A 144,179-nucleotide genomic window follows, 5' to 3' on the forward strand; every position below is an offset into this window, starting at 1 on the left:
TTTTATATTTCTCCAGACCTAACTTGAAATTTATCCTTTAAGCATTTTATTTTAAATTTTTACCATAGCAGTTATATACATTCCTGTGTCCAGTTTATGTGCTACATCCATATTTCATGCATTGCCACTTGCTGTGTTGAATCTTTTAATGAAATTTTGCAATTGCATTTCCCAGTTTTTATTCTAAATTGCTGTGCTTAGTCTGGTTTAATTAATTTACATACATCTAATTCCAGTCATTTTTTTAATGAAAGATTGCTAAAATTAGTTTACAATTTGCTTGTTCTTAATTATTTTCTTGCCTAGCCCAATTTAATAATTTTATTTCTGCCATTTTTACTTTAGCCAAGTTGATATTTTTTTGTGTGTTTATTTTTGTGTATACTATTTCTGATGCCAGGTGCACTTAATTATAATCTGCGTTCAAATATTACTTCCACGGCTGTGACAATGCCTACCACTGTTGAAACCCCTTCAGAATCAATGGGAACAGTTGCTCGTCCCAATGGCCAGAGATCAGCTCAGGAAATGGCTATTCCTCTTTTTGCTGTTGAATCGCGCTTGTTAGAGTCATGGTTTAGTAAGGTTGAAGCGAAAACAGTTGCATGTTTTTCTAAGCCTACTGATGCCGAATACTTAGCAATTGCACGGTCAGCTGTGGACACAACCAAAGGTGATGCACGTTTGTTGTTGATGAGAAAGCCATTGTTAGCCTCCAGTCTAGGCCCGAATTTAAGGATTTCTTTCGCTGTCGCTTTGTTAACAAAGGAGACCTTGACCCGTATAGGTTAGTTAAGAAAATTGCCAATGCCACCATGCAGCCTGGTGAATCGTTTAATGCGTTTACTAGCCGTCTCGATCAGTATCTGTATGCCTTAGTTTCTGCTATGAATAATTTGACTTGGTTCGATAAAGACAATAATCTGTCCCCTGAGGCTATGGCCAAAATGATAGCATTTGGTACTTTAATGCATTTTGCCCCCGAGCATACTAAACCAATCGTTGAGCAACAACATTTTGGTGTTAAACATGAAATTGGTGAAGTGTTTGAGGCCATTAACAATGCCGCCGATAAACTAGCTCCCCGAAGTGCTCATCTGTTGCCACCCTCTGATACTGTAAATGTAGTAACAAGCTCTCAGCATCCTCCCACAAACTCTCAAAACTCTTGGTTGCAGAAGCGTACCCATGCTCGTAGCCCCCAGTCAAATTCGTCGCCTCATAAATTGCCGAAACGCCATAGTCCACAACCATCCACTCCCTCATGTTGGCATTGTGGTAAGAGTAACCACCTCGCAAGGGACTGTTGGTCCGCCCCTATATCATCACCCCCTAGACAATTCTCTCGGTCCCCTCGTCAATCTTATCATTCTAGGCTCCCATACTGCACGTACCATAAACAAGTTGGTCACCACACTGCGGATTGTAGAGTTAGGCAAAGTACATCCCCACCTCGTAACTCCCATGGTCAGTCTTGGCGAGGCGCACAGCGTCCAAGACATTATCAGAACCCACGTAATTACAACTCCCAGCCCAGCTATAATACAACTTCAAATTATAATGCTCAGTCACAGAATGCTGGAGCTCAGAATGTTCACTCCATGTCGTCGGGAAACCCCCAAGGCCATCTGCTAACCAATTCAAGCTAGCCAATCCTAGTGCCCTCCCTGTGTATTCAGTAGCTACCCAAAATAGATTTGGACACTTGACAGAGGAGGACACTGACTCTAGACCAGTTGTAGATGTTGACGGATCCACAGTAAATTTGACCCAAACAAGATGCAGATATTCCAGACAACATAAGTCAAAAGTAGTAACTTGTCCAGTCTCAAGTGATGGTCCCCTTGTCTCAGCCATTGTACATGGTAGATTTTTAAAAGTTTTTCTTGACTCAGGTGCAAAAATTAATATTGTCAAGCCCTCAGCTCTTAGAGACATTGAAAGTAAGCACTCTACTACTTTAAAACAGTCACACATACCTTTTCTAAGTGGTATTTCAGGAAATAAAGTAAAAGTTCAGGGTGAAATTGACCTCCCACTCAAGTTCAATGATGTCACATTGTCTATAACATGTTTAGTTGTTGACATTATTCATTTTCCTGGAGAAAATGGTCCCAGACCTCTTAGGTCTGTACACCATGATTGATGAAAATATTGCATTGTTTCCCTATCGTTGGAACATAAGTATCAAAGACCATGTCATACCCTTGTGTAGCATGTATCGACAGGGCCACGAGTTCAACCTTCAATCAGATTATGTTAATTTTGTTGACACCCGCCTTGCAAGTGTAGGTTTGTCAGATCATTGTCGTGGTAGCATACCCGAGAAAACAGGCACTCGATTGAAGCATAGTAGTTGTGCAGTTGTTAAGGAGAGTGAGTATCGGGACTTTCTGGAAGGGGACGCCCTAACGGATTCTCGTTGTCTCGCTTGCCTGGCAGCTTCCATCTCTGAAGTCAGTGGTTCCACGGCTACTGACACTGTGCTACACCCTCATTCTCTCACCAGAATAAGAGTTAAGGTTCAGGGAGTGCCTGAGTTGTCGGATGTGATTGCAGAAAATGAAACATGCAAAGTGAATGGTACATTTGTTGAACCCTCCTGGCACACAGTGCAGGATGGTACTGTTACATTATTTATTGCAAACACTAGTAATGCCGACATCCATCTCCAGTCTGGTACCCATGTTGTAGATTTTGCCCATTACTCGTTACCGGTGCGAGTTGTGGATGATGTCTCCATGGATCATACTGTTTGTACACTCACACCAGGAGAACAGGGATCTCAGCCAGAGGTGCAAGCACAACACCTCAGTCCTACTGATTTTCCTGACTCTGTGGCTCAGCTTTTGGAAATTTTGAACAGGAATAGAGCTGTTGTTGCTCTACCCGGAGAAAAATTAGGTCTCACTCCTCTTATTACACATAAAATTCCACTTGAACAAGGAACTACACCTATTTATGTACCAGCGTACTGTCTTCCCCATTCTCAGAGAGCAGAAGCAGATAGACTTGTAGAGGAAATGTTACAGAGTGATGTAATTGAATCAAGTAATTCGCCATGGAACGCTCCATTGATTCTTGTACCAAAGCGAGATGGGACTTGGAGACCTGTAATCGATTATCGCAAGCTTAACAGAGTAATGATACCTGATCATTTCTCACTTCCAGTTCTAAATGATTTGTTGCAAAGTATTGATCGAAACAAAGTATTCTCAACATTAGATTTGTTGCAGGGATTCTGGCAAATCCCCCTTGATGAGGAAAGTAAACAATTGACAGCCTTTAGTACTCCCAATGGTCATTTTCATTTCAAAAGAATGCCGTTTGGTTTGCGTAGTAGTCCCTTCTGTATATATTTATTGAGTGAGGCAAACAGGTGTATAACTATCCAGCCGAGGTCCTTCTACTCTGAGTCTGTGAGGAGTACTGAGGCTGCTGGGAGCATGGCTTGATGCTCCTCTGTCTGGCATGACGTCAGAGGCCTACTTGCCTGTGATTGGTTACATTTCAACTGACATAGAATTTGAGTATAACACCTGTTATACTCAAATTCTATGTCAGTTGAAATGTAACCAATCACAGGCAAGTAGGCCTCTGACGTCATGCCAGACAGAGGAGCATCAAGCCATGCTCCCAGCAGCCTCAGTACTCCTCACAGACTCAGAGTAGAAGGACCTCGGCTGAATATTTATACACCTGTTTGCCTCACTCAATAAATATATACAGAAGCGACTACTGTGTCTACATTCTACCCGAACAAGGCAAGCGAATATAGCTCCAGCCCCCCCCCCCTCTACTAGCAGGGGGTTGGTGCTGGACCTGTAGCTCCAGCCCCCTTCAACTGGCAGAGGTTTTTGCTGGACCTGTAGTTCCAGCCCCCCTCTACTGGCAGGGGGGATGGTGCTGGACCTGTAGCTCTAGCCACCCTCTAGTGGCTGAGGGTTGGTGCTGAACCTGTAGCTCCAACCCCCCTCTACTGGCAGGGGGTTGCTGCTGGACATGTAGCTCCAGCCCCTCCTCTACTGGCAGGAGGGGTTGGTGCTGAACCTGTAGATTCAGGCCCCTTCTCCTGGCAGGAGGTAGGCGCTGGAACTGTAGCCCCAGCACCTCTCGACTGGCAAGGGGTTGGTTCTGGACCTGTAGCTCCAGCCCCCCTCTACTGGCAGGGGGTTGGTGCTGGACCTGTAGTTCCAGCCCCCTCTACAGGCAGGGGGTTGGTGCTGGACCTGTAGCTCCAGCCCCCCTCTACTGGCAGGGGGGTTGGTGCTGGACCTATAGCTCCAGCCCCCCTCTACTGGCAGGGGATTGGTGTTGAACCTGTAGTTCCAGCCCACCTGTACTGGCAGGGGGTGGGGGTTGGTGCTGGACCTGTAGCTCCAGCCCCCTCTACTAGCAGGGGGATGGTGCTGCACCTGTAGCTCTAGCCCACCTTTACTGGCAGGGGGTTGGTGCTGGACCTGTAGCTGCAGCCCCCCTCTACTGGCAGGGGGTTAGTGCTGGACCTGTAGCTCCAGCCCCCTCAACTGGCAGGGGGTTGGTGCTGAACCTGTAGCTCCAGCCCCCTCTACTGGCAGGGGGTTGGTGCTGGGCCAGTAGCTCCAGTCTCCCTCTACTGGCAGGTGGTTGCTGGCATTGTTTAGAAGTTTGTTGGCAGTTTCAAGGCATCAGTCTCTTCGAAGCCAGCAGTGGTCTGTTTATTTTCACTGTCCTCCTGGATGCTTTCCCGGTAGGTTGGTGGAGTGTCACCCGCTCTCTGCACCTCTGTGAGGGGGGGGGGGCCAGGATCCCGGGTTCAATGGAGGATCACAGGCTTAATCATCACGCAAGACAGAAATGGTTCCCATGTTTCCTTTCATCTGATGTCGGTTCACTTACCAGAATATATTTATCCAGGAGTTAGACAACTATTTTAGATTGTATGTTAAGGAAAGTCAGTAGTAGAACTTGGGGAATCTCGATAAACCTAGGAATAGGCTTCCTCTCCTCAAAACCCAACTCAATATCTTGTGATATGACCTATGAGAGAAAATAAAAAACTTACTGTTAATTGCTTCTGGGGGATCTCTCCAGTGATTTCCTGAACTTTATTCATGATGCTGGAGGCTGAGTCTCCCAGGTGTACGGGGTCAGCTGCGGCACCTGTCTCTGTGGTCGTCATCTCCAGGGCCGCCCTGATGGTCTCCTGCACCTGTCATTACCAACACAAACATTAATGGTGGAGGCTGAGTCTCCCAGGTGTACGGGGTCAGCTGTGGCACCTGTCTCTGTGGTCATCATCTCCAGGGCCGCCCTGATGGTCTCCTGCACCTGTCATTACCAACACAAACATTAATGGCAGAGGCTGAGTCTCCCAGGTGTACGGGGTCAGCTGTGGCACCTGTCTCTGTGGTCATCATCTCCAGGGCCTCCCTGATGGTCTCCTGCACCTGTCATTACCAACACAAACATTAATGGCGGAGGCTGAGTCTCCCAGGTGTACGGGGTCAGCTGTGGCACCTGTCTGTGGTCATCATCTCCAGGGCCTCCCTGATGGTCTCCTGCACCTGTCATTACCAACACAAACATTAATGGTGGAGGCTGAGTCTCCCAGGTGTACGGCGTCAGCTGTGGCACCTGTCTCTGTGGTCATCATCTCCAGGGCTTCCCTGATGGTCTCCTGCACCTGTCATTACCAACACAAACATTAATGGTGGAACCTGGACTATAATGAAGCATCAGGCTGTGAGTAAAGTAACTGGACTATAAAGAAGCATCAGGCTCTGAGTGAAGTAACTGGACTATAATGTTGCATCAGGCTCTGAGTAAAGTAACTGGACTATAATGTTGCATCAGGCTCTGAGTAAAGTAACTGGACTATAATGTTGCATCAGGCTCTGAGTGAAGTATCTGAAAATTATAAGTAATGTTATTTCTCTACACTGACCACAGTGTAGAGAAACACCAAGATGACAGTTAACATGGGTGTAGTGAATACTGAGTGCTGACCACAGTGTAGTGAACACTGAGTGTTGACAACAGTGTAGAGAAACACCAAGATGACAGTTGACATGAGTGTAGTGAATACTGAGTGCTGACCACAGTGTAGTGAATGCTGAGTGTTGACCATGACCACAGTGTAGAGAAACACCAAGATGACAGTTGACTTTATTAATAAAAATGTTTCAGATGTTAGAGCAAAAAGTTTCTTATATATAACGTCTACTCTCATCTTTATGTGTGTCCATGTCAAAAGTGTTTATATAAAGGCAGTACTACACTGTTGGGTGAGAGCAATGTGACCTTCAGCAACGTACCTTCACTGAGGTGTGGACAGTCTTGACATCTGGGAAGAGTTCCTGGCACTTCTGGAGCCAATCTTCCATCTTCATGCTGCACTCATCAGCTGTGTCTATGGTTGTGTCAACCTCCTGTGGAGTGTTGACTGTGTCGAGGCTCCCCAACATGGCCTGCAGCTGAGTCTTCCCTTCCTCTCCTTGTGTTGTCATATCCACCACACTGGTATCCTCCAGTTCCAAGAGCTTCATTGCTGACTTGTTCTCCTCTACCAGAGCATAGAGTCTGTCCTGGAGCTGGAGGTGGTGAGTCTTCCAGTCCCCCAGCTGCCCCCGGTACTCCCCCAGCTGGGACAATACTTCTTTACAGCTAATAATGAGGGTGCTGATGATGCTCTTCTGCTCCTGCACCAGGGAACGTAACTTCTTACTGATGCCTCTGGAGGGACCTTCATAAGGTTTTGCTGGCACTACTTCCTCAGCTGTTAGCTGGATATTTTTGAGTTTCCTAACAAATGCCTCCACAACATAGCTAATTGGGAACTGAGTAGATGCTGTGGCAGCGTGCTCGGCACGGCAGCTGGGGCAGGTCAGCTGACCATTCTTGATAGCATTGTCAATACACTGGGAGCAGAATGTGTGGCCACACGGCAGTGTGCGAGGCCGTAGCCGATTGTCATCATAATCGTTAAAACACACTGAACATTCCTCTGGTTTGTTATCCTGTGGAAAAAATATTTGGTTAAGCAAGAAGAATTTAGAATAAAAAGTAATATTACAGTACTGTCCTGTATTTACCAATACAAATTACATAATATTTACATAATTTCTTTGTACAGAGGAGCCTCTGTGTTTGCACTGCTCAAAATTTGCACTTTTCGGTATTCAGACGCTGTATTTATGTTTGATATTCGTCTGTTTGCTCGGCATTCAGATGTAAACACGCATCCCTGATGCATCAGTTTCACCATAGCTGTTGTTCAGTGCACAACCTACTACACTTTTCTCTTGGATATTTTTTATATTCTTATTGTAAATAAGTCACCATGTCACCTATGAAAGTTTGTGATATGAGCCAATCAAAAAGAACAACGGTTAGAATCACGATACAGATGAAGAAAGAACTCACAGCTAAATATGAGAGTGGTACCTGAGTGTCAGCTCTTGTTACAGAGTTTGTTATGCCTAAATCTAGTTCTCTATTAAAAGAAATGTGTGCAAAATGAGGGAAAGTGCAAACCTTTTCTTGAAATTATCACCTTGACAAACTGTGTTACAAATCTGTTGAATGACAGTGCTATGTCTCACTTTAAAAACATTTTAATGCACAGGCAAAAACAATCATCCTTGGACAAGTTTCTTGTAAGGAAAGCATTCAGTGAGTGTAATGAGGGAAACAGAAAAAGACAGAAAAGAGAAAGAACATCAGAAGCACAACTTCCAGAAGTTTTAGTGTTAGGGAACTCCCCTGCCAAAGAACATCTCTCTTCCTCTGCCTCACTAGTTTCCACATATGCCATCAACTCTCCGAAGTACAGGTAAAGTGTAGTGTGTTAGCATTTATTCCATTTAATTATTGTATAACTATACAGTATTTATTTTTGTGGTTTGGAACTGATTAATCCAATATACATTATTCCTTACTAGCTGTACTTGGCCACACGTTGCTGTGGCTCAGCAACACATGTGTGTTGTTGAGCCACAGCAACCTTCCCCTGTCTCCCAGTCCTCCCCACCATTCCCCAGTCCCCTCATCCTCCCAACCATTCCTCACTCCCGCGTCCCCTCGTCCTCCCAACCATTCCCCACTTCCCCGTCCCCTAGTCCTCCCCACCATCTACTCATAACCATTCCCCACTCCACCATCCCTTCGGCCTCCTAACCATCTCTCACTCCCCCATCAACTCCGCCCGACAATTCCCCCCCCTCCCCCGTCCCCTCATCCTCTTCACCATCACCCACTCCCCCTGTCCCCTTGTGCTCCCCACCATTCTCCATTCCCCGGTCCCCACGTCACCATCCCCAACTACCCCATCCCCTCATCCTTCCCATCATTACCCCCCTCCCCTGTCCCCCCCTCACCATTCCCCCCCCCCACTCCCGCCCCCTCGTCCTCCCCACCTTTCCCCACTCCCTCGTCTTATGCATTCCCAAATGATCTGATGTTCCCATTAGAAAATTGGGAACATCAAATGATCTGATGTTCCCATCACTGAAATATAAGAAAAACAGTTAAAAAACAAAACAAAATAAAAAAAAACAAAAAAACAAAAACAATCTACACTCACAAAATTTACGGTATGATAAAAACACAGCTCTATTCCAACGCCATGTCACACAAAATAATTACTGTAGACACTCAATTATCCGGGATTCGAATATCCGGAAAACACCCTTATACGGTCAAAATCGTGACCGGATAAAGTTATCTCAATATCCGGCCAAAATGTCCATAGGAGCCGGAAAATCAGGTGTTTGTCCGGATAAAAATCTGGGCCGGTTAACTTGCTGCCGATGTTGCAATATCCGGACAGTCAGCCAGACAAAGAGTGAATTGTCCGGATATGAAAGCCAGGCTGCGGGCCGTACCATATTAATCCAGTATGGCTGTGGCACGAGGCGCATGGTGTAGGAGGGGGTGGGGTGGGTGGTTGGTATCGGGAGAGAGGGGGAGCGTTGGGAGGGATAACATGGAGGGATAAGGGGGAATGTGGAGTGGCCTATACACTATGGTACAGTAATTACCATTAATTTTAGAACAATTCATCATAGCCAAAAACAAAAGAATTACTAGAATACTAAATATTTTTTCCAGTGTTCTGACATCAATTTTTGTGTTACGTCTTCCATTTTGGTATCAAATTGTGCGCAATTTAAAGGCGCATATTTTAAAACTAGTTCCATAATAATAAAACAATAAATAGAATTTTAACAAATATTTTAACTTTTGGACACTTTTTAACGCTCGTCACCACAAAATTATTTATATCTTTCCAGTGTTCTGACATCAATTTTCATGTTACGTCTTTCATTTTGGCATCAAATTGTGTGGAATCTAAAGGCGCTCATTTTGAAACCACACCCAGATTGATCAGTTAAAATTTTAATTTTTAACAAATATTTTAATGGATGATTTCAGACCGCGTCATCCGAGACGGCCCAGGAAAAAAACGGATGTCACTGGAAAGCGACATCGAAGCGTGAAAGTGATAATTATTAATACACTCACCAACACAGGTTAGTGACAACTGTTATGAGCCACCAGTCCCTTATAATATCCACCCCACCCAGTATGAGAGTTATAGTACACCTATTCCATATTTATACCATGTTTGGACTGCCTTATAACCCATTAATATGCAATACAGCATGTGTAGTTAGGTAGGTAGTACTGAATTTATAAGTGTTTCAGGCTCTCCAGACAACAGTATTAACAAAAACTGCATGATTTGCTCATCATCAGCTCTACTGAACTGCCTGAAGACAACCCATCCTCCGAATAGACAGTACGTTTTAATACTAAGTGTAATAAGTACATTTTCATACTTACGTATTTAGTACATAAATGCACTTACCGGGCTGTTCCAGTTACCGGCTGGCCTCCCTAGAATATTCTCCCCGAAACGAGGAATACGTTTTCTTTAATGTAACGGGTGTGCTGTTTTCTTTTCTTAATTTTTGCGCATACTCAGTCAATTTTGCTTATACTCTTATACTCGGCCCAAATTTTGCCTTTATAATTTAAGGTATCATGAAAATTGGCCGCTTTTCAGGCAATTAAGCATAGCAGAAGCACAGTCACTGACATTCAAAGGAAAGAAGGAATGAGATAACTATATATATTACGATTTAAATCCTTCTAATTTTTGCTCGTTCGTCAATGAGAACTGATGCCAACGCACTGGCCAATAAACTGAATAATACTGGCCACTAAACAATAGATTGATTGATTGGTGATTGATGAAGATTAAGCCACCCAAAAGGTGGCACAGCCATGAATAGCCTGTAAGTGGATGCCCTCTCTGAGCCATTACCAGTATCAGTAGATGATACTGGAGATCTGTGGAGGTGCGATCGCACCCTGCCTGACGGGAGATGTCTCCCGTGACTAAACAATAAACTGAACCTATCATAAAGAAGAACGACGACCATTGAGCGTCTAGTGCTCCAACAGAGTGTAACTGTAATTAACAATGCTCAAGTCCTGACTAGCAGTCAAATATTAATCCATCAGCCACGAAGCAGAGCGTCTCCCAACATCAACTCTAGTGCAGGGTCCTGTTGAAAAAAAAATTCCGATTTTACATAGGTTTGCCGTGGCAGACACTAACAATAGTAGCCATGAAGAGGAAAGGAAATCGGCAGATTCTCGAAGGTTTGCCTGATATTTTCCAGCTATACAGTACTTTAAAAGAAAAGTTAACAGATGTTTGACTTTTATCCTTCTGTTTCACCAATATTTACCAACCATCGGGATGAATACTTATATGACACAAACTAGACATATTAGTATGAAAAAGAACTAACAATTCTCCAAATAGTAGGACGTGATTCAGTTTTCATGGATATATTCATTTTCGGGTGTTCGACTTCAGTTTGGAAATATGAAAAGGCACAGTTTGGTGCATTCAGATGATAAAGCTTTATGACATTAATTACAAATGGCATAAGAAAGAAGCAAATATTAGTTATATTTAGAACCTATAACAGAAAATAATTTAAGTAAAACAGTTGATATAAAAAGATGTATTTAATTAAAAGTTGTTAGTTTCATCGCAATGAATGTAAACATGTGATCATTCGTTCAAAAACAATAACACACGTGATCCTACATTTTGCAGTCATCGGGAGAACAAATCCTTCCTGCAAACTGCACCTACTATCAAGAAGAAGAAGATCCTAGATTTGGGCATGGTATGTAAAGTTTTCTCGGCATTTATGTAAATAATTCCTTCATATGTAATATTTTACTAATTGAAAAGAATGCAAATGTTTCATTGCTGTTTAGTTAAATAATTTTCAAAAACTTGTTGCAGTATTAAAGTTTTGCTTGTTATGTGTAGGAAGAATATATTTTACTGCATATTGGTATACACATTCTAATACGTTTTTAGTATGCAGCATGTTGTTTTTATCAATTATGTTTTTTATAATAAGCTTCCTAGAAGGTTGTAACAGATCCCATGAGCACCACACCAGAAACAAATACCTATTTGATATTCCAAGAGTACGACTTAGTTAAACTAGAAATGCTTTACAAATCAAGGGACCTCGAATGTGGCCTTCCCAATTATGTTAAAGACTGTACCTCTCCCAACCAGTTTAAGTTAAAAACTAAGTACTAGCTAATTAACTCAATGTAACCTACCTCACCCCCAAAATGTCAACCCATCTCTTCTATTTAAAACAATGCTGTTTGTTGACCAAATTGTATTTTACTTTTTTTCTGCCATGTTTCCCCCCCCCCCCCTCCCTTTTTTTTCCATTTTTTTTTTATTTTTTCTCAACACAATTTATACTTTAATCTCTTTTAGTATTAAGTTTTAGTCTTAGTGTTTTTCCTGCCCGAAACACTTTGCGTAATAGTGGCTTTAGGCATTGTATGTACTAGCTCTATCTATAAATCCATCTACTTTTGTATCTTACCTTGTATGTATGTACTTTACCTGAATAAATAATTGTATTTGTATTTGTAATAGGTAGATGATACAGAAAGCAGTACAATGTCTGTCACAAATCCTTTTACTGCGGCAGCATTAAGACCACAAGTCAGTAGAATAAATATGCCTGGAAGATCGACCCCAGCCAGCATACTAGCAGGTAAAAAAACATTTAATCAGCTTTTGACAAAATTACAAATAAAGATGTGTTATGTCATTGTGTTAGGTTAGCCTAGCTATTATTTCCAATTTGTTTTTTAATTTGTATTAGTATGCAGTACTAGGCTATTGTAACAAATTGGAATGTACAACGTCCAATATTTTTTTGGCAGATTCGTTCTTGGCTCCTGAAAACTATCTTTACTTACCAGATGTACCAAGAATAACTCCAGACAATAATGATGGTATTGTTTATAAAATCATTTGATTATGGCCTTTATAATACATTAATATCAAAGTTTACAACCTTGTGTAATACAGTAAGTCTTTGTTTTAACAATAACAACAGAATTTTTTTTCTATGCTCAGCATAATTGGCTTGAAATCCATCATCCCATTATAATTTCTATCACTTTGATTATTGGTTTAGACAATTACATCAAAACATTTAATGTAGCTTCTCTTGCTACAGTTATAATGTATCCTATTGAGAATGTATATTTTTTTACCAGAAGGTCTCCAGACACTAGCAATTTTAGCTAAAGAGAACCTTCATCGTGAATATTTTAAAATAAACTCGGCTCTCCAGAAAAAATGTGAATATATGAAGCGAAGTTTAAATATTGAGGACCTAAATTATCTGAAGCCTTCAAACAAGAAAGGAAAAGGAGAAAATTACTGCAGGATTATTGAAATCAATCAAACACAACGTTCAAACTTATCAGAAGGTAATTTTTTATTTAGTTATTTATTCCATGACCCATGTTTGTGTGTTCCTATATCATAGTATAATGATAGGTTTAATTGCTAGTGTAGATTTCATTTTGCCTCAGACTTAAAATTATTTAGGTTTTTGGTGTTTTATTATTCAAAATTTGTTTATAGATAATCCAAGGTTATAGTCAACTTCTCCTTTGAAAACAGATATTTACCTGAATGCCACAAACTCTAGTAGCCTAGAAGAGTACAGGAAGCCCGCGGCTTGTCGAAATTCCCCCCATTTGCCTTTATGATCTTTTTTTGGGTATATTTAGAAATTCAGCACAGTTTTGGCAGTTACAGCTCTGGTGGGTAGGCAGTTCCATGTGTTAATAACCCTCTGGGGCAAAAATAATTTCCTGTCAGCCCTACATTTTGGTTTGTTGAACTTGAAACCGTTGCTCTTTGTTTGTATTACATCTGAACCAAACTAGCCAAACTTTTTTTTATAATGTCATTGACTGCTTCATATCTGGCAATCTTTCCCTGTGTCTTATGACAGATTAGGCCATGGCTGCCATATTGGTCTGCCCTTGCATAGCCGCAAATACACCGGTGTTCGGTGGAGATAGGGGCAGCGATGGTCATAGACAGCAAAAAAATGTAGATAGTTTACAAATTAAAAATAGATAAAGTGTTGTGGAATTACCATACTTAAAGGTTGATTTTCTGCCAAACAGCCCTTCTGCCTGCTTCTCTTTCACCTCCACACATTCAAAGTTCTGACTTCTCAACTAGTGTACCAACATATACTCAAACATATTTACCAGCTGCAGAACAAACACCAAAATCATTGAATTCTGGTACGTCCCTATTTGAACTTTGTAATGTTATATAATCTTAGTACCTAGTATCTACTATATATATATATATATATATATATATATATATATATATATATATATATATATATATATATATATATATATATATATATATATATATCATAGTCTAACTAACACATTACTGAAAGCTGTCAGTTGTTCTAGATGCTTATATAATATGTATAAAATAAACTTTTATTTATTACATCTATTTGCTCTTGAAGATTTTCCTGACTAATTTAGAATCCCATATTTCAAAGTACTTGCTGCAGAACTGGAGGAAATTTATGAATCTCAAGCAAGCATTTCTGATTGGCAAAAAAGAAGAAAAAATAGTGAGATTAAATGGGGAGAACGTAGGTCAATGCTGTTTAGCTGGACATTGTCAAAGTTGGGTGTTCCAGATAAAGGTAAATAACATCTTTAGTGTGTAATTATGGATAAATTTCAATGTAATTATGAAATGCATGATTAATGTCAATCTCTGAATACACTTAGATGTTTGTCATTTTTAAACTTGGTATACAATATTTCTAAATCCAATATTACCATTCAAAGTACATAATTACATTATTTTTTGGAAAACCAGGCAAATGTTGTGTACAATGTAGAAGTTGTGAGGCAAGCATAAAATGTGAAGACTGCTTTCATTTTTTGTGTCATAAATGTGATCAGCAGCAGCATTTTGTAATGCCTTTCCACCAGCGATTCTGCTGGAAAAATGGGTTCTTCGAGCCTTTAGACCCAACACAAACTGTGTGTTCAGATGGGAATGTCATTCACTGGAGTAAGTAATGTACCTGTAGTCTGTTTCTTATACTCTCATTTCTATCCTGAACCAAGCAGTGTTTTAAAATTTTATTTAGTTCATGTAATTTTTTTAGTAGTTTTTGTATTGGTCATTTTCCTCATTAATTATTGATTACCTCATTAATTACAGATTTTTAGTTAAATAAATGAATTTTTATTTGTTATTAAATATAAATCTTTCATGTAACTCCAGTTGATGCTAAAAAAATTATTAGTAATTTAAAATGTAATGATTGAAACATGTATTTATATTGCTGCATAGCTGATCTTGTAAATTTAATTGTTACCAGAGCCTGTTGTACCAGCACATCCACCTAATTCCTGCCCAAACTGCAGTGAGAGCAAGTTCACAACTTTAAGCTCCAATAATTTGTGCATCTTTGTAACTTTAAGTGGTAGGTTACTTTAAGAAACATTTATTTGATACTAGTATTGGTAGCTGGCATTGCTCAGGTGACCGAGGCTACAGTCTTCATCAATATAACCATTTATACTTCACTCTCTTGACCACTGTATCTTCACTTATGAAGACGTATTTATATCACATACATGTACGTATTTATAACCATACAGAGACTTGTTTATGGGTTGGTTTACACATATATTGATAGCCACACTTGAATCCCTTGCCAAATAAAATTGTTTTACTTCAATTTTTTTTATTTTTTTGTGGGGGGCAGGAAGGTATGATCTGTATACCCCAATATTTAGGTGCAAGTGCGGATATGTAGATGAAGAACTTGGGAAAGCCATGCACCAGTCTGGTTTTTATTCAACTGGAAGAAATAGTAGCACTTTCTACAGCATAAATCTATTGGATTCCTGGCATTTTCTCAAGAGAAGCAGCCCTGGAACTTCTCTTCAGGCATTAGTTAGTGCACTGGAATTATTTGGTGCTTCTCGAGGGCGTGTAAGTTTTCATACCATTACTGTTTTAATAGTGCAAGTATTAAATTGGTGTATAAGCTTAAAAACTAAGTTTGTTACTAAGCAAATGCAGTGTCATTATTTAAGAAATAGGGTTAAATATTATTAAATTAATAAATAGCATGAATATTCTAAATATATATTTTATATATGTCTAATATCATAAGAAATGGAAATGGATTACCAATCTTTAACAATTTCTCTTTTTATGTAATGCTCATGTAAGTATATTTTCATTTCCTGCAGGTATTTATAGTCTGTTGCTTAACATGCCACTGCTTGGCACTTTTTGATAATTACTTACACACATTTTACATCTTAGCATGGTCCCATCAATTTTGAAACAACAAAAAGAGTCTTCTTTGAATGGCGTTTCCATCAGTATGAACTTGGGAGAATAAAAGGAGAATTTGACAAGGGGTGCCCTGCATGTGATACAACACCTGTGGCTGTACATATTGATGGCAACAAGAAACTGTATCGTTACAACAAAGTTGGGAGGTAAATATTCAAGTTAAAATATTTAATGCTGCTCATTATTGTTAAGGTATAATGTAAGGTGTAGTAATATGTTTGTAGTACTATAAACACAGCACTGTATAATATTTATATAGTGTCATGCAACTTTTAATCAGAATTTTTTTAATTGTTAACTGATTACACCTTTATTACTTGCCTTTCAACTTCAGTTAAATTTTTTTATTTGGACTAAGGCTTTACTAATTAAAAAATATTTATTTCACTATATACATTCATTTAGAATAGGAGGGATTATGATGTGAATGCCAGCTTGGGTAGTTGAATTAGTTTTAAGTGAAATGATGTTTAACTGTCATCAAAATGTCTCACACTATGAACATTCATTAATTTAATATCATTCCAGAGGGATCAGAAACTCATATTATTCTGGTGGTATCTTCGCTTGTGACAAAGAAGTTCAAGATCACGTTTCCACTATTCAGAACCTTAAAACTCAAGTAAGAATATTTTTACATCTGTTCGAAAGCCTAAAAATAGATTTTCAAATAGAAACCTAAGACCTAATACCAGGTTTTTACCCATACAATATTTGAAGAGTACCTTTATATATTAGCTTGAGACATTATCAATAATGTATATTAATTGGACGGTTCCTAACCATATCATGTTAAAAAAAATCTATAAAATATATGGAATGCATATTGAATGATGAAAAATATTACATAAAAAAAATTACATTTATATATGACTAATATATATATATATATATATATATATATATATATATATATATATATATATATATATATATATATATATATATATATATATATATATATAATTATATATAATTTTACTTTTGTCCAACAGAGTAGCCATATGTGTGGAGTGTCGACATTGAAAGCTGCCAAAAATAAACCTGTTTCATTTAGAAGTTTGGATGAAACCGGCATAAGCATGGCTTCCTGTCGACATGGAATTATTCTTGCTGCATTAAATATGTATCAGGGAGAGCTCTACAGTTATGCCCACTATTTGCAAATGAACCGTTTACAAAATGTGTCCTTCATATGCCAGGATATCATCTGTAAATACTGGCCATGGGCCTTAAAGATTTCATCAAGAGAACAGAAGTTCTCACTTAGGCAAGGAAAGCCTTTTTTAGGAGTCCTACATGCCAAAGGACATTCTTGGTATTGTCAGGTAAATAATCTAATACTGTAATAATATTTTGACTTCGTTTTACTGTAAGTTGGAAAATATAATTTCTTTTAAACTCTTATATGTAAGGATTTATCTATGTTAAATGCAAATTGTTAATACAGTAGGTAGTTTTTAACAAACGTTATGCTATTATGTCAAAGGTTTTGTATGGAGGGCGGTGGCAAGAAGGAAGTGGCCTGACATCTGGGGAGGAGGCAGAGCAAGTATTTTCCTACCTTTCAAGATATAACAACAACACTAAGAACATGCTTAAAGCTGGTATGTGTTAATTTTTGTTTAATCTAGTTCTAAATTTTGTACCTTTCAATCAAATCAGTACAATGGTAATATTTGATGGTTATATATATCCAGATAATGTTATAAAATAATATAAGAATATAGGAAATTGCAGAAAGGCATTTTGGCTCATATAAAGTAGCATTATACTCATATGCAACCAACATATACATGTATAATCCTTGTTTGAAAAATCAAGTTGTCCCTGTTTTTATGCTTTCTTTCACATCCTGATATTTTTAATCTTATTACTCTACCACTATTTTTGAGTTCTTTGTTTCCTCTGAAATAACAATTAATTCATTCCACTTAAGACAGCATCAATATCATCATCCTTTTACTTTCCAATCAGTATTTTGAGACACACAGTATTAAGATGTCAATGAATAACTAAATTTATTTCCACAGAGCGTACAGAAGAACTGACAGAGGGGGCACTCTTTTGGAATCACAGAAAAATTAATGGAATGCCTCGGGCATTAGTTGCCAGATTCAGAAAGGTATTAACATATGAATTGTTCTATACAATGAAAATATAGAATTATATATAAATATACAATTGTTCTATACAATGAATCAAGTGTATATACATGTTTTTATTTATCTTTAATCTTATTATAAGATACTAATGGTATTTTCTTCTCATAGACAAAGTAAAATTGGATAAAAACCCACTTGTGTATTTGGGAAATTTATGTAAAGAATTACACCAAGTCTTTCACACACTCCTTGGTGCTTTGTCAAGGTCTGAATCTGAAAAACACATACTCAGACCTTGACAAAGCACTAAGGATAGTTCAAAAGACTTCGTTTAACTCTGAACATAAGTTTTACAATAAATATGATGGCATTTATTTTTAAATAGGCCACAGAGACAGCTGCAGCAGTTTCAAATGAGATTCACAGGCTTAATGTCCCAGAATCTGTTATTGAGAAATGGAGATCAGAATTACTGATCATTGCAAGATCCTTAAATAACAGATCCTCTGCCAATAACATTGAGCATACGATCGAGGCATATGGAGAGAATATAAGGCATCGCAAAAATCAGATTACCACTTATGCAGGTAGACATTAATTGCTTTTTTGTTTGTTCACTGAAACCTAAACATTAATACAGTACACAGTTGTTAAATTAGTTTTTCTATGTAAAATACTATTGGTGCAAATCAAATATTTGATAACAACCTGAAACTTTACAGTTTCATCTAAAATGAGAGCTGTATTGAGAAACAAAAATGAAGTTGAGAAAAAAAAACTACGAGATCTCATAAAAATCTACAATCAGAACCATCCGGATTTGTCTGAAGCAGATGTTTTAACAGGCATCCTTCCATGGCACAATTTATTGCTTCATCAAAACACAAGTGGTATTTACACAAGATCTAATGATTCATTAGTTTTCTCAGCATTTTCAAATATTTATATATTATTTGTATTAATATTACTTTTGTATATGGAAAGACTGCAATACCATTAAATTGAGTTTGTTTTCTAAAGGTAAATTTTATAGATACAATTTTTAATGATTTTTAATTCACAAATGATTCCCATTATTATAATTTGTCAATCACATACTGTATTTTCATTTTGCATTATAGTGTCCCTGACTGAAAAAAGAAGTGCAGTGGAAAAGTTTGAGCTCCAGAAGAGATGTAGAGAGGAGGAATCACTAACCATTCAAGAAATGATAACATGGTTACAGTACTACAAAAAGAAAAGGGACAAAATATCCGAGTATATTCAAGAATTACAATGTGATTCTTTCCCTTCATGTCTCTGCAAGGTAAGAAATTCAAAATACTTTTTGCAATTTAGATCTTCAAAACACTCAACTCACTTAAATGTGTTCAATTAGTCAGAGTAATATTGCCATCACCTTTCACATTTAAACTATGAAACACTTCAATTTTCAAGAGTGGTACTGTGGAGAATATGGCTTTTATTATTATTTGTATCCTTTTGTTTTACTTAATCTATACTTTTATATGTTTGCATTATGTACAACTAAATAGGTACAGTATATATTTGACTCTTAAGATGTTTTAAATATTATATTCCAGGATTCTAACACGTACACCATTGAAAACCCAATTCTGTCAGAAGAAGAGAAACGTGGATTATTGGCTCTTCTCAAGCAGGGTCAAAAGCAATGTGCTGACAAGCTTACTGAAGCCAAACATTTATTTAGTTCCTACCAGCCAAATGAGGTCTATGAGCCTTTCTTGGAGCTCTTAGAAAGTGATGAAGATGAAGACATGTATTTACAAAATGAATAGATACAAATGAACAAATCCACAAGGGCCATGATGAGGGTTCGAACCTATGTCCGAGAGGATCCCACACGAGCCTTAATGGACTGTGTTACGACATGGCAAAAGAATTCCAACCGGGAGTTCAACTGACCTCAATCGTAGATTTAAGGCATCACGCTATTGTGATTTCTGTGTTTAACAAATAGATACAAGATAGGCTTTTAAATTTTTAAATTTCTACTTACTTACTTTTGTCCTGTTGCTTGGTTACATGAATTGACCACACAAATTATGTTGCTTAGTTACAGAGATTCTTATAACTACATGAATTTTGTTGTTCATTTATAAGCCCATTATGTGCCTCTAAAAATTTCCACTGCCACTCACAGGATGGGTATGTTATGCATAATAAATAAACTAAACTAATATTTTATATGCATATACTTTTGTCTTTTAATACAATAAAACTGGATTACTGTATATTAAAATATTTTCCTCATGCTGTGTTTTTCTCAACCCTCTGAAACTATCACTGGAAAAAAAAAAGTGGTAGCCAAGAGGAGGATTCGAACCCCTCACTTGGTACTCTCAAGCTAGCACTGTAGACCACCATGCAACTACTTTGTGAAAATTAATGCCACCTGGGATACCACTGAATCCTCTGATTAAATCCAATTCTCAATGATACATCACATCAATATGATTTCATAATACAAAGGCATGCATACTCTCAATATAAAATACCTTAAACACTCGAGTGTTGTGTATTCATGTGTGATTTAAAAGTTGAGTAGGTATGGAGGACAAGTACTGGGCTTTATTGTTTGGGATGGTAAAAAATCAAGTCAAAATGTTTATTCAGGTAAATGTACATACATAGATGAGTTACAAACATAATGTTGGATTTATAGATAGAGCTAGTGCATACAATACCTAAACCTATTAATGTGCACAGCGTTTCGGGCAAGGTTTGGGTGTCACATTTCATGATTGCTTGAGAGGGGAAGGAAAGAGAGAGAAATGGGGAGATGGAGGCAACGGGTATTTGAGGCTGAAATACGCAGAATAGAAAGCTTTCAATAGAAATAGCAGCAGTAAAAATTCGTCCTGAAGTGTCATAAAGGACAGGGGTCGTAAGAAAACTTTGAAAAGACTGCCTACAGATATCATCAGGACTTCCAACCATTCGCCGTGCTGGAGGACGAATGAACGTCGTCATTCCTTCATTTTCTAGTGTGTGGATTGGTCAACATAAGGGAGGAATCCTGATTATATGTGGCATATTTAGTCGAGCATACAGACGTATGTAGGTGAAACCTTGCTGAACAATGGTGTGAGTTGAGCGCACTGAGAGTCGGTACAGTATCTCGCAAGTGTGTTCTAGACCACACTTGAAAGTAGATTAGTTAATATTTGCTATTCTGCTGCTTATATGCTCTTGGCAACAAAGTAAGGTGTAGTAGAGGGGATAGTAGTAATAATAAGAACTGCAGAGGGCCTATTGGCCCATACGAGGCAGCTCCTATTATAACCACCGAATGAGAAGGAGATAGTAATAAGAATAAGAAGAGGATAGCAAGGGAGCGTAGGAGCAGACAATGAACAGAAAAAGGGAGAAGAGAGAAAGTTATGTTCTGGTCTTGTGCTTACACTCATGGTGGGTAGAGTAAATAGTTCCGTGATTTGGGTGTTCATGGCAGGTTGTTCTATTCTTATGTGAATTGCTTCAAGAATTCTGGGGATACTGTTTCACAGTCTTTATGAGGGGTGTCCAGCTGCTGAACACCTTTGTTGACCAGGAGAGTGGCTGTGTTGATGGCTTCAGGGTGGCCACTGCATGATTCAGGAACTCTTAAAGCTCTTCTAAGGTCATTGGTTGCTTCACATTCCAGAAGATAGTGAAGTAATGGCTTTTCTGTGACAGTTTGACAGAAGATGCACTCTCTCTGTCAGGGTTCACCAATCTCCCAGTTGCATCTGTAACCTAGACGTAGTCTATATAGCCTAACTGCTATTTCCCTGTGGATTCCTTTTGGGATATTGAACCTTTCTAATTTGGTTGCCTGAAGATACCATGTTGCAGATGGCGAACCTTCAGCTATTCTCTGGTGCAGGTAGGCTTTGTTGAGGTGTGAGAGTTTTTTGGTGATGATGTTTTTTATGTTCTCTAGGCTGGGTTGAATTGTTTTATGTATCACTGGATGACGAGTTGCCAATTTAGCAATTTCATCAGCTTTTTCATTTAATGGGATTCCAATATGGGATGGGATCCAGTTTAAAGTTATGTTGAGTCCTTTGCCTTTAGCGACTGCTCCAAGATACAAAATGGTGGTAATTATTTCCACATTATCTTTCCACTGTTTTTGTCCTAGTATTTGAAGTGCAGCTTTTGAGTCTGTGTGTATGATTGCATTTTGAGTGTTTTGTGCAATCACATATGCAAATGCCTGTTGTATGGCAAACAGCTCAGTTTGGGTTGATGATACTATAGTGATATAAATGATATAAATTCATTAGCTAACCTCTTCCTCTCCAAAACTCTAAGCCTCTACAACCTTCATTGTCCCCTTCTTACCAAGCAAGTAACTGACAAAAGATTAAACAATCCATGGCTCACAAGTGGCATTCTCAACTCAATCAACAAGAAACATGAATATGAAAAGAAAGTTAGGATTGGCCTAGTTTCAAAGGAAGTAGCTAAAAGGTACTCATCAATGCTTACCAGTATCATAAGAAAGGCAAAACTTGCATATTATGTGAATAAATTCAATGAAGCAAAAGGCAACATGAAAAGTGTGATAGATTTGTGAGTGCAGGTGCGGTATAATCGATCACTGATCTGACTGCCTGTACATAGTATGTGCGAAGGACTTGCAGATTGGCTCTTCCAGAAAGGGAGGTTAGCGACCTGAGGATTGCCGTCCAGGCCGCAGTTCGCTCTCTCAAGTAAGTGACCTCAGCATTAAAATTCATGTGTGTGTCCAGGATGATTCCTAGATACTGATAGGTGTCGACCCATTCTATATATTGGTTGACCCTGTACTGTGAGTTGGATGTTGGGCTTCGCTATTTTTATGGGCATGGCCTTTGACTTTGAGGGGTTGAGTTTGATCCCAATGTAAACGTTGTATACATGTACATTTGCCCCCACGAAGGATGTAACCTTCAATGTAAGTACATAGGTATGCCGTCGACCAAGCTGACGAGGCGTTTGACGTGCCATCTTCAATCCGGTGCCCCTAGGAATCACATGAGACAAGCCCATGACATTACTCTATCAAGAGGAATGTTGAACAAGAATACCTGCATAATAGACAAAACCCAAGATGCAAGAAGATTACAAATTCTTGAGGCAATTCACATATGAATAGAGCGACCTACCATGAACACCTAAATCACGGAACTATTTACTCTACCCACCATGAGAGTAAGGGCAAGACAAGAACATATCGATGCCAACACAGAAGACAATGTCCAACATAATAGGCCAATTACACTGGATTAATCTTTGTGTTTAGATAGGAGCTAGCTGCCTCGTATGGGCCAATAAGCCTTCTGCAGTTACCTCTATGTTTCACCTCACATTTATCCCTTAGGTATCCCCCCATGTTTTCACCTTTATTGTATTATCACCTGACCCAGTGCAGGTATAAAATCAACTAGTATTGTAAGATCTGTTCACTTGAGAATGAACCATGGAGGTTCGAAACGTTGTGCAAATTATATAAATAAGTGTAACACTCTCTATAGTAAATCACTTCTTTTCTTCGCCTTAAAAGTACGAAAATGAGTTTTGGAGAACTCCTATTTCAATTAAGCCCTGATGCTAAGAAAATAGTTAGAGGGATAGAGCTAAAAAAATAGTTAGAGGGATAGAAGCCCTAAACCAGAAAATAATAAATACAGAATATGCGGTCATATTCAATGAAACACACACACACATATATATATATATATATATATATATATATATATATATATATATATATATATATATATATATATATATATATATATATATATATAATTAGTATTAAGCTTGTCATTTAAGTTTATCATGCCCGAAACGCTTTGCGTAATAGTGGCTTTAGGCATTGTATGTACTAGCTCTACCTATAAGTCAACCAATCCTTGTAAAAATTTATTGTATGTATATATTATTTGTTTATATATATATATATATATATATATATATATATATATATATATATATATATATATATATATATATATATATATATATATATATATATATAAATATATAAATAAATAATTATTATTTCATTCTTGGGGTCATGAATGCTGGTGTTTGTTTACAGCACATGGTAGCGGTGTGCGTCTATGGGTGCCAATAAGTCTGAGAGCAGTGGCCCTCTTCCATTGTTATTCAACAAATTTGAGATCCATTGGCACTATTGGTCATGGCCCAGCCAACAACTTCAAAAGGTAACAATTATAACATCAAACTTTATTTAGAAGGTTTTAATTTAGTATGAATTTGCAGTGTTCCACATACAAACAGTTTAGTTTAGTTCATTTATTATGCACCCCATACCAATCTTGTGGGCGGTAGTGGAAAGGGTTACAGAGTCACATATAATGGGCTCAGGTACTGAACCCCACAATTCATTTAGCTAAGCAAGTTACAATCTTGATGAGCTAGTTACAAAACATCATTAGATATACCGATAAATTAGTCCTCAGGCAGACTCAGGGACTAAAACCCATAATTCATTTATCTCAGCAAGTTAGTATTAATGAGGTAGGTTCAAAATTAAATGCACATTGTCACATCAACAATAGGCTAGAGACTGATCGCAAGTACAGTTTCTCAATTAAGCAACATATATATGGAGAGTTAAGGCTACTTCTAGGAAACAAAATATTTTAATATGAAGTATTTCATTGTAGGTTTGAAAGGAAAATTCCTAATGAGATGCACAGAATGCCAGGAATGTGTTCATGTGCGGTCTACAAAATGCCAGAGATGTGGGTACAACTTTAAAGCTCGTCGGATGGAAAGCAAAAAAAAAATGGAAGAATCTCTCCTCCTTATTGGAAAGAAGGTAGCAGAACGAAACAACATCTCCCGGGCTTACAGAGCCATTGAGAAGCAGGTAAAACTGTTGTTTCCTGAATATATTATATTGAATTCACTTATATTAAATAATATATATGTATATATATAAATGGAATGCACTAGGAAGTGATGTGGTGGAGGCTGACTCCATACACAGTTTCAAATGTAGATATGATAGAGCCCAGTAGGCTCAGGAATCTGTACACCAGTTGATTGACAGTTGAGAGGCGGGACCAAAGAGCCAAAGCTCAACCCCTGCAAGCACAATTAGGTGAGTACACACACACACACACATACATGCAGTGGGAGTTTGAAGCACTAGGTAGGTAGGTAAATGAGGATGAAATTAGGTATTTTTGGGTTTTACTTTTGAATAAGGCAGAAAACTGAACATGATTAAGATAGCTGCAGAAGGCTTATTATATATATATATATATATATATATATATATATATATATATATATATATATATATATATATATATATATATATATATATATATATATATATATATATATATATGCGAACAATATATATATATATATATATATATATATATATATATATATATATTCATATATATATATATATACACAATCCTGCTGTCTGGGTAACAGCTTCTCCCCCGAATCAACTTACCCTGGCTTTGCGCCCTGGTGAGGCCACTCCTGACCAGGCTGACACCAGAGCACAACTCCATAGTCTCCCGAGACCGATGGATGCCTACTATATATAACACCTGTTTCCTATCCTACATTGTGGCTTGGTGATCTTTAAATATTTGCTCCTGGTTTGTTACATCTGGCCGTCTTAAAGAAGTAATGTAGATATATATACTCCAAAGTGTTAGGAAATTTGAGTATGAGAATCCCCCAGTGTTGATCTTTCTCAAAAGAGATATGTCTTTATGAAGACGAGATCGTCATGAGGCCTTTTGTTCATTAGGATTTTACCCTTTCTTTTCAGATGGCAAAAATGCGTGGTGCTGGGTATGAAACCGTGTTCATCTATTACAAAAAAGGACTCCATAAAGCTACTCAAGGCATTTTGCCAGCAGATTGCCTAACAGCAGCAGACTGTAAATCAATAAGCAATATCTTCCATTTGTGTAAGTACTGTATTGAATATACTAATGCAATATTATATAATATAATTTAATATAATATAATTGCATATACTAATGTAATATATTTTAATATAATGTAATAAAAATAATGCATAGACCTTAATGCAATAAATAAAATAACCCTCTAGGATTTGTCTTTGCTCTTCTTATTTTTGAAATATTTATTTATTTATTTATTTATTTATTTATGCATATACAAGAATGTACATAAGGAATGTGAGGATACAAATATGGTAATTACAGTCTTGTAAAGCCACTAGCACGCGCAGCGTTTCGGGCAGGTCCTTAATCTAAGAAAATTTTAAGGAGGTAAATACTTGCAAAATTTATAGACAAAAAAATGATAACAGATTACATGGAATGAAAAAAAAAAGATGAGAGAAAATTATAGGTACAGTATATTAAAGCACATAGGTAGCTATGATTGATTGCAATGACAGCTTAAAATGGTAGTTGACAACAAATTGGTAGGCACAATACAGCAGAAACAATATAAGATTGATTGCAATGACAGCTTGAATGGTAGTTGACAAAAATTGGTAGTCACAATACAGCATATGGCTAGCACATAAAAGAAGACAGCAATGAACACAATGATAAGGTTGTTTGATATTACATAAAAATTAGGAGATTGGGTAACACTAGGTACAGAGCAAATTTAAAGCTCAGTGTAGGAAACTAAATAGATGAAGTTAGGTACTTTTTGGTTTTGCTTTTAAATAAGGCAAAAGTTTTACAGTTTTTCAATTCACTAGGGAGTGAGTTCCATAGACTAGGTCCCTTAATTTGCATAGAGTGTTTACACAGATTAAGTTTGACCCTGGGGATATCAAAGAGATATTTATTTCTGGTGTGGTGATAATGGGTCCTATTACATCTGTCCAGGGAGAGTTTCAGAGCATGGTTTGCATTTAAGAACAGGGTTTTGTAAATGTAGTTGACACAAGAGAATGTGTGGAGGGAGTTAATATTTAGCAAGTTTAGGGATTTAAACAAGGGAGCTGAGTGTTGTCTGAAAGCAGAGTTAGTTATTATTCTGATAGCAGATTTTTGCTGTGTGATGATGGGCTTAAGGTGGTTTGCAGTGGTAGACCCCCATGCACAGATACCATAATTAAGATAGGGGTAGATTAGTGCATAATATAGTGAGAGGAGAGCAGAGTTAGGAACATAATATCTGATTTTGGAGAGTATACCAACTGTCTTAGAGACTTTCTTAGTTATGTGTTGAATGTGGGTGCTGAAGTTGAGTCTCTTGTCTAGGAATAGGCCAAGAAACTTGCCATCATTTTTATTACTGATGTTAAAGTTGTCTATCTGTAGCTGAATTGCACTTGATGATTTGCTTCCAAATAAGATGTAGTAAGTCTTTTCGATGTTTAATGTTAGTTTGTTCGTTGACATCCATAAGTGGACTTTTTTTAATTCATTATTCACAACATTATTTAGTGTAATATGAAGTATATATTATATGGATATATGGATATATATGGATCATATATATCATATATATATCATATATATATCATATATATATGGATCATATATATGGATATGAAGTTCATAGTTTTGCTTTCCTTTCCTTTCACATTTCATGTTTAACTTTTCTGACTAGTTGGACAAAATATTATGCATACAAGGTTCTTAACCACATTGTTATACATTTGGGGTCACTATTATCTGAACTGATAAACTTATATTATATACTATATTACTGTTCTATGCTAAAAATAAGTTTAAATGTTAAATATTGAATATAAAAACAATTCCTTTTTACCTTGCCTGTTGCCAAATTCACATCCCAATACATGATAAGCACACCTCCCATGAAAGGTATATTGCCAACATATTTTTGCTGATAATTTAATAATTAAATTATAATAGAAATTTTTATTTTCAGATCGCAAGAGGAAGTTGGAGGCTGCAGAATTAAACCAACTCACAGTTGAACATAATGATTCTGTGACACCATTGACTAGAGGTCAGTAAAATAAATAAATAAATAAATAAATATATATATATATATATATATATATATATATATATATATATATATATATATATATATATATATATATATATACATACATACATATACATATACATATACACACACACACACACACACACACACACACACACAAAGACAAAGTTGAACTTCATATTTCAAAAATAAGAAAAGACAAAGACAAAGTTAGAGAAGATTCAGCGGTATACCACCAGGCTCGTCCCGGAACTGAGAGGATTGAGCTACGAGGAAAGGCTAAAGGAGCTGAACCTCATATCCCTGGAAAACAGAAGAGTAAGGGGAGACATGATAACCACCTACAAAATTCTCAGGGGAATTGACAGGGTGGACAAAGACAAACTCTTCAGCACGGGTGGGACACGAACAAGGGGACACAGGTGGAAACTTAGTACCCAGATGAGTCGCAGAGACGTTAGAAAGAATTTTTTCAGTGTCAGAGTAGTTAATAAATGGAATGCACTAGGAAGTGATGTGGTGGAGGCTGACTCCATACACAGTTTCAAATGTAGATATGATAGAGCCCAGTAGGCTCAGGAATCTGTACACCAGTTGATTGACAGTTGAGAGGCGGGACCAAAGAGCCAAAGCTCAACCCCCGCAAGCACAATTAGGTGAGTACACACACACACACACATACAGTGGGAGTTTGAAGCACTAGGTAGGTAGGTAAATGAGGATGAAATTAGGTATTTTTGGGTTTTACTTTTGAATAAGGCAGAAAACTGAACATGATTAAGATAGCTGCAGAAGGCTTATTAACCAATATGAGGCAGCTCCTATTTATATCCACCCAATCTCATTCATATATATGTCTAACCAACTCTTTAAATACTCAAGGGGTCCTACTTTTGTTACGTGGTAATTCTTTCAAGTTCAAGTAAGTTTATTGAGACAAGAAAAAAAATACATCTCAAAGTGATAGAGTAGCTTAGGCTATTTCTACACCCCTCAACTTCAAGTCCCTCAAGGGGCGCACAAATTCATTGAGTACAAATACACAAATCACAATACAGTACATGTATCCCATTTAAAATTGCAGGTTAATATAGTAAGCACAGCATATTTGCATTTGCATATATAGCATATCAATTTGAAGAATTTCTGTTAGTAATTTGTAAGTGGTGATCATATTACCTCTATTTCTTCTATCTTCTACTGATGGCATGTTAAACGCCTCTAGTGTCGCCTCGTAACTCTTTGTTTTTCAGTTCCAGGAGCCATGTTTTTCTGCATACCGTTGCACCTTTTCAAGTTTATTTATGTGCTTCTTGAGATTTGGGTACCATTCAACTGCTGCATGTTCCAGTTTTGGTCTCACAAAAGTCATGAACATTTTCTTTAGTCTTTCACCATCCTTATAATTAAAAGCAAGTCTGAAGTTGTAAAGTAATGCACAAGCTCCTCTTACTATGTGAGAGGAGCTTTTTGTTCCTCTGGCAGTAGCTTACTATCTAAAACCACCCTTACCTTTATAAGTGTTTCCGGGGCTTAGTCTTCCCATGGTCGTCGACCAGGCCTTCTTGTTGCTGGACTGGTCAACCAGGCTGTTTGACGCGGCTGCTCGTAGCCTGACGAATGAATCACAGCCTGGTTGATCAGGTATTCTTTGGAGGGTCAGCTAGTTATGCCCCTTGTGTGTAGTGTACAGCATGTTGTGTGGGACTGTCAAAAGCTTTTTTAGGTTTAGATAGACAGTAAATCCAACAACCTTTTCTTGTAATATATCTGTGACTCTATCATGAAAACTAAGTAGATTTGTTTCACTTCATCTTCCTGTTAGAAAACAATACTGTGTCCAATATTATGTTATGACTCCAGGTGTTCTAGGTACTGCATATCAAACATTTAATACCTTCCTCCCTTGGGAAAGTGTGTGTTTGCCATACTAGATACTTTGCATAGCAGAAAACACTGACCTTATTATTGGCCAGTGTTTATAGAGCAAAAAGTAATGGTTCATAGTTGATCAGCCGGCTTCAACATTGGAGCCCTTCTTCCTGATGCTTGCAGTTAAATTTTTAGTTATAGATGTGAGCGAATTATAACATGGAATTTTCTCATTTTTAATTATAAGTTTATTATATATTTTTTCCATTATTATTATTATTATTATTAATATATATTCTATCTTTTCTAGATTCTAATGGCATTGGATCTGCTAATGACAAGACAACAGACATGGAAGAATCTGGAATACAGCAGCTAGATGATGATTCATCAACCCCAGATATGGGGGAGGAGGAGAAACCCCCAAAATTCAGGAAAATTTGTGATTTTCCAGGATTTAAAAAAAAAACATTGCCAGCCAGGCTTAAATAATTATAAATGTCAGTCAGGGTAAAGTAATTAATGAAGTCAGGATATCCTTTTATTAAGTTTCTATAAAAACCTCTCTTAGCAAGTGTTTGCCTGTACCATGAAAAAGTAATAAAGTAAAACCACTAATTAATGCTAATGCTCTGTGTTTTGATTAATATTCCTTTTACATAAAGAATTAGGCAAAAAGTAGGCAAGGAGGGGTTGTAAAAGATCCAGTGTGAGTTTGAAGCACCATGTTGGAAACTATGAGGATGAAATAAGGTTCTTTTTTTTTATTTTACTTTTGAACTAGGCATGGTTTGGAAACTTTTTTAATTTATCAGTGAGAAAATTCCAAAGATTGGGCCCTTTTATTTGCGTGGAGTGTTTGCACAGATTTAGTCTTACTCTGAGGATATATAAGCGATAATTATTTCCGGTATGGTGCTCATTAGTTCTATTAAATAAATAGTGAAAAAGTTTCAGATCAACATTAGCATTTAGGAGCAAGGTTTTGTACATGTAGATTGCACAGGAGAATGTGTGGAGTGAGTGTATGTTTAGCATGTCAAGGGACTTAAATAGCGAAGAAGATCTTAAAGGATCAGGTCTTTCTATGGGCTACAGAAAATAATATAGTGTTTAACGAAGATAAGTTCCAGCTCATGTGCTATGGAAAAAATTAAAATATATAGTACCAAGTACAAGTACACCGTACTTGGGCCAAGTACACACTGACATGTGGAACACAAATGTTAATGGGTAGGGTGGGAGAATTCAATTCGTTAACAAAAACATACCTTAGTGATTGTAGCCTGTCACTAAGGTAAGATTGAAGGTATTGCAGGAAGTGATATCTGACTCTATAATATTGTAGTTTAAGAACGAGGTTATTGTGGTTAACAGTGTCAAAACATTACATAGGTCAGGAAATAACCCAACAAGGTACTCATTATTATCAAGAGCAGCATGTATCAAGTTCATACTAATCCGTGCATCATTGATGCGTTTTTTGGATCTAAAGCCATATTGGCAAGAGCATATTGTGTTTAGATACATACGAGTAAAGTTGCTTGTATATTAACTTTTAAGATAATTTAGACAAGTTTGGCTAGATTGATATTGGTCTGTAATTGTTGACATAAGTGAGATCACAACTTTTAGGGACTGGGCTAACTTTTTTTTGTTAATATCAGGAAAGGTGTGGAGTTCAAGTGATTTGTTGTAGAGCAATGCAATGGCTGTAGCATGAAATCAGGAGTTTTTTTTTGTAAGTTACAGCTTGTATCTCAGCCAGGGCACCTGACTTTGGTTTAAGAGAAAGAATAATGTCATTAACATCAGAGGTATTAGTGGGAGTTATATAATATTGATATAATAGACTATAAACAATATATTTACCAGGTAAACTCAGGTAAATATATTGTTGAAGTTTAATGTCATGTTTTAAGTTCTAAATTAGCTGAGTGAGGTAGCACCAGGTCGTAACTAAATAATAAACAGATATACAGTAATTCATATCCAGAGTCTGACTAATATATTTGCCAGTGTTGATTCAGGGTAATATCAATGCCAGAGTCAGATTAATATAACTGCCAGAGTCAGGTTAATAAATGCCAGAGTCATGCTAATATATGTACAAAAAAATGTACTCACTTAGTTGTAATGTAGTCACCTAGTTATATTTTAGGAGGTTGAAATTTAAAATTCAAAATATATAATTTGAGAAAGATTTCTAAAAAACATATATATACCATTTTAATATTTAAACTGTTTAATATGATAAAACAGTTTGAAGCATTAAAAGCCACAACATAGGAGAAATCTGAGAACAAGAGATGTTTTTTTACCCACATGATTATTAACATATGGAACTACCTACCCGCCGAATACGTAAATGGCAAAACTCTACTAACTTTTAAAGTATAGATCATCAAGGCAAATGAGGGGACCTTCTACAAGCAGCTGGCTTTCAGTCTTTTTCAAGACCACTAGTATTTCTGGATCTCAGGTAAACTCAGGTACAGTAATATAATTCTGTACAATATCACAGGTATGAATTCCTGCTAGGCTAAATTGCTAACTCTCTCTGCACACTCTTGTATCAACTCCTAGCATCTTCAACTGGTAAGCACCACACTAAATACACAGTAGGTAATTACAGTTCAGTAATTCTTAACTAAATAATAAGAGTATCTCCAGCAAAATAAGAACTTTATTTACGAGACTAATGACACTTATATATCATGTAAGATGAAACAGTATATTGTAACAAGGTGTTTATATCATTATATTATCATTTTTACTTTCTCAACCCAATGTACCTTCTAATATATAAATAAATAAAAAAAAAAAAAAAATATATACACGAGAATATTCACACACATTATATATATATATATATGTCGTACCTAGTAGCCAGAACGCACTTCTCGGCCTACTATGCAAGGCCCGATTTGCCTAATAAGCCAAGTTTTCATGAATTAATTGTTTTTCGACTACCTAACCTAACTTTTTTCGCTACACACACACACACACATATATATATATATATATATATATATATATATATATATATATATATATATATATATATATATATTTATTTATTTATTTATTTATGCATATACAAGAAGGTACATTGGGAATGTGAGGATACATAATATGGTAATTACAGTCTTGTAAAGCCACTAGTACGCGCAGCGTTTCGGGCAGGTCCTTAATCTAAGAAAATTTTAAGTAGGTAAATACTTGCAAAATTTATAGACAAAAAAAAATGATAACAGTTACATGGAATCAAAAAAAGAAGATGAGAGAAAATTGTAGGTACAGTATATTAAAGCACATAGGTAGCTAAGATTGATTACAATGACAGCTTGAATGGTAGTTGACAAAATTTTTTAGGCACAATACAGCAGAAAACAATATAAGATTGATTGCAATGACAGCTTGAATGGTAGTTGACAAAAATTGGTAGTCACAATACAGCATATGGCTATTATATATATATACAAATTATATATAAAAGATGTCTACGTATAAAGATTCACACATTCAGAACTGACTACCTAAAACGGTAATTTTGCTTTATCATCTGAATGCACCAAACTGTGCCTTTTCATATTTCCAAACTGAAGTCGAACACCCGAAAATGAATATATCCATGAAAACTGAATCACGTCCTACTATTTGGAGAATTGTTAGTTCTTTTTCATACTAATATGTCTAGTTTGTGTCATATAAGTATTCATCCCGATGGTTGGTAAATATTGGTGAAACAGAAGGATAAAAGTCAAACATCTGTTAACTTTTCTTTTAAAGTACTGTATAGCTGGAAAATATCAGGCAAACCTTCGAGAATCTGCCGATTTCCTTTCCTCTTCATGGCTACTATTGTTAGTGTCTGCCACGGCAAACCTATGTAAAATCGGAATTTTTTTTTCAACAGGACCCTGCACTAGAGTTGATGTTGGGAGACGCTCTGCTTCGTGGCTGATGGATTAATATTTGACTGCTAGTCAGGACTTGAGCATTGTTAATTACAGTTACACTCTGTTGGAGCACTAGACGGTCAATGGTCGTCGTTCTTCTTTATGATAGGTTCAGTTTATTGTTTAGTCACGGGAGACATCTCCCGTCAGGCAGGGTGCGATCGCACCTCCACAGATCTCCAGTATCATCTACTGATACTGGTAATGGCTCAGAGAGGGCATCCACTTACAGGCTATTCATGGCTGTGCCACCTTTTGGGTGGCTTAATCTTCATCAATCACCAATCAATCAATCTATTGTTTAGTGGCCAGTATTATTCAGTTTATTGGCCAGTGCGTTGGCATCAGTTCTCATTGACGAACGAGCAAAAATTAGAAGGATTTAAATCGTAATATATATAGTTATCTCATTCCTTCTTTCCTTTGAATGTCAGTGACTGTGCTTCTGCTATGCTTAATTGCCTGAAAAGCGGCCAATTTTCATGATACCTTAAATTATAAAGGCAAAATTTGGGCCGAGTATAAGAGTATAAGCAAAATTGACTGAGTATGCGCAAAAATTAAGAAAAGAAAACAGCACACCCGTTACATTAAAGAAAACGTATTCCTCGTTTCGGGGAGAATATTCTAGGGAGGCCAGCCGGTAACTGGAACAGCCCGGTAAGTGCATTTATGTACTAAATACGTAAGTATGAAAATGTACTTATTACACTTAGTATTAAAACGTACTGTCTATTCGGAGGATGGGTTGCTGAAGAACAAGGTCAAAACTGTTCAAGTGTAGCCCATCAACTGATTACATCAGAGATAAACTTTAATGATACTATTAAATCTATCAGAATAGATAAAAACAATCACCACAGCACCAGGCAGATGCTCACTAAACTAGCTTATCCCAATGACAAGTAAGACCTCATTCAATCAGCTACAAATATAAAACCAATCTTTATATTAATGAGTGCCTTACCAAGCAGCGTTGATCCTCCTCTACAGACAGCATCATATTATATTAATGAGTGCCTTACCAAGCAGCGTTGATCCTCCTCTACAGACTGCATCATATTATATTAATGAGTGCCTTACCAAGCAGCGTTGATCCTACTCTACAGACAGCATCATATTATATTAATGAGTGCCTTACCAAGCAGCGTTGATCCTCCTCTACAGACAGCATCATTTTATATTAATGAGTGTCTTACCAAGCAGCGTTGATCCTCCTCTACAGACAGCATCATATTATATTAATGAGTGCCTTACCAAGCAGCGTTGATCCTCCTCTACAGACAGCATCATATTATATTAATGAGTGCCTTACCAAGCAGCGTTGATCCTCCTCTACAGACTGCATCATATTATAATAATGAGTGCCTTACCAAGCAGCGTTGATCCTCCTCTACAGACAGCATCATATTATATTACAGAGTGCCTTACCAAGCAGCGTTGATCCTCCTCTACAGACAGCATCATATTATATTAATGAGTGTCTTACCAAGCAGCGTTGATCCTCCTCTACAGACAGCATCATATTATAATAATGAGTGCCTTACCAAGCAGCGTTGATCCTCCTCTACAGACAGCATCATATTATATTAATGAGTGTCTTACCAAGCAGCGTTGATCCTCCTCTACAGACAGCATCATATTATATTAATGAGTGCCTTACCAAGCAGCGTTGATCCTCCTCTACAGACTGCATCATATTCACAAACAAAACCCAAATCTTATCAAGCAGTGCTACACCAGGAATGGAACGATCATTGCTAAGAAAGAACAGCAAAAGACATGAAATCAAAAGTGTCCAACAATTACTGGTTTTCTTTGTTGATTGTGACATAACTGGAAGCCAGCGAACTTCCAATGTCATTACTGAGAGTAACACATGAGTGATCAGGCCTTACCTAGCCTAACCATATTTAAATTTTTTTATATATATATATATATATTAATTACTAAATGCTTCTTTTTTATATTAATGGCTTTAAATACATATAATTTACCCTCTTATAACTATTACTACAAAGACTTCAATTTTATAAAATGTAATAATTTTTTGAATGCTTAATTTGTCTAGTTATCATATTCTTAGCTTACAATATTTGCAACTTACCCATTTATCTGTTGATACTAACACTTCAATTTCCCAAAATGTTATAAACCCTGAACTCTTAATTTGTCAAATTATCTGAATCTTTAATTCATTAGTTTGTGAATTAAAAATTAATAATTTAATTTCTCACTTATATATCTGCCCATTAATATTAGCTACTAGTCTTGTTTGTTGTCTAATATTCCAGTATTGTTAATGGATTCTTAAGCTTTAAGTACATCAGTGTTTCCAGCCCATATGTGTTTGTTTCTATTGCATACCCTTATCTAACTTGTCTTATTACCATATAATATTACTGTATTACAATCTTAAGAGATTACTGAATTTTTTATATGATTAACTATGTTTCCTTTTTTATTAATTATTTTGAATCTGAAGTCATTTATTTATTCATAATCTTAATCTAATTATCTAATTCTCACTTTGTTCTCTTTTTTTTTTTTGCCTGTGTATTACCTGTTTATATTGCATATCCTTGCCCATCTTGTATTATTGCCATATAATATTCATGTATTACAATATTAATCTAATTCTTAAACCAGCTAATTATTTGTATTCCATTTGATTAATTATTTGAATCTTAATTTGTTTACTCTAGGAATCTAAATTTGATTAATTATCTAATTTCCCACTCTTCTGTTCTTTATTATTTTTACTTTTATATCTGGTAAATTTTATTACTTATATCAGTATCTGCTAAATTTTATTACTTACATATCTGCTGAATAATATTTACAATCACTTCTCTATTCTTGCATTTTTTTTCTTTTCAAATACAGTGCATCATCACTCTAACAGACCCCGCTCTAATAAATTCCCGGATGGTCCAAATGAATTGCATTTGGCACTAAATGTTCAGTGGAACATACAAAAATTCATTTGTGTTGTTCCACTGATGGTGATGACCTAGTCCGGCATGACAGGGCTGTGAGAGCTGTGTACTGTACACACTCTCCACATCCTTCACTTCACTATCCATATCACTAGTAGCAGACACCTGTGTTAGGTCTTTTTCCAGATTTGGGTTATCAAAATCATTGGCATGCTCATCTTCAAGCAATATGTCTTGTATTCCAACATCAAATGATGTTTTCTTAAAAAATGGCCGACTAGGGCTGGGAGCACGATATGGATGAATACGACATGGTTTCTACCTTGAATATGAGCCTGCCCATGACTATGGGAAATGCTGGGAATTTTTTCAATCTGGCAAACACCTCAGGAATCCATCTTGTACCCAAGTCAACACCGCGTTGGACAGGTGTTTGGGAGCCAAAGGCGCGTGTGCCACCCATTGTTGCTCACTCAGTACTAACCCAGCCAGCAGCCCTAGGACATTCTGGGAATTTTTTCCAAGATGGCTGCCTCTCACTGGAGGTCCTAAGAGTCCATTTTGTACTCAACCTACCGCAAGCGCGCTTCGACTGTGTACGAAGAAATGAAAAATACTTTTGTCAGTTGGCACAGTAATTGGTGAATGGCATTTGTCGTTTGGCACAGTGCAGTGGTTAAGGTGTTATGCACACCCCTGATTGAGCAATATTATACGCTAATTGCATTTCAGAGGGTTAATACACTCAACATAACTGGGTAATAACACCATGATTAACCCTTAAACTGTGCAACACGTCATATGATGTGTTGAGTAACTTGCTATAAATTGTGCATCATGTCATATGACGTGATGGAATACCACACAAGATTTGAATGGCCAGCGGGGTAGGGGGCCCCCCATACGCTGCCCAGGGGCTATAGTAAACCAGCTGCCATTTTGTAAAAAATATCCAGCTCACGCTACCAATGCGTGGGAGGCACCAATTACCCAGCGGTCACCATGGCGAACGCACAGCCAAACGTCTCCTGAGCACGCACCACGCAATCACTTACTCAAGAGAAAATAACTAGTGAATTATTTTCTGATGGTGAGGAAAGTGATTTTTGATGACCCTGACATTGATAAGGACTACAAACAATTGACCGATGATAGTAGCACAGACAGTGAATATGAGATACAGTACAGTCTCCTCCCATGGCGAGGCCTACATGCTCACCCGTGCCTCCTCGCCCAGTGTCTACTCCAATTCACCCACGACCACACAGTTCTTGTGCTTATTTAGAGTACGAGGATATTTTGGGCAATGAGTCAGAGGAAGGTGACTCATTTTCTGGTTTTCGTGAAGTGGATTCAGAGCATAGTGTTATCATGCCTGTTGCTAGTACCAGTGGTGATACCGGGCGAGAACTTGTCGCGTCAGCAGCGTCTCGCCCAGCCAAGCGCCGCCGCATGGCACCACATGAGGAACCAAGACCCTCATGTTCACGTGATTTCACCTCACGTTTACATAGCGCCCGTACTTTGTGTAGACGGACTTTAGCTCCTGGTCCACGGAGTGCAATGCTTCCTCGCTGTCATGCCGCTGTTGCGTCTCGCAGGACACCAGGTGTACTTGTGTGGAGTGATAGTGACGATTTTATTCCTCTAATTCCTGCCTTTGACAATAAAGACGTTGGGATTACAGACCTTTTCCCTGATAATGGTGAGGACATGTGTGAAATGGATTACTTTACAACATTTTATGATGAGCCGCTCATGGAATATATTGTACACCAAATGAACCTTCATGCGACTCATCTCATTGGAAAAGAGATAACAGAATATTCACGATTGCAGCGTTGGAAAAACACTATTATAGGTGAAATATATGTATTTTTGGCAATATGTATGTTGATGAAACATTGTGTCAAACACGCTATCACAGATTATTGGAGCAAAAACCTGACTATTCCAACACCTTTCTTCGGGAACTATATGTCCCGAGACAGGTTTCAGATACTCCTCAGGTGTCTTCATTTTGCAAGTAATGAGGACCGAACAGAGGATGATAGACTTTGGAGAGTCAGGCACTATATGAATGAAGTGATTGGAAAGTTCAGAGATTTCTACGTACCAGCACAGACGCTGGTGATTGACGATTCCCTTGTGCTTTTCAGAGGACGTGTTGCATTCAAGCAGTATATTCCCTCCAAACGCAACAGATTTGGATTGAAATTCTTTGTTCTTTGTGACTGTGAAACAGGATACGTGTTACACACGATTCTGTATTCTGCTAGTGATGTAAACATTCCCGGTAACGACCAACATGGTTTCTCAGGTAGTGTGGTAAAGTCACTGATGGTACCATGGATGAACAAGGGCCACATTTTATACACGGATAACTGCTATACAAGTCCCTTGCAAGCTAGGTTCTTGATTTAAAATAGAACTGGATTGTTTGGCACAGTAAAGCCAAGAAGAAGGGAAATGCCAGTGTTTGACAATAAACTTGAAGTTGGTGACTGCCAACTAAGAAAAAGTGATCAAATACGCTCAGTTAGGTGGAAAGACAAGAGAGAAGTGAACTTGCTGACAACCATTCATGATAGTACAATGGTGAACAGTGGCAAGGTGAACCGAGTAACGCAAGAACCAATAAGCCAAATTGTGTTCTTGACTATAATATCAACATGCATTTGGTTGATAAATCTGACATGATGGTGGGCAGTGTCGAGTGAGTGCAGAAAACATTGAAGTGGACGAAAAAACCAGCGTTGAATGTAATGAAACGCCATTTTCTGGGCGAGTCCCGGAGGCCCCCCGGAGCTATCCATGGCTGATATGGATACCCTAACTATTTTGCATCAGTCGATGTGGGTGGAGTTCTAGGCCTACCGGGGACCACGAGCTAGAACCTGGCCCCCTCAGAGAGGCACGGGGAGCAATGGCCCATAGAAATGCACATGTGATTTGGAGCATTCTATATCTGCCATCGACCGGGACAGGCACCCAGAAAGGTAAGCGCCACAAAACAAACCCCTATTTTGGTTAAACAACAAAAATCGACAAACGAGTGGACAGAACTCCCCCAGGAAAATGAACTAACAAGCATGACGTCACGCGAGCCGCGCCGCATGTCTGCGCAGCTCCCCCCTCCCCGGGAGGGGGAAGGGGGAGCCCCAGACCCCCGCGCCGGTGATCCCCGTCCCAGTTCTGAGGCTGGATAACAAAACCGTGAAAAACCCGCCGACCGGAGGGCGGGAGGGTGCCGGGGAGCCTCCGGTACTCGCCCAGAAAATGGCGTTTTATTACATTTAACGCTGGTTTTCTGGGCGGAGCCCCTATGGCTCCCCGGAGCTACCTCACCAAAGACTACCTAATAAACAAGGGGACATACCCGGGAGGCGGTCGGAGAATCACTCCACAACACGAAGTCGAGACAACAATCCAAGGTATAGCATTCGCCAGAAAAAAGGGAGAACGGCCGCAGACGAAGAAAACCTATGATCACGACAATAGGAGCCAAAAACCACTGCGCCTGAGAAGAGCAAGAAGCTCTGCCACACGGCCCCCAGAGGCGAATGCCAACACAAAAAGAAAACCGAGGCAAAGCAAACCTGACCCCAAGGAGCCACAACCACCAAGGAGAAGAAAAACAAGAGAGCACCCTGTCCAAAGACCAGGACGACACAGACAGTGCATAAGCAGGCCGGAGGTGTAACAACGCACGATACAACCTGCGAAACGGTGCAGAAGGAATATCGATACCGAAAGCTAGCAGCAGAAACCAAGGTGCCAGACCCAGGAACGGCCCCAAGCGCCTCTACATCCTCCGCAAGCCAATCCTATGACAGCCCCAGGAGGGAAAAGAAAACGCAGGACCAAAACGAAAATGCCACAAGTGTGCAAGACCACCTCCACAAGTGCAGCTGACAGGGAAGGAACTCGCATAAGGAGCCGCCCCGCACCAACATCCCGCAGAAGGGCAGGAGCGAAAAGACTCATTAGGAGGAGCAAAATCTCTCCCAGGAAAACTAGGAGCGCCGAGACAGTGTGAAGAGAAGAGATATTCACAAAAGAACAAAAAGGCCAACACCCAGAAGCTGCTGGGAAGAGGACCCACAAGCCCTAGAAAGGACCGGAGGGAAGCTCAACCGAATGACGACAGACGCACCAGAAAACGGGAAGGAGCAAAACAGTCCCGAACCATCGAGAACAAAAAGAAGCAAACACAAAGGACGAAGGCCCCAAAACCCCGTCGCACCCGAGACCAAAAGTCATGCAGAAACCCCAAGAAGAGGGGGACATGACGGAAGAAGGCCCGTCCCGGAAAAAGGGGCGAAGATCGCAGAAAAGCACCCACCGACAGGACGGAAACAACGGGTACAACGGACAAGGAAACCAAGCCCAGGGAGGGGCTGACGCCCACAAAGCACGTGCGGAGAGGGGGAACGGAAAACCCCACACCATACTACTGCAAGTCCCCCCCCAGAGGGTTAGAAACACCCCGGCGGGGACCAACGGGGCCTGAGGCCTCTCACGTGAGCCCCACCCCAGCCCCGGGAACCCACCCTGCAGGCCCCGGGGCCGAGCTGTCCCCTCAAAGCCCCAGCGTCAAGAAAACCCCAGGGCAGCCATGAAAAACACGAAGGAAGGGAGCCCACTAGGCTCTGGAACTTGAACCGAAACCGGAGGATAGGCGAGGGGTGAGATGAAGACCCCAAGCTCATCCCCAGCCAGCACAATGAGGCAAGGACAAGACAATGAAACCAAGGAACATGGAAAAACCAGGCCCTGCACGGCAAGACCGGCAAGGAAGGAGAGCCCCAGAGGGAGCACGGAAGGGCCGAACATAACGCCACAACCAACCCTGACACGCAGCTGCAGTACCAAAACCACAGCAAAACGTCACCACACTCCCAGAGGAAGCGACAGAGAAGATAAATAAATCGTACACGAGTGGCACACAAGGGGACATAGGCGGAAACCGAGCACCCAACTGAGCCACAGGGACGGTAGAAGAAACGTGTGCAGTGTAGCAGGCAATCAAAGGAACACATTAGGCAGCCCAACATGGGCTGACCCTATACACAACCCCAAGAGCAGAGATGAGAGTGCCCAAGAAGCACAGAATCCACCCGACAGGCAAACGACAGGGAAGAGGCGGAAACAAAGAGCCAGAACCCAACCTGCAAACACAAGGAGGCGAACACAAAACCTCCGACACAGGAAAACTTACTACCAAACAGGCACCCCCACCGTTGCACTGCGGAACAAGGTGGAGGCGGGGCCCCGAACTCAAGCAAGGTTAGACAAGCATAGGAGGGGGCAGGAGGAGTACAGGCAGGAACCGCCTCTGAAGGGACAAGAGGCCACCTGCAGACACCCGTGAACCAAGGAAGGAATCAGGTGGAGAGAACAAGAGCTGCCCAGTATGGGCTAATAGCCCTGCAGTAGGCACCTCGGGTGATACGGTCCACGTTCTCAAGTACGTATGTACACCCATTCCTACTCCCAAAAACAAAAACAGCGTCAGGACGAAGGAGACACCAAAACCGCACCAACTCACCTGCAGAACATAGGCCCTGAAGGGCCATGACGCAAGCGTTCGAGTCCGCATCCGCCGGAGGCGGCCAGTGCGCCCATGCTGGAGAGAAGGGGAGCAGCGAAGGAGGCTCCCCACCCTAGAACGCAGGGAAAAACCTCATGAATTCCACACAGCGGCAACCCAGAACAGCCCCAAAGCAACGGGGCACGGATGGGAATAAGAAAAGAACGAGAGGCGAAGCCCCCCTGAGAGAATTGGAGCAGAACACGTGTGCACACCACCCAGAACCAAAACAAACTCCCACGGCGCATGCGCAGGACGCTAAAGAAAGTAGCCCAACCAGGCAAGAAGTAGCCCAACCAGGCGAGAAGTAGCCCAACCAGGCGCGAAGTAGCCCAATAAAACGAGAAGGAGCCCAATAAAGCGAGAAGGAGCCCAACAAGGCGAGAAGTAGCCCAACCGGCTACAAGGAGCCCAAACAGCCACAAAGGAGCCCAAACGGCCACAAAGGAGCCCAAACGGCCACAAAGGAGCCCAAACGGCCACAAAGGAGCCCAAACGGCAACAAGGAGCCCAAACGGCGACAAGGAGCCCAAACGGCGACAAGGAGCCCAAACGGCGACAAGGAGCCCAAACGGCGATAAGGAGCCCAAACGGCGACAAGGAGCCCAAACTGCTACAAGGAACCCAAACTGCTACAAGGAGCCCAAACGGCCACAAAGGAGCCCAAACGGCCACAAAGGAGCCCAAACTGCTACAAGGAGCCCAAACGGCTACAAGGAGCCCAACCTGTCCAGAACAGAAGGAACCAGTATGGAGGCAAACTCCGGGACACGCAGGAGGAAGCCGCAAAGGCCAACCGCACCGCAGGCGAAGAGATGCGGTTAGCCGAAAACCTCCTGAAGACAGAACCGAAGAAACCACAGGGACACGGAACCGAACCCGGGGAGGAGCAGAACCCAAGCCCAAATCGTACGCAGAGGGGGGAAAGAAAACCCCACTCCTCGTAACAGGAAGCCCCGCTCAGAAGGACGGAAATCCAGGCGGGGCGCAATGGAGCCCAAGGCCCCCAAGGCCGCTCCTCCCCAACCCCAGGAGCCTCTGCACCAGGCCCCGGGGCCGAGTTGACCTCCAAAGCCCCAGCCTCACAAGAAAAAGCCGGGGCAGCCGAGAGAGCTGAAAGAGAATGGGGCCCGCTGGTCAAAGCCCCGGAGCATCGGCCGGAGGAACAGACTCGAATGCCTCCGCAGACTCCCCGGACGGGGCAACCCCCGAAACTGCCCAAGTCTCAGAACCTCTAACCCCGTCCCGACCCCGAAGCCTGCAGATGGGTAGGGGCCGGAAGCAGGAGGGGGAAATACAAGGGAGGCGTGGAAGGAACCAAGGCCGAAGCGACCAAAACCACCCAAGTCTGGGTCCCTATACAAGCGGGGCAGCATCGGGGCGTCCGGTGAAGCGACAAACCAGAGCGCGTTGCAACATCCTACCCTGCAACGCGCGAGCTGCCTGCACCCACGGGAATTCATCAGCAGACTGGGTGAATGGAGTCACGAACAGGCAACAAAGCTCGCAGGACTCAAGGGTCGAATGTGTCACCGACCCAACAGGCAGCATGACGGAGGCAAAAACAAGGAGAGTCACCCTGAGACAAAGGGACAGAGCAACCCTCAACTCGCACAAAGCGAGAGGGGACGCAAGGGTCTCCACTATCGGACCCGAGAGCCCCCGGGGGGTTTCCCAGGGCCCCTAGACTGGGTCTGCTAAGGGTTATCCCAGGCAGGGTACTGCTAACCGGCGCCCCAAACTACCAAGCAAACTGCTAAAGCTGAACCCACGGGACATGTCCACTCGCGAGAGCAAAGCAAGGGGTGCCACCACACAAACGAACCTAATATAAGGGGGGGGGACACAAGGCAGACCCCCCTACCAGGCAAAAAAAAAAAAAAAAAAAAGTGGACAACATACCCAGAAGGAATAGAGCCGGCCGCTGTTATAGGTGAAAACTAGCTACGCAGTACCCTGCACCCTACCAGTGCTATAACTACCACTTACCCCCAGGCAAACATGGGAGGAAAACCCCCAAACACTCGGCCAAGCAGCGAAAAGCCAACAGAGGTAGACCCAAGGTGACTTGTGGAAGGCAACCCCAAGCCCCAAGGGCGGTACTTACAGGGCACTCAGGGAAGGTGACCCTAAGTACATGCAGCCCGAGTACCTGAGAATACTACTCCCAGCTCACATGACCACCGTAAGAGAAGCACTGCAAACAAGTCACAGCACTGAGAAAAGACCGGAGCTGGAGCCACACGACCGTGCATGATCCCATCAGCCGAGGAACTGGGGCGGCAACCCGTTCTCGCAAATTCGTAAAGTCAATATTGACTTATTAAATAAGTGCATAGGTGACATACTAAACATAATAGATACCCTTAAAAAGCTTCATAGAAAACACCAACCTTACCTAACCTTGTTAGTATCTTAAGATAAGCATCTTATAGCTTCGTAATTACAATTGTTACTTAACCTATTATAGGTATAGGTTAAATAATAATTGTAATTACGAAGCAATAAGATGCTTATCTTAAGATACTAACAAGGTTAGGTAAGGTCGGTGTTTTCTATGAAGCTTTTTAAGGGTATCTATTATGTTTAGTATATCACCTATGCACGTAGGTAATAAGTCAATATTGACTTTACGAATTTGCGAGAACGGGTTGGGGGCGGGGATCGCCGGCACGGGGGTCTGGAGCTCCCCCTTCCCCCTCCTGTGGAGGGGGGAGCTGCGCAGACATGCGGCGCGGCTCGCGTGACGTCATGCTTGTTAGTTCGTTTTCCTGGGGGAGTTCTGTCCACTCGTTTGTCGATTTTTGTTGTTTAACCAGAATAGGGGTTTGTTTTGTGGCGCTTACCTTTCTGGGTGCCTGTCCCGGTCGATGGCAGATATAGAATGCTCCAAATCACATGTGCATTTCTATGGGCCATTGCTCCCCGTGCCTCTCTGAGGGGGCCAGGTTCTGGCTCGTGGTCCCCGGTAGGCCTAGAACTCCACCCACATCGACTGATGCAAAATAGTTAGGGTATCCATATCAGCCATGGATAGCTCCGGGGAGCCGTAGGGGCTCCCCACAGAAAAGTGTTTTTTGATGTGTTGACATAAGCATGCTGAACAGCTATATGTATCTGGTGAAAACTGGACGTAAACCAAGTTTCCGTTCGTTTGCTTTTACACTTGGGACACAGTTATTAGCAAAGTTTGGCAAAGATGTTCCTGGCATACAAAGACCCATCATGAACCCAGTGTTGCAGCATGCTGCTACACCCAGGCTCACTCACATTGAGGGCTTTCAAGCACACAGACTAAAACATTTGCCACCAGCTGGAAAGCGTGCAATAGGCCAACGTGATTGCTTGGTTTGTAGAACAATAAAAGAGATCAGAAACGTAAACTTGTGCAAACATGGTGTGAAGCGTGTGCAGTCCCATTGTGTGCTGTCAACTGCTGCAACAACTATCACTCTCTCCAAGAACTCTAAATGTGCAATAATAGTGCAAAAACCTGTAAATAGTGTGTGCATGTGTGTAAATATAATAATGAACAATGTGAATACATATTATATTTGCATAATGGGAAAATATTTTTGTATGCATGTGTATACTCAATGTATGCAACATTTATTACCATTGAACATGAAGTAACATTATATGCAACACAATTAGTGAATAATATTTGTGATAAAATACGCCTAGACACTGTAAATAATGCAGCAAAAATAAATTTGTGGCAATTCTGACTGCTTGAGGACTGCGTGCAATGCCTCTGGGACGCACCTTGCATGAGCAAGCTTGCAGGGTGTGACGTCATCGCTCATATTGTCGGCTCATTTATGTCATTTGTAAGTACGATTAATTTTTTTCTCTCTCGTGGTCGGGGAACACAAATTAACAGGTTAGGAAGAATTTTTTTTAACTTTTTTGTTACACGCCTGTGGGTGACAAGGGACAAATAGCCCTTAGCAACACAAGGGTTAATACACTCACCATCACAGGGTAATGACAATATAATTAATACACTCGCCATCACTGGTAAATGACAACACCAACATTAATACACTAGTTAATGAAAATATCTTGATTAATACACTCACAATCACTGGTTATTGACATCAACATGATAAACACACACTGGTGGTACAGTAAGAATAAAATTGTCCTTACCATCATTAATGGGCAGAAGTTGTGTTTGCTATCGTCCTGGGTAGCCGAGCAGAGACTGGAAGCAGTATTACCTATTAAGGCAAAATAAAACAAATTTAAGGTTTCTATGACTAAATTTTCCCCACCAAAACATAGTAAATGTTTAGAATACATTAAATAATTTTTTTTAGGTATTGTGCTTTGAGCAAAAGTAAGGAGGGTGGGCAGGAGTAAGGAGGGTGGGCAGGAGTAAGGAGGGTGGGCAGGAGTAAGCAGGGTGGGCAGGAATAAGGAGGGTGGGCAGGAATAAGGAGGGTAGGCAACAAAGGGGAAGGGGGTATGGGCAGGTTCTCGGCTGCCTCCCCCCCCCCCCTCTCTCTAACAGCCTATATAATACAAACCACGTGCATTAACCCTAAAGCTGCTACAGCCTGGGCTGTAAAAGCTGTGGCTGGACAAAAAATATTTGAATTATGTGAAAATTAATATTAAATGTTAAACAAATCTCCAACTTATTGGCTTAAGCATCAAGAAAGTTTCATTCAATATTTTCAGAAATGTATTTTAGACAATTTTTTTTTAAAAGGAGAATATTTTGTTGATAAGGAGAACAGCTCCTATTAACTGGAACTGAGGGATAATGCAGTAATAAAGAGATGCAAGCACTTGTCCAATGTACAAAGAAGAAGAATAGTAGCAAGAAGTGTCCACAAAGTGGATATGCAGCTGGTGTCTGTATAGCATTGCTGAGTAATACATCATAATACCAATAATAATGAGTATGTTATCATGCTCAATTTTGTTAAATATTATAAAAATGCATTGCCTAATGTTAATATCTGTTACTTTCACCAATGTTCATTTTTTTTTTTTGTCTCCTTTGTTTATTATCTCCTTTTGTTACAACCTCTACATCCTAGAGAGTGCATACCCATCCCTAACTATGTCAAGATAGAATGAAATTGGTCACCAAATAAATCAGTCACAACTGGCAGAACTTGGGACTTTGAATTTTTTTTGACCGAGTTTTTCACAGATTTAAAATTCTATTTTCTTTTTCTCTTTAGGCGGTTTTGATGATTAGGGACCAGATTAGGGCTTTATCACTTTTATAAAGTATACATTTTTATCCTCTAAATCATTATAATTTTCCTTATATTTAGTTTTTTGGGGGGTTATTTTTTCTTAACATCATTCCAACACATATTGATCTACAACTTTCACATATTCGAGTACGAGTGCCAAACAACGTTTATTAAAACATAAGTAAATTAATGAATTAGAACTACCTTTTTCATTGTTGATAACTTCAACTTCAATTATCTCAAACTTTGAGTCAGCTTAAAAAAATTCAGTTTCTGACTGATACCTGGTTGATGGGGTTCTGGGAGTTCTTCTACTCCCAAGTCCGGCCTGAGGCCAGGCTTGACTTGTGAACGTTTGATCCACCAAGCTGTTGCTTGTAGCGGCCCCCAGGCCCACATATCCAGTGAAGTGTTAAGTCTGCAGACACTAGCAATGCTCTCTTCTACCATGTGAGGGATTCTAATCATCCCATTGATTGGTCTTCCTCCAAAATAATCTTTCCTGCCTCTACTCTACACAAACGCCGTCTTGTTGAATCGGCTCTAATACACAATGTACCCAACATGAACTTGAGTCCTGGCTTTGTTGCTGTGGACTCTTCCCTTTCACAGTATATACTCAAATGCTCTTAACCCTCAAACCGCTAGGGGCCCAAATGGAATTCACACCCACAGGTGCAACAAAAAAAAAAAGAAAAAAAAACTAGCGTTGAATGTAATGAAACGCCATTTTCTGGGTGAGTCCCGGAGGCTCCCCGGAGCTATCCCAGGCTGATATGCTAATGTCAGACTTTGGCATCAGTCATGTGCATGGAGTTCTTAGGCCTACCGGGGACCACGGCCAGAACCAGGCCCCCTCAGAGAGGCAAGGGGAGCAATGGCCTATAGAAGCCCCCGTGTAGTTGGAAGCATTCTATGTCTGCCATCGACCGGAACAGGCACCCAGAAAGGTAAGCGCCCCAAAACAAACCCCTATTCTGGTTAAAATTGCTACCAAAAACCGAACTAGTGGATAGAACTCCCCAACCGAAAACAAGCAAACTAGTGTGACGTCACACACTGCCGCGCCGCTGTCAGCGCAGCTCCCCCCTCCCCGGGAGGGGAAAGGGGGAGCCCCAGACCCCCCCGCGCCAGCTACCCACACCTCAGTTCTTGAGGCTGGATGTCAAAAACGCGAAAAAACGCCGACCGGAGGGAGGGAGGGATGCCGGGGAGCCTCCGGGACTCACCCAGAAAATGGCATTTCATTACATTCAACGCTGGTTTTCTGGGGGGAGCCCCGTCGGCTCCCCGGAGCTAACTACCCACAGACAGAAAAAGAGGGACTTACCCGGGAGGCGGTCGTCGCTCACCCCTCAACTCGAAGCCGAGACAACTGGCTGCAACCGCCGACCCAAAGCAACACAGGCCCGACGAGGCCCAGGGACATTCACAAGGTAACGAGCAGCCAGGACCCTGTTCGACCGCCAAAATCCCCGCGCCCGAATATCAGACCAAGACATATTCCCAAAGACGGCAGCAAGAGCCGCGAACTTACGAACGTCATGGGCACGGGGATAGACCGCAGGCTGGCTGGACCTAATAACCCTGCGGACGACCTGAGAGACCCGAACCCGCGAACAGGGAAGAAGGGAAACCGGATCAACCCACAGCGCGTCCCCGGACACAGAAGCTGTGGCGCGCAAATAACGGCGAAGCGCCGCAACCGGACACAAAACATGATGCACCCCCGGCCTGACCAACCAAGCATCAACCACCCATGGACCCCTCTGGAACGCAGCAGTCTCATTCTTCGCCAGAAAAGAAGGAGACGGCTGCAAACGAACAAAACAATCACCACGACCAAAAGAGCAGAAACCCCTGCGCCGGAGGAGAGCATGAAGCTCCCCTACCCGACCCCCAGAGGCCAAAGCCAACAAGAAAAGTGCCTTGGAAAAACAATCCTGGACCGAAGGGGCCACAACGAAACGAGATGAAAGGAAAGCGAGCACTCTGTCCAAAGACCAGGACGGCTCAGGCGACGCATGAGCAGGCCGGAGGTGAAACAATGCACGAGACAGCTCGCGAAACGGCGCAGACGTAACATCGATACCGAAAGCAAGCTGAAGCGGCTCCGCCAGCACCGCACGATACGAAGCGACAGTGTTAGGCATAAGATGACGGTCCTGAAACAACCACGAGAGGAAGGACAAGACCACCCGAACAGACAAGGAGCTAACACGACGAAGACGCAAAAAGAAACGGAAGGACCGCCAGGAAACTTCATACTGCCGCCGAGAAGAAGCCCTCGGGTGGGACACCAACAAGGAGGCCACCTGATCACCATAGAGATGATGATAGACTCAAGTCAAAAAAACCATACGCGAAGACTCGAGGAGAAGATCGAACCAGCTACGTGACGTACCGGCCCGATCTGCTGAAAGAGGCGGAGCCGCGGGAAAACCCTCGGGTTCGGACACCGAGCAACCAGCGCCTGAAACCAAGGCTGGGCCGGCCACCAAGGGGCCAGAAGGACAACTCTCCCCCCGGTAAGTCTCTAAGCGAGTCAGGACCTGGAGCAACAGCCGAACCGGGGGAAAGAGGTACAGGAACCCCCACCTCGACCAGTCTAGCCGAAAGGCATCGACCCCCGACGGCCTCGCAATCGGGGAAGGGCGCCGCATAAACAGGAAGACGCCGCAACCACGCCGACGCGAAGAGGTCCACTTCGGGGCGCCCGAACGTCTGGCAAAGCCAACGGAAGGACTCGTCGTCGACCGTCCACTCCGTGGAGAGGGGAACGAAGCGAGACAGGGTGTCGGCCAAGACGTTGGACACGCCCCGTACGTGAACCGCCAGGAGAGCCAAACCCCGAGAACTCAGCAGACGAGTCATCCGAAGCGACCAACCCCAAAGAGACAAGGACCGCATCGAACCCCCGCGGTTCAGGCAATGAACCACCGGAGAGCAGTCCGAATGGAGCCGAATCGTCGATCCGCGGGCCACCCGAATCCTCCCCAGAGCAAACCACACTGCCGCGAACTCCCACACTGTGCTGTGAGCTCGACGGAAGGACGGATCCCAACGCCCCTGGCCGGCCTGGTGAGCACTGGTCACAAAACCCCAGCCGAGAGACGACGCATCCGTGTACACATCGAGCGAGGGCTCGGGTAGGCGCCAAGGCACTGAACCCCGAAAAACCCGAAGAGGAAGCCGGTGACGCAGCAACCGACACAAGGCCCCCGGGGGTCGAACTCTGCGATCGCAAGAGAGGTGGAAGGGGGAACCCCGAAGGAACCAGAACAGCTGTCGAAGCCAAACCCGACCCGGCGGGTAGACCACCATCGCAAAGTTCAGGCTCCTGCACAGCCCCTCGAGCAACCGCCGGGTGACCCGAGGGCCCTCCAGAAACAGACGAAGGCGGGACCGCAGCCGCAGGAGAGACTCCGTAGGGAGAATCAAGGAGGCGGTTCGAGAGTCCCACACGAGACCCAGCCAAGTCCGAACCCGAGAGGGAACCAGATGGGACTTCCTCCAGCTCACCAAGAACCCGAACTCGGTGAGCTGGGAAAGAACCAAATCCCTGGTTAGCAAGGAAGCTGACTGGCTGGGAGCCCAAACCAGCCAGTCGTCGAGGTAGGCCAACACCCGAACACCTAGGAGACGCAAACGAGCCACCACAACTCGTGTAAGGCGCGTGAACACGCGAGGTGCCAGGTTCAACCCGAACGGGAGACAACGAAAGCGGTAACTCAGACGCCCCACAACAAAACCGAGCCAGTCCCTGAACCGCGGATGAATCGGGAGATGCCAATAAGCGTCCCGGAGGTCCAGGGACACCATCCAAGCTCCCGGCTCCAAGAGGAGCCGAACGTGAGACAGCGTAGTCATCCGAAAGGAGGGGCAATGAACCCAGGGGTTCAGACGGGACAAGTCCAGAATGAACCGCAGGTCCGCGCAGTCCCGTTTCGGAACCGGAAACAGACGGGAAACCCATCTGAGGGACGACATTGTTTCGACGACGCCCAAGCGTACCCACTCCAAGACGACTCGACAGAGCGCAGGGGAAGAAACCTGCCCTGCCAGCCCCGACCCCCCAAAGGAGGGGAGGGGCCACCCAACGCCACCGCAGGCCGCGAGACATGACCCGAAAGGCCCACGAATCGTGGGACCAGGCGCGGGCGAACAGCGCAAGCTGCCCCCCCCCCCCCCCCCATCGCCCCGTCAAGGGGGCAAACCGCGAAAGGGCCGGCGACCCTTACGAGACCCAGAACCCCGCACAGCGCGAACACCGCGCCGACCAGACGAGGGAGGGTCCGCAGGAGGAGCCAACCCCAAACCTGACACCAGAGGCCTACCACGACGAGAGGAACCCCGAGCCCTGGCACGACCTTTCCGGGAAGACCCACCCCGGGACCCCCGGAAAACCAACAAGTCCGACATCGGACGACAAGACGCCGACGCAGCCTGAATAAACTGCGCCACGGCCGACTCCCCAAACAGGAGAGGACAAAAAGGTGAAGAACGCCTAAGAGCCAGAGCCCAAGCAGATTCCACGGAGGAACCCAGCACCGCCTGCCGACACGCGAGACGGGAAGCATAGAACAGGGAAACCGCATCCCGCAAAATCGGCGTGAACAGCTTCAACAAGGCAGCCGACGAACGCGCAGCCGAGGACAAGGTGCCGGACACAAGCGTCCCCACATCCTCCATGAGCCAATCCAAAGACAGCTCCAGGAGGGAAAAGAACCGCAAGGCCGAACACAAAAGGCCCCAGGCGCGCAAGTCCTCCGCAACGAGCGCCGCCGAAAGGGAGGGAACCTGCACATGGAGCTGAATAACGCCCACATCGCGGGGAAGGGCAGGGGCAAACAAGCACTCATTCAGGTACTCAAGTTCACCCCCCAGGAAAACCTGAAGCACCGTGGAAGCTTCCCGCCACTCCAGCGTGCGGGAACGACAGAAGGAATGCCAGGAATCCAGACCAAACAAGGGGCAGTCTGCTAGCCAGGACGACTCCGGAACCTCGTAACGGAGCCAGAAAGGGAACGAAGCCCCAAACCTGAACGTGGACGGATCCATTTCCGAGGCGTAATCCGGGTCACGCAGGAGGTAAGCTGCAAAGGCCGCTCGCACCACACCAAGTTTGATGCGATAAGCCGAAAACCTCCGGAAGGACGGAACCGACGTACCCGGGGGAACATGGAACCGAACCCGGGGAGGGGCTGACACCAAATCCAACTCGTACGCAGAGGGGGGAAAAGAAAACCCCACTCCTTTTAACAATAAGCCCCGCTCAGTGGGAAGAAAAACCCAGGCGGGGTCCAGCGGGGCCCAAGGCCCCCAAGTCAGCCCCTCCCCAGCCTCGAGGTCCGTCACCACAGGACCCAAGGCCGAGTCCTCTCCCCAAGCCCCGACCCCACAAGACAAGGACGGAGCAGCCGGAAAAGCTGGAGGAAGGGGGGCCCACTGGTCAGACCCTGAAGCTTCGGCCGGGAGACAAGACTCGAATGCCTCTGCCGCCCCCCCGGAAGGGGCAACCCCTGAAGCTGCCCGAGTCTCGAGATCAAGTAACCCCTGCTCCGACCCCGAAACCCTCAGACACTTCGGGGCCGGAAGCAGGGGCGGGGGACCAGAACGAACAGAAGGGGAAGGACGAGGAGGTGCGGACTGAACCAGGATCGAAGCGACCCCCACCCCCAAGTCCGGGTCTCGAAAAGCAAAGCGGGGCAGCCCCGGGGCATCCGGGGAAGCAACCAACCGAGCGCGTTGCAACAGACGAAACCTAGACTGCAACGCACGTGCCGCCTGTACCCGAATAGAATCATCAGAGGATTGGGTAAATTGAGTCACAAGCAAGCAGCAACACTCACAGGACTCAGGGTCGAAAGTATCACCGACCCAACAGGCAGTGTGGCAGAGGCAAAAACAATGAGGGTCACCCTGAGACAAGGGGACCGAGAAACCCTCAAACTCGCACACAGCGAGTGGGGACTCCGGGGTCACATCCATCGGACCCACGCGCCCCCTAGGGGATTCCCAGGGTCCTGAGCGTTTACTTTAAGAGGACTCGCGCTCAGGTAGTCCCAGGCAGGGTGCTGCAAACCGGCGCCCAAAACTACCAAGCAAACTTCTAAAGCTGAACCCCAGGGACGTGTACACTCACGGGGACCTAGCAGGGGGCGCCACCGAGGAGAACAGTGGAAGGGCAAAACAAACTGAATAAAATGACAGAACCCCCCACCAGGCAAAAACAAAAAGAAAAACAAAACCCCGCAAGAGGACAGCGAACCCCAAGGAACAGAGCCGGCCGCGATGTCGGGAAGTACAAGCTGAGCAGCACCCTGCGCCCCTACCAGTGCAAACTGCCTCTTACCTGCCGGTAACAAGGGAGAACAGAACACCCAAGAGCCCAACAGGCGGCCAAAAAACCGAAAGGTAAAACGGACCAGCAGAGGCAGACCCCGAGGAGCCTGTGGAAGGTGGCCCCAAGCCCCAAGGGCAGTACTTACAGGGCACCTGGGGAAGGCAGACCTAGGCGCATGCAGCCCGAGTACTGAAGATAACTCCTGGCTCTCGCACCCACAAAACTAACACCACACGCAAAGCACAGTGCAGTAGCGACACCGGAGCCAGAGCACACGACCATCGCCTATAGCATCAGCCTCAAGAACTGAGGTGTGGGTAGCCGGCGCGGGGGGTCTGGGGCTCCCCCTTCCCCCTCCCGGGGAGGGGGGAGCTGCGCAGACAGCGGCGCGGCAGTGTGTGACGTCACACTAGTTTGCTTGTTTTCGGTTGGGGAGTTCTATCCACTAGTTCGGTTTTTGGTAGCAATTTTAACCAGAATAGGGGTTTGTTTTGGGGCGCTTACCTTTCTGGGTGCCTGTTCCGGTCGATGGCAGACATAGAATGCTTCCAACTACACGGGGGCTTCTATAGGCCATTGCTCCCCTTGCCTCTCTGAGGGGGCCCGGTTCTGGCCGTGGTCCCCGGTAGGCCTAAGAACTCCATACACATGACTGATGCCAAAGTCTGACATTAGCATATCAGCCTGGGATAGCTCCGGGGAGCCAACGGGGCTCCCCCCAGAAAATTCTTTCGTCTTATAGAAGTGTTCATTTTTGTTCCCTGATCACGGAAAAAATAACAAAAAAATCGTAGGTGGCATATTTTAGCCGCAATAGGGTAGGGAAGTGTGGCAAAAAAGGGGCGTTGGCAGAGCCTTCGCCAGACGAAGTCTACTCCGCCCGAGCTGTCAGACGGCAGTTGCCACAAATATATTATTACCTAATTATTTCAATGTCTCTGATTGATTTTTTCTTAGTTTTTTTGCAGTAATATTATTCCATACAGTGAATTGTGGTATATTTATATTATAAAATGTGTGAACCATCGCTGTACTCAAAATTATGGTGTGCATATTAATGATTCAATTATGATGTTCATAAAAGAATAAACAAATAGTTTTGCTGTTGTTACACTATATACACAGGTTATATATAAGTATTTGCATGTTTTGTACACCATAACGAACTACTAAGTTGGTCTTGTGAGTCAAAAAGCAACGAGGAGTGACCGCCAAACACCAGCGAGCCACTCACTGCCACTCCCTCCCTCAACAATACCTCATTCACCCTCATTAAACTCCTACAAAACTCTTTCAGTATTTATTCACTATACACAGACATTATATATACGTATTTACATGTTTTGTTCACCATAACTGTACATCTAAGCTTGTATGGTGAGTAAAGGCCATAAGACGTAGCTACTCACACAGTCAGCTGATCGGCGGCCGCCCTCAAGGCCAGACGCACTAATATTTGTCCTTCAACAATATTGTTTGTGGTGTTATTACGCTATATACACATATTATATATAAGTATCTACCTGTTTTATTCACCATACCTGAACAAATAAGCTGGTATGGTGCCCAAAGACCATAGTGGCCATCAGTAAACACCATGCCAAGACGTGCAGACGACGCTCTTCCCTCACCAAAATGGCGGCTCCCAACCTACTCCTCTCGCTGTTATCACACTCTATACACACGTTATATATAAGTATCTACATTTGTGTTCACCATATCGAACCACTAAGCTGGTATGGTGAGTGCAGTCAATAAATGGTGGCCACACACAGTCAGAAGACGACGCCACAACCCTCCCTCCACAGCCTTACGCCTCCCTCCATGGAGCACAGCGCCAAATATCACCACAATCCTGCTATAATCAGAATCCTGGTCAGTTTTATCACAGTCAGGGGGCTTCAGTAATACTATCACTGCTAAATAATAGCAGTATCATATATATTATGGCATTTGTAGGCGATGCTGTGGTCACAAGCTGAACAGCGGTGCTGTGAGCTCGTGCTGCGTGCACCAGCCTTGGTGGCTTGCTCAATACCGACGCTCTAACACCCAAGAATGTTGGCCTGGATTTTTTTTCTAGGTGGCATCTGGCTATTATCAGTCGTGGCTGTACTATAGCTGCCCCTATCCCAGGCGGGGCATTTAAATTATAGCGCTAGACACGAAATCATATATAAATGATGTGTGCGGTTTCGGTTTTGTCACTGATATCATTTATATATGATATGCGCGGTTTGAGGGTTAATCTTTCTAACAAACGTGACCTTACATAAGCTTACCCTTTCCATTTACCTTTCTTTCTCTTTCCTTTCTTTCTCTTTTCTCTCTTTTTTCTGTGCATTGTCTTCTACGTTCCCTTGCTTTACTCTTCTCATTATTTTCTCCTTCTCTTTCGGTGGTTACAATAGGAACTGCCTCGTATGGGCCAATAGGCCCTCTGCAGTTCCTACTACTAGCCCCTCTACTACACCTTACTTTGCTCCTCATCTCTCGTGCCTATTTATTGCCTGTCTCTACTTCCTCATCACAATCAACTTGAGAATGGTCCAGGACGGACCGAAACGTCATCGTCCCTTCACATTCTAGTGTGTGGTCTTGTCATCATCCACCACCGCCCGGACTGATTCTCACCATTTTTACAAATAATGTTCACAGCTGTCTGTTCTACAATCCTATTAGAATGGATTTTTCACAGACCCTAAACGTTTCTAGTTATCAATTTTTTTCTAAATTTGACACATAATTCAAATGCCACATTGACGATTTTTTTTACAGTAAACTAAACTGAAAACATATATTCTAAATCTATGAAAATGAAGATCATATACTATTCTGTGAGCAAAATAACACCAAATGAACAATTGGTGATAGTATATATTTTTGCAGCTGATCTCAAAATCTGAAGTATTCAATATTCAATTTTATAATTATTTTTTTATTTTCATATTTTACAAGTTATGTTTGTGATCATTTAGACAAAGTTGCAGGATTTTCTAGTATGCACAAAAAACTGGAAAGCATTAGAGCAAATTTGAGAAATTGAACTTTGCCATTAGGTCCTGTCATATATGTATGCCATGCACAGCTTAAGGGTTAATACAGAACTGTACTGTATAAAATGCATAAAACTTAAAACTAACAATATTTCACTAATTATAACAATAATAATATTTTAAATAAAACAATTTGTAACAGTCAATATGTACATCAAATTTTGAGTATACCTATAAAATAAGCACAGGTCATGTCAACACGTTGGGCCTGGGTGAGATGGCTGGCACCATGTGCTTCTCCTCTTCCTGGGGTAAAAACGTTGGCTCGCGCGCGAAGGATTTTGTGATAAATTTAACAATTTTTACTGTTTGAACTCATTTAATGTCAAGATGTTTCAGAGCAGCATTCATGGTATTGAAGGTATAAAACAAAAGAGAAAATATTTGTCAATTGATTAGAAAGTTGACTTGATAGAGAAAGCAGAGCATGGATACTCTGTCACTCAACTTGCCCAAGAATTCAACATTGGTAAAGTTACAGTTTGTAATATAAAAAAGCAGAAGGATAATATTACGATATTCTTTGCTCAAACTGATGCAATAGGCAACAGGAAAAATTGAGGCCTGCTAAGTATACGGATTTGGACTCTTCTGTATTTAAATGGTTTACACAGCATCATGCGAAAGGAATTGCTGTTTCAGTTGATTCTATTAGAAATGCAGCTGAAAGACTTAGTGTAAAGTTAAACAGACAATTTCAAGGCTAGCACTGGATGGGTATGTCAATTTAAAGAGAGGTATGACATCATTAACAAGAAAATTTGTGGCGAGACATTAAGTGAAGATGTTGGAAGTGCTAATGCATATAAGCATAAACTTTTTCAGCACATTATATCTAATAATCTAAGCTGGTTTTAAGTGTACAATGCAGATGAAACAGGCTTTAACTGGAAATGCCTTCAAAGAAACACTTTGGCCTTCAGGCTTGAGTAGAGTATTCCTGGTTGCAAGGTAAAGAAGGAAAGAATTTCAGCATTATTGTGCTCTAACGCAGATGGCAGTCACTGAACAAAGTACGCAATTGTTGGGAATTCTGCCAACCTCAGAGCATTGAAAAACTGCATGAACAGACTACCTGTCATCTACTACATCACAAAAAATGCCTGGTTCACACAGATTATTTTTGAGGATTGGTTCCAGAATCACTTTTATAAATTAGTAAAAAACCAGCGTTGAATGTAATGAAACGCCATTTTCTGGGTGAGACCCGGAGGCTCCCCGGAGCTTTACCGGCTGATATGCTAATGTCAGACTTTGGCATCAGTCATGTGTATGGAGTTCTAGGGCCTACCGGGGACCACGAGCCAGAACCTGGCCCCCTCAGAGAGGCAAGGGGAGCAATGGCCTATAGAAACCCCCGTGTGGTTGGAAGCATTCTATGTCTGCCATCAACCGGGTCAAGCATCCAGAAAGGTAAGCATTCCAAAACAAACCCCTATTCTGGTGAAAATTGCTACCTAAGCCGAACTAGTGGATAGAACTCTTCAACAGAAAACAAGGAAACTAGTATGACGTCATACGTCACCGCGCCGCTGTCTGCGCAGCTCCCCCCTCCCCGGGAGGGGGAAGGGGGAGCCCCAGACCTCCCACGCCGGCTATCCACCCATCAGTTCTGAGGCTGGATGTCAAAACACGCGAAAAACGCCGACCGGAGGGAGGGAGGGTTGCCGGGGAGCCTCCGGGTCTCACCCAGAAAATGGCGTTTCATTACATTCAACGCTGGTTTTCTGGGGGGAGCCCCGTTGGCTCCCCGGAGCTAACTACCCACAGAGGAAGGTCTAAAGGGACAAAACCGGGAGGCGGACACCACGCACCCCCCAAGGAGGCGAGACAACCGGCAGCAAACGCCAACCCAAGGCGCCACAGCCCCGAAAATCCCGGGAACAACACTAGAACCACGAGCAGCAAGGCCCCTGCACGAACACCAAAAATCCATGCCCGAAAGACTGCAAGGCCACGTCGCCCAGACGGCAGCGAGAGCAGTGAAGCCACGAACGCCACAGGCATGAGGGAAGAACACAGGCAGCTTAGCCGCAAGAACACGGCTGACCACCCGGGACACTATCACCCGCGAACCGGGAAGAACAGAACCGGATCAACGCAAAACGCGCTCCGGACCCAAACGCCGTGGCAAGCAAACAACAGCGGAGGGCCGCCACTGAACACAAAAATGACACACCCCCGGCCCGACCAACGAAGCACCAACAAACCCTGGACCCCTCCAGAATGCAGCAGCCCCACCCTGCGCCAGAAAAGATGGAGACTGCTGCCATCAAACAACCAAAACGCTAAAACCGAAGGAGCAAGAAAACTCAGCGACTCGACCCCCAGAGGCAAAGGCCCAAAGGAAAGAGCCGACGAAAAAACACACCGGAACCGAAGGGGCACTACCAACCGAGGAGAAGACAGAGCACGCTGACCAGAGACCAGGATGGTGCAAGCGGCGCACGAACAGGCCGGAAGTGAAACGACGCACAAGACAGCTAACTAACGGTGCAGAAGCAACACCAAGACCGAAAGCAAGCTGAAACGGCTCCGCCTGCGCCGCACGAAAAGAGGCGACAGTATGTGGCAAGACGACGGCCCCCAACCCCCACTAGAAAACCAAGCCGAGAGTAAACCAAGCGAACAAGAGTAACCACCTAAGAAGGGACAGGAAAAGGAAGGACCGCCAAAATACCCCATACTGCCGCCAAGAGAAGCACGCAGGTGGGACACCTACCACGAAGCCACCCGACCACCAACCGGAGGCGAGACCACGAGGCAGAACATAAGCAGCCCCGACAAGGCCCCCCCCCGAGCCCAGGAAAAGGCGGAGCCGCGAGAAGATCTCGGGCGCGACCACCGAAACCCAGGCGGCACAAGGAGATGGAACGTCTGCCGAACAGAAAAACTCCCCAAAGCATGCAAGCCCGCCAGGAGTTCAGAAACGACGGGTCCAACGCGAGACATCGCAAGATCCCCCCCCCCCCCAAAAAAAAAACGGCAGGGCAAGCTAGGAAAACCAAAGAAGGCGGAAGGGTCGCCGCCAGAACAGGACCCGAACCAAGGGGCACGAACAACTGCAATAGACCGAGACAAAGAAGCACATCACAGGACACAGGCTGACCAACGCCTAAGAACACACGCAGAACATCCCTGCTGCAGAGGAGGCAGGAAGAAAGAGCAGAAGCACAAAAAAACCCAGGAGAACAACCAGGGGTGGACAATCAGGCAGGGACAAAAACCCCACGCAATCCCCAGGCACAAAACGGCAGCAAAGTGCCACTCCACAACCGGACACAGGAACAAGGACACGCCACCGTGAAACACGGTACCAATGCACACGTGTAGCAGCCGCAACAGGCACCACTGCAACATGCAACATGTAAATAGCAACTCCCCTCTGCAAAGGCAGAGAACGGAGCAGGCCGACCCCAGACAGGGCCAACGGAGACACGACAAAACCCTGCAGGCCCAGAAACCTGCACCAGGCGACCGACGGCGGAGAAACCCCGCTCGATACCTGCTGGATGAGGTACTGGGAGCTCTTTTACACCTGAAGCCCGGCCCAAGGTCAGGCCAGACCGGCCAGAGGATGGCCCACCAGGCAGCTGCGAGGAGCAGTCCACCGGCCCACATACCCCCCAACCAGGACGGGCCGGAACTGCCATACGAAAACAGGCCAGTGCGCCCTGGAAGTCCACGGACGAACCAGCAAGAAGGCTTATGCTCGCAAGTAGGTCGTGTAACAAGCACAGACCACTGATGGTAATACAGTGTTCCCCAAAAAGTGCCAACAGCACCACTGCACTCCACTGGTACTATCCCGCAAGTTCTACCAGATAGGCGGGACCCAAGAGCCAGAGCTCAAATCCTGCAAGCACAGCCAGGAGCCTTACCAGGTGAGTACAGAACCAACCCTACAACCCCCACACCTCACAACATTAAAAAGGGAGGGTCCCCTGAATGACTCCAGCATGGGTTGGACATGCACATGAGGGGGACAGGAAGGGGTGATAAAGGGACAGTCATTGGTGTGCGAACGGTCTCAGTCGTACAAAATATACCTAAATAAAGACAGGTATATAAACACCGCCGCATCCAGCGCCCGGCCAAAAGACGCCAGACCTCAGAAACTCACCTGGCGAATGGTGGCACGAACTTGACACGACTCAACCGTGCCCAGAACTTGGGAGCACCGCCAGGTGAAGACGCCAGAGCCGGACCCGCAGGAGAACGGAGAGGCGAAGGAGGCGGTCCACACCCATGACACAGGGAAAACCGCGGTGTCCTCCCCACAATTGGGAACCAGGACACCCCCGGCGCGAAGGGGCACATACCGCAGCCAGGGAGAAGAACGAGAGGCGAAGCACTGTAGCAAAAAAGGGCGCAAAACCCCAGCACTGAAACACCGCCCAGACCAAAACAAACTCCACGGCGCATGCGCATAACACGCTGGCCGAACCGCACACCCTCCCTGCGGGAAGGTGCCAGCCAGGACTACTGCACGAGAAAAGGAGCCAAAAGAGGAAGCAGGAACAAGAAAACCGGCCAAAGAAGCAAAGAGCCCAAAAAGGAACCCAACCGGGCGACAAGTAGCCCAACCGGGCGACAAGTAGCCCAACCGGGCGACAAGTAGCCCAACCGGGTGACAAGTAGCCCAACCGGGTGACAAGTAGCCCAACCGGGCGACAAGTAGCCCAACAGGGCGACAAGTACGAGGAGCCGACAGACGTTCCAATAATGCGGGAAGTAGCGAAAAACCTTCCCGTACCCTCGAGAACACAGAAGCCAACACTAGTCCCGAAGGCACACGAAGGCGCAGGCGCACCCGATGATCAGAAGTCACGCAGAACCCCATCGAACGGGGAAACATGACAAAAACACCGTCCCAAAAAGGGGGGGGGGGGAGGAAACATCCACCCACAGGACGGAACCAACCGACTCAAAGGCCAAGGAACCGAGCCCGGGGAGGGGCCGACATCCAACAGCACGTACGGCGAGTGGGGAGGAAAGACCCCACTCCGCGTAACCACAAGCCCCGCCTAGAGGGGGATAAAAACCCCCACGGGGTCTAACGGGGCCAAGGCCCCCCCAAGTCAGCCCCTCCCCAGCCCCGGGAACCTACACGACAGGCCCCGGGAACCTACACGACAGGCCCCGGGGCCGAGCCGTTCCCCCAAAGCCCCGGCCATACCAGAAAACCGGGGCAGCCGTGAAAACACTAAGGAAGGGAGCCCACTGGCAGACTCATACAACACGGCTGGAGGAACAGGCCCAAATGCCCCCGTCACTACCCCGGAAGGGGAATTCCCCGAGACTGCCCGAGTCTCAACACCACCAAAAACCCCGCCCCGAACCTAGAGACGGTAAGGAACCGGATGCAGGCAGGAAGGGTGAACCAGGGGAAAGACAAGGGGGCGTGGATGGAACCGAAGCAACCAACACCCCCAAGTCCCAAAACGAACTACAACGGGGCAGCCCCGGGGCTCCCGGGGAGGAAACCACGAGAACGTTGCCACCACCAAGGCTCAAGTGCAACGCCCCTGCTGCCCGCACTCGCTTTGTTAGCACAACTGGGTAACCGAGCCACAACGAGCAACCAAACTCGCAGGACTCCGGGTCGAAGGTGTCACCGTCCCCACAGGCAGCAGACGGAGGCAAAACAGAGAGTCACCCAGAGACAAAAGGTGAGAGCAGCCCTCAAACTCGCTGGAAGCGAGGGGGGGACTCTGGGGTCACATCCATCGGACCCGCGCGCCCCCAGGGGTTTCCCAGGGTCCCGAGCGTTTACTTTAAGAGGACTCGCGCTCAGGTAATCCCAGGCAGGGTACTGCTAACCGGCACCCAAAGCTACCAAACAACTTTCTAAGAGCTGAACCCCCGGGACGTGTACACTCACGGGGACCTAGCAGGGGTACCACCAGAAAATACTCAGAACACAAGGGACACAAGGGGCAAGAACGAAGACAGACCCCCCACCAGGTAGATAAACAAAAAGAAAAAGAAAACCCCGCAAGAGGACAGCGTACCCAAGCGGAACAGAGCCGGCCGCTATGATTGGTAAAGACAAGCTGCACAGTACCCCGCGCCCCACCAGTGCAAACACTGCCCCTTACTCTAAGGCGAACAAGGGAGACAGAACACCCGAGCACACAAAGAGCGGCCGAAAACCAAGCAGTAAACGGCCAAGCTGGGGCAGGACCCAAGAAACTTGTGGAAGGTGGCCCCAAGCCCCAAGGGCAGTACTTACAGGGCACCTAGGGAAGGGATCCCTAGGCGCATGCAGCCCGAATACTGAAGAATCACTCCCGGCTCACGCACCACCTAGACAACAGACACCACACTCTAGGTACAGTGCTGAAACAACCACTGGAGCCGGAGCACATAACCATTGCCTATAGCATCAGCCGAAGAACTGATGGGTGGATAGCCGGCGTGGGAGGTCTGGGGCTCCCCCTTCCCCCTCCCGGGGAGGGGGGAGCTGCGCAGACAGCGGCGCGGTGACGTATGACGTCATACTAGTTTCCTTGTTTTCTGTTGAAAAGTTCTATCCACTAGTTCGGCTTAGGTAGCAATTTTCACCAGAATAGGGGTTTGTTTTGGAATGCTTACCTTTCTGGATGCTTGACCCGGTCGATGGCAGACATAGAATGCTTCCAACCACACGGGGGTTTCTATAGGCCATTGCTCCCCTTGCCTCTCTGAGGGGGCCAGGTTCTGGCTCGTGGTCCCCGGTAGGCCCTAGAACTCCATACACATGACTGATGCCAAAGTCTGACATTAGCATATCAGCCGGTAAAGCTCCGGGGAGCCGACGGGGCTCCCCCCAGAAAAGCAGCAGATCAATGAGTGTAGAATTCATCCTGCTGAGGTAAAGGTAATGCTGACAGATAATGCCCCAGCTCACCCCATTGCTAAATTAACATCGCCTGATGGCAAAATAACATGTATGGCTTTACCACCAAACACTACATCTGTAATACAGCCCATGGATTAGGGGTTATCTATGCTCTCAAAAGGCTTTGTCTGGCTAATGTCTGAGGCTAATGCCTGAGCTATGAATTTAGACATTATGGAAGTTCTGCTCTCTGAGGAAGACGAGATACTTAACCACTGCACTGCGCAACGAGCTTGTAGGCGCTCGACGGGTGGTGCGTAACACACCTCAGGGATCTTATAGGTATAGCGTATGATTCAAAACTCCCGCAGCTGCATGGGGTTCACATTAGCCTCCTCAGGGCTCTTATAAACAGACGTCATTTAAAAAAAAATCGTGGGCAACATTCCCGTGTGTAAGAGCCTCAGTACTGAGTGAGCAACCAAGGCTGGCGCATGCAGCATGAGCTCACAGCACTGCTGTTCAGCTTGTGACCACAGCATTGCCAAATAATGTCAAAATATATATGTAACTGGTATTATTTAGCCATGATAGGACGATAATAGCAGGATTGTGGTGATAATTAGTGTTGTGCATAGTATTGTGGGAGGTGGAATTTTGGTGAGGGAGGGAGGGAATCGAGGTAGCGTCAGTGTGTGGCAGCCACTCTTGTTTTGCTCACCATACTAGCTTAGTGGTTCACTATGGTGAACACAAATGTAGATACATATATATAATGTGTGTGTATACAGTGTAATAACAGCAACAGGAGTATATTGGGAGGAACCATTTTGGTGAGGGAGGTGGCATCGTACTCGTAGCATTGTCGTCTGCTGTGTGACTTGTCATGCAGTGTATGGTGGCCACTGTTCTGTTTGGACATAATACGAGTTTAGTTGTACGGTTATGGTGAATAAAACATGTTGATATTTATACATAATGTGTGTAAATAGTGTAATAAAAAAATAACAGTATGGTGGGAGGAGGAATGTTGGCGAGTAAGGTGTTGGAGAAGTGAGGGAGGGCTGGCTGGGTGTGGCAGCTCAATCTTGTTTTTTGGGCTCACCATACGAACTTAGTGGTTCGTTATGGTGAACACATATGTAGATGGTTATATACAATGTGTGTATATAGTGTAATAACAGCAAAAACACTGTTTGATCGTAGAATATAATATACACCTTACATCTTGTATAATCTATGACTGAACAACTGACCACTATCGTACCTTCCTCATAGCAAACATGGACATAACACCACCAGAAAGCAAGAAACTCTCATTCAGGCTACACAGTGAATCAGCTTTAGGCAATCTCTCAAATGCACTTCACAATATTAACTGAGAATCTGAATTCAAGAATACACAGGATATAAACTCATTAACTAACCTCTTTCTCTCCAAAACTCTAAGCTTCTACAAATACTCACTGTCCCCTCCTTATCAAACAAGTAACTGACAAAAGAATAAACAATCCGTGGCTGAACAAATCCACAAGGGCCGTGACGAGGATTCGAACCTGCGTCCGGGAGCATCCCAAACACTGCCTTAATCGACTGAGCTACGACAGAGTAAAAAGGGTTGAAACCAAAGTTCTACTGAACTTACTGGATCCCGTAGTCTCTCCGAGGCACAAACCGGGCTTTTACACCCCCCCCCTGCACCCGAGCTATGTCAATAGGCCGTTCTCCCTCTTCGCCCTTACATCATCACACACAGCCCAGACATTGCCTTAATCGACTGAGCTACGACAGGGTAAAAAGCCCTTTTTACCCTGTCGTAGCTCAGTAAAAAGCCCTAAAAAAGCCCTTTCAACCCTTTTTACCCTGTCGTAGCTCAGTCAATTAAGGCAGTGTCTGGGATGCTCCCGGACGCAGGTTCGAATCCTCGTCACGGCCCTTGTGGATTTGTTCATATGATGCATCACGTTAGTGTGATCTCTGTGTGTGATGATGTAAGGGCGAAGAGGGAGAACGGCCTATTGACATAGCTCGGGTGCAGGGGGGGTTGTGTAAAAGCCTGGTTTGTGCCTCGGAGAGGCTACGGGATCCAGTAAGTTCAGTAGAACTTCGGTTTCAACCCTTTTTACCCTGTCGTAGCTCAGTCGATTAAGGCAGTGTCTGGGATGCTCCCGGACGCAGGTTCGAATCCTTGTCACGGCCCTTGTGGATTTGTTCATTTGATGCGTCACGTTAGTGTGATCTCTGTGTGTGAATCCGTGGCTCACAAGTGGCATACTCAAATCAATCAACAAAAAACTTGAATATGAAAAGAAATCTAGGATTGGCCTAGTTACAAAGGAAGTAGTTAAAAGGTACTCATCAGTGCTTACCAGTATCATAAGAAAAGCTAAACTTTCATATTATGAGAATAGATTCAAAGAAGCAAAAGGCAACATGAAAAACACATGGAAAACCATCTCTAATATCCTAGGAACAAAACGACACTCCCACAACCAGAAAATACTCTCTAAGGATAGCTACATAGTGTCAACTGATTTAAAAATGGCAAATGAATTTAATAGCTTCTTTTCATCGGTTGGTGCTAACCTTGCCAGTAAAATCCCACAGACTCAGACACATATCTCTCAGGCAGCTATCCAAACTATCTTCTCCTTTCACCAGTCAGCCCGACAGATGTTGTGTCCATCATACACTCACTAAAAACCAAAGCTGGGAACATCAGTGAAATCCCATCCAATGTATACAAGAGCGCCTCCCATGCCCTTGCGCCACCTATAGCTCTGCTGTTCAACAAATCCCTAGAGTGTCATACCTTCTCTGATATTCTTAAAAAAGCAAGAGTAATGCCAGTTCATAAAGGAGGTAATCCGGCAAACATAAACAATTATAGACCAATATCAAACCTACCCATACTATCAAAAATATTTGAAAAAATTATCTACAAACAGCTCTACTCCTATCTCGTAAAATTCGACATTCTTAGCCCTTGTCAGTTTGGCTTCCACTCCCAAAAGAGTACCAACGATGCAATTATTAGTCTTTTTGATATAATTTACTCAGCCCTTGACAAAAATGAGTTTCCGATTAGACTCTTCATTGACCTGAGAAAGGCCTTTGATACTGTTAATCGCAACTACCTCTTACTTAAACTCCATCATTATGGTGTAACAGAGGGTGGGGCAAATAGCTCTCTTTAGTCCATTAGTTCGCCCCCCAGTTAGTCAACTATTCTAGAGTTCCCCCCAGAGTTCCTACTGCAACCTCTCTTGTTCAACACCTTGTAACCCAGGTATTTGATTACCTAGGTGCTACAACTACAAGGCACCGTAACTTGATCAGCTACCCGCAAACTCCAGAGAAACTTCAGAACCATTTCACTGCTACAACCGTATACGAGAACCAGAAGGGAAGAAATGGATAATGAAGTAATGAGTGAGGGTTTGGGGTGAGAGAGGTAGGGAGGTGGGAGGAGCGAGAAGGGTCGTCAGTTGAAAGGGAGAGTTTGGAGAGGGGCAGAGGGAGAAGAGAGAGAGTATGGAGATGAGTGGAGGTAGAGGTAGAAGGGTAGGTAGGTAGAAGTACAAAAGTAGATAGTTGAAGTAGTAGTGCTGCCACCATCCATTCTAGACAGTACATACATGACAAGGAATGGAACTTGTCTGTATCAAAAGATGTTAAATAAATAAATAAATATGTTTATTCAGGTAAGGTACATACATACAAGTGATGTTACATTAATGGATTGATATATAGATAGAGCTAGTACATACAATGCCTAAAGCCACTATTACGCAATGCGTTTCGGGCAAGAAAAACATAAATATCTAGAACTTAATACTAATTGAGCATAAAGAATAAAAAGTGTTGAGAACAAATACAAATAAAGATAAAAAAAAAGGGGGAACATGACTGAAAAAGCAGCACAAATACAATAGGTTGACAGTGTTGATTAAAAAAAATAACAGACATGGGTTGACAATAGAGGAGTGAGGTAGGTTACAGGGAATTTATTAGGTAGTGTTTAGTTTTTATCTTAAACTGGTTGAGAGAGGTACAGTCTTTAACATGGTTGGGAAGGTCATTCCACATTCTGGGTCCCTTGATTTGTAGAGCATTTCTAGTTTGATTAAGTCGTACTCTAGGAATATATTAGCATTTTTTTTTTTTTTTTTTTTTTTTTTTTTTTTTTGAGATATATACAAGAGTTGTTACATTCTTGTACATATGTCAACGGGAATCATGTTCCAGGCAAGATTCTTTAATCCCATAGTCTCAAGAGTACTCTACACTTTAGTTTGCATATTGTATCCAAAAATCCCAAATCTAGGAACAATTAAAATCAGATTAAAAGTGAGTGAATTTCTCAATAAATTCATCAAGTATATTTAAAAGGAGAGATATCATAATTCAAGTGTAATACAAACAAGTACAAACAAACTGAAGGTTCACTATTAAATTACAAAGTGAGCCATTACCCAAGAATTTGAGACTATTACCACTGTTTGCCCCTGCTAGTCACACAACACTAGTAAACACGACTAAGTCACCTTCCATGTTCAACTCACCAAGTGTCTGCCAATAGCTGGATAGAGAGTGAGAGGGGGACTGTAGTTGACAGAAACAGTCCCGCCCCGTCCGGCTGACAGCCTCCTTGGCTATGCTGTCCTCTGTTCTGCTCTGCTGGCTGTTCTCCTATTGCTTATCCTCCCGAATCTACAGCTCTCCGAGTACATATTGGGAAACCTAGTAGCTAACTCTGCCCACAAGTAGATAGCCCCAGGCACTCTACCAAGCCACACCTAAAACTGGCGGCTTGTTTGAAGGCTATCAGGCTACAATTATCAGATTAGCAGAAGCAAGGTGAAATTTGCTTGAGCTGACCTCAGGTCAACTTGAGGTCATTAACGCTTAGAGGTGTGAGTTTCAGGCCGACTGAATGACACCTTTTAAATCCTTGTCTGTGACTCATGATCTATATACAGTGGTACCTCGGAATGCGAGTGCCCCTGTATGCGAGTTTTTCGGAAGACGATCAGGATTTACTCCAAAAATATGTCTCGGAAGGCGAGGGTTACCTTGGGACGCGAGTTTGTTGATACGTGTACAGGCCGACTGGCGCGTGGTGGCATGGCGATCGCGCCTCAGTTTACCAGTGTCTCGTGTCCAGTGACTATCCCACCTGAATTCTTCACAAGGATTTACAGTTTTTTATCGGTTTTTTGGCCATTTGAGCATAAAAGTTGTCATTATATATCTTGCCATGGGTCTCAAGAAAGCCATTGGTAATGTTCAACATAAGAAAATAGCTGTGAGTAGAGGCAGTAGAGGATGTCCCTTCTTGATTAACCCCTGCACGCCTCACCCAATTTCGGCAAAAACGTCTTGGTGCAATTGTCAAGGACATATTTTTGTTGTTTTCATAAATGCTCAGGTAAAGTTAATGTCAAAATGTTTCCAAAGTCAACTATTTCCCTTTCAGAACACAGAGTAATGAAAACATTAAAAACATAAAAATAGAGTCTAATTAAAAAACTAACCTCACAACTCTTAGAGCGCCTAAAGGCGCTTTGCGCAGTGCAGTGGTTAAGAAAATGTGTGAAATATGGGAAGAACTGCAAAGTTTTGTTGAAAAAACTCACCCAGATAAAGCTGTAGCAGGCTATTGCATTGACCTTTTAAATGATAATGTGATGTCTTACTACAGACAAGTGTTAAAATGTAGGGAAAAACAAGTGTCATTAGATAAATTCTTAGTAAAACAATCAAGTCCTAGTGGTATGCAGGCAAAATGTGCCAGTGTGTGCATACCAGTAAAGTCCTCACTGCCTGATGTGATAATGGAAGGGGACTCCCCTTCCAAACAGTAACTCCTCTCTTCCTCCCACCTCCTCACCATCTTCCATACGCCTACAGCATTCAACAGCAAGGTAAGTAATAACTTGAACATAGTTTTGTAGGTTTATTTAGATGAATTAGGTATAAAAATTTAGTTTGATGTGGGGTTTTTGGGGTAGTCAGGAACGGATTAATTCATTTCCCTTTATTTCTTATGGGGAAATTAGCTTCAGAATGCGAGTTTTCGGAATACGAGGCGTCTCCAGGAACCAATTAAACTCTTAAACTGAGGTATGTCTGTATATATATATATATATATATATATATATATATATATATATATATATATATATATATATATATATATATATATATATATATATATATTATATATATATATATATATATATATATATATATATATTATATATATATATATATATATATATATATATATATATATATATATTATATATATATATATATTATATATATATATATATATATATATTATATATATATATATATATGTCGTACCTAGTAGCCAGAACGCACTTCTCAGCCTACTATGCATGGCCCGATTTGCCTAATAAGCCAAGTTTTCTTGAAGTAATATATTTTCTCTAATTTTTTTCTTATGAAATGATAAAGCTACCCATTTCATTCTATATGAGGTCAATTTTTTTTTATTGGAGTTAAAATTAACGTAGATATATGACTGAACCTAACCAACCCTACCTAACCTAACCTAACCTATCTTTATAGGTTAGATTAAGTTAGGTAGCCGAAAAAGTTAGGTTAGGTAAGGTTAGGTAGGTTAGGTAGTCGAAAAACAAATAATTCATGAAAACTTGGCTTATTAGGCAAATCGGGCCTTGTATAGTAGGCTGAGAAGTGCGTTCTGGCTACTAGGTACGACATATATATATATATATATATATATATATATATATATATATATATATATATATATATATATATATATATATATATATATATATATATAGGATTTGGGGACATATAGGGACATATATATAGGCCTGAGGTCATCAAGCCTCTCTTTTTTGGTGCCTCCCTCTGTGCTCTCAAAAAGAAGGACGAAGGAATCAGGCCAATCGCTGTTGGCAACACTCTCCGACACCTGATTGCCAAGGCTGCTACGAGGGTTGTCAGCCAGCAAGCGGCTGAATTGCTGAAACCAATCCAGCTAGGATTTGGAATCCCCCAAGGCTGTGAAGCGGCTGCCCATGCAGCAGGAGCATACATCACCAACATTTCTGATGAAAAGGCCCTGCTCAAACTGGACTTTAAGAATGCCTTCAACATGGTAAGAAGAGATGCAGTACTTTGTGCCGTGCATCGCCATTTCCGGCCCCTCTACCCGTTCATACTATCGTGCTACAGTGGTGAGTCAAAACTGCTCTTTGGTGAACATGAAATCAGATCATGTGAAGGTGTTCAGCAAGGTGATCCTCTTGCTCCCCTTCTTTTCTGGTTAGTCTTAAAAGAAATCACCGAAGGTTGTCCAGCGAGTTCAACATCTAGTTTTTGGATGATGGCACTATAGCTGGCACCATAGACCACCTCTTGTCAGATATCAGGAAAATAAGGGAGCAAGAAGTAAGCCTGGGTCTCGTCCTGAACCCTTCCAAGTGTGAAGTAGTCACTTCCAACCCAGACATCGTAGCTAGAATAAGGTCTGCCTTGCCTGGAGCCCATGTCATTAGGGCCGAGAACAGCACCCTCCTTGGAGCTCCCCTCGGGTCTAACGCCATTGAGGAGATCCTCGACAAGAAAATCGCAGACCTTAGGAGGATGGAAGACAGAATAGGTGACATCGATGCCCACGATGCTTTTTATCTCCTCACCAAATGCCTATCCCTTCCGAGGCTAACCTACTTTCTGAGGTGCGCCCCATCTTACGACAACCCAAAGCTTGAAGAGTATGACCTCTTACTGAAGACCATGCTGGAAAAAGTTGTTAACCTCTCCCTCAACGAATGCCAGTGGAAACAAGCAACTCTTCCTGTTAGGCTCGGTGGCTTGGGTGTCCGCACCGCCACCCAAATTGCTGTCCCAGCCTTCCTGTCTTCCTCCTCAGCATCAGATGACCTGGTTAAGGAAATTCTACCTTACACCCTGAGTGATGTAGCGGGGATACAGGACCCCCACTACACGGAATGCAACACGAAATGGGGTGCCATGACAGACCCAGCACTCAGACCAGCCATGCCGAAAGCCAAGAAACAATCCAGTTGGGACAGCCCCATTGTAGACAAAGAAGCCACAGCTTTGCTGGAGGCAGCAACAACCCCCAGTGATCGTGCATGCCTCACAGCTGTGCAGGCTTCCCATGCAGGGGACTTCCTTCTGGCAGTCCCTATGTCTGCGACAGGCACACGTCTTGATCCGCAAGAGCTCCGTATTGCAGTCGCTCTCCGCCTTGCTGCCCCTATCCACACTGTTCACAGGTGTATTTGCGGCGAGGCTGATGCTGACGAATATGGATTGCATGGCCTGCACTGTGGAAAATCGGGTGGTTGGCACACTAGACACGACGAAGTCAACGACATCATTAAAAGAAGTCTTGCCTCTGCTCAGTGTCCAGCGGAGAGAGCCCCCCGCAACCTACTGAACCATGACTCTGTTAGCTTTGCCGGCCGACCAGACGGAATCACACTGCGTCCGTGGAAGGGTGGCAGGCAGTTAGCATGGGACTATACTTGCGTATCCACCCTAGCAACGACATACATCACCCTCTCTGCCGGCACAGCAGGAGCCGCAGCGACACACAGAGAAAAACAAAAGTCAGTCAAGTACAGGCAATTAGATCAACGGTACAACTTCGTTCCAATAGGGTCTGAGACCCTAGGCCCATGGGGTGAGAGTGCAAGAAGGTTTCTTAAGGATCTTGGTTCCAAGCTCATTGACACCACAAGAGACCCTAGAGCAGCAAGTTTTCTCTTTCAGCGCCTCAGTGTCGCGATCCAGAGGGGAAATGCCCTCTGCATCCTCGGTTCCTGCCCGGCGTCGGAGGAGTTAGAGGAAATCTACAGCCTCTAGGAAGCGAACTTTTTCTTGTGTCCTCTTAATGTTCATTTTTTGTATAAAATCAGATATGTAACTGTATAACCTTGCATAATAAAGTGTACATCATAATAAAAAAAAAGGGGGGTGGTAGGAGAAGTGAACACTCTTTCGTATTCAGAGTTAAATGGCAAGTTTTTCCCTGAATGCTCTGTGTTCCCTTCTCTGAGGCTGTGGGTCCCTATAATTGCACCAGTGGTGGTACCCCCCTATATATATATATATATATATATATATATATATATATATATATATATATATATATATATTAAATACAACAAAACAAAACACCTTTACGGTGTTACAATGGAATCCGAGGCCATGCCCTACCTTGAGGTGCTTCCGGAGCTTAGTGTCCCCGCGGCCCGGTCGTCGACCAGGCCTCCTTGGCCCTGGGCTATATCCAATCCTATCATAGTGATAGACACCAATGTGTAGCCATCAATGATATAACCTCTCCCACTCTACCAATAAAAGTGCGGAGTGCCACAGGGCAGCATCTTAGGACCTCTCCTATTTCTTATATACATGAATGATCTGCCTAATGTCTCTAACATTCTGAAACCTATATTGTTTGCTGATGATACTACCCTCATCTACTCTAACCCCAACCTACATACACTAAATAATGTTGTTAATAATGAACTAAAAAAGTCCACTATGGATGTCAATCAACAAACTATCACTTAACATAGAAAAGACCTACTACATCTTATTTGGTAGCAAATCAACAAATGCAATTCAGTTTCAGATAGACAATGTTAACATTAGTAATAAAAATGATGGAAAGTTTCATGGCCTATTCCTAGACAAGAGACTTAACTTCAGCACCCACATACAACACATAACTAAGAAAGTCTCTAAAACAGTTGGTATACTCTCCAAAATCAGATATTATGTACCCAACTCTGCTCTCATCTCACTATATTATGCACTTATCTATCCCTATCTTAATTATGGTATCTGTGCATGGGGTTCAACCACTGCAAACCACCTCAAGTCCATCATTACCCAGCAAAAATCTGCTATCAGAACAATAACCAATTCTGCTTTCAGACAACACTCAGCTCCCTTGTTTAACTCCCTAAACATGCTAAATATAATCTCACTCCACACATTCTCTGGTGTCAATTACATTTACAAAACCCTGTTCTTAAATGCAAATCCTGCACTGAAACTCTCTCTGGACAGATGTAATAGGACCCATTATCAACACACCAGAAATAAATATCTCTGTGATATCCCCAGAGTCAAACTTAATCTGAGTAAACACTATACAAATAAAGGGATCCAGTCTATGGAACTCACTCCCTAATGAATTGAAAAGCTGTCCAACTTTGGCGTCATTCAAAAACAAAACTAAAAAGTACCTAATTTCATCTTCATAGTTTTCTACCTTGTTGCTTTAAAATTGCACTGTATCTAGTGCTACCCAATCTTGATGTACCCAATCCAAACAACTTTACCATTGTGATCATTGCTGTCTTCTTATATGTGCTATCAATTTGCTGTATCGTCCCTATTAATCTTTGTTTAAATTACCAATCAAGCTGTCAATGCAATCAATCAGAGCTTTAATATACCAATGTGCTTTAATATACCTACTAATCTCTCTCATCTCATTTTTTTCTTGCAATGTATCTTATCATTTTATTAATTCTGCTAGAATTTACCTACTTAAAATTATCTGTTAGATTAAGGACCTGCCCGAAACGCTGTGCGTATTAGCGGCTTTACAAGATTGTAAATACCATGCTATGTATTCTCACAAACCCAATGTACCTTCTTGTATAAAAATAAATAAATAAATAAATAAATTATATATATATATATATATATATATATATATATATATATATATATATATATATATATATATATATATATATATATATATATTTATTTATATATATATATATATATATACACAAAGCAGAACGCTTTAAAAGAGACCAACGTCGTCTATGCCTTCAAATGCCCACTTGGGGACTGTAAGCTCCAAAAAACCCAGTATATAGGCAAGACAACAACATCTCTTTCTAGGCGTTTAACGATGCATAAACAACAGGGCTCCATTAAGGAACATATAATCTCTTCCCACAACCAAACCATCGCCAGAGAAATCCTAGTAAACAACACAGAAATCATCGATAGATACAGCGATAGCAGGCGGCTTGACGTTTGCGAGGCACTACACATAAAGAAGTCAACACCAGCAATCAACAGCCAATTAATGCACCACTATATTCTACCCACCTCAAGACTCCGCTCCAATATAGAAGCATCAAGAAATATGGACCAATAGGCTTTCTACAATCACTTCCATTTCAAAACCCATTGTTTCGTGTTCTGTCTTGTGTTGATGAAATTAATACCCTATTAATGCCACTTCACCCCATCCACCTAACTCAAAAGTAGATATAAACAAAATCGGAGATGCGTAAGTTCTATTCAGTTGTGTATTTGTAAACTAAAGTCTTTGAAAATATATATATATATATATATATATATATATATATATATATATATATATATATATAAATATATATATGTCGTACCTAATAGCCAGAACGCACTTCTCGGCCTACTATGCAAGGCCTGATTTGCCTAATAAGCCAAGTTTTCCTGAATTAATATATTTTCTCTAATTTTTTTCTTATGAAATGATAAAGCTACCCATTTCATTATGTATGAGGTCAATTTTATTTTATTGGAGTTAAAATTAACGTAGATATATGACCGAACCTAACCAACCCTACCTAACCTAACCTAACCTATCTTTATAGGTTAGGTTAGGTTAGGTTAGGTAGCCGAAAAAGTTAGGTTAGGTTAGGTTAGGTAGTCGAAAAACAATTCATGAAACTTGGCTTATTAGGCAAATCGGGCTTTGCATAGTAAGCTGAGAAGTGCATTCTGGCTACTAGGTAAGACATATATATATATATATATGTCTCTGTAGGGTAAGGCAGGTCCTAGTCAATAACGGCTTCTCCAATGGTTTCATCGAAGACATCATAAGAAGGAAAGTGAAAAGCCATGCAACCTCCGAAGAGACAACTAACACAACACCTATACCCCCTATTAGACTATTTTACAGGAACTTCTTTTCCACAGCTCATAAAACGGAGGAAAGGGTCCTGAAAGATATTGTTAATAGAAACGTTATCCCTACAGACAAAAATCAGAGGATACAACTGACGATTTACTATAAAACCAGAAAAACGGCCAGCCTACTCATGAGAAACTCTCCAGACACAAAACAGAACGCTTTAAAAGAGACTAACGTCGTCTATGCCTTCAAATGCCCACTTGGGAACTGTAAGCTCCAAAAAAACCAGTATATAGGCAAGACAACAACATCTCTTTCTAGGCGTTTAACGATGCATAAGCAACAGGGCTCCATTAAGGAACATATAATCTCTTCCCATAACCAAACCATCGCCAGAGAAATCCTAGTAAACAACACAGAAATCATCGATAGATACAGCGATAGCAGGCGGCTTGACGTTTGCGAGGCACTACACATCAAGAAGTCAACACCAGCAATCAACAGCCAATTATTGCACAACTATATTCTACCCACCTCAAGACCCCGCTCCAATATAGAAGCATCAAGAAATATGGACCAATAGGCTTTCTACAAACACTTCTATTCAATACCCATTGTTTCTGTTCTGTCTTGTGTTGATACTTTTAATACCCTATTAATATCCCCTATTGTTCTGTCTTGTGTTAATGCCACATCACCCTTCCCACCTCACTCAAATGTAGATATAAAATCAGAGAAACGCAAGTTCTAATCAGTTGTGTATTTGTGAAGTCTTTGAAAATGTAATAAGTTTTACGAAACGCGCCCGTGTCGCGTCAGACTAGAAATAAAAATGAATTTTTGAGAAGTGATTTTTTATTTACCTCCAACAGTGAAGCGTAATGTACGAAAGATTGAGAAAATTTGTGTTAGAATTATTAATCTTACTTTTTCGGTCATATTTAATAATATATGTCTACAGGAAAGACTGCTACCAAAATATACTAATATATATATATATATATATATATATATATATATATATATATATATATATAAGCCCTATAATTTTGAGCATAGCGATGAACCCCGAGCGCTCCATCGCCTAGTGCCCAAAATTTGCTCAACTTCCCAGCTCCATCACGGCTAAAGTATGTCACGTACAATATTTATTTTTTAGTTTCCCGTGATCAGAGACTTTATTTTAACATTAGAAGAGAAAAAAAATTTTGCCAAGAATTTATTTCCTGCACACAGGGGCGGGGGTGCCATATTTGGAGCCCGGGCAACACAGTGACTAATAAGGATACAAAGTATGCTCTCGGACACAAGTTCGAATCCTCGTCACGGCCCCTTGTGGATTTGTGATTTGTTCATACAAAGGCTAGTAGAACACTAGAAAACTTCAAGAAATATTCAATTAAAGATGCAATTTACAACTAGGCCAAAGAATGGAGCGAGTTAAAGGTCACCACATTAAAGAATGCATGGAATAAAATTCTGAGTCCGGTACCTGGTTAGAATGAAGATGAAGATTACTATGATTTTGAGGGCTATGATAATGCGATTTTCGAGACATTCAGAGATGCAGGTGAGGAAGATTTGCAACTTTCTGATGTGAATGCATGGTTAGATAATGATGCTGATGATCCAGGTTATGGTGAATTAACTGATGACGAGATTATCTAGTCTGTTACTGGTAATAATGATGAAGATGTGGAAGAGGAAGATGATAGTGTGTTATCTATTCCATATGCTGCATCATTGCAAAAGGTTAATGATCTGCTTGATTTGGTTATTGTAACTGATAATGAAGAGCTGACAGATTATTACCTGCACCTAAAAGACATGAAAGATATTATAATGAAGCACACGACAAAGAAACAATCTAAGATTCCAAAGTTTTTGGTACGGTTTCACAGTAGGCCTACAGGACCAGCACCCAGCACTAGCAAAGACACACCTTCTGAGGATGCCCAGGCAACTGGACCAGCACCCAGCACTAGCAAGGACACACCTTCTGAGGATGCCCAGGCCACTAGACCAGCACTAGCCATAACTTACCTGGGAGTACCAATTGAGCTGTACAGCACAATTCTAATGACATTAAATGTACAAAGTGTAGTTTATATGATATAAGTGCACTGCAGTAGTGTGATTCTAGTGGTCTGTACTTTATGTACAGACTGTAGTGTATAATGTACATTTGTTAGAAAAGTTACTGTTCTTTAAACAATTTATATTCATGTGTGTGGCACTCTCAGGATATTAAGGCTAACAAAGTTTGCACTACAAAACTCAACTGGTAGGGTCAGTACAGTACTGCAACGTGCAATATCATTTTATTTCATTGCAATACAAATTCTTTATTATTTAAATTTTTCATAAGGCAAATGTGGACTGGCATATGCATTAATGTGATTGTATTTTTTTTTTGGGGGGGGGGAAGGGGGTTGCTGGGGCCGAACGGATGGAATGAATTCCACACTGTAATGAATCGGCTATGCCCCATATAGTTCATTCAAGCGAGGACACACATTTAATTCTACATTTACTGTCTACATTTAATGTCATCTAATTTCATGCATTTCTTTGATAAAGTGTTTACTCGTGTCCTTTATGGTCTTGGTTATTTGAAACTGTTGGCCAAATTAACCTTAAATTATAGCTCCGAACATCATCCTGCTTGGGGACTTCAACCTACGGCACCTGAAATGGAAGCACCTGGCTAATACAGTAATATCAGAAAGAATACCAGGAAGTAGCCTAAATGAACAGGCACATGCAAATGACCTGCTACGGATGTGCGACAGGTTTGCCTTAAACCAGCAAATAGTAGAACCAACTAGGAAGGAGAACACGCTGGACCTCATTTTCACTAATAATGATGAATTGATCAGGTACATAATGATTACAAATACTGTTACTCAGATCACAACTTAATTGAAGTTATGACAATCATGGGGAGTAGACCTTCAAAACCAGTCCAGATTCCCGGTGGAGGAGATTTCAGCAAATTCAACTTCAATAATAAACAGATAAACTGGGAGCGAATAAACCAGGACTTCACAGAAATAAACTGGGAAGAACAGCTAGGAAATGCAAACCTGAACCAGTGCCTGGAAAAAATAAGCTCAGTAGCACTAGAAATATGTTCAAACCGCATACCTCTAAGAAAAAAGAGGAAGAGATGCAGATTGGAACGGGAACGTCGTTCCCTATACTGTATAGGCGAAGAAAACGAATCGCGGAACAACTTGAGAGTCGCACCCTATCTCAAGAACGGCGAAGAAGGTTAGGTAGAGAAATAGAAACAATTGAACGGAAGCTACAAGAATCATACAGAACCCAGGAGAGGCAAAGAGAGCAAAAGGCCATCAGTGAAATAGAAAGAAATCCGAAATATTTTTTCTCCTATGCAAAATCAAGATCAAAAACCACATCTAGTATCGGGCCCCTGCGAAAGGGAGATGGAACTTTCACCGATGACAACAAAGAAATGAGCGAGCTACTGAGGACGCAGTACGACTCTGTTTTCAGCGAGCCATTAAACACACTAAAGATTGATAACCCAAATGAATTTTTCATGGATACGATACCAACATCAAATCATATATCAGACGTCACCCTATCCCCACTGGATTTTGAAGAAACCATAAACAGTATGCCTATGCACTCTGCACCAGGCCCGGATTCTTGGAACTCCATATTCATAAAGAACTGTAAAAAACCACTATCGCAGGCCCTCCACATTCTGTGGAGACAAAGCCTAGATACTGGTGTTATTCCTGATATACTAAAAACAGCAGAGATAGCACCACTTCATAAAGGAGGAAATAAGGCAGAGGCAAAAAATTACAGACCAATAGCGCTAACATCGCACATCATAAAAATTTTTGAGAGAGTGCTAAGAAGTAAAATCACAAAATACATGGAATCACAGCAACTCCATAACCCCAGACAACATGGTTTCAGAACAGGGCGCTCTTGCCTGTCGCAGTTGCTGGACCACTATGATATGGCATTAGGTGCTATGGAAGACAAACATAACGCGGATGTAATATACACAGATTTCGCAAAAGCTTTTGATAAATGTGACCATGGTGTTATTGCACATAAAATGCGTTCAAAAGGAATTACCGGAAAAATAGGCAGATGGATCTACAATTTCCTGACCAACAGAACCCAATGTGTAATAGTCAACAAAATAAAATCCAGCCCATCAACCGTGAAGAGCTCAGTCCAACAGGGTACTGTGCTTGCTCCAGTACTTTTTCTCATCCTCATTTCGGACATAGTCAAGAACACAACCTATAGCACTGTATCATCCTTTGCAGATGACACTAGGATCTTCATGAGGGTAGGCAACATAGAGGACACGGCGAACCTCCAGTCAGATGTAGATCAGGTCTTTCTATGGGCTACAGAAAATAATATGGTGTTTAACGAAGATAAGTTCCAGCTCATGCGCTATGGAAAAAATGAAAATATAAAAACGGAAACCACGTACAAAACTCAGGCACATCATAACATAGAACGAAAAGGCAATGTAAAGGATCTGGGTGTACTCATGTCGGAAGACCTTACCTTTAAAGAACACAATAAAGTAGCCGTCACAACTGCAAGAAAAATGACAGGTTGGATAACAAGAACTTTTCACACTAGAGATGCTATACCGATGATGATACTTTTCAAAACGCTTGTGCTCTCTAGAGTGGAGTACTGCTGCACAATGACAGCACCTTTCAAAGCTGGAGAAATTACTGACCTGGAGAGCGTGCAGAGATCCTTTACTGCTAGAATCCACTCAGTAAAACATCTAAACTATTGGGACCGACTAAAGAGGCTAAAACTGTACTCCCTTGAGCGCAGGCGGGAGAGGTACATAATAATTTACATGTGGAAAATATTAGAGGGGCTGGTCCCAAACCTGCACACAGAAATAACATCACATGAGACCAGAAGACATGGCAGGATGTGCAGAATACCCCCGTTGAAAAACAGAGGTGCAACTGGTACTCTGAGAGAGAACTCTATCAACATCAGAGGTCCGAGACTGTTCAACACGCTTCCACTACACATAAGGGGCATAACTGGCCGACCCCTCACAGTGTTCAAGAGAGAACTGGATAAGCACCTCCAAAGGATACCTGATCAACCAGGCTGTGACTCGTACGTCAGGCTGCGAGCAGCCGCGTCCAACAGCCTGGTTGATCAGTCCGGCAACCAGGAGGCCTGGTCGACGACCGGGCCGCGGGGACGCTAAGCCCCGGAAGCACCTCAAGGTAACCTCAAGGTATGTTCTGATATGTTCAAAGAAAATGTTATGAGGAATAGCTCACTTGCTTTTCTAAATTAGACCTTGTATTTCCATCCTGTAATTAATGTAAATAAACTACTGTACTGTTGCTAGAACTACTGACTCCATAATGTAATACAGTAGTCTATGCTTGTCATCCTTAAGTATCACCTTCTTTGTACTAATTTTTTATTTTCCTTGAACATTCTCATTTTGTTAGCTTACGTCTCTAATAGTATTAAGTGTTTTATCCCGTCACAACTTTAATTTAAAAATGTCTATATTATTATTAATTTTGCCTGAAACGCTTTGCGTAATAGTGGCTTCATTAGTATGTGTAACTTCTGTCCCTTCAATTGAACAATATTCTTATGTTCTTTGTACACACAATCTTTTGAATAAATAATAATATTATTATTATTATTTACACAGAAAATCACACTAAAGTGAAATACATCAATGAGAAAATTCCCTCGGGCTGTGAGATGATGCAAACCTGCAATGTTTGCATTACCTCACAGCCTCAGTGGATTGTTCATTGATGTATATCACCTTAGTGTGATTTTCTGTGTATCTGAAGTTGTGCATACAATGTTGAACTACAGTACTTTATCCTTCACCTGAGTGCTTGGGGGTCTTACATAAAACTTGGACTGGCTTCAGGACTGTGATATCAGGATATCACAGACTTCCTGTGATATCAGTAGAAATCCGATTGTAAGAAAGTCAGTGGTGGTACAGTAGTAGAGTATGCAGCTGGCAATGCCTTGGTCATGGGTTTGCAACATTACACAGTCCCAGTGGTATTTCTCATTATTATTATTATTATAAAAGTTATCATTATTCAATAAGCCAATGTCCACACCCCAACAATGCCATTGGCATATAATTTACCCCAACAATTCTACTGGCCTACATCTACACCTCCAACAATTCCATAGTCCTATTTCCATACCCCAACATTATTGTTGAAGAAAAAAAAAATGCTGTTTGTTGACCAACTTGTATATTGGCTATTTTCTACCATGTTCCCCCCCTTTTTTCATCTTTTATTATTTTTATTTTTTTCTTTCAATGCAATTATACTTTAAGCTTAATTACTATTAAGTTTTAGTCTAAGTGTTTTTTCCCCACCTCACCTTGCCCAAAACGCTATGCGTACTAGTGGCTTTAGGTATTGTATGTACTAGCTCTATCTTTAAATCAAACAGAATGTTTGTACTGTAACTCTGCAACTATGTATGTACTTTGCCTAAATAAATTTTTATTATTTTTATTATTAACAATTGTATGTTGGGGGTGTAAGACAATGGTGGAGCAGAAAGCTCAGTACTCACTTCCCCCCTTCAGAGCAGGAGAGATTGCTGAAATAGAGGGAATACAGAGAACATATACGGCACGCATCGTTGAGATAAAACACCTAAATTATTGGGATCGTCTCAAAGCTCTCCGAATGTACTCTCTAGAAAGGAGACGAGAGATACCAAATAATATACACCTGGAAAATACTGGAGAGCCAGGTCCCAAATCTACACAGTAAAATAACAACGTACTGGAGTGAATGATATGGAAGAAAATGCAGGATTGAACCAGTGAAGAGCAGAGGTGCCATAGGCACAATCAGAGAACATAAGAACATAAGAGCAAAGGCAACTGCAGACGGCCTATTGGCCCATACGAGGCAGCTCCTATCTATAACCACCCAATCCCACTCATTTACATGTCCAACCCGCGCTTGAAACAATCATGGGACCCCACCTCCACCACGTTACGTGGTAATTGGTTCCACAAATCAACAATCAACAACCCTGTTACCGAACCAGTATTTACCCAAGTCTTTCCTAAATCTAAATTTATCCAATTTATACCCATTGTTTCGTGTTCTGTCTTGTGCTGATACTTTTCATACCCTATTAATATCCCCTTTGTTGTGTCCATTCATCCACTTGTAAACCTCTATCATGTCACCCCTAACTCTTCGCTGTATAAACATCAGAGGCCCACGGTTGTTCAACGTTCTCCCAGTGACTATAAGAAATATTGCCGGAACAACCGTGGACATCTTCAAGAGAAAACTGGACTGTTTTCTAAGAGAAGTTCCGGATCAGCCAGGCTGTGGTGGGTATGTGGCCCTGCGGGCCGCTCCAAGCAACAGCCTGGTGGACCAAACTCTCACAAGTCGAGCCTTTCCTTTGGCCGGGCTTGGGAGGTAGAAGAACTCCCAGAACCCCATCAACCAGGTAATGCACTCAAGTACTTACAGAGGATGATGAGAGTGCGAGGAACAAGGTGGTCAGGTGGCGCCAGTGACTCCTTCCTTCAACAGTTTTGTCTCTCCCTCGTGGTATATCCTCAATGTCTTCAGTGGTGTGGCCTCACCACACACTTACACTGCCATAAGTGTCCTGAGAGTACTGTGGGAGGGACAATTTGGCGGGTATTGTGGACACAGGTCTTTAAGACAGGCGAACTTCACGAGTCGTGGAGACGTCTATAGCAACCTTTGTTGTGATGACGTCACTCGCTCGCTCGCTTACTCGCCACGTCGCTCTTCTCATTTTCTTTGGTTACTGATCTTTGCCGACGTTAATTTACTTGAGACACTAATATTGGTGGCCTCAACGAGGACAGGAAGTTGGCGGCTTCTCAAAGGTCCTACCCATTTGCCTGGACGATCTTTTCTATCTGTATTTTAAAACCCAGTAGAGTTTTGGCGTTTACCTTACCTACTTTTTGGCGGGTAGGCTGTTCCACGGGTTTACAACCATACGGGTGAAAAAGCATCTCCTGTTTTCTATCCTACATTGTGGCTTGTTGAGCTTGAACCCGTTCCTCCTCGTTCGTGTTACATCTGACCTTTTGAAGAAAGTGTCCGGATCAACATCGTCCAAATTGTTGAGTATTTTAAGTGTTTCGATGAGCTCCGCCCTGTCATGCCTGGTTTGCTGTGCTGTTTGGCCAGTGGCCCACAACCCTTCCTGATACGAGAGATGACTAATCTCTGGTATGATTTTTGTTGCCCGGTGTTGCATCTTCTCCAGAGCAGCTATGTCTTTCTGAAGATAAGGTCTCAATGCCTGTATGCAATAATCCAGGTGGGGGCGCACCAGAGACTTATACAATTGAAGGACTACTTTAGTTTACTTGAAAGTAAAGGCACGCTTGATTATTCCTAAGGTTTGGTTCGCTTTTTTTTACTGCCGCTCCCACTTGTTGTGCAACTTTTAGTGAATGATGGATTCTGATTCCAATGTCGCATTCTTCATCAATCTGTTGTAAGGTAAAGCTGGCAATTTGGTAGTTGTGACGTGAAATGTTATGCCCTACAGGCAAGGTCTTGCATTTATCGACATTAAAGAGCATTTGCCAGTCATCTGACCATTGGTGGAGTTCATGTAGATCTCTTTGTAAGGTCTCAATATCACTTTCACTTCCTTCTTTATCATAGATCTTAGTGTCATCTGCAAATGTGTCATCTGCCCAACATTCCATCTCCCAGGATGAACAGGACCAGCAACAGCTGCTTGACTATGTTATTGTGTCGTCCCAAAATATTCCTGTGGAATGTGAAGGTGAAAAGTGTATTGAAATAGTTCATGCTCTCATAAAAGACGAATTGCGTGTCACTCTAAATAAAACCGACATATGTCGGTTTTATTTAGAGTGACACGCAATAATATTATTGCTGCCTACAGAGTAAGCAAAAAGAATCCATCAGGTCTAAACCAGCACTCTCATAAAAGACGAATTGCGTGTCACTCTAAATAAAACCGACATATGTCGGTTTTATTTAGAGTGACACGCAATAATATTATTGCTGCCTACAGAGTAAGCAAAAAGAATCCATCAGGTCTAAACCAGCAAAAAATTCGCCTCAAGCTAGCTTCCCAGTCCATAAAATCGCATCTTGTCCGGACAGCTGCATCCCAACGAAAGGGAATCTTCATCAACGAGTGCTTGACTAGAAAAAGACAGCAACTCCTCCACCGCCTGCGTCAAATCCGTCATCAAAACCCAGATGCGATTCATCTGTGCTTCGTTAGAGATGGCGTGATTAAAGTGAGAAAGACCTCAGGAGGTAAAATGTTTACAATTGCTAATGAGGATAACCTCAACACTTTCCTCTCCCAATGTGGTTTGTCTCACCTTATTATCCCTCTCATTGAGTCAACATAATTAACCCCCTTGTCACCTAGTGCGGGCTACGTATCCTAAGTCTCTTTGTTACACTTTTTTAAAGTAAATTTTAATTTAATGTATATTAGTCATTTATTGGACTTAATTATTTGAGTGCATTAATATTTTTTTTAGTTCTTATTAATTATAGGATCATAACTAAACTATTTATAGTTAATAATCATTAGTTTAAACTTGCCTATGTTTATTATTCAACTTTTTCTTTGCTTTCATTTATTACCTAGGTTGCCTAGCCTCGCCATACTCCCGTACTCCATTGTACCCCTGGCTTTGCCTGTGTCTCAAAATGCAAATTATTACTTACAGTTTACCTGAGAGAACTTGCAAGCAATCTACCTCAATTTTCTTTTTGTTCATTTTGTGTTTGTCTTGTATAGGTCTTGTTTATATTTTAATTTTCCCCCTTTTATATCAAAATTTTGTTTTGTAATTGCCATTCTTGCCTTGTTTTCCTACAACCAGCCTTTTAATGCAGACAAGTATAGACCCAGAACTAAACCTCTTATCCACTATCTATGACAATCATCACTTTAATGATCAAAATTGCAGATATTTTACAGCTCATGATGTAAACAATGTATTAACACATAATCACAATATCTCTGTAATTAACTTGAATGTAAGATCACTTATTTATTTATTTATTTATTTATTTATTTATTTATATATATACAAGAAGGTACATGGGGTTTGTGAGAATACATTGGATAGTACAGTAATTACATTCTTGTAAAGCCACTAGTACGCGCAGCGTTTCGGGCAGGTCCTTAATCTAGCAGATAATTTTAAGTAGCTAATTTCTATCAGAATTGATAAATGATAACAAATGCATTGTAAGAGAAAAATGAGATGAGAGAGCTTAGTAAGTATATTAAAGCACATTGTTATATTAAAGCTCTGATTGATTACATTGACAGCTTGATTGGTAATTTAAACAAGATTAATAGGCACCATACAGCAGATTGACAGCACATATAAGACAGCAATGATCACAATGGTAAAGATGTTCAAAATGGGAACATAAAGGTTGGGAGACTGGGTAGCAATAGATACAGTGCAATTTTAAGGCAAAAGGTGAAAAACAATGAAGATGAAATTAGGTACTTTTTAGTATTGATTTTGAATAATGTAAATGTTGGACAGCTTTTCAATTCAATAGAGAGTAAGTTCCATAAACTGGGTCCCTTTATTTGCACAGAGTGTTTACACAGATTAAGTTTAACTCTGGGGATATCAAAGAGATATTTATTTCTGGTGTGGTGATAATGGGTCCTATTACATCTGTCCAGGAAGAGTTTCAGAGCAGGATTTGCATTTAAGAACAGGGTTTTGTAAATGTAGTTGACACAAGAGAATGTGTGGAGTGAGATTATGTTTAGCATGTTTAGGGAGTTAAACAACGGGGCTGAGTGTTGTCTGAAAACAGAATTTGTTATTATTCTGATAGCAGATTTAGTTGGGGGATGATGAACCAGAGGTGGTTTGCAGTGGTTGCACAGATACCATAATTAAGATAGGGATAGATTAGTGTATAATATAGTGAGATGAGAGCAGAGTTAGATACATAGTATCTGATTTTGACTATTGGTAATCCTCTTTGACTATTGGAGCCATCTATAGATTTCCCAATACTAACATAGCTTCTTTCTCAGACAACCTAAGGAATCTTATTATAAACAACAATCTCAACAAAAACCACATCATTCTGGGAGGAGACTTTAATATTGACCTGGGTCAACAAAATTGCTCTCAAGTTGACTATTTCCTTAACAGCATGAACTCCTGTATGCTAATCCCCACAATCACCAAACCTACCCGAGTCACTCAAACATCAGCCACTACCTTGGACCACATATGGACAAACATAACAGCTCCCCTTGTATCTGGTATAATCTACGACAGAACAACTGGCCACTATCCTACCTTTCTCATAGCGAACATGGACATAACACCACCAAAAAGCAAGAAACTTTCATTTAGGCTACACAGTGAATCAGCTTTAGACAATCTTACAGAGGCACTTCACAATATTAACTGGGATTCTGAATTCAATAATACCCATGATATAAATTCATTAGCTAACCTCCTCCTCTCCAAAACTCTAAGCCTCTACAACCTTCATTGTCCCCTTCTTACCAAGCAAGTAACTGACAAAAGATTAAACAATCCATGGCTCACAAGTGGCATTCTCAACTCAATCAACAAGAAACATGAATATGAAAAGAAAGTTAGGATTGGCCTAGTTTCAAAGGAAGTAGCTAAAAGGTACTCATCAATGCTTACCAGTATCATAAGAAAGGCAAAACTTGCATATTATGTGAATAGATTCAATGAAGCAAAAGGCAACATGAAGAGCACTTGGAAAACTATCTCTAGTATCCTAGGAACTAAACAACACTCACATAACCAAATAAAACTCTACAAGGATGGGGATATACCGTCAACTGATTTAGAAATGACAAATGAATTTAATAGTTTCTTTTCATCGGTTGGTGCTAATCTTGCCAGTAAAATCCCACAGACTCAGACACATATTAACACATATCTCTCAGGCAGCTATCCAAACTCTCTTCTCCTTTCATCAATCAGCCCGGCAGATGTTGTGTCCATCATACACTCTCTAAAAACCAAGGCAGGGAACACCAGTGAAATTCCGTCCATTGTGTACAAGAGAGCCTCCCATGCCCTTGCCCCACCCATAGCACTACTGTTCAACAAATCTATAGAGTGTCACACCATCCCTGATATCCTCAAAAAAGCAAGAGTAACGCCAGTCCATAAAGGAGGCAATCCGGCGGACATAAACAATTATAGACCAATATCAAATCTACCCATTCTATCAAAAATATTTGAAAAAATTATTTACAAACAGTTCTCTTCCTACCTCGTAAAATTCGACATACTCAGCCCCTGCCAGTTTGGCTTCCGGTCCCAAAAGAGCACCAACGATGCAATCATTAGTCTAGTTGACGTTATCTACTCAGCCCTTGACAAAAATGAGTTTCCGATTGGACTCTTCATTGACCTAAGAAAAGCCTTTGATACTGTTAATCACAACTACCTCTTACTTAAACTCCAGCATTATGGAATCCGAGGCCTTGCCCTTGACTACATCCGATCCTATCTTAGTGACAGACACCAATATGTAACCATCAATGATACAACTTCTTCCACTCTACCAATTACCGTTGGAGTGCCACAGGGCAGCATCTTAGGACCTCTTCTATTTCTTATATATATAAACGATCTGCCTAATGTCTCTAATATTCTCAAACCTATATTGTTTGCAGACGATACTACCCTTATCTATTCAAACCTCAACCCACATACACTAAATAATGTTGTGAATAATGAATTAAAAAAAGTCCACTTATGGATGTCAACGAACAAACTAACATTAAACATCGAAAAGACTTACTACATCTTATTTGGAAGCAAATCATCAAATGCAATTCAGCTACAGATAGACAACATTAACATCAGTAATAAAAATGATGGCAAGTTTCTTGGCCTATTCCTAGACAAGAGACTCAACTTCAGCACCCACATTCAACACATAACTAAGAAAGTCTCTAAGACAGTTGGTATACTCTCCAAAATCAGATATTATGTTCCTAACTCTGCTCTCCTCTCACTATATTATGCACTAATCTACCCCTATCTTAATTATGGTATCTGTGCATGGGTGTCTACCACTGCAAACCACCTTAAGCCCATCATTACACGGCAAAAATCTGCTATCAGAATAATAACTAACTCTGCTTTCAGACAGCACTCAGCTCCCTTGTTTAAATCCCTAAACTTGCTAAATATTAACTCCCTCCACACATTTTCTTGTGTCAACTACATTTACAAAACCCTGTTCTTAAATGCAAACCATGCTCTGAAACTCTCCCTGGACAGATGTAATAGGACCCATTATCACCACACCAGAAATAAATATCTCTTTGATATCCCCAGGGTCAAACTTAATCTGTGTAAACACTCGATCTATGCAAATTAAAGGACCTAGTCTATGGAACTCACTCCCTAGTGAATTGAAAAACTGTAAAACTTTTGCCTTACTTAAAAGCAAAACCAAAAAGTACCTAACTTCATCTTCTTAGTTTCCTACACTGAGATTTAAATTTGCTCTGTACCTAGTGTTACCTAATCTCCTAATTTTTATGTAATATCAAACAACCTTATCATTGTGTTCATTGCTGTCTTCTTTTATGTGCTAACCATATGCTGTATTGTGACTACCAATTTTTGTCAACTACCATTCAAGCTGTCATTGCAATCAATCTTATATTGTTTCTGCTGTATTGTGCCTACCTATTTTTGTCAACTACCATTCAAGCTGTCATTGCAATCAATCTTAGCTACCTATGTGCTTTAATATACTGTACCTACAATTTTCTCTCATCTTTTTTTTTCATTTCATGTAATCTGTTATCATTTTTTTGTCTATAAATTTTGCAAGTATTTACCTCCTTAAAATTTTCTTAGATTATTAAGGACCTGCCCGAAACGCTGCGCGTGCTAGTGGCTTTACAAGACTGTAATTACCATATTTGTATCCTCACATTCCTTATGTACATTCTTGTATATGCATAAATAAATAAATAAATAAATAAATAAATATACCTTAATAACATTGAGAAAATAACTTTGTACAGTTCGCTTTTCTTAATTCGATTGAGATCTATGGTCCATAAAATATGTTTTCTGGTTCAATCCCCGAAGGTCCAATTGTCCTTACCACCGTTTTTTCACTCCAAACTTTCGCTTCTTGCAGGGTCGGCGTTCGATCCCCGATGGTGCAAGTGGTTGAGCACCGTTCCTTCACTCCGTCCTCACATCCCAGCCCATCCTAATGTCCCTTCCAAGTGTTATATATTCATACTGGCCTGGCGCTTTCACCTCATCATTTCCTTACCTTACCTTACATCCTCTTCTCATAAAGATTAATTTTCCTTCCCGACTTTCTCCTTCACTCGCCTCAGTTGTCAGTTGATGATGTATGATGAAGTGGATGAATGTATGACTGTTGAGTTCTTCATTAAGCAGGAAGAGTCGTGGCCAGACTGGGAGGTCGGACCCGGTGTTCACGCTGTCACCAGTTGGACCCGGTGTTCACGCGGTCACCAGTTGGACCCGGTGTTCACGCGGTCACCAGTTGGACCCGGTGTTCACGCTGTCACCAGTTGGACCCGGTGTTCACGCTGTCACCAGTTGGACCCGGTGTTCACGCTGTCACCAGTTGGACCCGGTGTTCACGCTGTCACCAGTTGGACCCGGTGTTCACGCGGTCACCAGTTGGACCCGGTGTTCACGCGGTCACCAGTTGGACCCGGTGTTCACGCTGTCACCAGTTGGACCCGGTGTTCACGCTGTCACCAGTTGGACCCGGTGTTCACGCTGTCACCAGTTGGACCCGGTGTTCACGCTGTCACCAGTTGGACCCGGTGTTCACGCTGTCACCAGTTGGACCCGGTGTTCACGCGGTCACCAGTTGGACCCGGTGTTCACGCGGTCACCAGTTGGACCCGGTGTTCACGCGGTCACCAGTTGGACCCGGTGTTCACGCGGTCACCAGTTGGACCCGGTGTTCACGCGGTCACCAGTTGGACCCGGTGTTCACGCGGTCACCAGTTGGACCCGGTGTTCACGCGGTCACCAGTTGGACCCGGTGTTCACGCGGTCACCAGTTGGACCCGGTGTTCACGCGGTCACCAGTTGGACCCGGTGTTCACGCGGTCACCAGTTGGACCCGGTGTTCACGCGGTCACCAGTTGGACCCGGTGTTCACGCGGTCACCAGTTGGACCCGGTGTTCACGCGGTCACCAGTTGGACCCGGTGTTCACGCGGTCACCAGTTGGACCCGGTGTTCACGCGGTCACCAGTTGGACCCGGTGTTCACGCGGTCACCAGTTGGACCCGGTGTTCACGCGGTCACCAGTTGGACCCGGTGTTCACGCGGTCACCAGTTGGACCCGGTGTTCACGCGGTCACCAGTTGGACCCGGTGTTCACGCGGTCACCAGTTGGACCCGGTGTTCACGCGGTCACCAGTTGGACCCGGTGTTCACGCGGTCACCAGTTGGACCCGGTGTTCACGCGGTCACCAGTTGGACCCGGTGTTCACGCGGTCACCAGTTCAAACTCTATGTATGCAGTCTTCCTTTTTTCATATATTGCCCAAATAATAATTTGGTTTTAATTATTGAGTATAATTTTTCCTTCTAATTAATCCTCTTTAAGGGTTCTTATTTTTATATATCTATTCCAATAACTTTTATATCTATTTAAAACATTTAAAATATTTCCTAAATCATCATGTATTTATTTATTCTTTCAAATTTCTTAGATACTTAGTCACCTGTATTTACATTCTTAATCACCTTATAAACTATTCAACGACATAGGATTTATTTATTAAATCACGTTTATTTTGTTTTATAATTACTTTCCATGAAAGTAATTATATCTACTTCATTACTTACAAATAGAAAGTATTAAGTAGACAAGTATGCCAGTATTATGTAATAAAGAGTTCAAAGTATTTCAAAGTATTTAAGTATGCGAGTATTAAGTAATGATGTGTTGAGAGTTTTGCAACACAATAATAACGTGTTGTTAGTGTTGCAACACTCACAACACCTCATTCCTGTGTTGCAACACTCACAACACCTCATTCCTGTGTTGCAACACTCACAACACCTCATTCCTGTGTTGCAACACTCACAACACCTCATTCCTGTGTTGCAACACTCACAACACCTCATTCCTGTGTTGCAACACTCACAACACCTCATTCCTGTGTTGCAACACTCACAACACCTCATTCCTGTGTTGCAACACTCACAACACCTCATTCCTGTGTTGCAACACTCACAACACCTCATTCCTGTGTTGCAACGCTCACAACACCTCATTCCTGTGTTGCAACACTCGCAACACATCAGTCCTGTGTTGCAACACTCACAACACCTCCGTCCTGTGTTGCAACACTCACAACACCTCATTCCTGTGTTGCAACACTCACAACACCTCATTCCTGTGAAGTAACACTCACAACACTTCATTCCTGTGAAGTAACACTCACAACACCTCATTCCTGTGTTGCAACACTCGCAACACATCAGTCCTGTGAAGTAACACTCACAACACCTCATTCCTGTGTTGCAACACTCGCAACACATCAGTCCTGTGAAGTAACACTCACAACACCTCATTCCTGTGTTGCAACACTCGCAACACATCAGTCCTGTGAAGTAACACTCACAACACTTCATTCCTGTGTTGCAACACTCACAAAACGCTATTCCTATACGTTGCAAAACTCACAACATACGTGTGTATGCATCCGTGTTAAAACTGTATTTTTGTTCATCTTTATGTAGACTATTATATACAGTTTGTCTTTCATCCAAAATTCTTTTCTCCCTAGAATCAATAAAGAATTATAACAAAAAATAAGATGAAATGAATTTACCATAATTTCCTTAACTTTTCCTGTAATACACACGTTAGTGAAGACAAGTAATTTCTATGTCATTAAGAATCATTTCACAGTCTTCAATGTAGATAGATAACTTCACGAAAATCTTATGATAAAGTTTACAGCAATAATTCGAATTATAAGTTGAAACACATTATAAAGTCATGTTCCAGCGATCTGTGTTTGTTCTGGGTTTTAAACACTTGTGGGCAACCAAAAGAAAAATCTTAATTAAATCTATTCGTCAAATATACTAATGTATATCTATCACATGAAAAGATATATCTCATTCCTCACAGAGATTGTTTTCCCTCTTGATTTTTGTCTTCTCACGCCTCAGTTGTCAGTTGATGATGTATGATGAAGTGGATGAATGTATGACTGTTGAGTTGTTCATTAAGCAGGAAGAGTCGTGGCCAGACTGGGAGGTCGGACCCGGTGTTCACGCGGTCACCAGTTGGACCCGGTGTTCACGCGGTCACCAGTTGGACCCGGTGTTCACGCGGTCACCAGTTGGACCCGGTGTTCACGCGGTCACCAGTTGGACCCGGTGTTCACGCGGTCACCAGTTGGACCCGGTGTTCACGCGGTCACCAGTTGGACCCGGTGTTCACGCGGTCACCAGTTGGACCCGGTGTTCACGCGGTCACCAGTTGGACCCGGTGTTCACGCGGTCACCAGTTGGACCCGGTGTTCACGCGGTCACCAGTTGGACCCGGTGTTCACGCGGTCACCAGTTGGACCCGGTGTTCACGCGGTCACCAGTTGGACCCGGTGTTCACGCGGTCACCAGTTGGACCCGGTGTTCACGCGGTCACCAGTTGGACCCGGTGTTCACGCGGTCACCAGTTGGACCCGGTGTTCACGCGGTCACCAGTTGGACCCGGTGTTCACGCGGTCACCAGTTGGACCCGGTGTTCACGCGGTCACCAGTTGGACCCGGTGTTCACGCGGTCACCAGTTGGACCCGGTGTTCACGCGGTCACCAGTTGGACCCGGTGTTCACGCGGTCACCAGTTGGACCCGGTGTTCACGCGGTCACCAGTTGGACCCGGTGTTCACGCGGTCACCAGTTGGACCCGGTGTTCACGCGGTCACCAGTTGGACCCGGTGTTCACGCGGTCACCAGTTGGACCCGGTGTTCACGCGGTCACCAGTTGGACCCGGTGTTCACGCGGTCACCAGTTGGACCCGGTGTTCACGCGGTCACCAGTTGGACCCGGTGTTCACGCGGTCACCAGTTGGACCCGGTGTTCACGCGGTCACCAGTTGGACCCGGTGTTCACGCGGTCACCAGTTGGACCCGGTGTTCACGCGGTCACCAGTTGGACCCGGTGTTCACGCGGTCACCAGTTGGACCCGGTGTTCACGCGGTCACCAGTTGGACCCGGTGTTCACGCGGTCACCAGTTGGACCCGGTGTTCACGCGGTCACCAGTTGGACCCGGTGTTCACGCGGTCACCAGTTCCAACTCTTTGTGTGGAATGATTCTTTTTGTCAATGTATTGGCAACAAAATACTTTAGTTCTAATTCAATAATATTTTTTATCTAATTATTCAAATTTTATATGTTCAAACACGTATTATTTATCAATTTAAGCCAGGTTTTCATCTTTTTATTATATTATCTTTATTTGTTCAGTCATCATTTATTTATTAATCCAATCACCCTTTTCTTGATATATAATCACGTATATTTATCTGTTTAATCACCTTTATTAATTATTCAATGACAAAAGTTTTTTTTCACCAGTTCGAACTCTCTCTATTTGCATCGTCTATTTTCATTTAGTTTAATTATATTTAAGTTTTAATTATTCAACAGCAATTTTCATCCATTTAGTCACATTTAAAAAATTCAACCACGTTTTATTTGTCAATTACAACAACTTTAATATATCGATTTATATCATTTTATCGACTTGTTAAAGCATCATTTACCAAAGCAATCACCCATTTTAATATATTTTCTCACCTATATTGCTCTAGTTAATCACCTTTATTAGCTGTTCAATCTAATTTAATTTGTTTATTCAGTCACGTTTTATTAATTTAATTTTTATTCATCTGTTTATCACTTGTTAGTTATATTTCCTATCACCATTTGTTGATTTATTCAATCACTAACTTTTATAAAATTTACATATTAGCAATAAAACATTAATATCTGGCAAGAATACAACGTTAAACACTTGATGGGAATGTTGAGTTGTGAGTGTTGCAACACGGTCCTAACGTGAGTGTTGCATCACGGTCCTAACGTGAGTGTTGCATCACGGTCCTAACGTGAGCGTTGCATCTCGGTCCTAACGTGAGTGTTGCATCACGGTCCTAACGTGAGTGTTGCATCACGGTCCTGACGTGAGTGTTGCATCACGGTCCTAACGTGAGTGTTGCATCACGGTCCTAACGTGAGTGTTGCATCACGGTCCTGACGTGAGTGTTGCATCACGGTCCTAATGTGAGGGTTGCATCACGGTCCTGACGTGAGTGTTGCATCACGGTCCTAATGTGAGGGTTGCATCACGGTCCTAATGTGAGGGTTGCATCACGGTCCTAATGTGAGGGTTGCAACACAGAATTTGCACGGTAAGAGTGGCAAAATTGCAACACTAATACCGTGATGCGAGTGTTACAACACAGCAATGACGTGTTGCGAGTTGTGTTGCTAGTCAATAACGTGTTGTGTGTTGCAACATAGGAATAACGTGTTGCATTGCAACATAGAAATAACGTGTTGCATTGCAACATAGGAATAACGTGTTGCATTGCAACATGGGAATAACGTGTTGCATTGCAACCAATTCATAATGTGTTGTGTGTTTTGAAATGTTGTAACACAGTAATAACATGTTGCAACCCTTAAAGTATGGTATTTATGTGTTTCAACACTGGGAATGTAATTTTGTTGTTGCAACACTCACAACAAGTTCGGTTTTGCAACATCTCCTTCTTGTGTTCTAACACTTATAACTTCTCTTTTCAGTGTTGCAACACTCACAACACCATATTCAAATTTGCAACACTCACAACACTTTATTCCTGTGTTGCAACACCCAAAACATGCCGTTCCTGAGCGTTGCAACACTAACAACATGTCTGTGTGCATTGGTTTTTAGTCTGTGTAGTTTTGGATATGAATATGACAAGTTTTAACTAAAGTCAGATTTTCATTCACGATTCTTTTCTCTAAAGTTATGAAATCAAAAACATTTTAACTGTCGCAAGATACTGACAGCAAGAGGATAATTACCTTCACGAATACTATAATATTACCATAATTACCTTCACGAATACTATAATATTACCATAATTACCTGAACTATTACTATGATATTGCCATAATTACTTGTATGTCCATAAAAACCTATGAAAAATTATTTGTTGAATAATTAAATAAATGCTAAGTACAATATCTCCCAGATATACCTTAATAAATTGGTGAAAATAACTTCGAATAGTTCGCTTTGTTTAACTTTATTGAGATCTATGATGTTTATAAAATATATTTTCTGTTCGATCCCCGATGGTCCAAGTGATTGGGCACCGTTATTCTACTCCAAGCCTTCTCCAGAGATCTCGCTGATACGATTACTACCTACTATGACACATGGGTGTGTTGGGGAACAGGTCGTAAGCCTAGCAGAAGTTTTTATTTTTTTTATTTTTATTTTTACATGCAAGCATGCTTATAAGTACAATAAAAGGAAACAATGACATCATAAAAACTGAACAAAAAGACAAAGCACATACGGGCAAAACTAAGGAACAAAAGTACTAAACACAATAACGCCGGCCGGAAGGGCCGATCACAAAACAACAATAATTACAAACAGAATACAATAATTAAGTGAAACACAGCAGAAGACAAAACAGAAATAACACACCAAAACCTGAAACATACAGAACAAGGCTACCAGCACCGCAAACACACACGGAGAGGCACCAACATAAAAACAAAAAAGTAAATAATAAATAACTAACAATACAACAACATAATTATACAATAAACAAAAGGAAAAGCTCAACGGCAAAACTCGACAAAAAGCATAAACCCAGACCGGGTCACGCCAACAGCCTGAAAGGCACTCAACACGACACAAACAAGCGCACAAACAGCATCATACAACCATAGAACCACAAAGCACAACATAAGAACATGACACCCACAACCAGACACACACAAACCAAACCCCGGACCGCACAGGAACCGGACACACACACACAAGCCACACAAAACACCCACAACCACAAACCGGCGCACGCAGGAACCGGGAAACAAACCCGCCCCACCCACTCACACACACCCGACCCGCACCCCACACCCATGCACACTAATGGAAACAACCCACAACACACAAAGGAATCACGAGTGAGGAACACATTCCTCAGAGACAAAACCATACGTCTCCGCAGCCCAGGGATACCGTCGCTTGTAGGCCTCCCAAATCAAATATTCCCTGTCGGTAGGGGGACAATCCCCCTGCCGCCGCGGGCCCTTCATAAACTCGGAAACCACCAGATCAGGTGGAAACGGCCACTCCTTAAGCTCACTGACGCAAGTCGCATAACGAGGCTGGGGAACGCAACCCACGTCCTTCGAGGTAGCAGACGACACCGCTGAAGCGTACGAGGGCTGCCGAGACGGCCGCGTCGCCGTACGCACAGGAGCAGGGGACAATTGACGAGATGGCAACTCCACCGAGACCGCAGGAGACACTGAAGAGACGGCCGGAGACGGAAGAGGCGTCGAGGCCGCAGCCGATGAAACGGGGACCGAGGAAGGGGTTACAGAACACCCAGAGCGAGCAGTCTTTTTCAACACCATCACCAGGCCACCCCGCTCACCGCGAACCTCAGCAGAGGGAACCACCCCCCATGAAGAACTGGAGCCATCCGATGCAGGCGACGCACCCGAAACAGGAACCTCCGACACCATATCTGCAGTGGAGGCCGAAACACTGGCACGGGCATCCTTAGGCAAATGCACCTCCGCCGTCACCGTAGTACACAACATAACCGGAGCCACCTCTCCGTCGCCGGCAGATTCACAAGCGTCGAAGTCGCCAACATCTGTCCATGCTGAAGACGAACGCCGAGAACGCTTAGGCTCGGGCATTATCCGACCCGGAGGCAGACTCCGAGACACGCGCAACACAAGCAGGGCGAACCGATGCACGTCGCAGAACGGCAGCATCCTCAACCACATGGGGCACCAGGCCAGGGACAGGAGGAAGCGCCGGATCCACCCCAACACCCAGCACAGCCGGAACAGACGGCAAGGGTGCAGGGACAGGGTCAGACGCAGCAGAGGACGAACTGGAAGACGGGGGAATCGAGCAGCAGGCAGTCTGAAGAACCCCAGGGACACTAGTCGGAGCAGGACGATCACCCTGCGACGCCACAACCTCTTTAGGAGAGGCGACAACAACAGGGGGCGCACCAGGCGGTGCAACAGGCGACACAGGGGGGCACATCCGGGGCTGAAGAGACGGCCACATCCACTGAATCCTCCTCCACAGGAAGTGGCGGAAAATCCACCTCACTGAAGAGGTTCACGGGTGCAACGGCAGGCGCAGAACAGTCAGCAGCCTGATGGCCCAAAAGGCCACAACGATAACACGTCCGAGGCTGGCTGGCGTAAAGCACCCGAACGTTGTAGCCCATAAGGCCCACAGAGGACGGAATATCTTCCCGGAGCCTCATGCCCAAGGTGCGAATGTTGGTCCTCACACCCTTAAGTGGACTGGATGACACCACGTTCACCCGCACACTAATCACTGCGCCATACCGGCCGAAGTACCGCCGTAGCAGGCTCTCTGGAAACTCCAACGGAGCCCCATGCACACTGACGTGCGTGAGGGCACCACTCCGATCAGGTAGTGACACAGTGCCCGCACCATCCGGCAGGGGCAATGTCCGCCCCGCGTAACGACGGAGAAACTCGCGATATGCCAATTCCTCGGTAAACTTCAATATCGCTCGACGAGCCGTCACCAGCTCGACACCATAAATGTCGATCACAGGGACATGAAGCAACTCACACACCAGCGCTATCTCTGGGTACCCAGCCCGGCCGGAAAATTCGAGGCCCACAGACTGAGCCCGCAGTACAGGTGGGAGGGGGACCCCCATCGTTAACTCCACGTCAGCACAGGCAGGCAGAGACACACCCGCCCTCAACCGGCCAAATTGGGAAACAACACCAACAGCCGGAGCGCCGATTCACCACGTCCTTCCCCTACCGAAGCTAGGGCTAGACTCCCAGCCTAGCAGAAGTGGGCAACACCTACCACCACCCAAGTGGGTCCTTGACCCCGTATTTGTTAAAGAACATGAACGAGTAAAGCAACTTGGAGATGCGTACAAACGAACCAAAGCACAAGGTGACTTGCATGCTTTTCTAGTTGCAAATAGAGAGGTGAGAGACATGAGCAACGTTATACGTAATAAACATTGGGAAGAGTTTCTACAAAGTATAAATGAGCAAACAACACTTGTTGAAGTTTGGGAAAAGATACGAAAAATCTCTAGACGCAGCCCAACCAAACCGCTGCACCACAGCCCACTAGAACAAGCAAACATCCTCCTTGATCAATGGGCACTAACATCGAGCTATGACTCACTCCCAATTAACATACAGCACAAACTTGATGACACACGCCCCAACAGACAACGAACCATCAATATTACCTGTACAGCTATCGACGTGTCGGACCTTAATGATGTAACTGAATGGGAATTAAATCATGCACTAAAGATGGGAAAATCAACTGCTCCTGGAGAGGATGGTATTACTTACAGTCTACTGAGATTAGTCTCACACGTACCAGGTAATTCACTTTTAGTGTTGTACAGAATGAGTTTACGTGAAGGAGTATTACCTGATGCTTGGACAAAGAGTGTCATTGTTCCCATCCCCAAACCACACTCAGATAATTATAGACCCATATCTCTAACATCGTGTGTCTGTAAAGTGCTTGAACGGATTGTTCTTAACCGACTCATGTATCGTATACAGGGGCACCTGTCACCTCAACTGTTTGGATTTATGCCTGGGCTCAGTACACAACACTGTTTTGCTGAGTACTTCGCACATATTGAAGCTTCCCCCCCAAACAGTCTTCATCGACCTAGCAGCAGCTTTTGATACAGCAAACAGAGACATCATACTGGAATAGCTTGCCGAGCTAGGAATACAAGGAAAATTACTGAAATGGATAAAGGGCTATTTGTCTAATCGAACAGCATATGTTTTGTTTAATGGTGTTAAAAGCACAGAGAGCAAACACTTTGAACTAGGAACTCTACAAGGAGGGGTCCTCAGCCCGTTGTTGTTCAACGTTCTGATGCATAAACTTATTAAAGATCTTCCAACTAATAATGAAGACACTGTCATTTGTTATGCTGATGATATATGTTTACAGGCTGCCTCCGAGCCTAGAATGCAAGTTCTGCTCGACGCTTTTGCTACTAGAGCTGAGGAATGTGGCCTCCTTATCTCTGTACAGAAAACTCGTGCCCTCATTCCATGTGGTATTCCACCAGCCAATTATGTTTGTGTTATATGTTTGTTGTTTATTCAGGTAAGGTACATACATACATACAAGTGATGTTACATTAATGGATTGATATATAGATAGAGCTAGTACATACAATGCCTAAAGCCACTATTACGCAATGCGTTTCGGGCAAGAAAAACATTAATATCTAGAACTTAATACTAATTGTCATAAAGAATAAAAAGTGTTGAGAACAAATACAAATAAAGATAAAAAAAAAGGGAGAACATGACTGAAAAAGCAGCACAAATACAATAGGTTGACAAACAGTGTTGATTAAAAAAAAAAAAAAAAAAAAAAAAAAAATTACAGACATGGGTTGACAATAGAGGAGTGAGGTAGGTTACAGGGAATTTATTAGGTAGTGTTTAGTTTTTATCTTAAACTGGTTGAGAGAGGTACAGTCTTTAACTTGGTTGGGAAGGTCATTCCCAACACTTAGTGAGATAGGAAAGATATTCATATTTTAAAGAAGGATTTTTGAACCATCGCTCTCCCTATCGATAGAAACTAACTTTTTTTTTTGTTATTATTAACAAGCTTAGGTATACACAGTGTAGCAGATCATATCAGATGGGCGAGCACTTGAGAACTGCGAGTCTTACAGATACCTTGGTGTCCCCATTAACGACCCTGGGTACCATTCTTCTCTCAAGAGGAGACTTTGGGAGAGATTAAAGCCCTTGCGGGTCCTTGTTGGTGTCAATCATGGACTTAACGTGAGACTTACTAGAATGTTTTATTTTTTTTTGTTTTTTTTTGTTTTTTTGTTTTTTTATAGATATATAAAAAGAGTTGTTACATTCTTGTACAGCCACTAGTACGCGTAGCGTTTCGGGCAAGTCCTTAATCCTATGGTCCCTGGAATACGATTCCCTGCCGCGAAGAATCGTTTTTTCATCCAAGTACACATTTTACTGTTGTGTTAAACAGAGGCTACAGTTAAGGAATTGCGCCCAGTAAATCCTCCCCGGCCAGGATACGAACCCATGACATAGCGCTCGCGGTACGCCAGGCGAGTGTCTTACCACTACACCACGGAGACTGCTCTTACCACTACACCACGGAGACTTTATACGCTCTGTGATTGACTACGATGCTCTACATCTCACACTGTATACTGACAAAGAGCTGAAATCTCTTGAAACCTTGCAAAATGAAGCTATGCGTCTCATCCTTGGGGCTCCAAAGTCCAAGAGAATAGTTAATATGAGAGCAGAGTTAAAATTACCTACCATAAGTGAGAGAATTTTGTCTATTCCTCTGCCCGAAACGCTGCGCGTACTAGTGGCTTTACAAGAATGTAAATACTGTACTATCCAATGTATTCTCACAAACCCAATGTACCTTCTTGTATATATATAAATAAATAAATATTAGGACAGTTTTCGGCGTGAAAGCATTGAGTAGATCTGGACAACACATGAAGTTTCAAGCTAAACTTTCTAATATGCTGCACTCACCTGAGGTCTATAGAAGAACGAAATCTGATTATATATATTGGTTCTACAAGGTAGCCAACTCCATCAAAATATTAAATATGTACCCAACTCAACTAATGATTAATCAGCCAATTACTCCATGGGATAACTGGGATCTATCAGTTGATTTTGTAAATGCGCCCAAGAAAGATAATGTGCACACTACATTATTAAAACACTTAACACTGAAAAGCATCACTGAAAGTACTCAGAGTATGGGTAACGATGTTTATCAGTGCTATACCGACGGCTCTGTAGAAGGTGGACGATGTACCGGATGTGCATGTAACATATTTGAACAATCTTCTCTCGTACATACAGCAATGAAGCGCGTCAATGACTGGGCAAGTACAACTCAAACCGAACTTGCAGGCATATACCTTGCCACTGAATTTGTAAAAGACAAAGGCAGTGGACTTATATACTGTGACTCGCAGAGTGCACTCCTGGCATTGAACGCACATAGTAGTGACACCCAGAAAATAATCAGTGATATTCGAATGAATGTTTTAGCTGCCAAAGAAAACAGATTTGAGATTAAATTCCTATGGATACCATCACATGTTGGCATCTCAAGGCATGACACTGCTGATATGCTTGCTAAGTCAGCCTGCAGAAAACCAGTGGTAGAAATTGATATGGGTGTTTCATTAGCAGTGACAAAGAGAATACTTAAACAAATATCTAATGAAAATCTAACCGACCTAACAAATTTTCAAAAACCTGAAAGTTGCAGCATTAAATATTATGATAGATATCGTGAGGAGACATTCACATATGGGACTAATAGAACAAGAACCCGGCAATGTGATGTTATAGTGGCCAGAATACGCCTGGGATATAGACGTTTCTGGCAGCTTTCTCAAAACCCAAATGTCGAGTACACAATGTGTCAACTTTGTGAAAGAGAAAACATGCACTCTCTTGAAAATTATATTGTAGAATGTCCCATACTGACTGACTTTCGCCCTCCTGGGCTAAGGTATGCTGAACTCTGTAATTACTATATGAGTACTGGAACACTTGATGATATATTGGACTTGTATCCAAGATTGACCATGTAATATATCAATTATACAATGTATATATATGATGTAACTATATAACCTGACCTTGTAAAAGCCTGAAGCCTGTAACCTGACCATCACCTTCAGTGATTAAGTGCTTAATTGCACACTAGTTTCTTTATCAGCTATCTCACCCTGTCAGAGTAAATGAGACAAATGTATGTGAATGCATGTGTGTGTATATATGTATGTATATGTGTGTGTGTGTGTGTGTGTATGTATATGTGTGGGTATAAAGTATATATGGAAGCTAATCAGAATTACATTCCACCTTTGTGAATGTACATTAATGACACTGTAAAAGACACATCGAACACTTTATGTAGGGCATACGTAAATCTGTGTATCTATGTATTTACGTATGTAGGTTAGCTTAGCATTTTAAAAGCACCGAATCACCTTCTGTGGTTGATTGTTCAATAAACCCTTGAACTATATGTTTAACACATCTCTAACCCTGTCCATGGAGGACAGAAGAAAATGTATATATGCTGGTTAGCATTGTAAATGTGTGGCCACGTCTGTGGTAGAAAATAATAATAATAATAATAATAAAAAATTATTGTTGTGAGAGCCCAGGACCAACTCGTTAGATTCCCTTCGGCGAATATCGAAGGTCGTCGGCCCAAGTGGAAAGGATTTCAATTTTCATTGGGGTCTCGGCATTTGCTCGCGCCTAGTCAATTGTTCATACATGGTCCCAAAGTGAGGAATGAGCTGCTTACTACACTGGTGTGTTAGCTAAGTACGTCCTTCCTCGGGCGACCTAATTGAATATCACGACAGGAATAAAGGTTAAAGAATAAAGAAAATTCTTAGAAATTTTCCGAGCTCAATTCTTATGCCAATTTCATTTATTCCCACTTAATCAAAGTCAAACTCTCACATGTGGTGTGGTGCCCATGGGTCGGCGTTCAATCCCCGACCGTCCAAGTGTTCAGTAAGAGCCTCACTGCACCTTACTCACCAGTAAGGTGCAGTAGGATAAACAGCCCAACACGGTATTTATTCCCATAAAAACCCAGACTCCCGAACATTAGAAAAAAACATAAAAAGTCATAAAATAAAAGTCATACAACAGAAATATACATAAACATCTGCTCAGATTATACACAAAAGTATATAATAAAATCGTAAAGAGCATAGCACTTTCCTGCCACTAAGTATTTTAGTGGAAATTTTCAGTAAATTGTAAATATATAATGATTTATTTCGGGTATTCAGTGCATTGATGGTCCGTCATCACTGGTCCATCACTGGCCCATCATCATCACTGGTCCAACACTGGTCCATCATCACTGGTCCGTCATCACTGGTCCATCACTGGTTCCTCATTACTGGTCAGTCATCACTGGTCCAACACTGGTCCATCATCACTGGTCCATCATTACTGGTCCATCATTGGTCCGTTATCACTGGTCCGTTATCACTGGTCCGTTATCACTGGTCCGTCATCACTGGTCCATCACTGGTCCATCACTGGTCCGTCATCACTGGTCCGTCATCACTGGTCCATCACTGGTCCGTTATCACTGGTCCATCACTGGTCCATTATCACAGGTCCATCACTGGCCCATCATCATCACTGGTCCAACACTGGTCCATCATCACTGGTCCGTCATCACTGGTCAGTCATCACTGGTCCAACACTGGTCCATTGTGGGAACCGACCTGTGAGATTTATATTTATTTAATTTATATGAATTTATATTTACGTTAATTTATATACTTCGATAGCAATTTGTATAATGTTAAGTGGACTGTATTTCTGCAATAATCTCATAATCTCACAAATCGATCCTCTACACATTAGGGGGGGTTATTAAATTAATATATATGCAGCCAATCTAACTACAGTAACTACATACATAGAAAAGGTTCCTTATCTTATAGTACAGTAGGTTAGTCCACCAGGTATAACTAGGGTGTAGACACCAAATTATCCTCTTTGAGGTAGCTTCCATATCACCCAGTAACTGGTGCACAAATCTTGCATCCTCGTCTTGACCTGTCAAAAGTGCGCTAGCTGTGAAGCCAGATACCTATATATGACAAGTATATCAGAGAAAACACTATACAGTACATGGAACATTAAAGACCTGGCTTAATTACCTTTAGTATGAGGCGATTTCGCGTTCTAACCGGCTAACCCTATATCCTGACATTAATGGCCATAAATGAATGATAAACGGGTTTCGGATAGACACTTAACTTGTATTTGTAGACAGCGTGTTGACAATGGTACACCTTTGGGTTCCATAACACTACGTCCAAGTAAATTTAACAGGAGCCGAATTTGCTCCCGTGTGAGCCTCTGGTCTCAATATAACAATGGCTGTTTAACACTCCATTCTATTGACGTTACTGGCCGACATTGTCCAGAATGATAGGAGCCGAATTTGCTCCACACGTCTCGGAGGTGACACAACAATGGCTGCCCTCCTTCCTCCACTCTGACGCCTGGCTTACATTGTCCAGATTTCAGAACGTGATAGAAGGGTCACATTTACTCTACTTTAATATTGATAATTAAGTTAATTTATATAAGATGTTTTTATGATGGTAAAGTCCAAAGACTTATGTATTTAAGAATAATTCCCAGCAGAATAGCTGGTGAATTATAATAGTATGTGGTGATGATATCCCGTTTTCTATAGACGGTAATTCCACTACAAGTTACGTTTTCTATGGGTAACTTGTTGGTAATACAGCTCTTATCTGTCTGTATGAAATAAAATGGTGTCGGATTTTCCGACATCCATCATCACTGGTCCATCATTACTGGTCCATCACTGGTCCGTCATCACTGATCCGTCATCACTGGTCCGTCATCACTGGTCCGTCATCACTGGTCCATCACTGGTCCGTCATCACTGGTCCGTCATCACTGGTCCGTCATCACTGGTCCATCACTGGTCCGTCATCACTGGTCCGTCATCACTGGTCCGTCATCACTGGTCCGTCATCACTGGTCCGTCATCACTGGTCCATCATCACTGGTCCGTCATCACTGGTCCCTCATCACTGGTCCGTCATCACTGGTCCGTCATCACTGGTCCGTCATCACTGGTCCATCATCACTGGTCCGTCATCACTGGTCCCTCATCACTGGTCCGTCATCACTGGTCCGTCATCACTGGTCCGTCATCACTGGTCCATCATCACTGGTCCGTCATCACTGGTCCGTCATCACTGGTCCGTCATCACTGGTCCGTCATCACTGGTCCGTCATCACTGGTCCGTCATCACTGGTCCGTCATCACTGGTCCGTCATCACTGGTCCCTCATCACTGGTCCGTCATCACTGGTCCCTCATCACTGGTCCGTCATCACTGGTCCGTCATCACTGGTCCGTCATCACTGGTCCGTCATCACTGGTCCCTCATCACTGGTCCGTCATCACTGGTCCGTCATCACTGGTCCGTCATCACTGGTCCGTCATCACTGGTCCGTCATCACTGGTCCGTCATCACTGGTCCGTCATCACTGGTCCGTCATCACTGGTCCGTCATCACTGGTCCGTCATCACTGGTCCGTCATCACTGGTCCGTCATCACTGGTCCGTCATCACTGGTCCGTCATCACTGGTCCGTCATCACTGGTCCGTCATCACTGGCCCGTCATCACTGGTCCGTCATCACTGGTCCGTCATCACTGGTCCACCACTGGGAGAATGGGGACCCACATGGAGGTGAAGACACATGGAGATCTAAACTTCTGGAAGTGAGTACAAGGAACTTTCTGAGCCAACATGTCAAGGGGCCCACAAGAATGAGAGGAAACGACGAACCAGCAAGACTCGACCTGGATTTTCACCTTAAATGGCTCGGGAATAAGGGAAGTCAAATATGAAGCCCCCATAGGAATGAGTGACCACAGTGTATTGATATTTGAGTATCTGGTATAGGTAGGGATAACCTATCCAAGGATGGGATTGGAAGGAAAAAGACTAAATTACTGAAGAGGAAAATATGACGAGATGAGGAACTTAAAAATAGGAATACCATGGGAAACAGAACTCAGAGAAAAGACTGTACAGGATATGATGGATTATGTCACTCAAAAGTGTCAGGAAGCTGCAGACAGGTTTATCCCAGTCTAAAAAGTGAAAAATGAAAAGCATCAGAAGAATCCGTGGTTCAACCAGGAATGTGCAGCAGCAAAGCTATTGAGTAAAAGAACATGGTGAAACTACAGGAACAACAGAACACCAGAGAGCAGGGAGAAATACCAGAGGGCCAGAAATGAGTACATCAAAGTGAGGAGAGAAGCAGAGAGGCAGTACGAAAATAACATCGCGAGTAAAGCTAAGACCCAACCAAAACTGCTCCACAGCCACATCAGGAGGAAAACAGCAGTGAAGGAACAAGTGATGAAACTGAGAAAAGGGGAGAACAGATACACACAGAACGACAAAGAGGTGTGTGAAGAACTCAACAAAAGGTTCCAGGTCTTCACAATAGAAAAAGGAGAGGTCCCTGCACTAAATGAGGAGGCAAACCGAACAACCTTGGAGGAAATTTACCTCACCAGTGATGCGGTCAAAAAGAATCTGGTGGAGCTGAATGTGTCAAATGCGGTTGGGCCTGACAGAATCTCACCGTGGATTCTAAAAAAGAAGGTGCAGAAGCACTAAGTGTGCCACTCTCTATGGTGTATAACAGGTCACTGGAAATGGGAGACCTTCCGGAAAGCTGGAAGACAGCTAATGTAGTCCCAATTTACCAAAATGGTGACAGGCAAGAGGCACTGAACTACAGGCCAGTTTCCGTATAATAATAATAATAATAATTTTTATTTAGGTAAGGTACATACATACAATAAATTTTTACAAAGATTGGTTGACTTATAAGTAGAGCTAGTACATACAATGCCTAAAGCCACTATTACGCAAAGCGTTTCGGGCATGATAAACTTAAATGACAAGCTTAATACTAATTGAGCATAATGAGTAGAATGAAAACAAGAAATGAAAACATAGATGAAAAAGCAGCACAAATACAATTATGTTGACAAACAGCGCTCTTTAAAGAAAAACAGACATTGGTTGACAATAGAAGGGTAAGGTAGGTTACAGGGAATTTATTAGGTATAGCTTCGTTTTTAACTTAAACTGGTTGAGAGAGGTACAGTCTTTAACATGGTTGGGAAGGTCATTCCACATTCTGGGCCCCTTGATTTGTAGAGCATTTCTAGTTTGATTAAGTCGTACTCTAGGAATATCAAAACTGTATTTATTTCTGGTGTGGTGCTCATGGGGTCTGTTACAACCTTCTATGAAGCTTTTGAGATCAGGATTGGCATTATAGTTTAGCGTTTTATATATGTATAATACACATGAGAGAATGTGCAGTGACTTAATGTCTAACATATTCAGAGATTTGAGTAGGGGTACCGAGTGATGTCTGGGGCCAGAATTGGATATTGTCCTAATAGCAGCTTTGTGTTGAGTAATTAGAGGACGTAAGTGATTTTGGGTAGTAGAGCCCCAAGCACAAATACCATAGTTGAGATATGGATAGATAAGGGAGTAATAGAGAGTCACCAGGGCAGGGCGTGGTACATAATATCTGATCTTAGAAAGGATGCCCACAGTTTTTGAAACTTTTTTTGATATGTTTAGTATGTGTCCCTGGAAATTCAGCTTGTGGTCAATGAGAATGCCAAGGAATTTGCCATCTAATTTGTTACAAATTTGGGTATTGTTTATTTTGAAATTTATTTGATTAGAGGATTTATTGCCAAACAGAATATAGAAAGTTTTGTCAATGTTAAGGGTGAGTTTGTTGGCAGTTAGCCACAGATGGACTTTATTTAGTTCAGTATTTACTGTGGCATTTAGAGCAAGGGGGTCAGGACTGGAGTAAATGAAGGTTGTGTCGTCAGCAAATAGAATTGGTTTGAGGTGTTGGGAGGCATTTGGAAGGTCATTAATGTAGATGAGAAAGAGGAGAGGGCCAAGTATGCTGCCCTGGGGAACACCAATGTTGATGGGTAGGGTGGGAGAAATTGTATTATTCACAGAAACCAATTGGAGCCTGTCAGTAAGGTAGGATTTGAGGTGTTGTAGGGAGTGTCCTCTGACTCCATAATGATGTAATTTAAGAAGAAGGTTTTGGTGGTTGACAGTATCAAAAGCTTTACGCAGGTCCACAAATAACCCAACAGGGAACTCATTTTTATCAAGAGCTGTATGAATCGAGTTAAGCATACTAATAAGTGCATCGTTAGTGCTTTTTTTGGGTCTGAAGCCATATTGGCAAGGGCTAAGTATATTGAGTTTGGCTAGATATGAGTAAAGCTGCTTATAGATTAGTTTTCAAAAATTTTTGACAAGTTTGGCAGGATTGATATAGGTCTGTAGTTGTTAACATCTGTGAGATCACCACATTTGTGGACAGGCGTTACTCTCGCTTTTTTAGAATATCTGGAAAGGTCTGGAGTTCAAGTGACTTGTTGAAGAGCAAAGCAATAGCAGGGACTAAAGATCTGGAGGCTTTTTTGTAAATTAAAGTTGGTATCTCCTCAAGGGCACCAGACTTGGTTTTAAGGGAAAGGATTATCTCTTTGACGTCAGTGAAATTAATAGGCTTTAGGTACAGAGACTGTGGATAGTTACCTGTAAGATAGTCCTTAATGTCAGTACTGGAAGATGGAATATCATTTGCAAGGGATGAACCAATGGAAGAGAAGAACCTATTGAACTCAATAGCAGAATCAGAGGCTGAAAGCTGACCATCGTTATTAGACAGGAGAGTCGGTTTGTTATTTAAAGACTTCTTTGATCCCAATATTTGTGAAATTGTTCTCCAAGTTTGTTTAATTTTGCTCTTTATTTGGGTAAATTTATCTTCGTAGTATTTAGTTTTGGCTCGTCTAATTATCTTAGATAGCAATAATGAGTAATTCTTTGAGAATTCTTTGGAGACAATTCCTAACCTATACTTCTTCTCAAGGTCATGTTTTTTATTAATAGATTTAAGTATTCCCTTTGTAAGCCAGGGATTGTTAAGCCTTTTGGTTGTGACTTGTTTTGTAAGCATAGGACAGTGGGTATTATAAAGGCTAAGAGGTTTTTGAAGAAAAGATTGCACTGCTAGGTTGATGTCCTCTATGTTACCTAACTCGGACTCCCAGTTGACATATTCAGCAGCAGTTATAAAATTGTCTATAGCAGTTTCATTGTGTAGTCTAAAACGTATTTCTCTTGACTCAAGAGGTGGTTTGCTAATGTTAGTTAAGAGAAATGTGGGGTAATGGTCTGTAGTGCTATCGGTGATTATACCTGAAGTAAGCGGAGAGGTTATGTTTGTCCAGATGTGATCTAGAGTCGTGGCAGTGCTATCAGTGATTCTAGTAGGTCTAGTGATTAAGGGTATGAGGAAGCAGGAATTCATACAGTTAGGAAGCTAACAGCAGTAGGGTGTTCTGGCTCGCAGAGGTCAATATTAAAGTCCCCTGCGATAATTAGGTGGTTTTTGTTCAGTCTGTTATCAAGTATTAGATTTCTAAGGTTTGAGTTGAATTCGGACACATCAGTGTTAGGAATTCTATAAACTGCACCCACAGACAGGACAGACTCGGCACCCTTGACTCTGAAGCTGGCGAAGATATACTCCCCATAGCAGTCTCTAGTTCTAATTTCTTTTAAGCATGTTAGTTCTTGGTGGTAGTAAAGAGCAGTGCCACCACCTCTCTGAAGTTGACGACAGTTGTGAATTGCTGAGTAGTTAGGCATGTTAATGAGTTGAGTAGTATCCTCTTTCAACCATGTTTCAGTAAGTATAATAAAAGAGAATTTGTTGTCAATAGCTTTAATCAAGGCACTAACATGATCGAAGTGTTTACCTAGGGATCTAACGTTCAAATTGATTACAGAGATATTGTGATTATGAGTTAATACATTGTTTACATCATGTGCTGCAAAATATCTGCAATTTAGATCATTAAAGTGATTATTGTCATAGATAGTGGATAAGAGGTTAAGTTCTGGGTCTATACTTGTCTGCATAAAAAAAGGTATCTTGTATACCATGCAAGGTGATGGAGTAGATTGTGAGGAAAAGGCTCGTAGAGCATCTGGAGGGAAACAGCTTTGTAACACATCACCAGGATGGGTTCAGAGATGGTAAATCGTGCCTCACAGGCCTAATAGAATTCTATGACCAAGCAACACAAATTAGGTAGGAAAGAAAAGGGTGGGAAGACTGTATTTTCTTGGACTGTCAGAAAGCCTTTGACACAGTACCTCACAAAAGGCTGTTACAAAAGTTGGAGCAGCAGGCAGGAGTAAAAGGTAAGGTGCTCCAGTGGACAAGGGAGTACCTAAGCAATAGGAAACAGCGAGTAACGGTGAGGGGGGAGACATCAGAGTGGCGAGATGTCACCAGCGGAGTCCCACAGGGCTCTGTACTCGGACCCATCCTGTTTCTAGTATATGTAAACGACCTTCCAGAGGGTATAGACTCATTCCTCTCAATGTTTGCTGATGATGCAAAAATTATGAGAAGAATCAAAACAGATGAAGATAGACAGAGACTACAGGACGACCTGGACAAACTGGAGGAATAGTCTAGAAAATGGCTGCTACAGTTCAACTGAGGAAAGTGTAAAGTAATGAAATTAGGCGAAGGGAGCAGAAGGCTGAACACAAGGTATCATCTGGGAGGTGAAATCCTGCAAGAGTCAAATAGAGTGAAAGATCTGGGGGTCGATATCACACCGAACCTGTCCCCAGAGGCCCACATCAAAAGGATATCATCAGCGTCATATGTTAGACTGGCCAATATAAGAACTGTCTTTAGAAACTTGTGTAAGGAATCGTTCAGGACCCTATATACCACTTATGTAAGACCAATCCTGGCGTATGCAGCTCCAGCCTGGAGTCCATACCTAGTTAAACACAAGACGAAGTTAGAGAAGATTCAGAGGTATGCCACCAGACTGGTCCCGGAACTGAGAGGAATGAATTACAAGGAAAGGCTAAGGGAGCTGAACCTCACAACCCTGGAAAACAGAAGAGTAAGGGGAGACATGATAACCCACCTACAAAATTCTCAGGGGAATTGACAGGGTGGACAAAGACAAACTCTTTAGCGCGGGTGGAACACGAACAAGGGGACACAGGTGGAAACTTAGTACCCAGATGAGCCACAGGGGACGTTAGAAAGAATTTTTTCAGTGTCAGGGTAGTTAACAAATGGAATGCATTAAGTAGTATTGTGGTGGAGGCTTACTCCATACACAGTTTCAAATGTAGATATGATAGAGCCCAATAGACTCAGGAATCTGTACACCTGTTGATTGACAGTTGAGAGGCGCAACCAAAGAGCCAGAGCTCAACCCCCGCAAACACAACTAGGTGAGTACTGGTCCATCACTGGTCCATCATTACTGGTCCGTCATCACTGGTCCATCACTGGTCCATCATCACTTGTCCGTCATCACTGGTCCATCACTGGTCCATCATCACTTGTCCGTCATCACTGGTCCATCACTGGTCCATTACTGGTCCATCACTGGTCCACTACTGGTCCATCATCACTGGTCCATCACTGGTCCACTACTGATCCATCATCACTGGTCCGTCATCACTGGTCCATCGTCACTGGTCCATCATCACTGGTCCATCAATGGTCCATCACTGGTCCATCATCACTGGTCCGTCATTACTGGTCCATCACTGGTCCATCACTGGTCTATCATCACTGGTCCATCATCACTGGTCCGTCATTACTAGTCCATCACTGGTCCATCAATGGTCCACTACTGATCCATCATCACTGGTCCGTCATCACTGGTCCATCATCACTGGTCCATCATCACTGGTCCATCATCACTGGTCCATCATCACTGGTCCATCATCACTGGTCCGTCATTACTGGTCCATCATCACTGGTCCATCATCACTGGTCCATCATCACTGGTCCATCACTGGTCCACTACTGATCCATCATCACTGGTCCGTCATCACTGGTCCATCATCACTGGTCCATCATCACTGGTCCATCATCACTGGTCCATCATCACTGGTCCATCATCACTGGTCCGTCATTACTGGTCCATCAACACTGGTCCATCATCACTGGTCCATCATCACTGGTCCGTCATTACTGGTCCATCACTGGTCCATCACTGGTCCATCAATGGTCCATCACTGGTCCATCATCACTGGTCCGTCATTACTGGTCCATCACTGGTCCACTAGAGGAGTTTGTGATTACCAGTGGGGAAGTAAGGAAGCATCTGCTAGATATGGACGTGACAAAGGCTATAGGCCCGGATGGAATCTCACCATGGATACTAAAGGAAGGAGCAGAAGCTCCGTGCCTGCCACTCTCCATGGTGTACAATAAATCACTGGTAACAGGTGAACTGCCAAAAATTTGGAAGACAGCCAATGTAGTCCCAACATACAAGAAGGGTGATAGGCAGGAGGCACTGAACTACAGGCCAGTGTCCCTAACTAGTATTCCATGCAAGATGATGGAAAAGATTGTGCGCAAAAAGCTAATGGAACATCTGGAGCAAAAGAACTTAGTAACACAACATCAGCATGGGTACAGAAATAAACAAAAAAAAAATCAAAATGTTTATTTAGGTAAGGTACATACATAAAAGATTTTACAAAGAGTGATGGATTTATAGTTAGGGCTAGTACATACAATGCCTAAAGCCACTATTACGCAAAGCGTTTCAGGCAGGAAAAACACTAAGACTAAAACTTAATACTAATTGAGATTAAAGCATAAATTGTGTTGAGAAAAAAATAAAAACAAAAATGAAAAAGGGGGGGGAACATGGCAGAAAAAAAAGCAAAAAATACAATTTGGTCAACAAACATCATTGTTTAAAGTAGTAGACATGGGTTGACATTTTGGGGGTGAGGTAGGTTACAGTGAGTTAATCAGGTAGTTCTTAGTTTTTATCTTAAACTGGCTGAGAGAGGTACAGTCTTTAACATAATTGGGAAGGTCATTCCACATTCTGGGTCCCTTGATTTGTAAAGCATTTCTGGTTTGATTAAGTCGTACTCTTGAACTGCATATTTCGTAGAAAACTTATATGGAGGATAAAGACAGAGGAAGATAGCATGAGGCTACAAGATGACCTAGACAAACTGAAGGAATGGTTCAACAAATGGCTACTAAAGTTCAACCAAAGTAAATGTTAGGTAATGAAACTAAGAGGAGGAACTAGGAGGCCACACACTAGATACCGAATGGCCAAACCTGTCTCCTGAAGCCCACATCAAAAGAATAACATCAGCGGCTTATGCGAGGCTGGCTAACATCAGAACTGCTTTCAGGAACCTGTGTAAGGAATCCTTCAGAACCTTGTATACCACATATGTAAGACCAATCCTGGAGTATGCAGCCCCAGCATGGAGCCTGTATCTAGTTAAGCACAAGACGAAGCTGGAAAAAGTTCAGAGGTATGCCACTAGGCAAGTCCCAGAACTAAGAGGCATGAGTTATGAGGACACGGTGCATGAACTGCGCCTCACGTCGCTGGAAGACAGAAGAGCTCGGGGAGACATGATCACCACATATAAAATTCTCAGAGGAATTGACAGGGTAGACAAGGATGGATTATTTAACACGGGTGCTACACGCACAAGGGGACACAGGTGGAAGCTGAGTACCCAAATGAGCCACAGAGACATTAGAAATAACTTTTTCAGTGTCAGAGTAGTCATTAAATGGAATGCATTAGGCAGTGATGTGGTGGAGACTGACTCCATACACAGTTTGAAATGTAGATATGATAGATCCCAGTAGGCTCAGGAATCTGTACACCAGTTGATTGACGGTTGAGAGGCGGGACCAAAGAGCCAGAGCTCAACTCTCCCTGTTGGAAATTACCCAACATTAATACATCATAATTGTATTAGCTATAGTAAATTACTAACATTACTAATTCATAGAATTAATCCAATTAATGTTATCTATTGTGAAGCCATTTTTGACAATATCCTGGTAGTATTAATGACGCAGCTCCGTGTTGCGAGAGGAAGTCACAGCAAATATCTCCACATGTAATTGAAACTAAACAGTCCAGTTAATTACTTTCCTTTACTAAGGATAATCGTTTATTTAGTTGTTTTATTTATATAGCATATTACTGCTTACTGAACGCGTTTATTTAGGTGAATTAACAGCTACAGTGGAAAATATTGCAATGTAAAACAATTCAATATAATATTCCTTTCATTGATTTTGTGCAGTCTTAATAAGCTGACTTGCTCTATGCAAAATTATATTGCACCTTAATATATTTATCCATGACATCAGTACTTGTCATGATTCCTTACTTCCCTAGTTAATTATAAGTAAATGAAATACTTTACGCTCGAGAATACTTTGAAACTCTGCGCATGCGCGTATCCCAGCCAGGGAGGAAGGAGACGCCATTCCTACTAATGATGCCATATTAGCAGCGTGCAAGAGAGAGGCGCCATTGCAAGGAACTTGCTTGGTGTCATTTTATTCGCTCCTACAACCACGAGAGCGGTGCCACGTTCTTTCTGCACATAACGGCAGTGTCCTGGAACTAATTACCACTCCAGCCCGTAGCTGACGTCGTAGGAACAACAGTTTAAGACGAGGGACTTGGAGTCGTTCCCTTCATCAACGGACACTTGGACTGGCAACTATTAATTATCTTATATATAGCACTGTGTATACATGTTTATATTTAGGCTAGTTGTCGTTAAGCCATTTATTTACACAAAAATCCAGTACGTTTACTCTAGCAATATTCCGTAATTATTTCAGGAATTCATGTTCATTAATATCTGTAGAAGAATTCTGCAGTGTCAGATATATCGTTTTATATATTAGGAAGAATTCCTTATTATTAGATATGTCTGTAATTAGTTACGTAGAAGATTTCTACAATGTAATTGCCTTCCAGCTCCGGAGTCCCCGTCACACAAGGAGCTAGGCTATCCCACCACCACCCGAGTCCACACCACACAAGGAGCTAGACTATCCCACCACCACCCGAGTCCCCGTCACACAAGGAGCTAGGCTATCCCACCACCACCCGGGTCCCCGCCACACAAGGAGCTAGGCTATCCCACCACCACCCGAGTCCCCGCCACACAAGGAGCTAGGCTATCCCACCACCACCCGAGTCCCCGCCACACAAGGAGCTAGACTATCCCACCACCACCCGAGTCCCCACCACACAAGGAGCTAGGCTATCCCACCACCACCCGGGTCCCCGCCACACAAGGAGCTAGACTATCCCACCACCACCCGAGTCCCCACCACACAAGGAGCTAGGCTATCCCACCACCACCCTGGTCCCCGCCACACAAGGAGCTAGACTATCCCACCACCACCCGAGTCCCCGCCACACAAGGAGCTAGACTATCCCACCACCACCCGAGTCCCCGCCACACAAGGAGCTAGGCTATCCCACCACCACCCGGGTCCCCGCCACACAAGGAGCTAGACTATCCCACCACCACCCGGGTCCCCACCACACAAGGAGCTAGGCTATCCCACCACCACCCGAGTCCCCGCCACACAAGGAGCTAGGCTATCCCACCACCACCCGGGTCCCCGCCACACAAGGAGCTAGGCTATCCCACCACCACCCGGGTCCCCGCCACACAAGGAGCTAGGCTATCCCACCACCACCCGGGTCCCCGCCACACAAGGAGCTAGACTATCCCACCACCACCCGGGTCCCCGCCACACAAGGAGCTAGGCTATCCCACCACCACCCGGGTCCCCGCCACACAAGGAGCTAGGCTATCCCACCACCACCCGGGTCCCCGCCACACAAGGAGCTAGGCTATCCCACCACCACCCGGGTCCCCGCCACACAAGGAGCTAGACTATCCCACCACCACCCGGGTCCCCGCCACACAAGGAGCTAGGCTATCCCACCACCACCCGGGTCCCCGCCACACAAGGAGCTAGGCTATCCCACCACCACCCGGGTCCCCGCCACACAAGGAGCTAGGCTATCCCACCACCACCCGGGTCCCCGCCACACAAGGAGCTAGACTATCCCACCATAAATATAGATAAATATAGATAAATATAAAGTAGATAAATAACCCTACAGTATATTAATGGTCTCCTATTGAGATCAATTGAACTAACCCATTGATTCATCATAAAGTATTTATATTACTGTAGAATATTGAAGTACATTTACTTCTAATTATTACTATATAACCAATTTTATCCATATTCAATTACTTCAGTGAAGAACCAGCACTGAAATCATGCTTGGGATATATTAATCATTTCACATGTAACCCTCATTTTGGGTGATTTAATTTGACTCATAATACAGTCCCTTTAACATTCAATGTATTATTAATTAAGAACATCCATAGAAGACTAGTTCATGGAATTAATATCAAACCACTTGCTCCACCTAGTTGTCCACGTATTCACAAAAAGTTGTGGTCCTTCGTAGCTATCGAAAATATTATTAATTTAAATGATTTACATGAGTCAAGTTTTCCCACACCCCCAGCAAGCACAACTAGGTAAGTACAACTAGGTGAGTACTGGCCCATCACTGGTCCATCATCCCAGGTCCATCATCTTTGGCCCATCACTCGTCCATCACTGGTTCGTCACTGGTCCGTCATTACTGCTCCATCAATGGTCCATCACTGGTCTGTCATCACTGGTCCATCACTGGTCCATTGCTGGTGATGGTTCCCAACTACTGGGAAGGGGTCAGGATCAGTTGTGTCCAGACCACGGTTGTGTGCGGTCGCTAGGTTGGCGCTCTTGGCGTCCGCTGATTGGTGGGAGGTGGAGGATTGCCCCACACTCTTCGTTTTTGCACGTGGTGATACAGGATATTGTGCATTTGTTCTCGATTATTGACAGCGTCGAAGAAATGGCTGAGGCGTTATGCCTAAGTGGTAGTGAGGAGGACAGACAAGATGATAATCGACCGTTTGAATTAGTAGTGAACAAAAAGAAACGGAGAAATAATAACAGTCAGCGAAACAGTGAGAGTGACGATGAGATTGCAAAGAGACCAAAGAATGAGACCCTACTCAGCAAGACTCAAGACAAGCAAGACAAGAGAAGAAGGAAGAGGCTGTTGTTCCCTACAACATGCCAATTGAATTTCCACTAAAAGCTAGAGTGGACGGTACGTCTAGCTAAACAATGTTTGGAATACGAACCACTTTTCAAGGAGGGTCTTCACCGGCCCTACATAACAGTTGGGACTGAACAGGACATGGAACGCCTCACGACGGTTGGTTTTGAAAATGTAGTGATGGTTCCTCCAGAAGAAGGTATGTTGCACACAAAGATCATGGTTTTCAAGTTTCCAACTTATTTGGATCATGACTGTCTTCTTCTTAACAATGATAATGTTGTCTGGGCAAAGAGGAACAGTGTTCGTGGTGACAAACAAAGCCAGGTTGTTGCCTTGGTAAAGGGTGAGGCGCCGGAGAAAATTTTTGTGCAAGGACTAGGCTATAGGAACGTTGCAAAATACGTTGAGGAGCCCATACTGTGCATGAAGTGTTCACGTTGGGGACATATGGCATGGAAATGCCAGTTTGACCCCAGGTGTCGGTATTGTGGGAAAAAACACGACTCGCGAGTGTAGAGTCAAGATTGAAAGAAGTGAAAAAATCGTCCCATTTTGTTGCAACTGTCGAGGCAGCCACAATGCTGGTTCCTCTCTATGCCCCATGAAGCCTCATCTGAAAGAGACGAGAACGGGTCCTACAAGCAGGATAGATGTATCCTCGCAGCAAGGAAAGATTTTGCAAGAGGAACATGGAGGGAACAGCTGGAAGCCAACGACAGCCCCTATGATCAATGTGTGGGAGAAAGGGACGGAGAAAATAAAGGCGAGCCTAGGGAAAGTACATCATGCAGTGGAAAAACTGAAACCTTGTGAGGACAAGGTTCAGGACAATATGGTCACCTCTGAGGTTAGTAATCAAATTTTGGAGTATCTAAAAAAACTAGATAAGAGGATTGAGGCATTGGAAAAATTGGCTATGGAAGGTAGACGGGGTGAAGATGGTGGTGAAACAGGACGTGTAATTGAAAGTGAAACAGGACGTGAAATGGAAAGTGAAACGTGCGTAGAAGAAAGTAATGATGTGCATGAGGTAACGATGATAGAGGATAGTCAGGAGAATACACTTTCTAGTAGTGTTCGCGGTGTTCAACCTCCTGTTGTGACAAATGGTGAAAGAATGGTTAAAGTAAAACGGGTTACAGAAATAACAAAGAAAATAGATATGAATAATATTACCTTCGATGTTAGTAGTAGTTGTGAAGGTGAGGAGAAAGAAAAAATGTTACGGTGTTGGAAGGAAGTTTCTAAGGTACTCTCGTATCTCATGGAATGTGACGGACAGGGAAAAGGTAGTTTTATTATTAATCATGGATGAAAGTAAATTGAGAATATTATCTTGGAACATTAATGGATTAAAAACTAGAGCGGTGGATGTACACTATTATACTCTTAGAGAGGATATTGACATAGTAGCACTCCAGGAAACTGGGGATAGGGATGGTAGCATTCTGAGGCTAAATGGCTATAGAGGTTTTCACTTATATGCTGATGGAGGAACTAGGGGGGTCTCATGTTATGTCAAAAGTACCATACCTGCCGAGATAACTGGAATCCCTCAGAGATATATAGGTATTGAAAGTATTAGCTTGCGGATACAATTAAAGGACCGAGAGTTAAATTTCATTAATCTATACATCTCTGACAGCTCCCTTGATTTAAGATACTTGCCAGATTCCTTCTTTTCTGAAGATACACTTGTGGTAGGGGATTTTAATGCCAGACACCCAGCTTTAGGATCAAGGGGTAAAGCAAATAGGAATGGTTGCAGATGGTACCAGTTTTTGCAGGAACATGAAGATGTTCAACTGCTGGGCGAGCCATCTCCTACTCATTTGAGGGGAGGGAGATTAGATTATGCTTGTTTAATAAATGCTGAGGGCATAGAGGGGAATTGTCTTACTGCGGATGAAATGCTAAGTGATCATTTTGCATTACAAATACAGCTTAAACTAGATAAAAAGCATGCCTGCCTTCAGAGGAAAAGGTTAAAGTTTAATGAGGGAGAATTAAGGGGTCTTGTTGGCCATATTAAGTCTTGGTATGATACTTATAAGCCAGTTTCGGCAGAAGCATTTTATGAAGATTTAATTAAGGAGGTAGATGTATTTAATGCAACATTGAACCGGAAACCATCTAGTATAAAAAGGCATCCCCCAGAAAAGAAAATTATACACATAACAAGATGCTTAAGGGGTGGACATTAACAATGAGGAGAGCTCACAGGGACTGGAATAGGAATGGTAGGACTGAGGAAGGGAAGAATGCTTTACTGGCAGTTGCTAGGCTGTGTGGGGAGAAGAGAAAGGAAATTAGGAGCAAGTATTGGCAGAAATTTGCAGAGAAAGTTGGGAGTAACAAAAACTTGAAGGAAATCTGGCAAGACGTAAATAAAATAAGGGGTAAAAAGCATAATTTTGTTGCACATCCAGACCCCCAAGGAATTGCAAATGGGCTCGTACATAAATGGGCGGAAGCTGCCAAACTTAGTTCATTACTCGCTGTAACGAAAGAGTCATTAGATTCTTGGAAAGATCTAAGAAAGGATTTCATACTTACAGCAGGTAACGGTGGTGATGTCACTTGCACAGGTATTACCAGAGAAGAACTAATAACGGCGATTAAAGTTGGGAAATCTACCGCACCTGGGGAGGATGGAGTAACTTATGAAATACTTAATGAACTTGCCATTATGACGATAAAGCCCACTTTTAGACCTCTTTAATATTAGTTATAAAGAGGGCAGTATTCCCAGTAAATGGAAAAAAGCTATGATCATACCTATCCCTAAAGCCAATGGAGAGTATAGACCTGTGTCTTTAACCTCGTGTTTTTGTAAAATGATGGAGAGGATCATTTTAAATAGACTTTTATATATAATAGGTGATCAGCTGTCTAGTAATTTGTTCGGGTTCCTCAAAGGAAAAAGTACCTCTGATTGTATTATTAAATGTCTAGCTAATGAAAATGATTATTATAGAATTTTCATTGATCTACAAGGAGCTTTTGATAAAGCCAACAAAGAGGTTGTTTTATATGAATTAGCTGGTCTTGGTGTTAAAGGGAAATTATTGCGCTGGATAGGGGATTATCTTTACGAAAGGAAGGCTCAGGTGTGGTATCAAGGTTGTATGTCAGGTGTGAGGTCTTTTGAACTCGGCACACCTCAGGGAGGAGTGTTGAGTCCCACCCTGTTTAATGTACTAATGAATAAGATAGCATCTGAGAGATACTCAAATGGGGTAACTCCAATCATATATGCCGATGATATTTTGTTTCAGGGCAAAGATATTTCAAAGGTTCAAGCAGTGTTGGACAATTTCGGAAACCTGTGTCACCATATGGGATTGGTGGTTAATGAAAACAAAACTAAGTTTGAATATAGAAGTCGGAGCCCCATTATATTGAAAATAAACGGTAAAAATATAGAGAGAGTTAATATATATAAATATTTAGGCATATATGTTGGATATACCCATGAGAGTTTGGAAGCTGAGTTGAACAGACTGTTGGGTCAATGTCGGAAGAGATTACAACCTCTGAAGGCCTTGGCATGCTGTGGAAAGGGAGTGGGAGTCCCTGTCCTACGAATGATATACTTGAGTACTGTAAGATAATAAAATAAATAAATAAATAAATATGTTTATTCAGGTAAGGTACATGCATACATACAAGTGATGTTACATTAATGGATTGATATATAGATAGAGCTAGTACATACAATGCCTAAAGCCACTATTACGCAATGCGTTTCGGGCAAGAAAAACATTAATATCTAGAACTTAATACTAATTGAGCATAAAGAATAAAAAGTGTTGAGAACAAATACAAATAAAGATAAAAAAAAGGGGGAACATGACTGAAAAAGCAGCACAAATACAATAAGTTGACAAACAGTGTTGATTAAACAAAAAAAAAAAAACAAAAAAATTACAGACATGGGTTGACAATAGAGGAGTGAGGTAGGTTACAGGGAATTTATTAGGTAGTGTTTAGTTTTTATCTTAAACTGGTTGAGAGAGGTACAGTCTTTAACATGGTTGGGAAGGTCATTCCACACTCTGGGTCCCTTGATTTGTAGAGCATTTCTAGTTTGATTAAGTCGTACTCTAGGAATATCAAAACTGTATTTATTTCTGGTGTGGTGCTCATGGGTTCTGTTACAACCTTCAATGAAGCTTTTGAGGTCAGGATTGGCATTACAGTTCAGCGTTTTATATATGTATAATACACAAGAGAGAATGTGCAGTGACTTAATACCTCGTAAAATTCGACATACTCAGCCCCTGCCAGTTTGGCTTTCGGTCCCAAAAGAGCACCAATGATGCAATCATTAGTCTCCTTGACATTATCTACTCAGCCCTTGACAAAAATGAGTTTCCGATTGGACTCTTCATTGACCTAAGAAAAGCCTTTGATACTGTTAATCACAACTACCTCTTACTTAAACTCCAGCATTATGGAATCCGAGGCCTTGCCCTTGACTACATCCGATCCTATCTTAGTGACAGACACCAATATGTAACCATCAATGATACAACTTCCACTCTACCAATTACTGTTGGAGTGCCACAGGGCAGCATCTTAGGACCTCTTCTATTTCTTATATATATAAACGATCTGCCTAATGTCTCTAATATTCTCAAACCTATATTGTTTGCTGACGATACTACCCTTATCTACTCAAACCTCAACCCACATACACTAAATAATGTTGTGAATAATGAATTAAAAAAAGTCCACTTATGGATGTCAACGAACAAACTAACATTAAACATCGAAAAGACTTACTACATCTTATTTGGAAGGAAATCATCAAATGCAATTCAGCTACAGATAGACAACATTAACATCAGTAATAAAAATGATGGCAAGTTTCTTGGCCTATTCCTAGACAAGAGACTCAACTTCAGCACCCACATTCAACACATAACTAAGAAAGTCTCTAAGACAGTTGGTATACTCTCCAAAATCAGATATTATGTTCCTAACTCTGCTCTCCTCTCACTATATTATGCACTAATCTACCCCTATCTTAATTATGGTATCTGTGCATGGGGGTCTACCACTGCAAACCACCTTAAGCCCATCATCACACAGCAAAAATCTGCTATCAGAATTATAACTAACTCTGCTTTCAGACAACACTCAGCTCCCTTGTTTAAATCCATAAACTTGCTAAATATTAACTCCCTCCACACATTCTCTTGTGTCAACTACATTTACAAAACCCTGTTCTTAAATGCAAACCATGCTCTGAAACTCTCCCTGGACAGATGTAATAGGACCCATTATCACCACACCAGAAATAAATTTCTCTTTGATATCCCCAGGGTCAAACTTAATCTGTGTAAACACTCTATGCAAATTAAGGGACCTAGTCTATGGAACTCACTCCCTAGTGAATTGAAAAACTGTAAAACTTTTGCCTTATTTAAAAGCAAAACCAAAAAGTACCTAACTTCATCTATTTAGTTTCCTACACTGAGCTTTAAATTTGCTCTGTACCTAGTGTTACCCAATCTCCTAATTTTTATGTAATATCAAACAACCTTATCATTGTGTTCATTGCTGTCTTCTTTTATGTGCTAGCCATATGCTGTATTGTGACTACCTATTTTTGTCAACTACCATTCAAGCTGTCATTGCAATCAATCTTATATTGTTTCTGCTGTATTGTGCCTACCAATTTGTTGTCAACTACCATTTTAAGCTGTCATTGCAATCAATCATAGCTACCTATGTGCTTTAATATACTGTACCTATAATTTTCTCTCATCTTTTTTTTCATTCCATGTAATCTGTTATCATTTTTTTGTCTATAAATTTTGCAAGTATTTACCTCCTTAATATTTTCTTAGATTAAGGACCTGCCCGAAACGCTGCGCGTGCTAGTGGCTTTACAAGACTGTAATTACCATATTTGTATCCTCACATTCCTTATGTACATTCTTGTATATGCATAAATAAATAAATAAATAAATAAATAACATATTCAGAGATTTGAGTAAGGGTACCGAGTGATGTCTGGGGCCAGAGTTGGATATTGTCCTAATAGCAGCTTTGTGTTGGGTAATAAGAGGACGTAAATGATTTTGGGTAGTAGAACCCCAAGCACAAATACCATAGTTGAGGTATGGATAGATGAGGGAGTAATAGAGAGTAACCAGGGCAGGGCGGGGTACATAATATCTGATCTTAGAAAGAATGCCAACAGTTTTTGAAACTTTTTTTGATATATTTAGAATGTGACCCTGGAAATTCAGCTTGTGGTCGATGAGAACGCCAAGGAATTTGCCATCTAATTTGTTACAAATTTGGGTATTGTTTATTTTGAGATTTATCTGATTAGAGGATTTATTGCCAAACAGAATATAAAACGTTTTGTCAATGTTAAGGGTGAGTTTGTTGGCGGTTAGCCAAAGATGGACTTTCTCTAGCTCAGTATTTACTGTGGCATTTAGAGCAAGGGGGTCAGGACTGGAGTAAATGAAGGTTGTGTCGTCAGCAAATAAAACTGGTTTGAGGTGTTGGGAGGCATTTGGAAGGTCATTAATGTAGATGAGAAAGAGGAGAGGGCCAAGTATGCTGCCCTGAGGAACACCAATGTTGATGGGTAGGGTGGGAGAAATTGTATTATTCACTGAAACATACTGGAGCCTGTCAGTAAGATAAGATTTGAGGTATTGCAGGGAGTGTCCTCTGACTCCATAATGATGTAATTTAAGAAGAAGGTTTTGATGGTTGACAGTGTCAAAAGCCTTACGCAGGTCCACAAATAACCCAACAGGAAACTCCTTTTTATCAAGAGCTGCGTGAATTAAGTTAATCATACTAATAAGTGCATCGTTAGTGCTTTTTTGGGTCTGAAGCCATATTGACAAGAGCTAAGTATATTGTGTTTGGCTAGAGAAGAGTAAAGCTGCTTGTAGATTAGTTTTTCGAATATTTTTGACAAGTTAAGCAGGATTGATATAGGTCTGTAGTTGTTAACATCTGTGAGATCACCACATTTGTGGACAGGGGTTACTCTTGCTTTTTTTAGAATGTCAGGAAAGGTTTGGAGTTCAAGTGACTTGTTGAAGAGCAATGCAATAGCAGGGGCTAGAGATCTGGTGGCTTTTTTGTAAATTAAAGTTGGTATCTCCTCGAGGGCACTAGACTTGGTTTTAAGGGAAAGGATTATTTCATTGACATCAGTGGAACTAGTAGGCTTTAGGTACAGAGACTGTGGATAGTTACCTGTAAGATAGTCCTTAACATCAGTACAGGAAGATGGAATATCATTTGCAAGGGATGACCCAATGGAAGAGAAGAACCTATTGAACTCAATAGCTGAATCAGAGGCTGAAAGCTAACCAGCGTTATTTGTGGGACATTTGGGGCTTGAATCTGATTATTTAAATATTAATGTAGTAAATTAAATTACGAAGGATCACCCGCTTTTATAGTAAAGAGGGAAACTGAGAATTTCAGATCATTAGATAATTCCTAGATGAACCAGTAACTATGGATAACATACTAGAGAATATGATCATAGAAATAATTAATGGGCTGTATAATTAAATGAATCAAACCCTCAAACACCTACATTGGGGGGTTATTACTGGAACTCAGTAGGTCCAGGAACTAGTGTGGTTCGTTCACTAATCCAAATTATAATAATCTAATCCTATGAATTATTATGAAACCAATGTCATTACCATGAATGGGAACATAGATTATGAGTATAATAATGATAATCACAATAAACACATGTTAATCCAAAGGAAATTCTGCATGTAAATAATTCCAGATAATTAATAAATGAATACAAAGGAATCTTAGCTTAATGACGATTCCTTTGTGTAAGTCACGACGCTTCCTCTAATTCCCTGGGCTTGGCTGGCTGACGAGTGGGATGGATTAACATGGGAGAAGGCGGCAGGGAGAATTCTTCTCACGTGCTGCAAAACAAATATTTACAGTAGCAACTAATTAAACTACTGAATCTCTATGTTCAAGAAATTAATATTTACAGGCGATAATGGGTAATGACCTGTGGTTTGGTGTTGGTATACGTCGTCACGGCCAATCACCCAGCTACTATACTACACCTTACAGGATGCATCAAATAAGGATAAGATACTTAGCTAATATGGGCACTGTATAAGTTTTAAGATTGCCGAAATTCGCGTCCCAGGCTCTGGCTTCACCCTATCCTGGATAATGGCGCGCTTCACTGGCCGGTCACGTGTAGTCAAGAACCAGATTAAAAAGGTTCCTTATGTTACACCGACACCAGTTGAAGATATTATCTGCAAGGTTGTTCACGCCTCACAGTGGTGACTTTCATCTGAGGATGGATAACGTCTACCCTGATGACTGGGCAATGGCGTCTCCTCGTGAGCACGATGAGGACAGGTCTGCTCGAGAGCTTCCATCCACGTGTACTGGCGTGCCCTCCTCACCCACGCCGCGTCTCGCGTTCATTAGACAAATTATTGTCATGAATATTAGTATTTCTCGCATTTGTGCTTAAAATGTTGGAGACAGGACGGGTTTATTATTTAGAAGAGGGAAATATTATTATTTGCCAATTTAGTGATAGTAAACATATAAGGGAGTGGAATTAATGTCTCTCCATGGCATTCACTTGTGACGTTAACTTTTATTACTAGATAACCGCTATGACTCTAACGCTCTATTCGGCCTTTAGTTGGAGGTCAATTTATCTGTAATTAATTATCACACAGAACGCCTTGGTTATAGAGAATCGAATTTAATTCTCAGATACATTGGAAATAATGTGTTTATTGTAATGAAATGTGACGCAATACTGGCGTCGAGTGACGTGAGAATTCTAGCCTACTGCACAGATGAAATTATTAGTACATGAGAATTCTACGTGGTGTTAATTTTACTTACTACAATAATTAGTAGAGTTAGTAATAATTAATGAGAATACAACAGTGTTGTATTCGGTGTTGGAAATTTCCAACATTATTGGAAAGGAGTGTTGGTTTGTTATTTAAAACCTTCTTTGATCCCAATATTTGTGAAATTGTGCTCCAAGTTTTTTTAATGTTGCTCTTTATTTGGGTAAATTTATCTTCATAGTATTTAGTTTTGGCTCGTCTAATTATTTTAGATAGCAATAACGAGTAGTTCTTTGAGAATTCTTTGGAGACTGTTCCTAGCCTATACTTCTTCTCAAGGTTGTGATTTTTGTTAATGGATTTAAGTATTCCCTTTGTAAGCCAAGGATTGTTAAGTCTTTTGCTTGTGACTTGTTTTGTAAGCATAGGACAGTGGGTGTTATACAGTACAGTACAGTACAACAGTACAGTACAATTTTATTTAGGTAAGGTACATACATACAATAAATATTTACAAGGATTGTTTGACTTATAGGTAGAGCTAGTACATACAATGCCTAAAGCCACTATTATGCAAAGCGTTTCGGGCATGATAAACTTAAATGACAAGCTTAATACTAATTGAGCATAATGAGTAGAATGAAAACAAGAAATGAAAACATAGATGAAAAAGCAGCACAAATACAATTATGTCGACAAACAGCGCTCTTTAAAGAAAAAAACAGACATTGGTTGACAATAGAAGGGTAAGGTAGGTTACAGGGAATTTATTAGGTATAGCTCCGCTTTTAACTTAAACTGGTTGAGAGAGGTACAGTCTTTAACATGGTTGGGAAGGTCATTCCACATTCTGGGCCCCTTGATTTGTAGAGCATTTCTAGTTTGATTAAGTCGTACTCTAGGAATATCAAAACTGTATTTATTTCTGGTGTGATGCTCATGGGTTCTGATACAACCTTCTATGAAGCTTTTGAGATCAGGATTGGCATTATAGTTTAGCGTTTTATATATGTATAATACACATGAGAGAATGTGCAGTGACTTAATGTCTAACATATTCAGAGATTTAAGTAGGGGTACCGAGTGATGTCTGGGGCCAGAATTGGATATTGTCCTAATAGCAGCTTTGTGTTGAGTAATTAGAGGACGTAAGTGATTTTGGGTAGTGTCATGTTCACAGAAAATGGTACCATCCGTTTTCTATGTGCGGCGGCTGAGACGCCAGAGAGGAGAAAGGTAAACAAGAGAGCGTACAGGACGCCAGCCAAGCTTGGTAGCTACTACCCTGGAAACACAAACCGAAACTGTCTCTATTTTCCGCTTGTTACAACTTTTAATAAAGTTGGTACATGTTGGCTTAACGTGTTTATGACGTATTAGAACGTTGTTACAACTTGCTATATTGATTGTTATAACTGGTTAGGAGGTGTTAAAACTTGTTTGAACGTTGTACCAACGTCGTAGTTTCGGTGTGTGTTTGGCGGGTAGTCATGTAATCATATTAAGTATTAAAGTCAGTAACCAAGTCATGACTTTACATCAACCCTACAACCAAGACTTCCTCAGTAACACACAAACACCACATTGGCGACGAGGATGAACTGTGAACGCAGGTATTTGTTCAGTTTCAAACACAAGGGAGAAGCATGCTGCCTGGAGGAGGAAGAGAAGCTGTGAGCGCCATACCCGATGCTGTATGCTAACCGATGCTGTGTGCTAACCAATGCTGTGTGCTAAACGATGCTGTGTGCTAACCAATGCTGTGTGCTACCCAAGCTGTGTGCTACCCAAGCTGTGCTGAAGAAACTGTGTACTGAGGAATCTGCCGACGTTGTGTACGAAACGACGCTTTGATGTGTACAAAACCTGATGTTTTGGTTACGAAACGACGCTTCGTGCTACAAAATTCATCACACTGAACTGACTGCTGTACCAACTGCTGTACCAACTGCTGTACCAACTGCTGTACCAACTGCTGCTGTACCAACTGCTGTGCCAACTGCTGCGCTGCTGCTGTGAGTAGGAACAACACATGTACACAAGGGCTAGGTAAGAAGTCAGTTGCTGCTATATTGTGCACTGTTGTGAACTTTTGCATTAAAATGCTTGTGTGCTTTGCAAAATTAAAGTAATTACAGTGAATTCTTGACTAACATATACAGTGCAGTAAGTGTTTAATATTCTGAGGAACATTTAAGTGATAAGTTTACATTTATTCAGTAAAAAATGGCAAATATACCTCAGTTTCCTGCATTTGATCCTGACTGTGACCAGACAAACCTGTCACAGAGGTGGGTCAAATGGCTTAAAAAGTTTGAAAATTTGTTGATTGTTTCTGACATCAAAAGTGCTGAAAGAAAGCGTGCCTTTCTACTTCATTATGCAGGTGATAGAGTTTGTGACATCTTTGACACACTGAAAGACACTGGTGGTGCCAAAGATTATGACACTGCCAAAGCCAAACTAACAGAGCATTTCAAACCAAGGCAAAATACTGCAATGGAAATTATGCATTTCAGGAGAGCAAAACAACTCTCTAATGAAACTGTGGATCAATACCACACACGTCTGCAGGGTTTAGCAGCCCATTGTGAGTTTGCTGATGTTGACAAAGAAATCAAACAGCAAATAATTGAAACATGCACATCTACACGTCTCCGTCGAAGAGCTCTAGAACTTGTTGATGATGAAAGTTCTCTTACCAAGATACTGGATATGGCTCGTCGAATGGAAGATGCTGCACGTGATGCTCGTGTCATGGAGTGCAGTGCCAATAACGGTTCTGCCACTGTTACTAACAGTGATGAGGTACGTAAGGTTCAGGGAGGACACCGTGATCAAAGAAGATATCATGGCAAACCTAACAGTAAATTTAGCCGAGAACCACGTCACAACTGGGGTCAAGGAACAAGGCTCAAGCAGTCACAACGACCCACATCAGAGGGTGTCAACAATAAATGTTACAATTGTGGAGGAGACTACCCACACCAAGATAATGTTTGTCCTGCTCAAGGTAAGAAGTGCTATGAGTGTGGAAAACTAGGTCATTTTGGTGCTATGTGTCGTTCAGCACTAAAGAAACCACAGTCAATGAATAAAAGCACTGTACGAGGATCAGGTCATAGGGGTCGAGGTGGTAAACACAATATTGCACCTCAAATCAAGAATGTTAACAATGTACAAGACAACATTTCATTACAACCAGTCTCAGATGACAGTGAATGTGATTATACTTATGGAGTACAAGCAATCACAGAATGGAATGATCTTCCAAACAACCCAGAGACATGTGTATACATTGCTGGTATTTGTCTCAAGGTTCTCATTGACACTGGATCAAACATTGACACCATTGCTGAGTGCCACTATGAGAAATTTAAAAAACAGTTCCCAAAGCTTGAGAACTATAATGGCAAAGCCACTGCCTATGCTTCAAAGGTAGCCTTGCCAGTGATTGGAACTTTCACTGCAGAGATTAAGTCAAAGAATGCAATGCTCATTACTACATTCCATGTTGTTAGGAATGCAAAGGAGTCTTTACTCAGTTACAAGACTTCAACCAAATTGGGGCTACTTCAGCTTTCTAATGCTGTAGCAGTGGAATCTGCAAACAATGTTGATGGTATTGTTGCTGAATTTTCTGATCGATTTAAATCCATAGGTTGTTATACTGATAGCAAAGTACATCTGCATATCAACCCAGATGTAATTCCAGTTGCCCAACCACATCGCCGACAACCATTCCATACTCGCAAGAAAGTCGATGCCGAACTGGATAGGCTGATAGAACTAGATATCATTGAACCAGTAACAGGCCCAACACCATGGGTAAGCCCAATTGTCACTCCACCAAAGCCGAAGAATCCAGATGAGATACGCATTTGTGTGGACATGCGTGTTCCCAACAAGGCAATAATGCGTGAACGCCATCCTACACCGACTGTAGATGATATGATCTACCGCTTGAATGGTGCAACTGTATTCAGCAAGTTAGATTTAAACAAGGGCTATCATCAGCTTGAACTTGATGAGGAGAGTCGATTCATCACAACGTTTACGACACATCGAGGTCTGTATAGGTACAAGCGCCTGAGTTTTGGTATTAACAGTGCTGCCGAGGTATTCCAGCACATCATCAGCCAGGTATTGCAAGACATACCTAATGCTGACAACATGTCTGATGACATCATTGTTTATGGCCGTACCCAAGCTGAACACGACAAAGCTCTTCGTGCAACATTGCAACGCTTACGAGAAAAGAATCTGACGTTAAGCCGAGCAAAGTGTGAGTTCAATCAACATAAAATTGAATTCTTTGGACATGTACTTAGTGACAAAGGTCTGTCTCCAGATCCTAAGAAAGTTGCAGATATCAAGAATACTGCACCTCCTTCAACGTCCACTGAAGTACATAGTTTTCTGGGAATGGCAAACTACTGTTCTCGCTTCATTCCAGATTTTGCTACCATTACGAAGCCTCTACGTGAGCTCCTGAAGAAAAACGCATCATGGTACTGGAGCGATATCGAGCAAAATGCATTTGATGCTGTGAAAGATGCACTAGTAGAGAATGCGACTGCTGCGTATTTTGATCCATCAATGGACACTGAATTAACGGTGGATGCTAGTCCTGTTGGATTAGGTGCTGTTTTAGCCCAACACAAACCTGGTCAACCAGATTCCAGAGTAGTAATTGCCTACGCCAGCCGTTCTCTCACAGATGTTGAGCAACGATACAGTCAGAGAAGGAAGCTCTTGCTCTTGTATGGGGCTGTGAACACTTCAATGTGTATCTGCTTGGTGCGCCCTTCACCACGATGGTCACTGACCACAAACCGTTGGAGACCATCTTCAATAATCCAAAGTCCAAACCACCAGCTCGCATTGAGAGATGGGCTCTTCGTCTGCAACCATACAACTTTACGGTGAAATACAAGCCGGGTGCAGGCAATCCCGCTGATTACATCAGTCGACATCCTGCAAACAGTTTCACCATCACCAAGCATCAGCAAGTTGCCGAGGAATATGTACACTCTGTAACCTGTGATGCAGTCCCTAAGGCTCTTACTCTTGATGAAATCCGTACTGCAACCCTAGAGGACCCAACTTTGCAAGCAACAGTGGATGCATTGACTAAGAAAAAGTTTCCACGCATCCCACCTTCAGGAGTTGACCAAGATGCATTCAAAGCACTTGAACGCATCCAGACAGAATTAAGTGTTACGCAACAACGCGACACTGTGCTGCGAGGTACTCGTATCGTGATTCCAGCTGTTCTCCAGCAACGTGCTCTGAAGCTTGCACATCAAGGACACCAAGGTCTTGTTAGGACGAAACAGCTGCTACGAGAAAAGGTGTGGTTTCCTGGCATTGATCGTCAAGCAAAGGATATGCATGATGCCTGTGTCCCTTGCCAAGCTGCAGTGGATACTTCAAGACCAACACCTCTACAACCTTCACCACTACCTGCTGCACCATGGACGGAAGTATCAATGGACTTCTGCGGACCACTACCAACTGGAGAGTACTTGATGGTAGTCATTGATGATCACTCACGTTATCCAGAAGTAGAAATCATCAATTCCACATCTGCAAAGGCCGTCATCCCGAAACTTGACAAGATCTTTTCAAACTTTGGCATTCCTGAAGTTGTCAAGACAGACAATGGACCGCCATTCAATGGACAAGACTTCGTCAACTTTTCTGAGCATATTGGATTCAAACACCGCCGTGTGATGCCACTACATCCTCAAGCAAATGGAGAAGTTGAGAGATTCATGCAACCTCTCATGAAAGCGGTACGCTGTGCTCATGCCGAAGGACGATCCTGGAAACAAGCTATGTATGCTTTTCTCAGGAACTACCGTGCAACACCACATGGAACACTGGGCAAGTCGCCTGGCGAACTTTTATTTGGACGTCCAATGAGAATCGCACTACCCGTCATGCCAGCCGAGGTAACGGATAAACGTCTCGCTCAGAAGGATGCACTAGCCAAGGGCAAAATGAAAATTGCTCATGATCAACGTGCAAAGGAACAGTTCATAAAGGTTGGTGACACTGTTCTCGTTAAAAAGAAAAAAGAGGGAAAGTTAGATATGCCGTATGATACAAAACCATATAAAGTGATTAGTGTAAAAGGAACTATGGTAACAGCTAGTAATAGAGATCATAGTATAACACGTAATATGGCTTATTTCAAAGTGATTCCAACTAGTGTAGAAAATGATGAAGTGCAAAGTCGTGAAAAAGAAAAAGAAAAAAATAGTTATAACCCGACAAACAATTCATCAAGGGATGTTATTGCATTTAAGGACTCTCGTCCTAAACGTCATGTTAAACGCCCTACACGATTTGATGATTAATTGTGTTCCTATGTAATGAAAAGTATTTACTTATTATGCTAAACTAAATTTAATATTGTTTGAATAATGCAGATATCTCATTCAATATTTTGTAACTTTGTATTACAGTTTCTTTCATGTTTGTTTAACATTGCATATGTATTTTTAACATTGAAATCCTTTGTGGAAAAGATTAAGTTGTTTAAATTCTTTGTGTGCTTAATTAATGTTAAATGTATGCAGTATCTCTTGATATGTTAATAACTTACTTTGTGTCAATAACTTTGCTTTGTGCTACACGCATGGTAGACATCCTGTATTCATTCTTTTTAAAGAAAAGGAGGGATGTCATGTTCACAGAAAATGGTACCATCCGTTTTCTATGTGCGGTGGCTGAGACGCCAGAGAGGAGAAAGGTAAACAAGAGAGCGTACAGGACGCCAGCCAAGCTTGGTAGCTACTAGTCATGTAATCATATTAAGTATTAAAGTCAGTAACCAAGTCATGACTTTACATCAACCCTACAACCAAGACTTCCTCAGTAACACACAAACACCACAGGTAGTAGAGCCCCAAGCACAAATACCATAGTTGAGGTATGGATAGATAAGGGAGTAATAGAGAGTCACCAGGGCAGGGCGTGGTACATAATATCTGATCTTAGAAAGAATGCCCACAGTTTTTGAAACTTTTTTTGATATGTTTAGAATGTGTCCCTGGAAATTCAGCTTGTGGTCAATGAGAATGCCAAGGAATTTGCCATCTAATTTGTTACAAATTTGGGTATTGTTTATTTTGAGATTTATTTGATTAGAGGATTTATTGCCAAACAGAATATAGAAGGTTTTGTCAATGTTAAGGGTGAGTTTGTTGGCAGTTAGCCACAGATGGACTTTATTTAGCTCAGTATTTACTGTGGCATTTAGAGCAAGGGGATCAGGACTGGAGTAAATGAAGGTTGTGTCGTCAGCAAATAGAATTGGTTTGAGGTGTTGGGAGGCATTTGGAAGGTCATTAATGTAGATGAGAAAGAGGAGAGGGCCAAGTATGCTGCCCTGGGGAACACCAATGTTGATGGGTAGGGTGGGAGAAATTGTATTATTCACAGAAACATGTTAAAGCCTGTCAGTAAGGTAGGATTTGAGGTATTGAAGGGAGTGTCCTCTGACTCCATAATGATGTAATTTAAGAAGAAGGTTTTGGTGGTCTTATAAAGGTCTTATAAAGGCTAAGAGTTGTTTGAAGAAAAGATTGCACTGCTAGGTTGATGTCCCCAATGTTACCTAACTCGGACTCCCAGTTGACATTATCAGCAGCTGTTATAAAATTGTTTATAGCAGTTTCATTGTGCAGCCTAAAGCTTAACTCCCTTGTCTCTAGAGGTGGTTTGCTAATGTTAGTTAAGAGAAATGTGGGGTAATGGTCTGTAGTACTATCGGTGATTATACCTGAAGTAAGCGGAGAGGTTATGTTTGTCCAGATGTGATCTAGAGTCGTAGCAGTACTATCAGTGATTCTACTTGGTCTAGTGATTAAGGGTATGAGGAAGCAGGAATTCATACAGTTGAGGAAGCTAACAGCAGTAGGGTGTTCAGGCTCGCAGAGGTCAATATTAAAGTCCCCTGCGATAATTAGATGGTTTTTGCTCAATCTGTTATCTAGTATTAGACTTCTAAGGTTTGAGTTGAATTCAGACACATCAGTGTTAGGAATTCTATAGACTGCACCCACAGACAGGACAGACTCGGCACCCTTGACTCTGAAACTGGCGAAGATATACTCCCCACAGCAGTCTCTAGTTCTAATTATTTTTAAGCATGTTAGGTCTTGGTGGTAGTAAAGAGCAGTACCACCACCTCACTGCATTTGACGACAGTTGTGAATTGCCGAGTAGTTAGGCATGTTAAAGAGTTTAGTATTATCCTCTTTCAACCACGTTTCAGTAAGTATAATAAAAGAGAATTTGTTGTCAATAGTTTCAATCAAGGCACTAACATCATCGAAGTGTTTACCTAGGGATCTAACGTTCAAGTTGATTACAGAGATATTGTGATTATCTGTTAATACATTGTTTACATCATGTGCTGTAAAATATCTGCAATTTTGATCATTGAAGTGATGATTGTCATAGATAGTGGATAAGAGGTTTAGTTCTGGGTCTATACTTGTCTGCATAAAAAGGCTGTTTGCAGGAAAACAAGGCAAGAATGGCAAATTACAAAATAGAAAACAAAGAAAAAAGTAGATTAAAAATTCTAAAGTAAAATAAACTTAATGGTAATTTAAAGTAAAATGGAAAAAAAAACTTAATGGGAACTAGGAATGTAAAAAATTAACTAAAATAATTAATAACAATAGATGACCAAAAAAGTAAAAAAAACAATTATGAAATCTATAAGATGAAAAGCTTGCTTACTATACTATTATAAGTACACTAAAGTTGAATACTAAAGTTACACTAAAACAAACTGAGGTAGTTTAAATAGAGATACACTCAGGACACTAGATAATAAAGTTAATACTAGAGGACACAGGCAAAGCCAGTGTACTATGGAACATGGGAGTAAAAAGAAAAAAGAGACAATAATAAAGATGACAATATTATTTTTTTTTTCTAAAGTTAAAACCTTTTGAAGGGAAAGGCAGAGCTAGAGTATACAAAGGTAGTTAAATGAGATTATAATTTGAATTCAGGCTATATTCAGAATTCAGATCTCTTATTGATTATGCTGCACCTGTCATTTCTTGTTTTGGTAAAGGTAGGATGAGCAAGTTGGAGAAGGTACAAAATGAAGCCATGAGAATTATCTTAGGATGCCCAAGAAATGCTATGATTGAAATAATGAGGATGGAGTTGAATTTGCAGAGTATTGGGGATAGAATTTCAGAGATAAATGTAGCCTCTGCCATTAGATTAATGAGAGGTGGGGGAGCTCATGAATTAATCCTCTCGGTTCAAAAGGTGGGAAGTAGTGAACAGTGTATGATGAAGAAGAGAGTATATATGAATAAATTATGTTATAATGTTATAAAGTATGATGTTATTACAGAGTGTATTGCTGTGCCCAAGAGAAAATTTACACCACTATGGGAGGATTGTAATGTAGATGTAGTAATTACTCCCTTGCATAAGAAAAAAAGTATGTATGAAATAGGAGAGCTGAGGGCAACATATGATTGTATAATTAGAAAACTACCTACAGAAAACACTCTACATGTATATTGTGATGGGTCAGTACCTAGGGATGGGAAGGCAGGATGTGGAATCTTGATCAGGGAGTACACTGACATCAGCACTGTAGATACTGTTATTGGACGCCGCTTAACTGACAATGTCTCCTCAACGCAGGCTGAACTCCAAGGAGTATTAGCAGGATTACAGGAAGTAGTCAAATGTGGTAAAAATGCTTGCTTCTTTATTGACAGCAGAGGAGCGTTAGAGTCTTTAAATGGCAGACGTCCAGTATATCAGAATATTGTGATAGAGTGTAGAGAGAATGTTAAGAGACTAGAAAAAACTGGGTATAAAGTAAGATTCCTGTGGATCCCTTCACATGTGGGAATACTGTTGAATGAGGTAGTTGATGACATAGCGAAGAGAGCCACTGAAAAAACTCTTGTTGATGTTGTATGTCAGTTAACCTTGAAACAAATAAAAACAAGAATCAAGATGATCCAGGAGGGTGAAGAAATGATAAAGAGAATGGCAATGGTGGACAGTAGTAACACGCTTAAGAATTATTCAATAATAAATACAAATTCGTCCTTCACTTATGGTAAAGGAAAGTCTACTTGGAAGGATTCAATTTACATGAGATTAAGATTAGGCTACAAATATATCTGGCAGAACGGTGTTGATGTCAGTGAAAAAGATAAGGAGTGTAAATTATGTAGTATGCCGCACGCCCACACCTTAGAACATTATGTATTAGAGTGTCAACTTATTGATAACTATAGAAATAAGGAAATAAATAGTGTACCACATCAAATTGTTTGGATGTGTAATAATGGTATAATAGACAGTATACTTAGGAGCTACAAGAATTTTGCCCCGAGAGTGTAACAATTATATGCTGTACTTACTATATTAACCTGCAATGTTAAATGGGATTCTTGTAATGTTATTTATCTATTTGTACTCACTGAATTTGTGCGCCCCTTGAGGGACTTGAAGTAGAGGGGGGTAGAAATAGCCTAAGCTGCTCTATCCCTTTGAGATGTATTTATTGCTTATCTCAATAAACATACTTGAACTTGAACTTGTGGTCCACAGGGGTTACCTCTCCTTGGCCGATGACGAATCCTAGGTACTCTAAATGGGCCTTCCCAAACTCACTCTTGGCTAGGTTCATGGTCAAGTTAGCATCTTCTAGCCTCCTGAACAATTCTCTGAGTCGCTCCAGGTGTGTCTCCCAATCGTCGGAGTACACTACTATGTCATCGATGTATACCGTGCAGCCTTCGGCTCCCCCTCAGCAACTCGTTCATCATGCGTTGGAAATAACTACCGCTGTTCTTCATCCCGAAGGGCAACACTATGTACTGATACAGCCCGTCCGGTGTTATGAAAGCTGATATCTTCCTGGCCTCGGGAGTCAACGAGATCTGGTAGTACCCCTCGAGCAGGTCGACCTTGGACACATATCTTGCACTACCTACCTGGTCGATGCAATCACTCACCCTGGGCATGGGGTGGGAATCTGCCACAGTGATAGAGCTCACCTTTCTGTAGTCTGTACAAAAGCGGATGTACCATCGCTTTTCTTTACTAACAAGCACGGGGAACTCCACTCGCTGTTGCTAGGCTCTGCAAGATCGTTCTCAAGGAGGTACTCTACCTCCTTCCTCGTCAACTCTCGCTTCTCTGGGCTGACCCTATAAGCGCTCTGTTTGATGGGCCTGACGTCCCTCACCTCTACCCCGTGCGTCACACTCTTGTGTCGTCGGGGCACGTCGGTAAAGAGAGAAGCATTCTCTCTCAACAGGTCCGTCAGGTCCGCGCTCTGTCGTCCTTCCAGGTGTTGTAACTTGTCTTCGATTTTCGCAAAACTCTCCAAATTGGAGAGATGGGTGCCGTCCGCCCTGGACCACTTTCTTTCCTCCTCTGGAAGTTCTTGATCCACCTGCATGCACAAGATCACTTTCTACTGGGGATCTCGAGTCATCGTTCCGTCCTGCACGGCGGCTCCTCCTTCCTCAGGGCAGAAAGGCTTCAGACGGTCAATATGACACACCTGTGTCTTGCGGGGTCTGTCCGGCTTAATGACTTCATAGGTTACAGGACCCAACCGACGTAGCACCTCATACGGTCCCTCAAATCGTGACTCGGTCACCCGGCTCTTCCCTGGCAGCAACACCATAACCTGGGACCCAACCTGGAACTTTCTTGGCGTAGCTTTCTTGTCATACCACTCTGACATCTTATGCTGCGCCTCCTTCAAATGTTTTCCTGCTAGTTCCTTTGCCAAAGCAAGACGCTTCTTAAACTTTTGAACATACTCGTTGACCGTTCCCACGGTCACTCCTGGTGCCCATTGCTCTTTCAGCATGGACAGAGAACTCTGTACCTCATGTCCAAATACCAGCTGGAACGGTGAGAAACCTAACGACTCTACCACAGCGTTTTGTATGGCAAACAACGCAGGGTACACTGCCTCATCCCACTCGGCTCCTTGTTCTGCACAGAACACTCTCAGAATGGTTTTCAGGGTGGAGTGAAACCTCTCGATCGCCCCTTGTGACTGCGGTTGGTAGGGCGACAACCGAATCTGAGTCACTTCCCAATTTGTCACGGTCTGTCTGAACCATTTGGACTGGAATACACTCCCACAGTCCGTCTGGATTTCCCTGGGCATTCCCACCCAAGAGAAAAATCGCTGCAACTGCCCGGCTACACCTTTCGACGTCAAACGTCGCATCGGGACAGCTTCCGGAAACCTTGTTGCCGCACACATGATGGTCATCAGGTAGGTATTTCCTTTTTTCGTCCGTGGCAACGGTCCTACCCCGTCGACCAACAGATGCTCAAACGCAGGCCCAAATGCAGGAACAGGGACTAACGGGGCCCTCGGTATCGCAGGTTGGCTCTTCCCTGCCCACTGGCAAGGTAAGCAAGTCTTACAATGACGCCTCACATCAGCGTTCATACCTGGCCAGTAGAAATGGTCCCTGATCTTACGTAAAGTCTTAGTCACTCCCAGGTGACCGGCAGAGTCCACAGAGTGCGACAGATCCAGCACTGCCGCTCTGCACTGGGCTGGCAACACTACCTGGTGCCTCGTACCTAGTGATTCTTCTTCGGCCTACAATCTCACAGGCCTCCATTGTCTCATCAGCATTCCGTCCTGTATATAAAAATGAGTGGCCCTCTTGGGACCAACACGTCCTCCTTTGGCCTCCCAAATCAATTCTGGGAACTCCATCTGCTGTAACTTCCCCAGACGAGCGCGGTCCACTCCAAGAGAACTGGCGAGGGTCACCTGTAGCTCACCATCCGGGTTGCCTTCGCCCTCCCCCTGCTCTCCGGGTTCCACGAAGAGGTGATCGACTCCCAGGCTGTCAGACGTCTCTTCTTCAGCCCCATCAGATCCACTCCCTTCGTGCTCGTTGCACCACCTTGGGATCACAGCGCATACAGGGAACGCCACCTCGGCAATTTCCTTCTCGTTCCCACAGGCGTCTAATACTCTGCCTTTCTCTATATAGTGCTCCAAGCAATCCTCGCCCTTCACGAGGTTAGGGAGGACACATCCTCCACATGCATCATTTCCAAGGATGACTTGCGCCTCCATCTTGGGCATTGATGCGCAGACCCCTACCACTAGGGTCTGGCAGCTATAATCAGAATCCAAAGTCTCCTCTTGCAGGGGCATCCTCACTGGGCCTCCCACAGTGATCACAACAGCCGCCTCCACACTGGTACTCTCGTAACCCTCGGGGAACAGGGTTCTACTCACCAGGGCAAAATCAGCCCCGGTGTCTCTCAATATCTTCACAGGAACGGGGTCTGCCTCCCCCATTCTTACTGTCCCCTCACACACGAACGGGTGAACTCTTTTCTCCACACTCAGTACGGGCTCATCCTGCACACTCTCGGCCATTTGGTCCTCCACCCGAACAAAAGCAACGTTCCCCCGTTGCTTAGGGCGTCTGCATTCCCACGCGACGTGTCCAAATCCTCCACAGTTGTAGCAGCGGACCCTTCTTCTTCTTCTGTGGGTCTTCCTCGTGCCTTCCGTCGTCTCCTCCTTAGCGTCTCTCGTCACAGCAACAACTCCTGCGCTCTCAGCTAGGGGCTTCTTGACTGTCTCCACAGATCTCTTCGATCCCCTACCGTCTCCACTCGAGGGGTGGGACTTGGGAGATCTCGTTCCTGTCCTCCATCCGTCCGTCTTCCTATAACTACTCCCATAGCCAGAGTAGGCTGGCGGTCGGTGCGGTCCCTCTCTGCATGGTCGCAAGGCAACCTCCAACATGTCAGCTCTATCAGCAGCAGCCCTCAGGTCTTTTATGTCCGCCTCCTTGACTCTAATCCTGATCTCAGGAGAGAGCACAGACATAAATTTCTCCATAACCATGAGCCTTTTCACATCCTCAGCCGACTTAGCCCCTTCAGATTCCAACCACTTCAAGAATTTTCTCTCCATGTTCCTCGCCATCTCTGCATAAGATTTTCCTGGCCAACGGGTACATTCTCTGAACCTTTCCCTATAACATTTTGGCGTCAGCTTGAAAGAGTGGAGCACCGCTCTCTTCACAGCATCATAGTTGGTGCATTCCTTGAGGTCAAGCATGTTGTAGGCCTCGCGAGCTTCACCGGTGAGCCTACCCTGGACCAGCTCCGCCCACTCTGCTCTTGGCCACTTCTTCAAGGTAGCGACCCTCTCGAAGTGGTCAAAGAAGCCCTCAGCTTCATTAAGCACAAAGACCGGTAAATCTCGCTCTCATACTCGGCGGTCTTCCTGCTGTGGAGGGGCAGGTGGGACTAGCCCTAGTTCAGCCCGCTTCAGCTCAACCTCTCTGTTAGCTTCAACCTCTTGCTGCTTCAGCTTGGCTTCCAGCTCGCGCTCCTCCCGTCTCAGCTGTGCTTCTGCTTCTCTTTCTTCACGTTTCAGCTGTGCTTCTCGTTCTTCACGTTTCAGCTGCGCTTCTGCTTCTCGTTCTTCGCGCTTCAGCTGTGCTTCTCGTTCTTCACGCTTCAGCTGTGCTTCTCGTTCTTCACGCTTCAGCTGTGCTTCTTGCTCACGCTCTTCCTTGCGCAGCTGTTGCTCTTCACGCTTCAGCTGTGCTTCTCATTCCTCCCTGCGCAGCTGTGCCTCCAGTTGCAGCTTCATCACCTCCAGCTTCATGCTGTGCCGGCTGCCGCTGGATTCCCTACCTCTTCCACCAATGCTCAAATTCTCTCCTGCATTGGCAGGTGTCTGTGGCCGTTCCTCCCTCAAAGCCTCATCTCGTGCCCTGAGCTGTGTCACAATCTCAAGTCTCCTCTCTCCTACTTTGGAGGATCTCAGCTGGAATCCAAAGTGGTCAGCTATCAACTGCAGCTGCGCCCTGGTGCAATCCTCCAGCACCTGCTCATCCCTGGTGTCAATAAACTTTGCTACCTTCTCATCCTCCATCTTGTGCTATGAGTGATTACCTGTTACCTGAACCTATGGCCACTGTTAGGCACCACAATCGCAACCGTAATCGTAATCCTGATCGTAATCCTGGCGAGGTCGCCAATGTCGGGGTATCTCCCTCTCTCTACAGTCACCACCAAGTAGTAGTAGTGATAACTGTTACTTACTGTAGCCCTGCGGGTCTTCACTCAATCCTCGTGGAGCCACTGTTCGCCAGGAGAGTCTCCCAGTCAATCTCCGGCCGGCCTTATAGCCTGAAGACGAGTGGGAACACGATCTACTCTCTTCCAATCGTGTGTCCGCCCCAACAAGGGCTCTACTGCTAACTGAAAGGTCGCCAACTGGTGTTCTCCATGTCCAGTAACACGTCAGTGGTATTGTGGAATTGTGGTAATAGTGGCAGAGAGCACACTAATTAAAACTGGTAACAGGCAGGAATATATATCTCAATCACTCTCTCTTGATATGGACTCGATAGCAACAAGTAACGGAGGGATAATACAAACGCAAAGGTGGTTTTGTATTTTACTTAAAAGATTAAAGTATTATATCTTTATATCAGCAACAAGGCAACGAAGTACATGGCAGCAAATCACTCCCGCTTCATAAATTGGAACACAACGAGGCGGCAACACTCCCCCTCCTGTCATTCCCAGCTGCCACGCCCCCTCACTATATACTCTCTCTGTACTTGTTGTCCTGGCGTTAAGCGCCTATTTCTTCAAATTCACAGTAAGCACAATACTGGCAATCAACACAGTATATTGCTATAATGGCAGTAAACGCAATAAATCACTGTTCTGGCCAGCACAGTAAATCATTTCAATGGCAATTAACACAGTAAGTCACTGTAATGGCATTAAACACAGTAGATCACAATAATGGCAATAAACGCAATAAATCACTGTACTGGCCTTAAACACAGTAAATCATTTCAATGACAATTGACACAGTAAATCACTGTACACATGAATATACTATTCAATACTCCAGCATATATGTAGACTACTTCATCAATATTAATAATAATGAGATAATACTGGGCACATAGCCTTATACTAATAAATGGTACATTTATATATATATTCTCTGGCATTAACTTATAATATTAATGTCACATGAATGTAAATGTCCTCGACACAGCAATCTCTTCGATAAATCACAGGTGCACTCACACACCACATATATATTTCGTGAGAGCTCTCTACAGCATCTCTCTTCACAACTGTGCCTTACTATGACATAGACATTGGTGAGCCCTGCTCATGACATAGAAGATACTCTGGCTAAATAGCTGACTAAAGGGGAATGGGGAGGTAAAACTGAATTACCTACTTCCACCTCAATGATGTGGACTCACCCTCTGTTGAGAGTTGAATTGTAGCTCCTGGTCCCGGCTCTCGACTCGTTGTACGGAACGCCCCCCTCCCCCACACTGATGCTTTCTCCAGGAACCCAATCAACACCCCAAAAACGTGTCTTCACCATGCTCTATCCTCTGCAGGCCCGTGTTCTTCCACAACCTCTTGAAGGGTTGTAGTCGGTCTCCTGGCCGTCGACTTCTCCTCACAACTACGTCTACAGTCCTTTCTCTCGGCTGCAGTCGTCCTGTTTCCCAGCTAGTTCCGTTCTTCTACTGCCTCTCGGTGGATTGGCCCAGTCGCTACGTCGTCACTAAACGGGTGAAACTGCACAGACGTCTCGTACCTGGTGCCACTGATGTCATAACGTTTTGGCGGGAAAACGTAGGGGCAGGCGCCATCTTGGCGTCCTAATGGGCCGAAACCATTGGCCAAAACACTCTTCTTTTGCGAATTTCTCGCCAACTCGAGAACACTTCACGCTCCCACATACGTTAAATTGTTCCCCAGAACGTAGAGAATGCTCGAGTAAAGTGGATATGACTCTTACAGCTGGCGTGGGAGAAATATAAGGGGGGGAAAACCGTCACAATACAGACATTATATATTTGTATGTATATGTTTTGTTTACCACAAGTGTACAGCTAAGCTGACATAGTTAGTTCAGGCACTAAGCTGAGCTAAATAAATAATAAATAAATAAATGTTTATTTAGGTAAGGTACATACATAAAGAGATTTTACAAAGTTTGTTGGATTAATAGATAGAGCTAGTACATACAATGCCTAAAGCCACTATTATGCAAAGCGTTTTGGGCAGGAAAAACAATAATGACTAAAGCTTAATACTAATGGGTAAAAAGAATAAAATGTGTTGAGAACAAATAAAAATAGAGGTAAAAGAGGGGGGAACATGGCTGAAAAAGCAGCACAAATACAATTACAAATTATTACAGACAATTACATTCAAACGGCGTTGTTTTGGAAAAAAACAAACAAAAAACATACATGGGTTGACAATAGAGGAGTAAGGTAGGTTACAGGGAATTTATTAGGTAGTGCTTCGTTTTTATCTTAAACCTGGTTGAGAGAGGTACTGTCTTTAACATGGATGGGAAGGTCATTCCACATTCTGGGCCCCTTGATTTGAAGAGCATTTCTAGTTTGATTAAGTCGTACTCTAGGAATATCAAAACTGTATTTATTTCTGGTGTGCTGTT

At 42.5% G+C, this 144,179-nt stretch overlaps 3 protein-coding genes across 3 annotated transcripts; 1 reads left to right on the forward strand and 2 right to left on the reverse strand.

Annotated features, from left to right (window-relative positions):
• Positions 1-4,899: 4,899 nt before the first annotated feature.
• LOC138371915 (tripartite motif-containing protein 59-like) lies at positions 4,900-83,390 on the reverse strand. The gene is made up of 4 exons (XM_069336966.1): positions 83,158-83,390; positions 46,359-46,429; positions 6,297-6,998; positions 4,900-5,019 (listed from the first exon to the last, which is right to left on the reverse strand). Exons 2-4 carry the CDS (start codon positions 46,362-46,364, stop codon positions 4,900-4,902), a joined length of 828 nt encoding a protein of 275 aa, XP_069193067.1. The 5' UTR covers positions 46,365-46,429; positions 83,158-83,390.
• LOC123771856 (uncharacterized) lies at positions 11,109-20,107 on the forward strand. The gene is made up of 18 exons (XM_069337406.1): positions 11,109-11,189; positions 11,975-12,095; positions 12,268-12,339; positions 12,607-12,822; positions 13,534-13,656; positions 13,938-14,087; positions 14,267-14,464; positions 14,778-14,882; positions 15,168-15,397; positions 15,737-15,915; positions 16,298-16,391; positions 16,765-17,097; positions 17,259-17,376; positions 17,803-17,894; positions 18,260-18,461; positions 18,597-18,764; positions 18,996-19,180; positions 19,458-20,107. Exons 1-18 carry the CDS (start codon positions 11,187-11,189, stop codon positions 19,671-19,673), a joined length of 2,805 nt encoding a protein of 934 aa, XP_069193507.1. The 5' UTR covers positions 11,109-11,186; the 3' UTR covers positions 19,674-20,107.
• A 55,890-nt stretch (positions 83,391-139,280) lies between the features above and the next one.
• On the reverse strand, positions 139,281-140,771 carry LOC138371916 (uncharacterized). The gene has a single exon (XM_069336967.1). The coding sequence runs from the start codon at positions 140,769-140,771 to the stop codon at positions 139,281-139,283; it is 1,491 nt and encodes a 496-aa protein (XP_069193068.1).
• Between the last annotated feature and the right edge of the window lie 3,408 nt (positions 140,772-144,179).

The sequence above is a fragment of the Procambarus clarkii genome, chromosome 37 (assembly GCF_040958095.1).
Source record: "Procambarus clarkii isolate CNS0578487 chromosome 37, FALCON_Pclarkii_2.0, whole genome shotgun sequence".
NCBI classification, from domain to species: Eukaryota; Metazoa; Arthropoda; class Malacostraca; order Decapoda; family Cambaridae; genus Procambarus; species Procambarus clarkii.

Bases quoted from the DNA above. Each gene is read 5' to 3' on its own strand.
- LOC138371916 (XM_069336967.1), bottom strand. From the start codon at position 140,771: ATGCTTGACCTCAAGGAATGCACCAACTATGATGCTGTGAAGAGAGCG.
- LOC138371915 (XM_069336966.1), bottom strand. The intron at 5,020-6,296 runs GTACGTTGCTGA...TTTCTCTCATAG, and splicing joins CTGTCCACACCTCAGTGAAG to GTCATATCACAAGATATTGA.
- LOC123771856 (XM_069337406.1), top strand. The intron at 15,916-16,297 runs GTAAATATTCAA...ATATCATTCCAG, and splicing joins CGTTACAACAAAGTTGGGAG to AGGGATCAGAAACTCATATT. The intron at 17,377-17,802 runs GTATGTGTTAAT...TTATTTCCACAG, and splicing joins TAAGAACATGCTTAAAGCTG to AGCGTACAGAAGAACTGACA.